The 137,311-nt window shown below is 33.7% G+C and overlaps 5 protein-coding genes across 7 annotated transcripts; 2 read left to right on the top strand and 3 right to left on the bottom strand.

The window, feature by feature from the left end:
• Positions 1-35,267: 35,267 nt before the first annotated feature.
• On the top strand, positions 35,268-85,750 carry LOC128213985 (neurogenic locus notch homolog protein 1-like). 2 transcript variants are annotated; one of them, XM_052920138.1, is made up of 18 exons: positions 35,268-35,403; positions 35,584-35,718; positions 36,556-36,741; positions 36,957-37,040; positions 37,533-37,559; positions 37,894-38,205; positions 77,751-77,936; positions 78,151-78,234; positions 78,734-78,760; positions 79,086-79,397; positions 80,227-80,412; positions 80,640-80,723; positions 81,182-81,208; positions 81,372-81,860; positions 82,691-82,876; positions 83,104-83,187; positions 83,646-83,672; positions 84,000-85,750. In XM_052920138.1, exons 1-18 carry the CDS (start codon positions 35,361-35,363, stop codon positions 84,149-84,151), a joined length of 2,631 nt encoding a protein of 876 aa, XP_052776098.1. In that variant the 5' UTR covers positions 35,268-35,360; the 3' UTR covers positions 84,152-85,750. The 2 variants fall into 2 exon arrangements, with proteins under 2 accessions (XP_052776098.1, XP_052776099.1); XM_052920139.1 differs by lacking the exons at positions 35,268-35,403; positions 35,584-35,718; positions 36,556-36,741; ... (1 more) ...; positions 37,533-37,559; positions 37,894-38,205 and adding exons at positions 76,199-76,319; positions 76,483-77,034.
• LOC128213986 (GPI mannosyltransferase 3-like) lies at positions 57,761-69,853 on the bottom strand. The gene is made up of 8 exons (XM_052920140.1): positions 69,560-69,853; positions 66,143-66,468; positions 65,768-65,885; positions 64,166-64,398; positions 62,816-62,965; positions 61,982-62,239; positions 60,120-60,803; positions 57,761-59,745 (listed from the first exon to the last, which is right to left on the bottom strand). Exons 2-8 carry the CDS (start codon positions 66,466-66,468, stop codon positions 59,451-59,453), a joined length of 2,064 nt encoding a protein of 687 aa, XP_052776100.1. The 5' UTR covers positions 69,560-69,853; the 3' UTR covers positions 57,761-59,450.
• A 520-nt stretch (positions 85,751-86,270) lies between the features above and the next one.
• On the bottom strand, positions 86,271-95,086 carry LOC128213987 (elongin-C). 2 transcript variants are annotated; one of them, XM_052920142.1, is made up of 5 exons: positions 94,960-95,048; positions 91,233-91,276; positions 90,784-90,983; positions 90,375-90,423; positions 86,271-87,768 (listed from the first exon to the last, which is right to left on the bottom strand). In XM_052920142.1, the coding sequence occupies exons 3-5, from the start codon at positions 90,950-90,952 to the stop codon at positions 87,627-87,629; spliced, it is 360 nt and encodes a 119-aa protein (XP_052776102.1). In that variant the 5' UTR covers positions 90,953-90,983; positions 91,233-91,276; positions 94,960-95,048; the 3' UTR covers positions 86,271-87,626. The 2 variants fall into 2 exon arrangements, with proteins under 2 accessions (XP_052776102.1, XP_052776103.1); XM_052920143.1 differs by lacking the exon at positions 91,233-91,276 and having other exon boundaries at positions 94,960-95,086.
• A 6,644-nt stretch (positions 95,087-101,730) lies between these two features.
• Positions 101,731-123,845, top strand: LOC128214252 (UDP-sugar transporter sqv-7-like). The gene is made up of 11 exons (XM_052920628.1): positions 101,731-101,868; positions 105,038-105,071; positions 109,262-109,348; positions 111,745-111,812; positions 113,042-113,113; positions 113,882-113,950; positions 114,612-114,714; positions 116,037-116,129; positions 117,180-117,326; positions 117,856-117,938; positions 120,704-123,845. The coding sequence occupies exons 1-11, from the start codon at positions 101,750-101,752 to the stop codon at positions 120,795-120,797; spliced, it is 969 nt and encodes a 322-aa protein (XP_052776588.1). The 5' UTR covers positions 101,731-101,749; the 3' UTR covers positions 120,798-123,845.
• Positions 123,846-126,769: 2,924 nt separating this feature from the next.
• LOC128213262 (uncharacterized) lies at positions 126,770-136,727 on the bottom strand. Its single transcript, XM_052918847.1, has 11 exons — positions 136,504-136,727; positions 134,257-134,311; positions 133,721-133,902; positions 133,424-133,505; positions 132,608-132,809; positions 131,397-131,464; positions 130,702-130,778; positions 130,342-130,451; positions 129,542-129,648; positions 128,917-129,090; positions 126,770-128,382 (listed from the first exon to the last, which is right to left on the bottom strand). The coding sequence occupies exons 1-11, from the start codon at positions 136,567-136,569 to the stop codon at positions 128,294-128,296; spliced, it is 1,212 nt and encodes a 403-aa protein (XP_052774807.1). The 5' UTR covers positions 136,570-136,727; the 3' UTR covers positions 126,770-128,293.
• Between the last annotated feature and the right edge of the window lie 584 nt (positions 136,728-137,311).

Here is a 137,311-nt window from a genome sequence, read left to right as displayed (position 1 = left end):
ATTTTAGTCATCACATTCCAATTTCTATATCCATCTATTCTACTCGTTTCATTTATTTGCTTCGGTTTGCTTTCAAATTCGCATTAACGTTGCAATCTTATGAACGTGTTTAAATAAAGTGGCCTTTTAATTCGCAGTTTTTTAAACCGCATAATACATTTCGTGCTATTTTGAAACCCCGGCGATTTATTTGTCAGGTCATACAAATAATCTGACGATAGCTGATTTCGATTTGCAGTTCTATGGTCTGATTGCCTGGGGTCTACAGTCTAGAAATCCGGAAACTGCATAAGGACGACGAAAGCCATTTAGACACGGACCTTTGGTTTATAGGTCTGTAGTTTAGAGAAAGAATAATTGACTTGCATTTATGACACTTATGTTTTAATCGTACTCTGAATGTAAATAACATTTGCTCCAATTTATTTTGATTTAGTTGAAAAATAGGATTATCCTTAAATCTGTTACAGCCAGCCGTTGCCGCCTTATATATAAAAGGTTTTGCGTCAAGTGTTTTATTTCTTTCATTCTGATATCTCAACATATCTATTTCAGTGTTTTTACTATATTTTTTAATTCTTGCCTCCTGGTTTTCAATGATGAATCATTTTTAGACTTTATTAAGACATAGTTTTAAACATTTAATTTCCTAATGCGAGAATGTCAGATAGCTGTCTATGAATGAGTGCATCTTACCATTTAAGAGTAAGTACTTTTGTTCCGTATTGCTTTATTTGTTTGCAGATGGTGTATGTTTCAGTGTGTTTATACTTTATTCTTCATTGTTTTCAAGTTTATGCTGACTCGGATGCTGTTTTCGTCCAATTTGTAATGATTGGTACATGTTTGGACAAGTGTTATGGCAATGTTCCAGTGATCTCGAGTTTCAGTAACCGTTCCATGTAGGTTACCCCAGCATGTTTCTGTAAAGCTATTTTGATGCGTATGTGGTCTGTTTGTGCTGTTCATGATTATTGTTTGGCATTCGGTATCGTCTGGGCCCTTACCTTGTGTCTCTAAACAGAGTTTATATTTGATTATTTTCACATCTGGGCTTGTCCCTGAATTTTTCATTACACTATTAATGAGGAACATATCGGAGTGTGTATGCCATGTCATTTGGGGGCTAATCGAGTTAATCAATTGCTGAACTTCAATTTTTATGTGTAAAATGTGACTAAAACCCTTATACAGAAATAACATTGAACCATTTGGCAAACGGTCAGATATAAGTGTACACGGATAGTTTGGCAGAAATGCACACTTTATGTAGGCCTTATTAAAATATTACACGTAAAGATAAATATATATAAGGATAGGCTAGAAGAAGTACAGACTCTATATAAGCCTCATTAAAATGTGAATCCTCTTAAGGATTAATAAAGCTGACATTTGCTGAATAGCTCGTACTGCAATCAAAGATGCTGTAAATCTTCGAGCGTCTTTATATGAAAGTACATACTAAATTACAACATTGTACTTTGATCCTTATCATCGCCAATGTGAAATTCTGCTTGATAATTTCATCATAACAGATGTGGACATACTCTAACACCTTGAATATAGTCTGTATGCAACACTTTATATCATTTGAAAGCTATTGAACATATATTTTAAATAAGGTGTATTCCAAATAAGGATAATTACCGCAAGTTCTGTATTTAACATAATATAGGGCCTGACCTAAAATAGTGCCAGATGCAATTGTTTTACAGATAACTGATATAATGGTATGAACAACTTAATTTCGGGCTAATAGTGCTGTTTCAATTTCGGTAATGCTGGAACCTGTGGCAAACGTTAAGCATTTTGAAGATGATCTTAATCACAACACTCATGGCTGTGCGACAAATGATGCCGGCCGATATGCAACCATAAGAAACTATTGTTTATAAAGGTATCTTTTACTGATATGAAATAAACATAATCAACTCTATCTAACTATATTTTCTTGTGAGATTTTAATACACGTTTCTTGTTTATGTTGTTAGAAATCGAAACGCTTAAAGGATTCGGCCTCCTACGTTTTATCAGTAAAATGATGTTATTTGTAAAACAAATAAATAAACATCTGAAGATAGTAAATGCAGGCACTAGAATTCCTTCGCAAATATTTTAAGATTTTTCACGCAGTTTCTTGATTTAATTAAAACCATGGAGTATCAGTCACTTGAATTACTTATTTTATATGTGTGATACCCAAATAATTACAAAAGTATCGAGTAATACTCAAATGCATATGAAACCTTATCTGGAACTTTGAGTCCATAAAATACATTCCCACGGATAATGAATGTTCGTATTTTTAGTAGAATCTACTCTACACTTTATTCATGAGTCTTAATTATTTTACTACAGGGATATGTCCGCTAAACCAAATGCATCCAACAAAATGCATTGCACACGTTGATAAATTTTATGTTTAAGGTCTTTTTCTACAAGGACAGGATCTTCGCGCAAACTCTGGATCAAATCACCCACAAACTATTTATTCTGTGTTGATGTATCTTCATATTGCTCTCTATTCTATGTCACTCGTGGACAAAAAGGACATATTCATATCAATATTTAAGAAATGTGCATATGCAACATGCTGAATACTCTGGGCTTAAATTACTGAGACAAACTACGACATATTCACACAAAATGTTTCGCTCCATTCGGCATTACATGGCTATACTCACAAAACGAAGCAGGCCAAAAGCCTGTCAACGCTTTAAAGCTGCGTTCTAACAGATATACCATTTTTACAACTTTTTTTTTTGTCTTGGAAAGAGCATTTTTTGCATAAATATCTGCAAACCAATGATATAAGATTGCTGACAAAAAATCAGATCGTCGATATTCATATTTCTGTTCGAAATTTAATGTTTTATGTCTTAAACCGTTACTAACGGTTTAAGAAAAATGCATAAAACATCTATTTTTGAACTTAATATAAAAATCTGCGATCTATTTTTTTTTTTGTCAACAGTCTTCTTTCCATGGATTTTCGCAAAAAATTGGCTCGTTCCAAGACAAAAAATTAAAAAGTTGTCAAAACGTTCAATCTGTGAGAGTGCAGCTTTAAGAGTTTTAATTTTAATTGTTAAAGTGTATTATTTGCATTCAATAATGGTTAAATGTTGTTAGTATGTACTTACACAAATAAATGGTTAGATGCGACACAGTCGAAACCAATTTAGACGTTGAGGTGAATAATACGTATAAATTTGTCACTTTCGATGGTGTTGTTTTTTCCATTTTAATTTATACCCAGTAGAAAAAACGATAACTGACCATAAACATTTTATACGGCATGAGACCACTATTACCTGATGTCTTGGTGAATGCATTGCCATAGCGTGTAGATTAGTAGTTCATGTATCATTACTTGTTACAGCATCCCTATTGCATAGATTGAACATTTAAAGGACAATATCTCTCATCTCTAAGGGTCTTTCACCCTGCCAAAGCTCAGTTTTCACTCAGTGCTTCTCTTTAACCTGCTACAATAAGCCAGGTTAATCTCTCGGAGACTCTAAACCTTTTCTGCTTAACAAATCCCGTCCAACACGAAGGTGCGAATGATCTTGTTAAAGGCAATGACCGATGATCGAATTTTTCTTTTTAATAAATTGCGTTGTAAATATGTAAAGACGAAAGCGTTTCAAGATGTATGTTTCGATCAATTACGGACAACCTTTTTTCTTCGAGAGTAAAATAACAGAAATTATTTGATGGAAGTTTTCGAGCCTTCCTATCAAGCTAAGTGTTGTAGACAGCGTAATCCATAACATCAGGTTCAATCAAGACAAAAATAAAAGAACTAGTCACTTTTCTAAAATGTTACATAATGCCATGGTATGCGAAGTTCAGAATATCTCAACATCAGCATTTCATCCACAGTCCAATTGATCCAGTTTCGTCTGGTGTATGTCGCAGTAAGTGTGAAATGTGGTTGGGAGCTTTGACCCATAGCCAAGTCAAATATTTGTATCAATGGTATTAACATTCATCTACATTTTCTTTTAACGTCGATAAATACGATATGCGGCGGGTTGGTACATACTAATCTTACTCATTTTATTTGAAAGTTTAGCAAATGCGTATGTAAGCCGTTCTACTAGTTTATAGCATATATTAATATTTTACCTGGACGAGTTGAATAAAATTGTGGTTAACTCGACAAACAGTATCAAAATAAACATCTGTTTCACTTGCCAAACAATTTAAAGCAATGCTATTTCCAGTTATCTATGTTAATTTCATTTCAAATCTAGCAGCCCTTTATTTCGGCCAAATTGAATTTATATTTTACATTTGTCTTTGTTTTTCCTGAGCGCAATAATTTAGAGGCATTTGTAGTGTCCAAGTCTTCCTTCTTCTATTTATTAAATATTTGGATGTAACAAAGTAAAATAAAATAAATGATAGCCTTATTTTAACTCATGTAACATTCAAGTTTTACATAATTTATTAAATACTGAGAATATTTTACAACAATGTGTCGTAGACAGTTGACTTTGTGCATTTTCTGTGCGTACAGTTGCAACTATTCAAGTAAGGATGAGTTTCGATATTGAGACACTACTTAAGGATTAAAATTCGACATGTTGCATTTTATCGGGGTATGGTATGCAATGGGGCTGCGCCATTGCTTACCATACCCCGATAAAATGCAACATGTCGAATTTTAATACTTATATTTACATTCATTTAAATCTACATTTCTGCTAAAATAAATTGATTATTCAAGAGCATTTTCTCTTTTCTTTCTCTCGTTGTTCTCAACGGTGGGTAAATTAAAACAGCTATCGTAACCTAATTGTATACGACAATAAATGCACAGATAAAATAGTTCCTTATTTATATGTTTATTTTTTATCTTTTCAAGGTCAAGAATATTATGAATACGTATTTTTGCATACAATGTGTGTTTTCGGTCCGTTATCGTGGTGTATTAAAACGCAAAAACCCGGGCATTTTCGGTAGAAAACGGTCATTATTCAGTAAATTCACGTGCCGTTAATGCCCGGTTTTTTGTTTTACATATGCGCTTTCAGGGCCCGCATCATAACAATGAAGGCTGAGCGACCTGGTTTCTGACCGAAAGTTGGTCAACGATGCAAACTTTTGCACAAAAACATATTTTAGAATATATAATGTAGCTGCATACAAATACCAAAACAGGAAATAAACCACAAAAGTCATATAACTTACATATTTTCTGCTGAGTTGTCTTTTCCTGGCAAGCTGATGTGTTTACCAAATAGTTTTTTCTGCAGTTGTTTTGACTATTAAAAGCACTAAATTATGTCTAAAACGACTAACTCCTCCGAACTTTTAGTTATTTCTGTCGATTTTATTCAGAACATACGACTTATATGGACATGATTCCACTATGTCGTATGCAATGAACAAAGAAATTTCAAATATTTTTTCTCTGATGCTGAAGATGCTGTACATTTTATCAAGAACATGTTTACAAAATTTTCAGGCTTCAATTAGTTATCAAAACAAATAATGGTTAAAGTAGGACTGCATAGGTAATTAATTGATTACCTAATAGGTATTGTGTGTAAATAATCCCAGTAATCCAGTCACTTTTCGAAAAACAACACTTTCAAAACGAATGAACACTGGAAAAAATGGCGTCGAAACAAAATACAGCTGCCGAGTTATGTTGCGGTCCGAATCGAGCTTAATGTAAAACTTTTTCAATGACATCACTCATGACGTCATACAAGCACCCATTATAGAGGTTATTTTGAACTAACTGTTTTTGCATTTTCGTGACATTTAACAGCATTTTTAAACACAAACTTTTCTTCAACTGTTCCATCCATCATGAAATTATCTACATTAAAATCAATCAAATAATCGTTGCTTATTTTGTTTTAACTGCTTTACTGCAGATTACAGTTTTGCATGTTGCCAATAATTGTACTACGATTTTATTAAAAAAAATAGTTCCGTAGTAAATATGCCCCGCCCCTTGGTATTATTGCGCCCAATGACAGGACAGAAGTATCGAACAAACGCACGTGATATCGATGGGAAATGCCATTGCACTTTATACAGAAATAAAGTGCAATTGATAAACAACAACCATCGTTAAGGAATGAAGTGTGAATGTAAATATATAGATATTATGAAAGTTTATAAAAAGAGCAAAGTGGACACTTCAGCATGCCTTTTTTTGATGTAATTGTGAATGGAATGTTTGAATACATTCTGAAGTTTCTGGTTTTCTATTATTCACTTTTATTAATATAAGGTATGATTTGAAGTTTACAATTGCTTGATTGTATAGCCATAAGGCAAAACAATTGCATTTTTGTCATATCTTTAAATACTTATTTTTAAACAAAAGCGCTTAATTTAACCTTTATTGATGTATTATTGTTGTAACAACTATTTTGCTCTTCTTCCTAGAATATATATGTAATGCTACTAGTGTGTATATAGCGACAATGTATTGTGTTCGTACTATTAATTCAATGATATAAACAACTAAATACTTATGTGAAAAAACAACAGAAACAAGCTCAGTAGCCAAAGGTTTTAACATAAAGTTAAACTAAGATTGAGAAGATCTGGTACGATGCGGATTGGGGTAGTTACTCAGATTGCTAAGGTGGTTTACATAATTATGTAACTATAGTCTCGTAAAATACTACGTTAACTGTCAAAAGAACATTAGAAACAACGGGAACAACCCAAGAAGCTAAGATTCAATATATAATTTCTGGTTTTGATTCTTTACAAACTGAAATTTTCCGTTCCACAGAAACAGAACATGAAAACGAGTTTGCCTCATATTTCCTTAGGATGCAAAGTAATTTCGTTTTAAATAAGAAGTACAGTAAGGCTACTGAAATTAGAAATGTATTTAGGCTTGGATTTTCAAAATTATTTTCAAATGAGAATATTCCACTTACTGTTTGGTGTTTGTTTATAAATGTAAGTTAAATAACTCAATTTAAACAAGTTGGCATGAATATTTGTCGATTTTCGATTAAAATGTAATTTTCATAACGTACATTACAGACAACACATTGAATATCTCGTCTGCATCTTTCTTGGACTCCAGACAAACAAACTACTCATTAAATCACAACATCGTGCTTTTACACTGACATTTAAGAAGAAAAAAACGTTTATTTGCAGTCCAGGCGAAATTTTACTTGACTTTAAAGTCAATCCCGTCAAATTCCCCAATCTCGTACGGACGCGCTATTAAGAATAGTTCAGTCATTTGTTTTAAATTATGGCAATGCATAATTATGACACTAAGGATATCGAACAAGCATAGTAGAAATGTATTCAGAAATTATACCTCAAATAAATAAAAAAAAGTAATAAATAGTGTCTTCGCAATCCATATAAGCCACATCTGTAATAAGAGCGGCAATTGTTTTAGACAGATGGTAGTCCGGTATAAACAATTGCTCTTAAGTTGTGTTGTTTTTATGGTCAATGAGCTTTTAGAAGAAAACTAAAATAGGTTAACTGCCGTGTTTCAAAACCCTAATATTTCAGAAGCGGTAGCACATGGAACTTAATATTCCATTTAAAGTAAACACTAGTGTGCTTGTAGTTGATGCCGATGTTCACGCAACTCTCAAACTCATCTCAAAAGAAACAAACAACAACTAGAATGCAATGGATAATTTTTGTTGTTGTTGTTTTATATAAAGTGTGAATAATACCATTTCAAAATGAGTATACCTTACATAATTATTTGGAGTCGATTGTCAATACAATGATATTATCCAACATCAAACATCAATAAATATGTATTTAATACAAACGTTTTGATAACAATCAAGCAAAATATCTTAACCAGTTTTCATTATCAAAACATAGCGAAAGACAAACTTCAGAGAAATTTAAGTTATTGTTAGAATAGTCTTTCTTCACAATTTTCGACAAAGTAAAACTAATACTCAAAGTCTTAACTCAAGGATAATTATGCTGTGTTTTACGTCTTTGAAAATAGGCCCTATTTCTCTCCGTCCGGAAACATCTCCGAGATCCGGCAGCATCGATCCGGTGGTATCATTCTCACCCTGAAATCCTTAAAACAGGTTTCAAAGTATATATCATAACTCTTGAAAAGATTGCACTTTAATACTGAATAAAAAAACATTAAAAAATGAATCGTTTTATATTTATGCCATTCCCGATCACTTTTTTTATTTCAGTGGAGGAAAGGTCATTTTATCAATTCTGTTCTATTGGAATATTGCACCATTATTTGGTCACAATAAGTAAATCATCCAATGCAATAGGTTTAACAGTCTATAAAAAAACATCATTTTTATTCTTGAGAAGTCCAAGTAACAAGATTCGCAATTAGTCTTGTTTCTGTCAAATATTGAAACTGATCATTTTTATTTCTCTCCATTCCAGACAGAAAAAGGGGAACGAATCACAGCGGGATCATTTGCAAAGAAAAGACACAAATTAAACGTTGATGAAATCAAAGAAAAACATTCAAGGTCTATATAAAGATATAAAAAGGCCGGTTTGAATTTAAACATTTATTGGTGATATATGTCGTCTTTATACTAGTGTATGAGCAACTATATATAATATTGTCATATTTTTGTTAAGTATTGCTCTTATACATACATATTACGAATATTATGTAACAATACAGAACGTGAAACTTGATATCATCTTAATTACGGATCGGATTTTTAGTCTTGTTCAAGGATATATCGCTCATTTTGAATGCAATGCCCTATAATCAAGCTATTTGTTTGTGTGTTTTTCTCGTACAGTTTAGTAAGGCTGTAATTGTCCCACCACCTCAGGCATAGTTTTAAAAGCGTCACAAAATTGAACCGCTCGGTCTTGAAGTTGCCGTATTCAAGTCGAATGGTTGGTCTTCAAGGTCGCTCATACATCAGCTTCCGTAAACATGCTTTCAATTTGCTCTTTTGTATAATGATTAGGTCATAAAAGTGTTAAAGTTCTCCTAATAAAGTCAATTGAAATAAGCCAGGATGCTCCAATTTAAGTTTCATTTTGTGCAATTAGCGACATTTTCTTCCAATAAAATTCCGTCCTTCACCGCTTTGTGTCATTTACTCTCTCTATTCAAATGAATTACCAATGTTTTTTCGGTCCATGTTTTTTAGAATGAAGATCTTTAATTAAAGGAGTGAATTATTAGGATCGCGTCAGTGACTTATTCAAACTTTTTCAATCTAGATAACATATTATAAGCAATTAAATATGTAAAATATGCCCGCAAACCAATCTTTCGTACATGTGCGTCCGTACATAAAATGTTTGTTAGAGTTTCTGTTTATTAGAATTTTTTCAATTGACGTCTTTCTTCTTAAGTTATACTTGAGCTTTGACAATTTTAGGAAGTCCTTAAGTTGTCATGGTACTGATATCTTTGACAAATTGTTTAAGCTGCATAGCACGTCGTGATACATTTTTGCATTTTTAAAACATAACTGTTATTTCCAGCTTTGATTGCCATTTGATAATTACGTATCATGCTTCATTGTTGAATGCAACATGCATTTAATTATGCATTTCATTACTTGCTACAGTTATTTGGTATGTAATTGCACGATTTTATAATATCACCACGTTCCAAATTTGATCATATTTTAAATGTTTGGTGTGATAATTGAAAATAATTCAAGGTTAAAAAGCAGTAAAATGAGTAAAACAGTTCCTTCCCTTTGTTGATATGTATAAAAAAATTGTGTTAATTGTCTGTTGTGCATGTATTATACGATTTGTTATTTACTTGACCAAAGTACCTCCTTTTATGAATGGGAAGTCTAAGAACCACTGCCATTGGCCGATAAGTTTCTTAATCCTATTGTTAAGGGTTAGGAATGCCACTAAGCCTTTTTTATTGGTTAAAATGCATTATTTTTAAAATCATTATCGACCGTCGGGTATATAAGCTGCGCATTCTTCTATCACTTTTGATCGTCATCACTTTTGCTCACTTTTGGTCAGAAACACACCCAAATATGCTTGAAGTGTATACTCCTTGTTTGAAAATGAATTACTGAAGGTATTAATTGAAAATAATCGTTATGTGTCACAAAATTGATTGATCCACATCCGTTAATTAAACATAATCCTGAAAGAAACAAACGAAAAGACCAAGATATGATATATGTGTGTATGTTTTCCTATATATTTTTGAGTGTTGTGTAGCAACTTATTTTGTTAAATTTATAATTTCGTTTGTACGTAAGTCTTTGATATATTGTTGTTGTTGTTTATTTATTTGGAACACTTCGCCGCGGCTCCCGGGTTCGATTCTGGGCGGACATCTGTGCGAGTTTGATTTGAGGTCAGCAAATTTGAAAAGTGGGTTTCCGTCAGATACGACGGATTCCTACACAGCTCGCATACAATAGTACCAACAAAAGTGTTTAGCCTGTTGCTGTAATTACTTAATTCACAAACGTTGTTAGTTAACTAAGTTTAATACAGAATGAACTATTTTCTCCGAAATATTCATTTGATTTTTATCATATATCTTTACAAGCTATTTCCGTATTGCCCTCTATGTTTTGCTTTAAACGGTATGTTATGTTGCTTATAAATGAAATAAAACAACAGAGATAAACATGTGCGTATCTAAGAGAATTTCGAGGGGTGAAAGCGAAAAGGTTCTATCTTCTTCTTTAATTAATGTCACTTAGAACCTTTTCACATTCATCCCTCGACTGGTAAACCCTTGAAATGTTCAAACACAAATTAGAAGAGCACAAGACTTTCCCCATTCTGGTGTCAAAGTAGCAAGCACTACAAAGAAATTCCATTAGACATTGATACTTGAATGTAAACCAAGCTTCTCGTTGTAGATTATTCCCTTCGATCACATGAATTTGGCAGTAAATCTTATAAGTGTTAGCAAATGAGTTATATAAATACTTATGATTTCCAAGGGAGAGATTAATGGGGCAAATGTGTTAATATCCTTTTCTTAAATACTGCCTTCGAAAGAATCCTGGAATGTGATTAATGTTTCAACTTAAGAGTGACTTATTTCCGCGAAATTTAGATTGTAAGTATTCATTTTAGAGTCTAAGTTTGGCGTTGATCGGCTGATATAACGAGGTGCCACCCACAAATGTTGGTTAACAAGTTAATTAACTAGAGTGTTAAGTTGTCAAGAGGATACTTGTGTGAATAGATATTGATAACAGGAATGCTGCAACGATATACGCTCGTTAACGCTTTTCATGTGTATCGAAAACGATATATGTTGTTGTTCCAGTTTTTCCATATTCAATTTCTGTCTATACCTATTTATAAGGAAACCCCATGTTATTGTTAACCTGTGTAAACGGGTTTAGGCCACGAATTATCCTCATTGTCATTGCTTTATAGGCACCTTTCCCACTGCAATGATCTGTTTCAATAACAGAGCGGCTATTTGGTTTCTTTATCAACTTATTAAGCAATACATATGTGAAAAACTACAGAAACAAGCTCAGTAGCAAAGTGTTTAAATAAAAAACCGGTTCAATGGCACTGGGTAAACGCCAAAGACATAGAAGACAAAAACAAACAAAAAACAAAAAACAAGAAACATGGAAAAACAGCACAAAACTCCACAAACAGCACAGTGCATACATACTATATAAAACACTTATGTTTATCAAGGATTGTTAGGTACCGCCTAGGAACGGTCAGTAAAATGTAAATTTACTGGGGGCTTTAACCAGTTAACGTGCACAAACCTCATTCTTATCACAACAATCCTAAAAAAAGAAAACACTAAATATTGAACCAATATTTAATTAATGCTGACATACATCGTTTCATTACCGCTTAAACCGTACGAATATGAGAACAAAAAGAATTAATTTTCAGCCACAGTTAATGTAATCACAAATGCGTTTCATATCCGACGTTCAATATTATAATCAATGTCCTAACACAGAGAGAAATATGTTCGTTCAGTTGAATGTATCTGGTCCCTGATGATTGTCAAATAGGCCAACTGTTTTCAAACAAAATTTCATAAATATCAGTAGCAAAGTATACTTGCGGAAAAAAAGTATCTGTGCATAATAAATATTATGTAGACGCCTGTGTACAACTGTCGGCCCAATCAGTACCTTTCGCGTGAGGACTCTCTTAACCGATCACACTCTCCGTAAACGACTTTAAAGGGACTGGACACCAGATGATACATTTGCCAAACAAAACTTGTCAAAACTTACAATAATTTAATATCGTTGTAAATAACCCATTGAATCTTACATGCAGCTTTCGCAGTTTTTGCGCATTTTTCCAAATCGAAATTTACTTGGATTGTCTACCACGTAAAAACAAGTAAGTTTAAAAAAAGCATCGGCATATTATTCTGTACTCATCTCGTGTCTTCCACATGCTATATATACACACTGCCTCGCTTTCCGGATAAACGGACATTGTCGAAAACTGCTACGAAACTTCGTAGACACAGGTCTGTCATCAAGATCATGGGTGATGAAATTGATCGATCGAAACATTTGAAAGAGGTTTACTCTGCTGAAAATGACAGCGAGTTGCTAAATCTCATATTGAAAGTTAAGTGTGCGAAACGATCACATGACTTCCAAACTGTCTGCAAAAACATTCTGCGCTTTTTTTTAAACTGGAAAACCATTATGAGCAATCTGATATTGAGTGGTTCTTCATTATAAAAGGTTGAACTATTTAGGAAGTATAATTATCATCTTTTGTAGTTGGTATTTCCTAATTTTAATAAACAATATGTTTGTGCATGCATATTTACGCTACAATGTTGTCGATAACCGGTTTGGTCATCGTACTGAATCATTCTTTTGCCCATGCAGCTCAAAACATAATTTCAAAATTTAAATGTAAAAATGGAAATTATATCCATTATTTTAATTTCGTGAAATTATAAAGAACTATATATGCAACTTTATATATTCTATATTTGGCTATCCCCTTTTTCGTATTGCAATTAAGAGTTGTGTTACTTGGCTGACGTATTCATGCTGTCAACATTTTAATGAGATTGTCGAATGTGACCTTGACGTTTGATCGACTCTGACACTCCGCAACATACCACTAAAGAATCTTATCTTATGTAAGGCCGTTCTCAAATTATTTTCCTGGGCAAAATTTCCATACAACAGTTGTACGTGACCTTGACATTTATCTCAAAACCAATAAGGTCATCTACCGGACAAGGGCAACGTACCACTGACGTTTCATGGTCCATGGTCAGATCTATAAACACGTGGGGTCATCAGCTGTTCAAAGGCAGCCATATCCTCAGGTTTATTAATACTAGATTTAATGGTTCTCGGCGCCCAATGCGTACAAACTTGCTTGGGTGCCGAGGATGCTCTAACCAAATTACAATCTAAATATACATTCAACCAATGTTTAAAGTTAAACCAATATGTCTATGTGTATTTAAAAAATGTTTCACCATATTGATCGTGATCAGTTTCAACACGTTTCAAGCAATTTCGTTATCATTTATAAAACAAAACAAGTATCAACCAATCCTTGATTTCATAGTATATGAAAAACATAATAAATCAAATGACATGACATCAGTAAATAAATGCAAAAATCCAATTATCGTAAGATCTAATATAATCATGATTTTAAACTAAATCATATCAAACTTTCTTACTTATTCTACAGCCAATTGTGATCAACATTTTACAATCTCTAAAATGTTTTAGGATTAGCCGAACTTAAGCTGAAAGTAATATCGCAGTGAATAATAACATCCATACTGAATGAAAATGTGGAACAAATGCAAGTTGGAATTTACCCTTCATCGGTTTCAAACACATATACAATTTAAAAGCAATACTTATATGAAATACTACAGAAACAAGCTCAGTAGACGAAAGTAAACTAGGTATGTTTATGAAGGATTGTTAGGTACCGCCTTGGAACGGTCAGAAAAATGTAAATTTACAGCTTTACTACCATGTTTCAAAAGTTTTTCCCTCATAAGTTTACTGCGAGAGCTGAATTTTTTGGCATCTGTGCATATTCTAGCGAATCTTATCAACGGTTCAATAAAAACACCATATGATGGTGAACTAGGAACATCTTCATCTAAAGAAGGGTAGTTAATTATTTTGAAATTAAAATCATCAAGTTTATCATAAAGATTGATATTCAATTTATCTTCCCTTACTTTGAATTGCAGATCTACATAGGAGTTTTTTAGATTGGATGTATAAGATTTATTAAGTTGCAATTGTGAAGGGTATATCGAGTTAATATTATGTGTAAATACCGGATTATCCAAACTTAGGCTATCGTCAATATATCTTTAAGTATTATTGAATTTATCAACAAGGGCAAGATCTCCAGACTTAGATAGAACATATATTTACTTTCGTAGCAGTATTTAAAGAGGTCTGCAAGTAAATGTTCATAATTAGCACCCATTGGAAGGCCCATTGTTTGCTTATATAAACATTTACCGAATTTTAGAAAAAAAATCAGTACAAAAGTTAATACTTCAAAGACATATGTGCACGTCCAATAGATATAATCATCTGAGCGATCATTGGTAAAAAAGAGCTTTTTTATCATTAACTTAAATATAAGTTTTTTTCCCTAGCAAAGGTTTTTTGATAAGAGGAGTCAATTTGTTTGTAACTAAATACTGTGGAATAGATGTATAAAGCATTGAAAAGTCATAAGTATTAAGGACTGAAGCCTTATATCGTCTACTTTCAATATCATTAACTACCTCTAAAGAATTGTTAATGGACCAAAAGAGATTAATTCCAGAGTTCTCATAAACTTTGTTACTATATTTTTTTCACATGCATCTTAATGGCAGTTAAGCAGGATGTAAGTAAAATCGAAACCTGTTCAGTAGATCAAGAAATGGAATTAACTATAAATCGTGATTTAGACAGTTTTTTATGCATTTTAGGTCACCAGTGTATTGTTGGAATGTTTCTATGATCATCAACACAACTTGAAAGTTCTAGAAGATTGTAACTCTTCAATGATAATATTTACATAATAACGTCAAACTATAAGTACATTATTAGCTGCTTTGTCACATGGAACGAATAACGAATATTTTTTTATGTAGGGATTTGATATCCATTATCAGTTTTGGAGTATCGAAATAGATTTTGGGGGAGGGCCAATGGATTATTGTAAAAAAACTCGATTTTCTTATCTATTAGGAAAGATATTTTATTCAACCACGGCATTAAGGCAATAAGTTCAACCCCTTCTCTTTTACACCAGCTTTTACAATATTTAGATAAAGTTTCTGTCAATTTTATTTTACATGTATTGAAATTAATATCAGATGCTATCCGGTATGTAGGGCCTTTCTTTAGCACATTTCTTAGGCGATTGTTTTTAATAAACTTAAAATCTCCTGTAACAAAATGTCCAACAGCATCGTAGCGGTACACTGAGTCAATGCAACCTCACGAAGAAATGTTATCTTCTGCTACTACTTTATTATAGTTAAATATGAAGTTTCGAATAGTCTTTTTATATTTATAACACATTTTTGGCACTTTTTTATTCTTCAAGTATTGCTACATTTCTACATTCTACATTTTTATTCTTGAATTAACCATTTAAATTGAGAAGGTCAAGTCTATACCCTTGTTGCTAAAAGAACATCTCTTTTGCGTGTATAAACATTTCCAATAGTAGGATGAAGGTAGTGTTTTGTATAACCATTAACAATAAAAGCGCATTCCTAAGTTATTTAGTAAATCTATAAGTTAATTGAGAGCTAAACAAAAATGTGCCTGACTGGAAATATATGTAAACATATCAATCATTTTTCCGAGCTGTACTGTCTAATGTCAACCATAGACAAGAAATTTAATAAACTTAGCTGAAAAAGATGTTATTTTTAATTTAATTTGTCAAACAAATACGTGCTAGAAAACAATTACGAAACGGTCATGATCGGTCATTTGTGTTAGGTTTCCCACTTTTAGACTAAACTTGGTCCGGAAGCACTTTGATCATTATTTAAAATTGAACTTATAGGTTTCTTAATATTTGATACCTATAAAATACTAACTCTTGTCACATGGAACGGTGAAAAGTGCAGATTATCGGTTCACGAAGAGCAAAAATAAGATAGATAACTAACACAAGTAACCCTGTCCTCAATCAAAATTCTGCTGATAATCGACAGCGGTCTGTTCAAGTATTAAGTTAGGAGAACCGAATTCTCCTCGTCCAGATAAATCCCCGCACTGAGATCCGGAGTCTTTATCCCCATCTTTAGATCCTCTCTTTGGACAAATAACCCTGCATGTAGTTCTTTGCTTCATTTTGACAACGTGCCAGCTTACAGTTTCCGGTGTAACCGTATTTGCGGAAGTATTCGTTTTACATTTAAACAACACCAAAAAAGCCTTTTTAGTTGTTAAGAAAATATTTTTAGAGAACAAAATCAGCTTCCATTGCATCAAAAGTTTATATCTGAAAAACTGATTTGTCTCTTGTAGGAACACAACTTAAAACATATTTATCGCCAAAGCGATTCTTGGTCCGACAGTATACATTATAAAATTCCATGTGTTGATGGCAATACATAAAGGCATTTGTTTAGACATAAATTAAAATATTCTTAGAGGGGTTCCGGAAAGATTTATCAATGATGGTAAGAGGGTTTGTCCCCAACAGGTTGATGACACCTTTCCGGAACCCCTGTAAGAATATTTCAGTTTATGTCTAATCAAAGCATCTTTGATGCACATAGCATGTGACGTTTTTCGGAATCAACTATAACAACACTAGTGCCTACATTTGGATCAACAACACCAATTCGTTCAATCCGTATAAACACCTTTATCAAAACCCAGCGTTATATCAATGGGGATTTTTTTAATCTTGTGAAGTACACCGAGCTAGATTCGCAATTTCCAGTACTTCCGATTGGTTTGAATTTACATTCCAGTTAAAACCTTCATCTATTTTAAAACAGATCGTTTTTATTTCTCTCCGGTCTAGTCATAAAAAATGGGAACGAATCACAGTGGGATCTTTTGTAACAAAACGATACAAAATTAACTTAGATGTAATCAATGAAAACATTACATCCATAATAATTTTTAAAAAACAACTTGATTTTGTCTTTAAATAGATGTTTGTGATATATATCTTCGTTTCTGTTTACATGTATACATCATGTAGTCACACTGTTATTAATCATTGCAGTTTACATATGGTTTTTGTATACATGAAGCAGTTCAAATGTCCTAGTAAAGCCGCTGTTTTAGTTAATGATTACCTTTTATGGGATTTTCACCATTTGTAACCATTCTCTCTCTTGAACAACGAAATAGTTATTATGTAATAAAAGTCTGCAAACTTTCTCTCAATAAATTTAATTGAAATGATGATCTCATTCAAGCTTTTGTAAAATTAAATCCGATAAAATTCCGTCTTTTATTGTTTTGTCTCTCTTCTACTCTAGATCTAAAACGAATCGCCGATCAATTTGGTCCATGTCTTCGGATTGAATATCTTAGTTTAACGGAGCAAATCAACAAGTTGAGCATTAATGACTAACACGGGCTATCTCAATCTATAAAGCATTTTATAAACAATTACATTCAGAGGATATATATGTCGTTTTTATTTTCTCAAACGTAAACTTCCATTGGTATGTTCGTCTATACTACTCCCATTTCTCACATAGCATGAAGCTACATTGCAACATAGCATCACGCTAACGAGAGGGATATTCATAATGTTGTTTCACAGTTCTGAAATAATTAAGTTTCAATCGAAATAAACTCTTCTCACTTCATGACCAATTTCAATGAACAATGAATGTGATTTTTGATATACATTAATAAACGTTAAGTCCGAACTACCTACTAATTTATGCTTTAAAGGGTATGTCATGTTGCCTAGAAATCAATAAAACAACAGAGATAACCCTCTATGAGCCGAAAAAAAACATCGATGAATGCTTCCACAAAAAAAAAACATTGAAATGTTCTGCATCGCAAACTATTTAGAAGAGCATAAGAATTTCCCGGTGTCAAATCAGCAAGAGATACAAATAAATTCCATTAGACATTTATGCTTGGATATTAACCAAGCTTCTCGTAATATATCATTCCCTTCAATCACATGAACTTTGGCAATAAATCCAATGTGTATAAGCAAATGGGTTATATAAATACGCATGATTTGCAAGAAAATGATAAATGAGACAAGTGTTTCATTACTTTTCTTAAATGTTGCCTTCGAACATACTCTCAAATGTGATTAATTCTTCCATTTAAGAGTTATATATTTCCACGATTAAGATATATATGTTGGTATACCAAGATTAATTAACTAAAGTGTGCCATTATGAACCGGACAGTATTTATGACGCTCCTCAACGGTCGCCATATTATCAAATGTGTTTTTTCTATTGTTTATACAGTTGTTCGCTTTGCAATTTCTACTTAATCCTCTTAATAAATAAATAAGAATATTGACATCCCTGCATAAAAAAAACATCACAACCGCATATATTTGTTTCAAATAGAGAACGATCAAATGTTTATTTTCTTTATTTACTCTTTATATTAAGCAACAGTAAATCTTGACCAAACATATCTATAAACACAAACAGACGGACATCGCTTAATAACCAGTGTTCCCATCAAATATAAACCAAAATTCGCTAAACAATATCATAACTAAAAATAGAGTATGTCCGTTTATTTTGATATGAATTATACTATATCCATCTTATGAGTATTAATTAAAAAATGTCTACAATCCAAGTTTCATGAACATCAATTATAATGTTTACATGCGGAAAAAAGTGAATGTGCATATTAAAGCATTGTTCTAAAAGGATCTTAAGACATTTAGTGATCACATTCTGTACAACATACTAATTACGAGTACAATTGATACTGCAAAAAGTTTTCCAGTTTTCTAAAAACTTCCCTTGAAACTTGTTGGGCTAGTCTTTCTAGTATTTGGACTGTGTTATTAAGTAAGAATTAATTCCTAAATTAAGAAATCAAATTTCAGTCTCAATTCAATCAAAACACGTATATGAAGCGTTATCGAATATTAAATAATTCATGAAGTTGATAAAGACAATTAGAATATTTTATGCTGATGGATTAATAGAACTATGTAGTTGCTGTGATGTATAATTGAGGGGTGAAAGCGAAAAGGTTCTATCTTGTTCTTTATATAATGTCACTTAGAACCTTAAGGCATTCACCCCTCCAGTAACAGAGTGGCCATCATACTGAATTGTTCGTCTATTGCACTATAAAACAGGTGTTGACTTATATTCAAACACAATATTGGATAAAAACCTTCCTCCTTTAAGAAAGTTGCGAGAAATTTACTTAATAATAAATCTAAAGATAATATCTACGTTTGGCCATACACTTTTTGAGTTATTATATAACTTGGCTTGTGAATTAATTTAAATGCTGCAAGTGAATTTTCAAATACAAAAACAAAATCTGCATCATTCGCCATGACGAACAGGCCCCAATATCACGAAAAAGACTTAAGTCAAATTTCAATCTCAGTCTCAACTCATTTTACCACATAGCATCAAAGGTTATTAAAAATAGCATATAATTTGACACCTTTGTAAAGGCATTCTATCATGTGATATGTTGATTTATGCCTTTGGTGAAGATTCCAAGAGAATAACATTCTACAGCGAAAAACGTTTTTCCGTACAATTTCTTGTTGTTGTTTTTTAACAATTACTCAAGTATATTTTTGCTCTGGAATCAAGTTTCTTTGAAATATTGACAAAATCAACACATTCTGTGAGAAAAAACGTTTTCAAAAATTGTAAAAACATGCAAGATTTTAAATCATACTATGCATGTATGTGGTAATTTGAATTAAGTTTGAGTTTGAGATTTTACTTGAGTATTTTTGTGATATTGGAGCCTGGTCTTTCGTAACACATTACGTTAACTTTGTCCATTGGTATTATACGGTACATATTTAAATAAACATTTTAAAAACCCATTAAAACAATACATGTATAAATCGTACTATAAAAATATTTTACAATAACACTAAAATCGCTTAAATAAATGAATGACACACCGTGTTTTATTACAGGTCCTGTATTACAACATTTTAATAACACATATATGTTATTGCTGAAAACGAGCATTTTATAGAAATATCAAACAGCATAGACATCGTTCCAAAAAAGGACTATACTATTGTCAACAAATTTAGGGTCAGTTTTCAGTAACACTTAAAATAATATCTGAATAATGTTTAACATTTCGTGTTTTGTTCTATTGTAAACAATAACAAGATACATGTAGCTGTATAATATGAGTTTTGTTCTAAATTGTTATACAAATCAAATGTTTTAAACTAAACGCGGTGTTTGATAAAGAAATTTAACTTTTTATTGGCTTGTGTTTTAAGTGAAAAGGTACAAAAAGGATAAGAACAAATATGAACTTTATACCAAGTCTCTTTTAAAATGTAATGCTATTAGAAACATTGCAAACAAGAGTGCAATCGGAGCGAACGACAACGGTCATCTGATCTTCTTATTTCAGCTGAACAACCTGACTCAATAATAAACAAAGTCAGAGCCATGCTTCTTACTACCCATGTGCTTATTGTCTCAAGTAGGGTGTTTACCTAGATTGATTTAAAGATGCACTATTACTCAAAAATAAGATTTAACACATGTTATACAATTGTTTTTACATACCAAAAAAGGATAAATAAATGTCGAAAACAATGGTTCTTATGAAGGATACCGAGTTTAATATGAAAGAAATGTGCAGAAAACACGGTATTGCTTACCTGAAACGATAGTAGATCACAGCAAATATTTTATCATTCACCAATCATTTAATATATTTGCGTTTTTAGCTATTAAATACACGGTTATAATATTGTTTATAGTAATTAATATTTTCCATAAGTGCCTTATTTAGTTAGTATTTGATGGTGTATCACTCAGAATTGATGTTTTTCAATACCAAGGCTCCCGTAATGAATCATCGAAAGATACAACCTACATCGTTTCGTATCCATCTGACAAAAAGGTAATTTCCTTACTGAGCTGTTGAGGTGACGAGAACAGATTGAACAACTGCATGAGTGCATCTCTATTTTCGTTGTTATGGTATCGCGTATTTGGACTTAAAATGAAACGTTCGTTTTATGCACTTCTTGGCTTGATTAGTTATAACCATTGTCATGTCTCTTACATCCTTTCATCGCCCGTTTATTTGTAAACCAACTGAACGTAATAATGAACGTGCTTTGAGTCGAGTTCATTTGAACACCAGGGCCTTTCTTCGAAGCTTCCCGGTTACCATTTTTAGACACGAAGATTTTATATTTGATTATTTAGCAAATATGGCGTCTTTAGCATTAAAATAATATAAAGAAACATATAAACACATTTTTTCTGTCAATCGGTTTTAGTGGGTTGTTTAAAGGTTTTTTTTCTTTCTATCTAACATACGACAAACATCATTTCATCTACACCTTGTAGATACAACTGAGGTTTTGGAGCAGTAACAGCAGTAAAAATTGCTTAGTGATAATCTCAAGCCTTTCTGGAAATTCTCAGTATTATTCAACATTTTCACACCCAAGTGAAAAAGAATGAAGTACATTTCAAAATTTACAACTTTTACACAAAAGGTTGATTTCGATAAAAAACATATTTAAAACAATTAGAATCCTAAATCTAAGAAAGTCTTGAAATATGTTTTAAAAATAGAACACCTTAAGGAATACAATCAAAACAGACATTGAAACAATATTTCAAACATAAACACTGAGTGTGTGTTTACCAAAATTGTTTGGCGAGGCCTACCACGTTTCAGCCAATCTTGATAATATTCGATATTTAAATATCAATAAATGTATGAATAAATATCATATTGGTTGTTTTGGAGTTTGGACTTCATCATCCTTGGACCCACGCGAAAAGCCCTTGCAAACGTGTTCTTAGTCAACCCAAACCTGTTATAAACAGCTTACAATAACGTGTCTTCCGGTTCGGCCCTCTGGAATGTGTGTACTAAAAGCTAACACAGTATTCATAAGTCGCTCCGGGCGCTGATTATATGTGGTATTGTCCCGAATGTTGCTTGATTTAGGGACCAGTTAATAAATTGCAGAAGAATGTTGTTGATATTTTCCACGGTGAAAGATTGTGCTTTTTTTTTAAGAAAAAAAGTTTTATTTAATTGAATTTAAATATTATAATAACTTTGTTTTGAAAATATTGATTTTGAATATCAACTTTGCCGTAATTAGATCAAAGGTTACACGGTTCTATAACAATTTCCTATATGTATCTAAATCTCCTACGTAGTAATCGCAATTGCCGAGCTTCACAAAAGGAAGTTTTGTAAAACTAAAATTATGCTTAATGGTTCGTTTTGCAAAGTTTCTAAAATGAATACCTTCCAGGTTGTTTCCTCATTATGTATAAAAATAATCCCCATTCAAACAACTCATAACAATACATTGTGTTCAAAAACACAAATACACTTGTTGCAGTATCATCGGCAATAATGATTTTCGAACAAATGTAAACTCAATATTTCATCATTTAAGTAAAACAACTTTCCATTGGTAATCCGGATTCATGTTTTTCTTCAATTTTTATCGCGTCGACTTGATGCTATGCATCAAATTTTTACATGTAGCCGTTCTGTAACAGATACAGCTCTGTGTAGATTTGCGGAGGACTAGAGTAAACTAATTGCAAAGGCCATGGTCGTGATCTGTCTGCATACTCGGTTTGCAGCCAACTAAGATTGCCGTTCAAAAAGACATTATCTCTGTCTGTTTAATTTTCTTTGTGCTGAAGTTTGATTCACATTTTAAAAACCGCGTACTGAGGTTTCGATGTATATAACTGAAATCATAAATCATCAAAAGTTCCCCCGATGCGATCATTTCCACGAATCTTTTACAACAAGTTTATACGTAATCTTAATACTAGGACATTAACAACTTTATTGCATAATAAATATTTCCCAGAATGTTTATGTTGAAAGAAAACGCAGTTGCCTAAGTAAAATTTTCCATTCTTCAGATAAAACACTCAATGCAAACTTTTTTACATCATTAATGGTAAATGTTTCCTTTGATAAATAGTTTTAGGAAGAAACATAATAGTTTTCAAAGATAAATCATTTTGATTTATCAATTACAGCTTTTAAACAAGTAACCAGGTTTTTACCTGTAAAACGACATGGAGTTTCAATGGATGAGAAAAAAAGCATCGATATTGTGTTGAAGACTAGCATCGCTGATGTACTTCATGACATAAATGTTCCCTCGTTTGTTTAATAAGCTATAATACATTGATATTTGTATTTCAGCATCACCATCATCGTTGTCAACGATACGTTCTGTGTTCCCATCTGTTATAATTTGCATCCCCTTCTCCTGTATTTGACACAGAAACCTCGGTATCTGTGACCAGACTGGCTGTCGCTGGTTTCAGTTAAAAGCACTATTTTACTCAAATTCCGCTTTGATGCTGTCACTCCATGCACCAGTGCTCACCAGATATTTTTTTACTTCCCCTGACATAATCGTTCTGAAAATGTGCATACTGTATACTCGCATTATCTGTTTCCTTTCTATTTTTGGTTTCATGAAAAATGACTGAAATAACACTCCTCCATAATGAAAGGTCAATGGGAGAATCGTCAATAAAAATAAATTAAAAATAAAATTTAAAGTAAATGAAATTATTGTGTGAGAAAAAACTGAAAATAGAAATTAATTTTCTAATTAGCAATTAATTCATTTCTGCAGATTCAATAGTATTATATTTTTTATATTTTACAGAGGATAAACTTCAGTAATATATACACACAGTATTTGAATAAAAACTGGCAAACCTGAGGTACTTTAGACCAATTCAGATTTTATTTAAGATAACTTCCTCAAAATACTTTCCGCGTAATCATGAATATTATTCAAACATATACCCAAGATAAAATCACAGCTCTACACACCTATATAGAGGAAGGTCCAAATGATAACGAACGGCACAAAATTCTTCGCTCTCCTTATTTCTAGCCAATTGTTGCTTACAATCCAAGGGAAATAACTTAGATATCAAGTATATAAAAAGAAATATTCAATAGTACTGGACACTGCACACCAAATGAAGAACAATATACAGCCACTAAATTCAAACATTATGATCGCACGAGTAAAAACACCACAATTTACACAAAATTATTAACAATAATTGGTAGTATTACAGTTCATCTTATCTTCGCTAGATCTAAAACTGTTATGAGCACCTTTTGTAAGAATTCCTTTGTTAAGATGCTATTAAAGGACTAACATCACAAGAAAATAGGTCTTCAGTGTCATATACGGGTTGTTTTACTGTTTAATAGATGCAAGGATCATAGAAGGATCCAGCTTACCGCTGCTGTATGACGGACGATGATCGACACAAGTTTGTGCAGACAAGCGACAATGACACAAAGACTATCACATTATTTTTGATTTTTTGAAAAAGCAGACGGGCTTAACAAAACTGGGGGGATATAATTATCGCTTGCACGAATAGAAAATGGCAATGAATGTCGGTCAGTGGGTAGAGCATGAAAACAATAATAGTAAAATCTGAAGAAAAATGTGGCACATAACAGGTTTTGCATTTTAAATACAGAGTACACTGTGTATATCAGATAATACAAGTTTCTTTAAAAACTATAACCACTTTCATAAATATGACACAAAAATCACCATCTTTGTCTAATAGAATAAAAGAGATGGAAGAGTAAAAATTGATTTTTTCTTAGCTTACAATATTTCACCTAAGATTTCTTTGTTCGAAACAATTGGTTGGCATTAAAAGTTTAGCAATTTTAGCGATAAGATTATGTATTTTGAGCAAAATCTAAGTATTTATCCCTAATTCTTATTTTTATTTCAACATGTACTTCAGATTTTAATCGTTTGCCAAAAAGTAGCAGAGCTATTATAATAGGCAGAAGAGCTCTCCAATTTACTCGACTGTGTTGAGACGTATTGAGCGCAGGAAGAAGGACGTATATATTTTTCAAAACATGCTTTTTGTTTTAATTGAATTGGGATAAACAACATTGTTATCAACTTTTTACTTTTACCTTGAACAATTATTTGTTGTTGTTTGATATTCTATATAAAAGTACGCTCAATATGGATGAACCAGACTCTTGAAATAGTGTTTTTTATTGCAAATTTAAGTTCACTTTCGAACAAATTTATCTTTTGGTTTGCAATACAGATAGAAAAATGACTTTAGCGTTACCTTATATCCTTTTTGATGAACCTTGAATCCAAGGTAAATTATCAAGAGCGGCTTAACAAGGAGAGTGTCTAATATTTGTCAGAGTACGAGTGCTGTACAGCATGAACCAGTTCGACATATGGCTAACCAGTGACCACTAGGCAGTGACTCAGTCACACAGCATCCAGGACAGACTGTATAGATATAGGTATCCAATTGCTCTTATAACTCTTTGGATGTTATGCGTTGAACCTTAAACTAAAACTAACATAACATTGTCACTCATGTTTCAATAGCAAAACAACTGTGTACCTAGACGGCGGAATTGTACTGATATAGTTTTTATTTTTTTATTTTTTATAACTAGTAAGACAGTTTAGGTTGAAACACACACGCAGCACACTAAATGGGAATTGACATTAATGATAATAAACAAATACAAATTCATGAGCATGTATGTATTGTGGTTCTAGTAAAATATAGCTATAACAAAGTACGTGCCGAAATTTATTACTTAATTATGAATCTGTGTTTCATATTTTAGCAGCATGTTTGATATCGTTTCGGCAGCTTCGTTGAACATAGTTTTCATCTTCTGGAACTGTCATAGTTTTCATCTACTGGAACTGTCATAGTTTTAATCTTCTGGAACTGTCATAGTTTTCATCTTCTGAATCTGTCATAGTTTTCATTTTCTGGAACTGTCATAGTTTTCATCTTCTGGATCTGTCATAGTTTTCATCTTTTGGAACTGTCAAAGTTTTCATCTCCTGGAACTGTCATAGTTTTCGTCGACTGGAACTGTCATAGTTTTCATCTACTGGAACTGTCATAGTTTTCATCAACTGGAACTGTCATAGATTTCATCTTCTGGAACTGTCATACTTTTCATCTTCTGGAACTTTCAAAGTTTTCATCTACTGGAACTTTCATAGTTTTCATCTACTGCAACTGTCATAGTTTTCATCTTCTGGAACTGTCATAGTTTTCATCTACTGCAACTGGCATAGTTTTCATCAACTGGAACTGTCATAGATTTCATCTTCTGGAACTGTCATACTTTTCATCTTCTGGAACTTTCAAAGTTTTCATCTACTGGAACTTTCATAGTTTTCATCTACTGAAACTGTCATAGTTTTCATCTTCTGGAACTGTCATAGTTTTCATCTTCTGGAAATGTCATATTTTTCATCTTCTGAAACTGTCATATTTTTCTTATACTGGAACTGTCATAGTTTTCATCTTCTGGAACTGTCATAGTTTTCATCTACTGGAACTGTCATAGTTTTCATCTTCTGGAAATGTCATAGTTTTCATCTGCTGGAACTGTCATAGTTTTCATCATCTGGAAATGTCATAGTTTTCATCTTCTGGAATCGTCATAGTTTTCATCATCTGGAACTGTCATAGTTTTCATCATCTGGAACTGTCATAGTTTTCATTTTCTGGAACTGTCATAGTTTTTATCTTCTGGAACTATTATAGTTTTCATCTTCTGGAACTATCATAGTTTTCATCTTCAGCAACAGTCAAATATGTATTTTCTAGTTTCATCACCCAATTTCAAGTTATGTATTAAACACTTTTTTGACATGTGTTTAAAGTAAACATCTGTATGTATCGTTCTTGAAAAACAAAACGGAAGCACCAAAGTGTTTTTCCTAAGCGAGTGCAACCTTCAAAATGAGCTTTTAGTATAAGAACTGACTGACGAATGAAGTGTCAGGAAATTAAATGAACAAAACTGTTTACATTTAGGCGAAAAATTTCAGTTGAGTCTAGATAGTTAAGACAGGAAAAAACATGCAGTTAAATTTTTCACAAATCGTTTGGCTTATGTTATTAGGTGGGTATTTATAATTAAGCATAAATATGTTCTAGCTTAAACTTACAACCTATTAATTACATAACTGAATTCAACGAATCTGTGAAAAAATCTCCTGTGTATAATGTTAAGAAGTATTAGACATATTTTTTTCCACACTCTTTTTCATATCCACGCCACAACGAAGTGAAGACGAATCAAGATACAGTAAAAATGGATCCTTTACTGGGAATACAAGAGATACAATTGTGATGGTTGAAGCTCAGGTGAAAAGTGGAACGACCGTATCTTTTGACATAGACGAGAAAGGAAAAACAAACACAGACCAGAATACTCCTGATCATTCTAGCATAACTCATTTCGACTTTATTTTCCCAGTCTACGAATCGGGTGAAATGCAGAGAACAGAAACAAATGAAGTCAAATATGACGACCACACAGACAATTATGACGATTATAACAATTATGGCGACAAGATACAGGGGTTGAAGGAAACGACCATTTCGCCTTTCCGGTGATGCCAACATTTGACACATGTGAAAATTTCGCATGCCCTAAAGAAACCAAGTGCAAGCAACGCGAACTTTGCTTGTACTGCGACTGTCCACCTGGGAAAAAAGGTAAGCATCTGAATGTATCGAACGTTTTCTTAAAGTGCCTCTAAGATATTATCGTGGCAGTCACAACGAACAGTCAAAGTAGTTTGGTAAATATATACGAAAAGCTGAAGAGCTTTTTTGCAGATCGATATAAGTGTCTTATTGAAATGACTTTTTTCTTATCTAGGGCCAGAGTGTACCATTGATGACTCTTATTCAGAGCGAACGGACGACTGTCCGGAGTGTATGAAGTGTTATGGCCCATGTAACCCCAACGTGATTTGTGAATTAGCCAGGGGAATTTTCAGCTGCACTAAGTGTCTTCATGGCTGGATTGGGGACAAGTGTCACCAGGATAAAGATGAATTCACCGGTAATAGGATATCTTTTTCAAACACATCAAAGTTAAGGAATTGGATTTCATTGTGTTTAATTAAGCTTATAAATATCATTTGTCAGAGATAGAACACTGCAGATATGGTATAGAAATTGAAGAAGTGCAACTATTTGGTGTCGACTTCATTGGAATCGCATAGACAGACGATAAGAATTGTTACCGAAACCAAGACAAATGTGTTTAAAAAAATTCCAAGTCATTTTGCATTAAGACAATGTTTTAACGATTTATTTAAGCTTTTCCGGACATATGCGACAACCGTGGTGTATGCCAAAATAGCATAGGACACTTCGAATGCCTGCGTACACATGGTTGGACAGGTAATGTTAGCATGTAAAGGGACCCTCTAACCAACGTTTACTATTTCGAATTAGTTCTTCCTTAAATGGTAGTATTAACAAATTCGAAACAAAAATCTTGATTAACTCACAAAATTTGCAAATAAAACATTCAATTCAATTTTTGAGTTTAACGAAATTTGAAGCATAAGTTCTAGATCTTACGATTTCTTGTTGTACGAGTGTTGGTAAGATAGTCCTCGAACAACCATTGGGTTTGGCTGTTTTCGGGTCCCGGTGCTCGTTTTGCCTTTTTTAACAGTGTGTGATGGGCATAAATCTCAAACCTGCTTCTTAAAGTCTACATAAAAAATGATAGTGTAGTTGTATTTTTTGTCGCAAATATTGGTTATATAAACCTACTACGATTGTTTCGGCATTGTAATGTACACAATTGAGCATGTATGTTACCGATCAATATGCCTGCATCTGAATCTGAATGTCTACATTTTACATAATTATCTAAACAATTCAGGACAATACTGTAAATTGGAAGATAATTGTAAGTATCTGCTTGGTCATGTTTTTACCGTACCATCACTAAACATATTTTAGTACTAATTAATCAGCAAAATGTTTCAAGTAGTATTCTTGCTTTCTTGTACGTACGCATTATAACGGGATCAACTTTATACTCGTGTTGCGTTTGACCATTAATTTAGTCTATCAATTGGCCATATTGTAAAAGAACTGATTGTACAAAAACTGTCCAACCACTTGCCAATAGCGTAACATAGTACAGGACTAAATTTATATATTAGTAGAATCTCTGATCAAAGTTTTCAACTTTGGCGCCAGTAGATTGTATTTTTATCTTTTTCAGAACATACATAGTGAAACAATGATGGAGAGTCAAAGAGGGATACAACTGCTGAATGCAAACAAAGTCGGGCCAGTCCCTTGGCAGTTTCAACGGCAATGCTTATGTCTGCTTCCGTTATCTGGCTATTTGTGAGAATGTGACAATCAATTGTTTTTGCTATGTTTTAAAACAGAATTTTGCTTTTCTCGTGTTTGCTTGTGTTTTACCGCAATAGGTAATTAATGTTCGGCATTCGCCATGACCGAGCTACACAAAAAGATTGTCCAGTGCAATTTCTGTTTATAGACTATGCAAGAAATAGAAATTATTAAAAAGCGAAAGCCACTGAAATTAAATATTAATTATCAAAGTCTAAGTAAAAATGTGTTCGACTCTTTAAATGAAGAATATGAAATGTTTTTTAACACGAACGATTTTGAAATGCTAATGAATCATTCCCTCAACTTGAACAACCTATAACTGGCAATGAAATACATAATACTGTTCAACCGTTTTAGCGAAACAATGCATTGGGGAGTGTTAGTTTGAGGAATTAATATACTTTAGAGACGTATGTGATATAGTTAACGGTATTTTAAATTCATGATGTGTCCCCGACAGGTGAAAGGCGACATAGCCGCCAGATTGGGTAAAGTCAGGCGGGGCAGGGCTCCGTTGTGCGTGATGATAACCACTACAGATAATGTGGATTTCAGGGTTGATCTGGGGTGGGACATACTAATGGACACCGTAGGTTTGATGGTGGCCATGTGCACAGCGAAAATGACAGGCAATTTGAGGGTTGACCTAGGGCTGAATATAATAATGGGGACCGTGGGTACGATAATGGCCCTAGATTTAGGGCAAATGACAGACAACCTTCCTTTGCAGACCAAAAGGGACTATGGAGCCAGAATAGAAACAGACAACAGATAGCAGCAGGTTTCTGGAATGTCCAATGGTGGAGCAGCATAAAGAATCTGATACTTATTTTTATTTAACGAGATAATTGTATTCAACTTTTAAACTTAGATGCAATAGTTGTTGCTGAAACTCATTTGATAAAATAGATTGGTTTAGATAAAATCTCTAACATATTCACACCAACGTCTAGCACAGGTTAGGACGTGTAGGTTTCTTGGTTAAAAATGAACAGTTAAATAAATTTGATGTTTCAGTATAATATTACACTTTTGAATGAATGTTCTGGCTTAAATTGATGCATAAATCGATAAATGTTGTTAAATGTCCTTGTGTGTGTTATCTACCATCTGAAAATTCAACTTTAGGTTCAGATGCAACTATTTACTTTGACACTTTGTTACAAGGTATTTAAGAATGTCCAAATTTAGGAACTATTATAATATGTTGAGATATGAACTTCAAATGTGGTGATAGTGATGATTTCATTGCCCACTAGAGGCTTCAGAGGGGGGCACACCCGGCGCGCGCACCCTCTATAACCGTCCATGTTAAACTTTTATGTCAATATCGGAGGAAAAAATAATAAAATACGCTCATAATGCATCATATCCGACAACAAATTGTTACAGTTTTCTTGATGGATACACCCCGAATCCCCATGCAAACAGTGTATGCCATATACTTTCGGTTCTGAGGGTGGAGTGCACGTCAAAAGGTTGCGCCTTTAAGTTACGCCCCCTCTAACGCCAATTCCTGGAGCCGCCCCTGTTGCCGGTGTGGATAAATACCTTCAAACAATACATTTGATTTTAAAAGTAACTCCTATGGGAACCACCTAATAGAGTTTATTATTGATTACAATTCATATATGTTAAACGATATAAATGTTGTTAGAAATGTATATAATTCAATGTCTGTCAGGTTGTTCAGTCGTTGACTACTGTTCAGTGAGTCATGATAGTTGAAACTGGTTTGAAAATGTTGAAATTGTAAATGTGTCAGATCCACTATTTTCATTGAATATAAGAACTTGTATAGTCAAAAACTACCAGATCATTATATTGTTTTGTGGAACCTGAATGTGAACGTTCCTGCTTTTACTAAATCTGAAATAATTATCATGCCCATGGTGTTAAATAATGGTAAGTCCATGCCAGCAGATTTTGTGCTTCATCAAGCAACAGTAAAACAAGTGAACATTTTAATTGAAAATATTGAACAAGGTTTTGATCCATTTAGTTTTATCATTCCGACGAATATTAAACAGCATGTATATATTATTATTATTATTATTATTATTATTATTATTATTATTATTATTATTATTATTATTATCATTATTATTATTATTATTATTATTATTATTATTATTATTATTATTATTATTATTATTATATTTTCATTGTGATTTTCCTCTTAGTTTGTTCAATGATACTTGCATTATTAGACTAAATGATAACATAATGTTAAACCTTGTTCAGGCTAACCATATTTGGCAGCTGTCTTTGGATGACTTTACGTACCTATTAAGTGCTAGCACTGTTGCTTCGGCTTGATTCCTTCGTTTACAGCTGATATTTGTATTCTGTCATTGAGAACTTGAAATGAATCTATGATTTTATATGGGGGTTTTTGCGTTATTCTTCATTGTTTTTAAGTTGATGCGTGCTCTGATAAGGCTTATATATTTTACTTAAGTAATTATTACATTGTTTGTATTTGTGTATGGTGTGTACGTTTGTTTTTGGTGTTTGCATTTGTGTATGTGATGTTAATATGTTTGAGTCTATACTTCATTGTCATTTAAGCTCTTGCCTTGTGTCTGTAAACTATGTTTATTTTTTAATTTACCACTATTGGGTTTGTCCTTGTATTTTTCATTATTGTATATACAACGTCATAATATATTGATATTGTATAAAATGAACGGAGTGTTATTATAAAATCATGATAACACATTCTGGAAAAGAATAGGTAAATTTGGCATATAAGATGGTACTATCTCATATGATGTTAAAACAGTTCTGTCTAAGATGAAAAATGAATTCTGCAATTTACTAAATGTTCATTGTTCAATTACTAGTGATATTACTGATAATCTGAAGTGTACTTGATTTGGCAGTTGAAAGAGCTAAGTTAGGTAAAGCGACTGGAGTTGATATATTCCGGATGTTTTAAAGTTTTAAAAAGATGAGTCAGCAGTAATGATGTTATATAGCTTTTAATGCCTGTTTTCAAACGGGTAAAGTTCCGTCTGCTTGGGCTAAAAATATAATAACACCAATTCCAAAATCATGGAATAAAGATTCATGCCATCCACTGTCACATAGTGGTTTCACGCTTGCCCCTACTATGTATAAGTTGTACACTACCCTTCTGATTAACAGAATTGTGAAATGAACAGATAGTTTAAATACTATCATGGAAGAACAAAATGGTTTTAGAAAAGTTCAAAGAACCATAGACCATGTTTCTAGATTGACAAACATATTTTAGACTAGTAAAGAACATACTTTCTGTGCTTTTAATGACCCTCAAATGAAGGCGTTCGAATCTTTGAATTGGAATGCCCTTTGGGATAAGCTTGAAATGAGTGCAAAACTGCAGTATAATATGTTAAAGCAAATGTGTTGTGTTTCCCCCCTGCGTGCATTATATAAGCTATTCAACTGACTGGATTACTGATAGATCTGGCGTAAGGCAAGTATGTTCTCTGTCTTCTGTATTATCTAATATGTACACTAATGATTTAGCGTTGCTTATTAAGAATGCAATAAAGGTGTGGACATTGCGGGGGAAAAAGTTTAGTCAATTTAGCAATAGGGAAAACCGTGTTTGTCGGAGACCTCGGAATAAGTTGCTATTTTACAGGCTTTTTAAAATATGCTATGAAGTTGAAAAAAAATGTTTTCTTCTATTACCACTTTCGCATAGGTCTGCTTTAGCCAAATTCAGATGCAGAGTTCCACCTTTACGTCTGAAAACTGATAGATATGGGCATTTGCCGGGACATGAAAGAATTTGTCCGGTTTGTTTAGATCCAGTGGGAACAGAATTACATGTTATTCTCTAATGTCCTGTTTATTACAGTATACGAAAACCAGTATGTGCTCATGCTAAAAGTACATATGTTAATTTCAATGGTTTGACAGAAATCTGAGTTTCTTTTTGCTCAACCAGAACATTATGTTAAAAGATTAGTTGCAAAAACCTTCTTGTAAAATACTTTATTTGATGAATGTTGTTTTATATAGTAAAATGAGTTGGTAAGTGTGACACTTTAATTTAGAATCATTATTACTGAACGGTGAATAACACTTTTTATTATTTGTTTACGTATTTCGCTTTCATTCAATGTCTTAATCTTTTAAGGTTTAACTGCATAAACACTTTTTTAATGCAATGCACTATTTTGTAAGTAATTGATGAATGTATTTGTCTCTTATAATTCTTTACGCGAGCTTACCATCCGGCTTTCTACCAGGTGATTCTACTGTCAACCAGCTTACCTACCTCTATAATAGTTTTGCCAAGTTCTCGTCAATGGTCTTCAAATACGAGTTGTATTTTTTATATATTTAAAGCATTTGACAAAGTCTGCCACCGTTGTCCTCTTTATAAACTAAAAAAGCAGGTCTTTGTGTTCGCTTACTGTTTTGGCTTTCCAACTTCTTAGAAAATATGCGTCAGTGTGTGGTAATTCCGAGAGTCAATTAAGCATTAAAGTCAATCAAAACTGGAGATCCTCAGGGCTCAGTTCTGAGTCCTCTTTTGCTCCTTTTGTTTATACTAATGATTTAGAAAATGAGATACATTGTATATTTAAATATCCACTTATTTGTTAATGATACAAGTTTCTTTGTTATAGTTGAGTCCCCCAAAACTGCAGCTCTACAGCTACAGACAGACATCAACAATATATATATATATATTCATTCAAGACCAAGGTCCCTTCCTCTTCCTGTTAAATATCATGAAAGCTTGCATATGCTTAAAGTTTATGATAACTCTTCCTGAGTAGGCATATAAGTAATTGCCTATATAATCTAATTAACAGGATGGCACTCTGGGGCATTTATCACTTTCTGTGACAGCTCTTGTTCATAGCACTCCTGTGTCTGTCAATGTTCCTGTAGACATTCTTCATAGCTATGCAGCAGTCCTTCCAAGGTAGAGTTGATATTTCCAACTAGTTTATATTTTAAAATAACTAAAAAATACAACCCCGCCACCAACGTCAAAACTGATTTGCTTGTTTTCTCCCTTACGTTAAATAAAACTCACTTCTATAATAAAATGTAATAATTATGAAACTTGGACTTTGTTACACATTTCCCTGTCTTCTGAATTGACGTCCAGTCATTGTCTAATCGTAAAAAAAGTAATTTAAAAAAATTAAAACAATAAAAATCAAATAACAACCAATATTTCCTGGCAATTAAATCTCAATTACATGCTTGTCACTTAAACCAAAAATTAAAGGAGAGTATATCCAAAAACCCTAAACATACAAAAAAATAATAATGTCACACTTAGTTAATACAACAAACCAAATATAAATTTCATGCCATCTATAAGCACCTAGACAGTCAGACTTTTCAACCCCAAGACTTTTCAACACCCTTGTCACTTGTGAAATAAAAGACTTTTCAACCCGTTTGTCATTTCATCCCCTACTGTTTAACTCTCCTAAAACAAAAACATTTCAACCCCTTATAAATAAAGACTTTTTAACCCCTCTATTTTACTCACCTAGATTTGTAAATTTAATATGTTGGCTACGAATGTTGTTACATTTACATTTAATATAAATGCGAAAAATTACAGAAACAAGCTCAGTAGCAAAAAGTTTAAACATAAACCCGGTTTATACATTTGGCACTGGGTAAACGCCAAAGGCATAGAATATAAAAACAAAAAATCACAAACAAGAAACATGGAAAAACAGCACAAACAGCACATTGCATACATACTTTATATATATAAAAAAACTAGCTTATAAAGCTTAGTGTAACCTTACGTATGTATTTAATCGTTTCTATATAGTTTGGCACAAATATCTAACTTGACTTAATTTTTTACGCATACAAGAAATGGGCACTTAGTATAAGTGGGGACGAATGAAGTGTAAGGAAAGGGAAGGTCAAAAAAAGTGTTTACATAAAGGCGAAATTTTCAAGTCGAATCCAGATAATTTAGACAGGAGTTATCATGCAGTTATTAGTTTTACCAATCGCTTGTGTTATGTTATTAGGTGGGTAATTATATTGAATCATATATTTGTTAGCTTAAAATGGTAACATTTTAATTACAGAACTTCATTTAACGAATCCTCGAATAGGCTCCTGTATAGTCTATATAATTATTAGAAATATACATTTTAGCATTGCTTAAGTTCGTTTTAAATGACACGTCATTTGCATATTTTCGAAAGGATCTGGGAATTCTGCAAGCGGCTATCCGATAATGTCAACGTTTTACACTTGTGAAAACTTTACGTGCCCAGAAAAAGCCACATGCAAGCAAAAAGATATGTTCGTGTACTGCGACTGTCCGCCTGGGAAAACAGGTATGCATTTGAATGTATAAAACATATTAAATGGGGTTTTTTGACATGTCTCAATGATAATATCGTGCCAGTCACAGCGTACTGTCAAATAAGTTTGATAAATATATACGTTATTCTGAGAAGCTTCCTTTACAGGCCAGTACAATTGTCTCATTGAAAAGAAATGTCATTTTGGAGTTGTATGCCGCAGATCTTCAGACTTTAGTATCGTAAATCGTCATCAGATATCGTCAAATCTACTTTTTGACATGACATGTCCAAAGAATTTATGCGCTGTGGTTTCACAATGAGGCGTATGGTGTTATGCGGTTTAAAATAGTGCGAATTAACATATCACTTTATTTAAATCAATCATATGATTGCAACCTTGATATAAATTTGAAAGCAAGCCGAATAATCTTAAAAAAATATCGCTGAGAAACCGAGGGGAATAGATGCTGACCATTATAGATAATTACGCAGAAAATGGAAATGTGTTGCCTAACATACCTTGCCTGACCTTACATACAACAAAAAGTCGAATTGTTTGCAGACAATATCGGGTTTCATTTTATTAACTATAAACTTGCAATTTACTTGCGAGATGAAACCAATGTTTATATATCCTAGTACATTTAGGTTAATTAGTTACTGGTATGAAACACGCAAATTGTATGAAGCATCATCAAGTAACCTTACCTATTACATATAACGTAATGACAGGCAATTATCGGTTTCAGTTTGCGACCCCTTTAAATATGTTTATTCGATTTTGATTGCTTGTCAACAGAATTGTAAAACGGTAAAATCCCGCTTACTGTCTGTTAACGATTTCAGCACTTTCATTTTCTTATCCAGGGCCAAAGTGTGAAATGGATAACCCTTGTTCCGAGCAAACGGACGGCTGTCCGGAGGGTATGAAGTGTTATGGCCCATGTAACCCCAACGTGTTCTGTGAAGGAGCCTTTGGGATTCCCCACTGTACAACTTGTCTTGACGGCTGGATTGGAGATAAGTGTGACCAGGACGAAAATGAATGCACCGGTAATAAGATAATTTCTCCAAAGTAAATTAATTGCATTCAATTGTGTCAAATGAGTGCTGCTGTAGGCGTTATATGGTATTTGAACAATTGGGTGTTGACTTCAATGGAGGTGTATAGATCAACAGCATAAATTGTTACCCAAACTAAGACAACATGTTTGTAGAGAATTCCATGTCGTATTGTTTTAAGTCATTGCTTTAATTATTTCTTTTAGCTTATCCGGACATATGCGAAAACGGTGGTGTATGCCAAAATAGCAAAGGACACTTCGAATGCTTGTGTACACATGGTTGGACAGGTAATATTTTTATTATAGGGACCCTCTAATCAGCTATCACTCTTTCATATTAGTTTTTCCAAATAGTAGTATTAACCTTTTCGAAACAAATAGTTTGATTGGACGCACGTATAATATTTTGAAATAAATCTTTCAATTTTTATTTGCAAATTGAACATATTTGTTTACCTAAAATTCATGATCTTATGATATATTGTCTACGATCGATAGTAAGATTGTACTCTTACTTCGAGTTTTATTGTGTTGGACTTTTTAAACGTTGCTCGATTTTACTTTTCTTCGGCATTGTGAATTCGGCATAAACATTCTAATTCTGCTTTTCAATGTCTATTTCGGAAAATGTTAGTGTAGTTGTATTTTTGCCCGCCCATTAAAAGTAACAATGAACAAGCCAACATTTTTTTCAACATTATTAGGTCCTGCATGTGTGATTGATCAATTGGCTTGCGTCTGAGTATGCTTGGCTGCATTTAAATAAATATCTTTTTTCAGGTGATTACTGTGAATTGCAAGTTGACTGTAAGTATTTGCCTTCTCTTGTATTGACCGTACCATAATTGCAACTAATTTGTAAAAATTGCAGTATTCATTAATCCGCCAAATGTCTCAAGTCGTATGATGGCTTTCACAATATTATGAAATATTTATAACGGGGTCAGTTTAGTACTCGTATTGTGTATGACCATTATTTAGTCAAAGAATATGATATATTCTATAATACTTACTGAACAAAAATAATCGAACAACATGCCAAAAGCATTAACTGGTTCAGGACTAAATTAATACATTATTAGAATCCTTCATCAAAATTCTGAAGTTTGGTGCAAGTAGAGTGTGCATTCATCATTTTCAGCTGATACAAACAAAGATGGAGAGTCAAAGAAGGATGAGACTGAAGATGAGATATACGAGAATATTACTCCAGTCGATGACTCGAATGAAATGCAGAAAACAGACACAAATAAAGCAGAATATCACGACCATACAGATAGGACTTATACTTCCGATTATTACGAAGTATATACAGGGGGTAAAAGACCTGACCATTCCGCCTATCCGATAATGCCAACGTTTTACACGTGTGAAAATTTTACGTGCCCCGAAAAAGCCACATGCAGACAAGAAAGTTTTTTCGTGTACTGCGACTGTCCGCCTGACAAAACAGGTACCCATCTGCATGTATAGAACATATCAAATGGATTAATTTGACAGTGTCTCAATGATTATATCGTGGCAGTCACAGCGTACTGTCAAATTAGTTTGATAAATATATACGTAACGCTGAGAAGCTTCCTTTGCAGGTCAGCACAAGTGTCTCATTCAAATGTCATTTTAGAGCTGTATGCCACAGATATACAGAATTTAGTATCGTAAATCGTAATCATATATCGTCAGATAAACTTTTTGACATGAAATGTTCAAAGAATTTATGGTTCGGGGTTACAAAATGAGACATATGGTGATATGCGGCTTAAAATAGTGCTAATAAAATATCACTATATTTAAATATGCTAATAAGATTGTAACCTTCATGTAAATTTGAAAGCAAGCCGAATAATCTTAAATAAATCTTGCTGAGGAACCACGGGAAATAGATGCTGATCATTATAGATAATTACGCAGAAAATGGCAATGTGTTGACCGAAAGACCCTGCTTTAATTTACCTACCACAAACAGTCAAACCGTTCTCAGACAATATTGGGTTTCATTTGATTAACTTTTAAATAGCAATAAACCTTGCGAGATGAAACCAATGTTCATATACCGTAGTACGTATAGGTTTTTCAGTTACTGTTATGAAACACGCAAATTGTATCAAAACAATCATCAATTATCATTACCTATTCTTAGGCAATGACAGGCACTTATCGGTTACAGATAAGGGCCCCTTAAAATATTTTATTCGCTTTTTATTGCTTGTCAACAGAATATTAAAAAAGTACAATCATGCCTACAGTCTGTTAACGCTTTCAGCACTTTCATTTTCTTATCCAGGACCAAAGTGTGAAATAGATAACCCTTGTTCAGAGCAAACGGACGACTGTCCGGTGGGTATGAAGTGTTATGGCCCATGTAACCCCAACGTGTTCTGTGAAGGAGCCACTGGGATTCCCCACTGTACAACGTGTCTTGAAGGCTGGATTGGGGATAAGTGTGACCAGGATGAAAATGAATGCACCGGTAATAAGATAATTTCACCAAAGTAAAGGAATTGGATTTCACTGTGTCAAATGTGTACTGCTGTAGGCGTTATATGATATTGCAATAAGTTATGCACCTATTGGATGTCGGCTTCAATATAATTGTATAGATCGACAGCATAAATTGTTATCAAAACCAAGACAACATGATTGTTAGAATTCCATGTCGTATTGTTTTTAGTCATTGTTTCAATGATTTATTTTAGCTTATCCGGACATATGCGAAAACGGTGGTGTATGCCAAAATAGCATAGGACACTTCGAATGCCTGTGTACACATGGTTGGACAGGTAAGTGTGTATAAATGGGCCTTCTTATCGACGATCACGTTTTCGAATTAATTCTTCTATATAATAGTATTAACATATTCAAAATAAGAAGCTTAATTCGTCACTCACACAGTTTGCAAATTACTCTTTCAATTCGATTAGTAACTTTAACGCATTTTTTAAACTCAAATACGATGTTTTGTCATGCGCTCGTTGGTAGGATTGTCCACATATTGAGTTGAGCTTTTTCAGTCCGGGTGCATGTTTTTACTTTTCTTCCACCCTGTGCGTTCGACAAAAAAATGTTAGTCTACATAAACAATATTAGTGTAGTTGTAATATTGCAGTCGCATATAAAGGTTAAACATGAACATTACCAATAAAATATTTATTGTTTCAGCAATATTAGGTAATCAACCATGCATATGTGATTTATTAAAATGCCTTTGAATGTATTCGGTTTAAATCTATTTCAGGGGATTACTGCGAAAATAAAGTTGACTGTAAGTATCTGCTTTGTCTTGTTTTACCTTACCATAATTAAAATCTATTGTGATATTTGTTTAACTGATTTATCCTCCTTATGTTCCGGGGAATCGTATATATGCTTGCTTCCTTAGTTTAGGACTCGTGTTGCGTTTGACATTTGACCTCACCCTATTTTAGTCAAACAATTAATCACAGCACTATAAAAACTGATTGTACAAAAATAGTCGAACCACTGGTCAAAAGAGTTACATGGTACAGGACTGAATTTATACATTAGTAAATTCCTACATCAAAGTTTTGAACGTTGACGCAAGATTGTTAATAATTGTTCAGCTCATACATACACAGATAGAGATTCAAAGAAGGATGAAACTGATGACACGGTAGAACCTGCTGAAAGCAAACACAGTCGGACTTGTGCCTCGGCATTTTCAACGGCAATGGTTTTGTCTGCTTTCGTTGGATGTCGAATTTTAATAATGTGACCGTTTGTAACACTATTTATAGATAGATATAGAAGTAATCAGTCAATTTTTTAATTAATGGTATAAGGGATCCAGGCCCAAAGCAGGATTAGGAGCTTTGATCCATGTTGAAATTGTTTTCAAAGCCATTTCCATCCATTTCCAGATACTTCGTATTATGTAATGCAAATGTCCAGCAATTGGATAGTCTGAAAATCGAAAGCTCTTAATCCTTATTTAAGGATTAATCTTGAATTTTATTATCCCGGTCTTTATAATCAATTTGTAATTGTCAGGGATACGCAGCGACCCACTTTACGTACGATAAATGCATGTAATGGAAATATAAGAAGAAATATTCTGCATTTAGATTAAAATGCAAGAAAAGAAATAGTTATGAAATTTTGAAAATGTTTTAAAACAAAATGTAAGACAACGGATGATGTATATAGACTGAAGAAATAGCTTTAGGTAAAAGAGTGTTTAACTGTTTTAATAAAGAATCTGAACTTTTCTGTAGCATAAATGATTTTAATAATCCCTGAAATGTGTCCAACCCATATTTGTCAATGAAATCCATAATGCTGCTTGATAGTTGATGCATTATAATGCATTGAGGAGTGATTGTATGATGACCTTTAAAGTGAACCTGGATACTTTGTCTTCCTAGTAATGTGATATATTAAAGTTAAGGATATTTCCCCGAGAAATGTCTAGGAGGTGTTATCATACCATAAGAAAAACGGAAACAAGTCGATGTTAATAAGTTTCAAGTTCTATTCGCATTATCGGCAATACAAAAGCCTTTTGCACTGAACAAGTAACATATATGTTAGTATGAAGGTGTTACTCTTGTTACCTGTATGTAAAAGCCTGATATAACTGTACTAAATCATCTCATCTTAACCTTTTGTGATGAAAATAACCATTGCACAAAACACTTCAATCATAATAAACACACTTTGTTGTATTTGTCGATATGATAAAATGTTTTCATTTCACCGTATAATAAAAACCCATTGTTGAAATTTATTTATAAAAGCGGTATTCAAGGGAAATTTCTCAATACATATGTACAAAATGCTAAAAAAATGACTTTTGTTAAATGATGTTCTCCGTCAAGTAGAAAATATGTCTGTAATAGTCAAATTTTGTGGAAGAATTAGAGGTATATTTATAACATGATGTAGACTCTGGCTTAGCAGTTGTCGATATTGTTCTTAAAGTGTTATTTGCTGACGACATGGCCATTGCCGGAAACCAACTAACGATATAGACTTAAAATATTGTAATACTTGAGTGTATTAGTATATATATCGACTTAAAAACTTAAACAGACGCGTAGCTACCTATAACAATGTGCTCGATCATGCACCGCAAATTTCATTTTTCGAGATAATTGTTTTCAACATTTAAACTTAGATATAATAGTTGTTGCTGAAACTCATTTACTAGATGGTTTAACAACAGTAATTAGTTTGGATAAAATCTCTTATATATATATATACGACAAAGTCCTGCGTAGGTGAGGAGGTGTATGTATCTTGGTTAAAAACAAAAAGTTACTAGTACATGAATTTGATATTTCAGTTTTAAATAACACTTTTGCATGAATTTTCTGGCTAAAACTGATTTATAAATCGAATAGTGTTGTTTAATGTCCTTGTTTGTGTTACCTACCACCTGAAATTCAACTCGGAAGTTCAGATGCAACTATTAACTTTGACAATCTGTAATATGAATGTCAAAATATAGGAATTATTATGACATGTTCAGATATTTACTGCAGATGTGATGATAGTGATGATTTCATTGCCCACAAACGGATTTAGAGGGGATGCATCCGGAGCCCAAATCCCCAGGCTAATAGTTAATGCCATATAATTTAAGTTTTGACACAGCATTTATATATTTTTGTTTTATTATATTTTCATTATGTTTTTCCTCCTAGTTTAAAACCTTCTTAAGGCGAGCCATATCTGATAGTTGTCTTTGCTTTGAATGACTTCATCGTACCTCTTAAGAGCTAGCACTGTTGCTCCGGCTTGATTCCTTCGTTTACATGTGACATTTGTATCCGGTCGTTGAGTACTTGAAATTAATTTATCTTTCTATATGCTATTTTTGCGTTATTCATCATTGGTTACAAGTTCATGCGTGCTCTGATGAGACTTATATATTTTAATTTAGTAATAATTGATAAATAATGGGACAAGTGTGATGTTATGGCCATGCTTTCTAGTTAAAGCCCCCAGTACACTCGAGTTCCAGTGAACTCTTATTTCAATGACCATTTCAAGGCGGTAATTCCTTCATTGAAGGGAAAAGCGAATTGATGAGGGTATGATTATTGATAATTGTAATTCTATTTGTAATTTGAAACTCAATGTATCATTCCTTTCTGACAACTCTAACCTCAGTGTACACTTTATTTTCATATATATATTTACTATGTGCCTGCACAAAGCCTCGTTATTCTTAGCACTTATAGTATCCTCATGTTTGTAAACTCTGTTTGCATTGAGTGTATGAATAAGCTTTGAAACTTTGTTAGTTTGTGGTTTTTGTGTTTGTGAAAGGTGTTTAAGTTTGTTTTGGTGTTTTTATTAGTGTATGTGATGTTTATATCTTTGTGTCCATAGTTCATTGTCTTTTCAGCTCTTGCCTTGTGCCCCCAACAGGGTTTATTTTTGATTTTTTGACTGTTGGGCTTGTCCTTGTATTTTTCATTGAATCATTTATAATGCAGAAATATATTGATATTGTATATTATGGACGGTGTGTTATTGTAGAATAAAATATGTCTGATACAATTTTCTACAAATTCTTAAATAGTAGCTATAGTAACCGAAAGTTTAAAAGTGAGCCTTTGCGAAGTAACGAGTTAAATATTATGTGGTTTAATTTTAATAGGGCTGAGGAAAGATGGATTAAGGGTCAAAGTAGAGCAGCAAATCTATCATTTAAGCATTTGTATGTACCAATACGAATGCAATTCAGTAGAGCATGCCAACGATGTAAACGTCTGTATAAAAACTAGTATGAGGTCCGAACAAATTAGTGAATGAATTAGATGCAAATGATGAATTCTGGAAAAAATAGGTAAATTTGGCATGTAAATGAGTATATGAGGCAGATACCAATACATGTCGTATCATGAGATGGTACAATCATATGATGTATCATGAGATGGTACAATCATATGATGTTAAAACAGATCTGTCTAAGAGAAAAGAGGAATTCTAAAATTTACTAAATGTTCACTTATTAAGAACTGCAATAATGGTTTGGATATTGCGGGAGCAAAAGTTATGTCAATTTTGCAATAGGGAAGACCGTGTTTGTGGGAGAGGTCGGAATAAGTTGCTATTTTACAGGCTTTTTAAAATAAGCTATGAAGTTCTCTTCTATTACCAATTTCGCATAGGTCTGCTTTAGCCAAATTAAAATGCAGAGTTACACCTTCAAGTCTGAAAACTGATAGATATGAGCATTTGCTGGAACATGAAATAATTTGTCCGCTTTGTTTAGATGCAGTGGGAACAGGAGAATTACATGTTATTCTCTAATATCCTGTTAATAACAATATTCGAAAACCCATTATGTGCTCATGTTCAAAGTACGTATGTTAATTTTAATGGTATGACATATATTGACATATTTATGTTTCTTTTTGCTCATCCCAGATGTTATATGATGAGTTGTAAAAACCTTGCTGTGAAACACTAAAATGCAGAAATGATGCTATATGTAGTAAAAGGAAAACTAACTTAATTTTAGCCATTTCAAATAACAATTACTTTTCAGAGTAAATACTTTTTCTTATTATTTTACGTATTTTGCTCTTATTCAATGTTTTTTTTTTACTTTTATGATTTAACTACATAAACACTTATTTAATGGCATGCAATTTTTTGTAAGTAATTGATTAATGTATCTGTCTCTTACAACTTTTTTACCCGATTCCCATCAGGCTTTCTGCCAGGTGCTTTTACTGTCTTGGTTTTCCAACTACTTAGAAAATGGGCGTCAGTGTGTGTGGTAATTCCGAGAGCCACTTCAGAATTAAATCATAGTTTGAGATCCTAAAGGCTCAATTCCGGGTCCTCTTTTGTTTATTGTTTATACTATTTATATAGTAAATGAGATATATTCAAGTATCAACTTATGTGCTATACAAGTCTCTTTGTTATAGTGGACTGACCCCAGATGGTGATGATATATATGGGCTGATAAGTGGCTTGTTAAGTTTAATCCTACTCAATCTGAATCAATGGTCGTATCTCGGAAAAGGAACAAACCCATTCATCCGCCGGTGTACATGTTTTACATTGATATACCGTTTGTTGAATCTCACAAACGCCTGTTGGAGAGTATAGAAACAATGCGAAAAGAACACAAGCTTCTACTATTCTACAAAATGAAAAATGATCTCTCTCCTGGTAATCTTTCAAGTCTGGTTGCTCAGACAGTAGGTCAAGCCTCAACAAGACGTCTTCGTACACACACTTAATTATACATGCATAAAACGTTCCTCATGGATTACTCGTCCAGTTGAAGCACAAACCATTGATACCGTTTCTGGTTGTAAAGCTTATTTAAACTCGGATGATACCAAACCAAATATTATGTTTTATTATTGTAAATGCCGATTGCAGGTCATGCACACTCGCTTACGGAACGAAGCAGTTCATTTACCGTCACTTTTGTGACACTCTTATTCAAAATCAATACATACACATGTAAAACAAACATAGATTTTGAGTGATACACCCTCAAAAACTTACTAAATAATGCACTCATGAAAAATATTAATTACTATTATCAATATTATAACCGTGTATTTAATAGCTGAAAACGCAAAAATATTAAATGATTGGTGAATGCTAAAAGATTTACTGCGATCTACTGTGGTCTCATAAGGTAGCAATACCGTGTTTTCTGCACATTTCTTTCAAACTAAACTCGGTATCCTCCATAAGATCCATTGTTTTCGACATTTATTCATCCTTTTTGGTTTATTAAAACAATTGTATTAAAATGTGTTAAATCTTAATTTTGGAGTAATACTGCATCTTAAGATTTATATGAAGCCGCATGTTGGTATAATTTAATATCGTTGCATACACTAAAATAGAAATTCAAGTGTTAATAAAACATAAGCTTAGCTATGAAGCACGGAAAGCTTATGAAAATAACTAAGGACTATTTTAAGAGCTGCTTAAAACACCTAAAACACTAAAAGATTTACAATAAATATCAAGTGCACATGGCACGAAGTGAAATAAATTTTAACTTCAATCTTGAAATTCCCTATGTGTAGTATTTATTCAGAATTGAAATAAATTGTCTCCGTTGTATGTAAAGGGATTACGAAGTAACAATAAAAACACTTTTAATACCAAGACTGTGCACTAAGAGCTACTATGAACTACAAGTAGTTACTGAGAACTACAATTAGTTACTGAGAACTACAAGTAGTTACTGAGAACTACAAGAAAACAATAGTTTATGTCCAGATATGCTGAATGAGTAAAAAAAACTTAAGACGGTGTACTGGCTTATATTTTGGCCGGATTCCTTAAAGCACTGAAAATTGTAAATTGAACATATTATAACATTGGGGTGGGGGGTGAAGTATCTTTAGACATGCATTCGTGCAAAGCAGATTCGGCGAGTTGACTGCAGAAAATATATCTTCATTTAATAGATGTTTCTGTGTAGATTCTTCTTCATTTTAATAAGTAGCCAACAATAAGCTTTCGGACCATCAATGTGTGGAGACTGCCTTGATAGTTTCGTCCATGAAGATATCAGCGGAGAGAGCTGTTGTTTACGGCAATACGGTGATGCCATCATACAGTAGTACTGATGGTATGGTGTCCAAGAATGAGTTCGCCTCGTTGTGGCCTTGCACACCCATTGTCATAGTCCTCTATGAGTCTTCGTCGCAGTCGTAACTAACATCGATCGCTGTCCAATTGATTGTGGTCATCAATCCTGACCTCACCCATTTAATTTAAAAGTATGCATTGTTCTTCATTATTTATTCAATGTTGATAAAAAAGACTCTTAAGGTGTATAAAACTCCGGTAAAGTTTGAACATTTATGAATGCCATTTGTAACAGCTTATTCCACTGGTCATTGCCAGGTGCGGTCAGGAGCGGTCATATGGTGGATGCCCTCCCTTCGGTGGATCAGACCGGAATAGAATGATTATAATGTAACTCTAGGGTTTTCTTATCCATCATAAAGTCATCCGCCTAAGGTGTTAAAGTCTTTCGGTTTCATCGATTTCAAAAATGGGTAACTTGGCCGTTTTGAGTCGACAACAGTTCAAATGCCACAAGATCGAGTCAAGATGCCTTGGAAAACCATGCCAAACTACACATTTTGGAGCCCCAAAATAAAGGCACTGTAAGTTTGGCGATTTGAACTGGTATGGCAAGAATCTAGGTTCCGTAACACCGGTCTTTGTGTATTGCCACGTTGTATTGAAATGAAAGCAGGTATCTAGCTGGTCGGAAGAAAACAGGTTTGAGTCCCAACCTGCAGGTAATGTCATCAGAGTCACCTTATCAAAATGTCCATACAAATGATACAATCGAAACTACCGGAGCTATATGACGGAATCCATTTTTTTTTCATTAGAACTTACGAATGAGGCAATATATTTTATTGCTTATCTATGAATATGTATTAATCTTTGATGCGTATTTATAACGATTTATACAATATAAGTTCAATTCACCATTTGCTTTACCATTTACTACAAGAATGCGTTCCTATAGCATATAGAAAATGCGAACAAAGGACCAAGTAATAAATATTTTCACAGAAGCAATTATTAACAATGAGAACAATTAACATCAATAATCTTGTTCTCATCTCGTGTTCAACTAGCAGTGGTGGCAATCCTTTTTTGTTTTGCTTGGACTCATGTGAAATCATATAACTTTAACGCTCTAACTTGTATGACTTTAAAAAATGCTATTTTGAGGACATATACAACCTTTATCATACCAGGTCCATTAAAATAAATTTATCCTTTTAAATCAAAGTTAGTTTGTACATGTTTATCGATAGGATTATGCCTTTATCAAGACCTTATGACAGTTAGTCATCAAGACTTTCATGATCAGATGTTTTAAAAGTACGCAAACTTGAGAATAAACTTCCTTTTGCATTTTAACTACATGTTGTATTGCCATAATTTATTTCATTACATAAAGACATTTCATAGTGTTTTTCAAGTATCTCTTAGAAGTTCTAAGAAGCTCTTAGGACTTGTCAGCATTGTATGAAACTACGCATGATTTAATTCTTTATAAAGCATATGTATCACCGAAGTTCAAGTATTTACAAAGAAGAACATAATGGCATTCGCTTAATAGAAAAAAATATAACAATGACTAAGAATGTGTATGACATTTTTTTTATATTTGGCCGGCGATTTTTATGCCAGAACACAAAACTCTTTTATATTATATTCTAAATGTTAACCTGAATTATTTTTATAATGCAAATTTGTTATATGAGATGAGTGTATATCATCTGATAGCTAAAAATTGCATGAACGCTCGGCAGATCAGTTTTACAATTTTTTTAATGATCAATTTAAATCAGCGTTCGATTTTAGATTTAGTCGAAATCGATACTGATAGAGCAATAACTATGTTATTGGATCTCTATAAGCGAGCGACAAGCGACATACAAATTAAAAATAGGAGGCCAGATGATAATACGACAGTGTTACTGCGCTACTATAGGCATACGAATGACGAGTATGGTTTTAAAATCTGTGTCTGTGTATCAAAATTGTAGGCGTCAGGTAGTGATATTCAATGACAAAAATAAGGTTAACAATGGAATAGGGATCTTATAAATAACCGGACCCAGTGTGCCCTATTAAGCCCACAGTTGATTATATCGAGTCACTAATTTTCAAAGAAAATCAGAAGTTTGTAGCTGCATTGTCTTATTTTAATAATGCAAAAGATGTGGAGATTGAAATATTACTCAATTCGCCTAAAACAAATTAGGAAATTGAGAAATGTATATGTAAAATTAAATTTTGAATGACACATAGCATTGATAGCATACGTTAATAACACCGGTATTAAATATCATTTTTATTTGTAGTAAAATAACATCCAAACATAAGTCTGGTGCCAAAATTAAACAGCCAGTTATCGCGGTATATTTTAAATAGATGTTTTATATAAAACATGTTCAAATATTATTACAGAGACTTTCTAAATAGTCTGAGCACTGATATGTTTTTTGTGAGTGTCAAGCTGGTTATGGGGCAGGTTATTATGTTGTTGTTAAAAAAAACAACGTTACAATGCCTTTAAGTGAATGTTGCACCACTGTAAGTTGCCGATGTTTCAAATATTATTAAATATTGGTGCGAACAATTACATATACCTGAAGACAGACTTCTAAGAAATTAATACTTCATAAGATTAAAAACCTCTATAATTTAGGGGCGTACCTGGGCAACCCATATTGAAGAAATACTTTTAAGATACAATTTGTTATGATTCGATTGCCCAGAATGTTGGAGATATATTTATGTACAATTTTAAAACTGGAATAACTGATTATTGTAGACATAATTGGACTGTTGATGTTAATACTCCTCACCCTGTGAAACATATTAATGTTTAAGTCTTTACTGAAGGTTAAAATGTACCTAAATAACAGTTTACCATTCTCATTACGCAAATCATTTGCAAGATTTCGAACTTCTGATCAGAAGTTGCATATAAAAGTTGGTAGATGTTTAGTCTTAAAGGGACTGTGTTTAAGATTGGAACCAAAACAGTTTTTTTTCTGTAACGAATCTCAGGACAATTATCTAATAGAATGTGTTACGCGTTGATATCATGATTGTAAAAAAGTACCAAAATGTAAAACAAAAATGTGTCGGAGATCGGGTTCGGACCCGCGTCGCCAAAATTGAAGTCCAGCGTCTTCCTTACTGAGCTATTAACGCTTATTCTAATCGAGTGACATAATTAAGCTAATACACCTACCTCGGTAATATCACGTGATAACACCGACTGGCCAATCACGCATAAGGAATGAATTCTACCTGGTAGACATACCCAGTAATCTTTTTAATGGGGAAAATGCGAAATAACTGCTAAACTTAAATAAATTGTAAACTATGTGGTGCTTCAGTTAGTAAGTTTCAATGCATTGTACACATCGATCGATGCTAAGTTTATGTCATTTTTCGACAATTTTCTTTTTCTTTTCGCTATCTTATCACCTGTGAGACAGCCCCTTTAATAGAAATGATCAATATATCGATGTATACGGAATATTTTTCAATCGTCAATATTGATGATATTTGTTAAAATTATGTGTTGGTATACTGGTAATAAAGATATGGCAATTTTCAGTAATATAGTGTCATCTCAAAATGTAACGAAAATTAATTCAACCGTTCTCTATGTTCATTAATATATATATACTTTATCGATAATTGTTGATTTGTAACTCTGGAGAAAAAGCTTATATACACATGTATGTGTGTTGTATATTTTATCTTTGTTATGTTCTATGGGCCGGAGGCATTTTAATGCAATTTATATCCGTACGTTCGTTTGTCAATCGTTTATTCATTTAAGTGCATAACATTTTAGCCTGTTTTGCGATACGATACGAATATACATTACGTAAAACATCATACTATGCAAAAGCATGTAAACATCCAAAGTACAATGAATGTAGAAAGAACACAAACAAAACTTTTTGGGGTAATAAATAATATAGTAGCTCTTAGTAGTTCTTAGTAAATTTTAGCAGGACCTTTTGTCAAAGCCTGGTACTAACTACTAAATAAGCTCATCGACACCTTTTGTGAGGAAATAACGTTATTATGGATTTTTTTGTTTGTGACCTTCATAAAACGGCCTAAATGACCCTCAATGTTTATTTCAATCTGTGTCTGGAATGCGATGACAATTTGTTATGTCCATCGAGCAAATTTCGAAGACGTACCTTGTTTACATGCTTTGTTTTGTTTTATTATGCATTCGTAATTCTACCTTTTTATGAACGTGTCGAACTCATATGAAAACGTAGTAAAACGTGTAATTAGCATCACTTTGTAAGGTTGTGGAAAGCTTTTTAGAGGTCTTACTTGCAGTTAACTAAATCTTCGTAATTGTTGTGCAGTGAGGTTATGTTTGATAATTACTACAATGATGAATCAGTTGTGATGCAACTTAAAAGCTGCACTCTCACAGATTTACAGTTTAAAACTTTTTTATTTCTTGTCTCAGAATTTACCAATTTTTTCAATATATCAGTTAACCTGTGATATAAGACTATCAGCAAACCAGTGATATAAGACTGCCGACAAAATATCAAACGACAGATTTTCATATTTCCCTTCGAAAATTAATGTTTATGGCTAAAAGCGTTTAACGGTTTAATGCACCAGTCAATTGTAATCACGGCCCACAGGTCCGGGGAATACTGGGACTTTGACTTTCTTCTAGCCAACCCCGAGTAATAACTCCGTCCTGCGGGGACGAAATAATGGTTAAATCTCCGCCAAATGCCCCGCACCCCAGGGACTCTAGGTAAGGCCCATACCCCGCTATATTTTGCGCGAAGACACAACCACCGCACTCACCCGGCACTCATTCACCCGGCACTGCGAAGGTAAAGATACACCCCATTTCCCCGGCTATCCCGGGTATACCCCTCAGACCTGGATCTGGGGGGGGACCATGGTTACAATTGACTGATGCATAAGACAACTGCATAAAACATCATTTTTTGAAAACTGAATATATGAAAATCTGCTGTCATTTTTTTCAAGCAGTCTTATATCACTGGTGTCCATGCATTTTCGCATAAATTGGCATGTTCAAAGACAACAAATAAAACTGCACTATCACAAATAGATCGTTTTGATAACTTTTTATATATTTTTATCTTAGAATTAGCGAACTTTTGCGTATGCATATGACTGGAAAGCCATTGTATAAGATTGTTTACAACGAATAAGATAACAGTTTTTGTATTTACGAAATTGATACAACTTTTCATTTCAAATGGATATATCAAAAATTGTTATTTGTCTTATTTCACCGATTTCCACAAAATTTGGTTAATTTCATGACAAAAAAAGAAGTTGTCTTAATGGTCAATCTGTGAGAGTGCAGCTTTAGCAGCAGGGTCCGGTGAATTGCAGGGTCTTTTATTTCAGGCAATTCCGAGGTAAAATCCCCGTCCTGTTGAGACTGCATGTAAAATCCCTACTATATGCCCTGATATCCCGGGAACATCCTAAGGAAGTCACATTTCCCCGCTATTTTGGCCCGAAAAGAAAGCTGCCACATTTACTGGGAATTCTTAAGAGACAAGGTCCCATGTAGTCTGTATTGTATGGAAATGCTTTTAACATGCACATACATTGAGTTAAGGTGGTTGTGTCTGCTCTGTTACTTAATATATTAAAATAAAAAATATAAGGTGGTTCAGATAATTTGGTATACAATGAAATGTTGACATGTTGCTTGCAAGTCCCCTAATGGTCAGTTTTTTTTACTATTTTAAAATGTTTATATATATATATATATATATATATATATATATATATATATATATATATATATATATATATATATATATATATATATATATATATATATATATATATAGTTTTATTTATTATATGTGTCAATGTATCTTTGAAGAACTTCCACATTTGTTTGGCACATAATGGTCACTAACCATGTGCAATGCCCACATACTTTTCCCGTTAAGGTAAAACTCACATCATCATTGCCACATATGCCTGTAAATAGGCACAAACTATGTCTTGGTTGTTGACACCATCTACATTTCATCTGTTATTTCACTTAATTATTGCCTTTTCCATCGTGATCTGAATACAGGTCTGTTTCCGTAAGTAATTTAAAATCATTTTAATATAACTTCCAATAACATCTCTTGTTTACTAAGTTAGTACTTTTAGTATGTGCATGTAATCACTTCTCAATGCTCTTATGGAATGGTATGCAGTGACTTTAATGGCATTGAATATATTAAATCCATGTATGTTTTACTTCGAGAAAACTGAGGCACCTTTTCAGACGGTCAACACCACCATTGACGGTAATGATGTCCGAGGCTTTGACTTAACATGCCTGCAAGCCATCATCCAATGTTGAGAACCTCTTTTTTGGATGATTCCCCAGTTGCCAAATTGCCATGACAATTGCCATGAGAGGATGAGCGGTACCGGCCTGTCAATGATGTTGAAATTGAGATGTACTTATCCACATATTGATTCTAAACTAATTAGATGTCATGTTCATTTATCATCCAATTTCGATATAAAAAAATCCTGAATTATAACAAATTATCCAATTTTTCATAAACCAAGCTTAGCTCTTTAACATTTGTGTACAACTTCTAAACATATGCTTGTAAGTAAACTGTGACATTCATTCATAATATAGGCATCTTCATTTCATGTCATGCTAGCAATGACCTATTAGAATAAAAGGTGTTTTTTCAATGTTCAATATCATTTTATCTTCTTGATCTACAATGCCTACCTCTCACACATTTTCATACTTCATTTCCCACTGCATTATTAAGGTTGTTAGTATGCACCAAATACTTGACTTCTCATGTTAATTTTATGCAAAAGATTTAAACATATGTACCTCTAGCATTTCATTCCCACTTTCATCGTTACCAATTGCATTCAAGTTTGAACCAGTTTATAACATTTTTTCTTTACTTCTCCATAAACAATCATGTATTTTTTTATCAAAATGTCACCACATTTTCCCCCTTTTGTTCTGAAATGTTGTGCTGTATTTCGTTTGTTTGTTTTTTTTAAATATTCCCAAATCATTTTTCTTTATCAGATAACTTCTTACAGTTAATATCAGTCAAAGAAGTCTGCCCTAGCAGTTAACTGTAGCCTTCAGTAATATACTAGTTTCACCCATGAAAATTGTCGTGAATTAGCCAACAAGAAATATTGGGATATGAAGCTGTGTTACTTCGGTTTTTTAGCTTGTCTGATTTTTGAGAAAAAATGCTGAGCTATTGTCGGCGTTGTTGTTGTTGTCGTCGGAGGCGTTGGTTAAGTTTTGTGTCTAGGTCACTTACATGGAAACTATCAAACCTATCACTTTTAAACTTGGGGAACTTGTTCATCTAATACCCTCTTCACATAATATTCTAAAGAAGCTCACCTGTTTTTTGGCGGTAAAAAAACATGAATTTTGGTGGATTTTATGAATTAGACATAGCTTTTTCAATTTTTGTTCGATTGATTTATATTTCTTTCACAGACATTAAATCGATAATGCCTTCAATATATCAAATGGTTTTTTGAGTCACACATTTGGAAGGGTAGGGTGATGTAATTTTTAGCTAGTCTGATTTTTTAAGTTTAGTGCATGGGTCACTTAAAAGCAAAGTATCAAAAGAATCACTTTGGAATACCTGTTTACTATCAAATGTACAAAATGAAATAAATAAACCATAAAAGGATAAAATCGGGCGAGCGTTCATTACCTGCAGGCGGTGCTCTTGTTTAAATATTTTCACCTGTATAATGTATCACATGCTCATTCTAAAGTTTATTTTTTATTCGTATGTTTTCACATACTGTATCGTTGTGGATTGTTTTAACATTTAAACATCTATGTATATAACCTGTTAAAAGTTAGGTGTGTAAGAATCCATACGTTTATTGTGCATGTTTCACAGACTTACCTGCTATTTCAACTTCCATGTTTACATTTTCCTAATATAGACAATAGTGCTTGCTTCAATCACTTGCCCCTTTGTAAAACTTATTAAAGAATAATTGAAAATGCTAACACAAGTACTTTTTGTTTTGCTGTTTATATTTTTCCTAACTCATCATGCCAGTAGTGCTTGCAAATAACTCATGCAATTCAATTCAATTCAATAATCTTTATTTCCACCAAATGTTGATGATTATGAAACACAGTTGAAGTACCACAATACTACAAAACACAACATATATACACTGTTATATACAATCAGCACATACCCAGTTGTCATTTACAACAAGTATTTGTGTTCTTTCTTAACTAATATTTACACATACAACAAAAAAAACATATTTAGTTAATGATATTAATAATTTTCAAACTTGCGGAATGTAACTTATTGTCCTTTATGTGATTATACATCTTTGTAGCCCACATATTTCATTGCAAACCGTAATGATATGTTCAGGAAGGCTGAACGCATTTCTTTCAAATACATTTAGCTCCTTGGAGAACCAAGTACAGTCAGGTAGAATGTTTCGGCGTCTGCGTGCAATAAGTGTTCGGTTATATTGATGTCCAGCTTGGTGACTTCACAAAGGAATTTCCATCTTAGTCGTTCTGTACTTGTGCATTCGTCCACGAGATGAACTTTCTCGCCTAGTAAACTTACTTGCGAGCAGGCAGAACATTCGATGACAGTGTCTATTTTATACGAACGAGTCCACAGTTAAGATGCGAATAGTTCTATCTCCTTTTCAGCATTTTTTTCGAATAATTTGTATATAATAGCGGGCGCTAATGTCGGGTGTAGTACTCGGGAAAAAAGTCCTCATTGCTATTTTAGAACTCATCATGCCAGCAGTGCTTAATAACTTATGTGTGCATATTTTTTACCAGTTGCTGCTTTTTACTTATACTTAATTGAAACTGGTGCATAATCAAGTTGATAACAGATTGAAACTAAATGTTTCATTCATACATTTTTATACATGTCTTTTCAGTATATATGTTGATAATGTTCATACATATTACATGTGCATTTACACATGTGTTTATTGCCAACCTCATCAAATCATGCATAGTTTGCTCACATATATATTTACAACACAGACATTTACTGAATTCATAACTACGTAACATTGTTTTTGATATGTAAATAAAACATAGTACTACTCGTTTGGACAAAACGCTTTTCATTTGCTATGTTGTACATTTCGTTGTTTTGTTTCCACACAGATGTCATTTTCGAATCAATTTTTCAACATTTACATGATCTTCATTTCCATTGTGAAACTACTCCCTTGAAAACAATATTAACATCTTGTAGAATAAATGCTTAATGTGTTTAAAAAAGATGACCATATTATGCATACTTACTGCATTAAAGTATGCAATGGCATACATTTCATATCAACTCGTGTATCTATATTTTCCTTTTAAATACTTCAAAATAACTTCCAATTCCTTAAATGTTCAAAATATTCTACATACATGTACATTACTTTAACTTACACTGTATGTACGTTCTAAGTGTATATATCTTGCCTAATAAATTCAGAGCCCGTCAACACTTACGTCTGTTTGATGTGAAACATATATATCCCACCTCTCAACTTTTTAAGTATATTCCTATCAATTCGTTCCTGGAAGTTACGTCAACATATAAGAAAAAACACATATTGACTGACTCTAGGGGCAACCGTTCATCAGCGCTTTCAGCGCTTTGATTGTATTATGCATCTCTGCTGGATTAGTAATTACCATTGCAACGCCTCTTATGTCTTTAAATAGTCCGTGTATTCGACTGGACGTAATCATAAACATCTTTTGAGTCGTCTCTGCATTTCTTCCAAGCTTGACGGTGTCGACTGTTAAGACACCAAGATGTTAAATTTCAATTTTTAGCAATTTGGCTTTATGACTTTAAAATAGTATACAAGAAAAACTTCTGCTAAAAGTATTAACACGTATTTTTTGTCGACCGGTAGTGTTTTGTTTTTATGTTTTTTTTCTTACTATTTTAACATACCGCCATCATCATTCCATATACGCCGAATATCTATAATTGAGCTTACGGAACAGCCCAATGAGTTAAAAATTTCCGAACATTCCGGGCAATACTTGAAGTTCATAGTAGTTATAACAGTGAAGACAAGACATTTTCATATTTAATCAAATTCGTTGGACGGAACAAGTGAAGTGAGGATCCAAATGTGTTTCATATACACGTGTACTGTGATACCAAGCTTTTTGGAAAAAGATCAAAATTATTTTATTTTTTTACACAGAAGTGAAAAAGAATGATGTACATTATTAGAATTTAGATGTTTAGGCAAAAGTTTGATATCCGGTAAAATATTATGTAAAGATTAAATCTATGAAAAATCTGGCTTATGTTTTGAACAAAATTACAATCAAAATATACATTCAACCAATATTTCAAGCATGCGTACAGCATTTGTTTTCCAATAATGTTTGGCGAAGCTTTAACAAGTTCCAGCCAATTTCTATCGCATTTGTTAATATTTTGAATGCAAAACGAAAACTATAATTATTTCCACAGTATATGAACCACGCAAAAAATCAAATGACAACACAAAAACACAACATTGAACAAGGACAATCGGTCCAGAAGAAAACAAGAGCTGTCACAGTATGTGACGAATGCCCCCGAATGTGACATTGACCTACGAACAAGGTCAGTACATGAAAAGTTGATCTTGCCTTTATGTGTCAAATACATATGGCAAGTTATTTTAAATTTCCTCTGAACATAAAAAAATACCACCCATACTTGACAACCTACACTGTTATGTCCTTATATTCCTTGTGAATAAACACTTAGTGTATCTTTCACCTTAGAGGTAGGGACATGGGTCTTGCACAGGACACGTCGTCTTGGTATGTGGAACACATGTAGCAAGTTATTTTAAAATCTGTCCTTACAAGGGAAAGTTACAGCCCAGACACGACAACCTATACCCTATGTCCTTGTATGCAGCACTCCATTGTGAATAAACACTATGTGTGACCTTGACCTTTGAGGTAGTGACACGGGTCTTGCACGCGACACGTCGTCTTGGTATGTGGAACACATGTGGCAAGTTATTTTAAAATCTGTCCATACAAGGGAAAGTTACAGCCCGGACACGACAACCTATACTCTATGCTTATATGCAGCACTCCATTGTGAATAAAAACTAAGTGTGACCTTGACCTTCGAGGTAGGGACACGGTTCTTGCACGCGACACGTCGTCTTGGTATGTGGAACACATGTGGCAAGTTATTTTAAAATCTGTCCATACAAGGGAAAGTTACAGCCCGGACACGACAACCTATACTCTATGCTTATGTGCAGCACTCTATGGTGAATAAACACTAAGTGTGACCTTGATCTTTGAGGTAGGGACACGGGTCTTGCACGCGACACGTCGTCTTGGTATGTGGAACACATGTGGCAAGTTATTTTAAAATCTGTCCATACAAGGGAAAGTTACAGCCCGGACACGACAACCTATACTCTATGTCCTTATATGCAGCACTCCATTGTGAATAAACACTATGTGTGACCTTGACCTTTGAGGCAGGGACACGGGTCTTGCACGCGACACGTGGTCTTGTTATGTGGAACACATTTGGCAAGTTATTTTAAAATCTGTCCATACAAGGGAAAGTTACAGCCCGGACACGACAACCTATACTCTATGTCCTTATATGCAGCACTCCATTGTGAATAAACACTAAGTGTGACCTTGACCTTTGAGGTAAGGACACGGGTCTTGCACGCGACACGTCGTCTTGGTATGTGGAACACATGTGGCAAGTTATTTTAAAATCTGTCCATACAAGGGAAAGTTACAGCCCGGACACGACAACCTATACTCTATGCTTATATGCAGCACTCCATTGTGAATAAACACTAAGTGTGACCTTGACCTTTGAGGTAGGGACACGGTTCTTGCACGCGACAAGTCGTCTTGGTATGTGGAACACATGTAGCAAGTTATTTTAAAATCTGTCCATACAAGGGAAAGTTACAGCCCGGACACGACAAGCTATACTCTATGCTTATATGCAGCACTCCATTGTGAATAAACACTAAGTGTGACCTTGACCTTTGAGGTAGGGACACGGTTCTTGCACGCGACACGTCGTCTTGGTATGTGGAACACATGTGGCAAGTTATTTTAAAATCTGTCCATACAAGAGAAAGTTACAGCCCGGACACGACAACCTATACTCTATGCTTATATGCAGCACTCTATGGTGAATAAACACTAAGTGTGACCTTGACCTTTGAGGTAGGGACACGGGTCTTGCACGCGACACGTCGTCTTGGTATGTGGTACACATGTGGCAAGTTATTTTAAAATCTGTCCATACAAGAAAAAGTTACAGCCCGGACACGACAACCTATACTCTATGTCCTTATATGCAGCACTCCATTGTGAATAAACACTAAGTGTGACCTTGACCTTTGAGATAGGGACACGAGTCTTGCATGCCACACGTCGTCTTGGTATGTGGAACACATGTGGCAAGTTATTTTAAAATCTGTCCATACAAGGGAAAGTTACAGAGCCGGACGGACGGACGGACGGACGGACGGACGGACGGTGCGATTTTAATATGCCCACCTTCGGGGGCATAAAAATACAAACGTCAAATTTGCGTTAGATTATCAGAAAAACATTTTTAAACTAAATACTATCAAATATTGCCTATTCTACAGGCAATTGTTAATATTATTTAACAAGCTTTCTAATCGTAGTACACAAAGTTTAAATGTACCTGAAATACACATACTGTGTGAAATTGAAATGCTATCTGGAACATACCCTATATCGGTAACATATAGACAGTGCAAACATATATAAAAAGTAATGTATAAGTAAATCGAGATCTTAACAAAGTTAGCGTGACTTGCAAACATATATTTATAGATATAAATCACATTGGTTGTTTTGGATCTTTGACTTCATCGTCGACGAAGCCACGCGAAATGCGCTTGCGCACAGAGCTCTAAAAAGTCCATGTGCTCTTTGTCAACCAAAATAATTTCGTCATGTTTCGTGAATATATACATATATCATTCAGCAAGTTAACATTGAAACACGTTTAAAATAATACTAAAACTATTTATTTTTTAAATGTTGCTGACATAAAGGTGACTAAGAATGACCAATAATTGCTATCTACAGCTTACAATAACGTGACTTCCGACTCGGCCCTCTGGAATGTGTGTATGAAAAAAGCTAGCACAGTCTTTATAGCCGTTCTGTAGCAGATACAGCTCTATATCGCTTTGCAGAGGACTAAAGTAAACTAAATGCGAGGGCCATGGGCGTGATGAGCCTGCATACTCGGTTTTCAGCCAACTAACAGGGTCGTTGAAAAAGACATCAGCTTCGTCTGTATAGTTTTCTTTGTGCTGTAGGTTTGGTTCACAAGTTAAAAATCGCATACTGATATTTCGATGTATGTAGCTGAAATCATAAATCATCCAATGTTCACCAATGGAATTATTTCCAATATTTTCAAAAGAAAGTAGGTAAAGTTTATTTAAGTTTAAACGTAATCTTAATACTAGGACATAAACAACTTTATTGCATAATAAATATTTCTTAGAAAGTTTATTTTGAAAGCAGACATTGTAAAAATGCAGTTGCTTGGGTAGAATTTCCCAATATTAAGATAAACTCGTCAATACAAACTTTCATCAGATCATTAATGACAAATGATTCAAAAGCTTCCTTTGATAGATAGTTTCAGGAAGAAATAAAATAATTATCAGAGATAAATCACTGATTTTATCAACTACAGCTTTTAAACAAGTAAACACAAGTAATCATGTTTTTACCTGTAAAACGGCGTAGAGTGACAAGGCATGAGAAAAAGAGCATCGATGTTATGTTGCAGACTAGCATCGTGAATGTACTTCATGACATAAATGGTCCCTCGTTGGTGTATTAAGCAAAAATACATTGATGCCGGAATGTTTACTAAAAGTATAATTATCACAAACACTTTGGCCTTTGTCAAATTGTTTTTATGAGATTCCTTTTGCTTCTTTTCCATCTCAGCTATAATTTCATTCGCAGACAAATCACGTTTCTTGGCCATATCTCTAGTTTCCTCTTGAATGTCTTTCCCACCTTCCATAGTATCACCATCATCGTTGTCCACAATATGTTCTGTTTTCTCATCTGTTCCTTTTGGTCCCACTTCATCAGGATAGTTTTGCTTAGAAACCTCGGTATCTGTACCAAGACTGGCCTCTGAAGCAATGCCGCTAGTTTCAGTAGAAAGCACACTTTGCTCAGATGAGATTTCGGTTGTGTTGCTTTCACTTCCATCACCATTGCTCACGAGGCTTTCTTGACTACCCCTGACATTATCGTTTTTGACATTTTCATATACCCGCTTTATCTGTTTCCTTTTCATTTTTGGTTTCTTGCAATATGACTGAAAGAAAACTCCTCCATAATGAAAGGTCAATGGGAGAATCGGCATTAAAAATCTGAATTCCTTGTGAGAAAGAAAACTGAAATAGAAATTAATTTTCTATAAGTAGTGAAATAAATTCAACAGTATTTTAAATATTACAATTTAGTATACAAATGCTATCTTAAAGAGATGTTTGTCAAACATTATGCCCCCCCCCCCAACCCCCGAAGCGCCATGTGGTCAAGTATATTTGGGCAATTGAATGATATATGCATGGACCGAAATGACAGCTGATTTGTCATTGACATAAGATGCCTTTGAGGCAGTTTTAAGATTATGACCATTCAAAGTATGTGGATAGTAGGTCCATTTTTTCATCATGTTCAGATGACGACTGATATTTGCAGATAAACATGTATCCTCTTAGCAGCAGGGAATACGTAAATGTGACGTAATTTTAATGACCAATATGTGTTGTGACCTTAACCTTTGACTCTATGACCCCAAAATCCATAGGGGTCATCTACTGGTAAGGCCCAACCTTCATGTCAAGTTTGATGACCAAAGGTCCAGGAATTGTCAAGTTTGCGTTCAAGGTCACTGTGACCTTGACCTTCGAACGATGACCCCTAAAATCAATAAGGGTCATATACTAGACATGCCCAACCTCAAATTCAAGTTTAAGGGCCATGGGTGCAGGCATCGTCCAGTTATCACTCGGACCTTTTAACATTCAAGGTCACTGTGACCTTGATTTTTGACCCGATGACCCCTGAAATCAATATGGGTCATCTACTGTCAGGCCCAGCCTCCATGTTAAGTTTGATGAACATATTTCTAGGCAATATTGAGTTTTCGCTCGGTCAAGCTTTGGTCTACAGACGGACGGACCGACCGACTTTGATAACATTTTCCCGTTCAAGGTCGCTGTCACCTTGAACCTTGTCTCGATGACCCCTTAAATCGAAAGGGGTCATCTACTGGTAAAGCCCAACTTTCATGTCAGGTCCGATGACATTATGTACAGACATTGTGGGGTTATCACTCGGTCAAGCTTTGATCTACTGATGGACGGACAGACCGACCGACCGGGCTTAATTATGACACACTCCAGTTATGTATTTCATTCACGCAGTATTTCAATAAAAATGCCAAACCTTCGGATCTTCTGAAATAGTTTAACTTGGTCCTTAGGTAACATCCTACATACACTTGCAAAGTTATCATGAATAATATTCAAACATATATTCGAGATGTAACCACAGTTTTACCCACCTGTATATAAAGATGGTCCAAATGATGACGAACAGCGGTACAAAATTCTTCGCTCTCCTTATTCCCATCAAAAATGGAGCCATGTGCAGCCCCATGACAACTGGAAGGCCCTGGGTTAGGTACCAGTGCCATGGATGTGTCCCATAAAACGAACCACCACCACCAAGGACATTAAACTGAAGGAAATTGTATTGCACAAACGTCCACTCCCCGTAAAATACCCGGTCAATTGTTGCTGACATTCCAAGGGAAACAACTCTGAAATCAATTAAAAAGTATTATTCAACTGTAATAGAACTTACATTAATAAATAGATACCTATGAACAGAAACTTTATCAACATTATTATCGCTCGATTTAAAACAGCGACCATCAATTCACGAACAATCATAAATATTATTTGTGATAATCTTAACCTTGCAACATGTAAAAACAATTATTAGCGTTATTGTTAGCGTTATGAGAGTTTTATAGGAATTAATTTGTTAAGATCTTCTTGCTATTGAAGACGAACAAAGAGTGATGCATTTTTTAATTTTAATGCATTATCATGTTAAGTTTATTTGACTATTAAGATCAAAACCAAAAAAAGGCATATGATTTAGGTACAGTTAAAATATAAGCAATAATTTGGCGCTTTAATTTGTGGCTACGTAGCTATGAATTTAAAAAAAAAAAATCAAAAGTTAATAATTTTTTTAATCAGTACATAAATCATATGTTTTTTTTATTTTAATCATTTAAGGCAAAGTTGTTAAACATGAAAATTTATTAAAATATTTAAAAAATATATATACTGCATCAACCTAAATTATTTGCCTTAAAAGGACTTACCCCACGATAATGTATGTTTTTACAGTCCTATACAGGTTGTTTTTACAGTTTTGTAGATGCCAGGAGCATATAAGGATCCAGATTACCGCTGCTGTTGGACGGACGATGATGGATAAAGAAGCAAGCAGTAGAAACCTCCTCACTGAATGACTGCATTCAAAAGAGATATTTTAAATAAATTTATTTAGCTCTAATAAAATAAAATCAAGGGCACCATGGAGCGAATGCTTAACTCTTTCTGGTATTTTAGTCGAGCAAGGGGCATTACTTAACAATTGTTCAAGCCAGGATAATAACGTTGCTATAAATGTACGTATTGTATTGCTTCGCCACTCGTGAAAATATGTTTTTCTATGACACTCGTGAAATAAAATACGATCTTACACTGAAATAAACAAATATCCTCTATGTCTCAACATGGCAACATGTGTCATTTGAATATTTTGAACACTTTCTGAGTTGTGACCATGGTTAAAAACATTATGCACATCAACAACAACGACAAATATGGAGAAACGCTAGGACGAACAAAAAAAGGAAAAGAATGTCGGCCAGTGGAAAGAGCATGAAAACATTATTAGTATGTTTCAAACATATTATATAAGCATGAGTTCGGACATATGTTGTACATTACAGTAACGATGTACATTTCAAATGTCTCAGTGAACACGAAGTACAATGTGTTTTTACAGATAAAACATATTTAAAAGAAATACAATCACTTTCAGCAATATAATTGTATTCCAAGACTAAAATCACCATCTTTGCCGCATAAGTTTTAAGATAAGTGAAGAGTAAAAACTGAGTTTGTCAATTGTTGGCGTGTCTCATCTTAGCCTTCCTTATATTCGACACAATAAGATTTAAATTTAGATTCAACATAATTTATGTATTTTTGTGCCAAAAAATATGTTTTTATCTATTAGTCTTATTCTTATCTCAACAGACTGAGAAGGTCTCTTGGATAGTATTAACTTTCACTTTTTTCAACTTAAATCCACAGAACATAGGATTGTGTAGATAAATCACACATCCTGCAATGAATATATGCTTGATATGCCTTCAACACATGCTTTTCTTTTGATAGAATTGTGATCAACAACTTTGTTTACATTTTGATGTTCAAGTTTCTAGATATCACCTTTTGACTTTTTCGTTAGGTAATTAAGTCTATTTGTTTTTCTTTCATACTATGTTTGGATCACATAAGAATAAACTCAAATATTACATGTACCTTACTTTTAAAAAGTATGTTTTATTATAAATTTGTTCTACTTATACTTTTGATGAAGTTTTAATTTCGGTTTGCAATACAGATAAACCAATAACTTTAAAGCTTTTTCGACATACCTTGAAGAAGGTTTTCCAGGCCAAGGGAAATAATAAAGAGCAGCTGTAACAAGGACTGTCTCTGTGCTATTTGTCAGGGTGCGAGTTGTGCTGTACAGCATGAACCAGTTGGTCATCTGGCAAAACAGTGACCACTGGGCAGTGGCTCGATCACACAGCATCCAGGACAGCTTGTATAGATACAGATCGCCAGTTGCTGCTATAATACCTTGGATTATGCGGGGAAGTTTAATCTGAAAATTAAATGACATTGCAACACCAACACAATTTTGTACCTAATTTTGGTACTAAACTGATACATTTTTATAAGCAACAATAAGCTTAGACTAAAAACAGTGCAGCACAATAAATGAAACAAGAGCCGTCGTAAGACAGCGCGCTCGACTACGCCACTTTGACTTAGAAGTGAATACAATAACGATGTAATATTACCAAGTTTGGTCTCTTTATGTCAAACCTAACTAAAATTATTCGATACATAAGGTGACTTAGATGCTGCCCTCCCACCAGCCTGCCCAAACAATGACGCAAGTCATTCAAATAACTTGATTTCCAATTATGAAAATGTGGTTAAGAATATACAAATATGCCTTTGAAAAGAAATAAAAAAAAATAAAAAAAGTCAAGGGCCATAATTTGTATTTAGGGTTAAAATGGAGTTATGTTTCTTGTTGTAAGATGGTCGTAAATAATTTTGAATTTTATTAAGTGCATTAAATGAACGGTATAGAAGTTTTTTATTAAAATTCCAACTTGCCCTTAACTTTTACTTGCCTAAAACTTTAACCTAAGTCAATCAGGGGCCATGACTTGTATTAAGGATATGGAGTTATGTAACCTCATTTGGTAATGGTCCTGAACAATTGTGTGAAGTATTAAGTCAATTGAATGAAGGGTATCGAAGTCATTAATAAATATCCCAACCTGCCCTAAAACTTTAACCTAAGTTCCATAGTCAATCAGGGGCCATAATTTGTATAAAAGATAATATGGAGTTATCTAACCTCATTATGTGATGGCTTTGAACAACTGTGTTAAGTATTAAGTCAATTGAATTAATGGTATTGGAGTTTTAAGTGAAAATTCCAACTTGCCCTAAAACTTTAACCTAAGTCAATCAGGGGCCATAACTTGTATTAAGGATAATATGGGATTATGTAACCTCATTGTGTGATGGTCCTGAACAACTGTGAGAAGTATTAAGTCAATTGAACTAAGGGTATAGAAGTTATTAATAAATATCCCAACCTGCCCTAAAACTTTAACCTAAGTTCCATAGTCAATCATAGGCCATAATCTGTGTAAAGAATAATATGGAGTTATCTAACCTCATCATGTGATGGCCCTGAACAACTGTGTGAAGTATTAAGTCAATTGAATGAAGGGTATTAGACTTATAAGTAAAAATCCCAACTTGCCCTAAAACTTTAATCAGACGCCGACGCCGGGGTGAGTAGTATAGCCCACCTATTCTTCGAATAGTCGAGCTAAAAAATGGTATTGATGAATATAAACAAATACACATTAATATACATGTATGTATTGATGCCCTAATAATTCAATTTAAAACAGCATGTATCATACATTTTTTAGGCAACTTACCATCATCTGCCTGCTGTCCAGGCCTAATAATGCAAAAACTTTATAAAAGAAAGCAAACACACTAGGATAAAGGTAACCCCGCAATCCATTCTTCCACTCCCATGTCAAATGTCCATACCTACAATAAATGCATATAATGTGTCAATGTGTTAAAACAACATATATGCAATTATAATAAGTAATTTAACTAGCAACGAAGTATCAACATGACTTTGCATTTGTATTGACTACAGTGTGATTTATCTAGGACTAACTTTATATTATTTATGGTATACATTATTGTGCAAAGCAATACTTAGCTACTGTTAAATCACCTGTATTTACACATTTTATCCACTGCAAACAGTAGGTAAACACTTATAAAATATAACATACCCAAACACCATTCTATGAGACACTTCAACAGATTGCCAGAATTCATCTGGAACAAAGCTAGTTTGTATCATCAGTGAATTAACAATCCTTATGCAAATCAAGGAAAGAAATAATGTCTTTTCTGATGACATGATTTTTTTCACCACAGAAGGTCCTAGAATTTCATCATCGAACAAATACCCCTCATCTTCTTCATTGAACTCATTTATTTCTTCTAATGGTGTAGGTGAGGATGGACGACAGCTTTTGAATCTTTCAAGATCACCATGCCTGTGTCGATGTTTTCTGCGTCTTATTGTGGCGGCACTTTTAGCATCTTTTGTCATCTGAATAAAAAAAGAAAATAATTAAAACTAACAAAAGTGTTACAATTACATTCATATGTGGATGCACAGTATTAAACACACATATTCACCGACACAGGGTGTACTTTTATAGATTTAAAGGGTATCAAACACACAAATATGTGAACTTTATATGCCTGGACCCAATTTCTCAAAACTTCTTAAGTCCCTTATAACAGGATTAAGCTAAGCTCACTTTTTTTGCTTTTCAATAATTCACAAAATATTTTCTTATTAAGAGTTTTTATACTTTAGATCACAGGGGGCGGAAACAAATTGTTTTGTTATATGTATATATATATATAGAAAGTACAAACATGAATATACAGTTTTTCCCACTAAAAATCATGTGTGATTCCTTACACATATATATATATATATATACAAAAATAATTTGTTTCTACCCCCTATGCTTTAGATAGAAATTATCTTTATGATAATCACAATCACAATAAACCATTTTTCATTTATCAAAATTCAATTAAAAAATGTATTTTGGCTAATTGAAAAAAGCTACTTAAGCCTGATAAGCTGATGAAGTTTTGAGAAATTTGGGCCAGGTGACCAAATTTTGTTTGGTATCATTCAAAAGGGTTCTGTGTGCACCAAAAGAAACTGCAATTTGCTTACCAAACATAATAAAACAAATATTTCTTTGGCATTAAAATATTGCATAGTATGTCATGGAGATCTGTCCAATCAGTCATTTATTTGACATATTGGTTTAAAGTGACTCGCTTTTCCCGGTAATGCATCTGAACACTGTATTTTATCACTATTTTACTCTATGATATCGAAATTGCAGAAAGAAATACAGTTACAGCATAAAAAAGTATTTTGGTTTTAGTGTGGTTCAAACCCACACCAGTAAAATCAATAAAAAAAGTAGCCAGCTAGTGCACACGGCCACTGGGAATTTTACAAAAGTGGTGGATATGTTGACCTGTTTAGGATACATTGATAACATCACGTGATAATGTCAATCAACCAATCATGCAACACCTAATTTTCAAGCGTATTACTAACGCGATTGAAAATTATGGTCTTCAAAGATGATATTTGAGCAAATATCAACATTTGCTGAAGGGTTCCAGCTTTTGGTATTTTTGTTTTAACACTCCTTATGATTTATTTCGGTATTAAAAAAAAAAGTGCATTTTACAAACCATGAGCAAGTTACTTTAAACTTATTTAATTTTACAACGATTGTGAAACAAGTTATTTCAACTTAGTAAAGTGTTTATTTATTATACTGTCACTCCTCTTAGTTAAGGGCCAGCCCGTTGGGCTTATGAGACACCTACATCATGAACATCTTTACCCTGATATCTATCTCAACTTATATTATTCACTCTCGTTGGCACTATGTTGCATGAGAGTGTGGTCTTGTGTTGTGGGGCAAACCAGAGTACCCAAAGAAAACCCACTTGTCCGGCTTGGTGACCAAGAACCAAACTCACATGCACCCAGGCCAGGACTTTAACCCAGGTAGCCTAGGTGAGAAGCGATTGCATTAACCAATGTGCTTACCGGACAACCGTTTGACACATTAACAAACAATAAGATACAAAAATTGTACAGGGTAGTTTATATTAAACTGTTGGTCTTAAAAAATAATAGCTGTGTGTATTCATATATTTATTACCTATAAATTATATAATTCTGACACAATTTCTTGAAAATAATAATGTTTTTTTTTTTCAATAAAGTAATACTTTTAGGGTTTGACATTCTAATCTAGATAGCTGATTTAACAATGTAACTAAAAAGTAATAATATCTTAGTCATTTTTCAGTGTAACGCAGGGCTGATGAGGGGGAGTCCTGAAAAATATATTGTTTATTCAGTGAAAAACATTAACACATACACATGACATTTGAATGTTAAAAGTAGTCCTTCTCATTATTCAATCAATTAGAGTATAGATATATTCAGTGATCAAAATAAACACAAGCTCACAAAATGTCCTGGGGTTTGCTCAAATTCTGAATTTTATACAGCAGGGCTTGTTCGAAATTTTGATGCCAAGCAATAGAAAAAGAATTCGGGCTTGTTCATCCAAAAGTCTAATTTTGATGACAGTTTATTAACTTACAATTGTGTGACATGTTTAGAAAATCATTGGGCTCAGGTTTTATAAAAAGACAGAACGAAATTGTTAAGTGGACTGTAAAATGTCCACTGTTTGTCATCTTTAAACCTGAACAATACACAAATCTCAAAAATATTAAATGTTAAAAAGGTGTTTGTTTGCCATGATTAATAATTCAATGACCTAGATCAATATAGAGGCTTGCCTAAGCAACACCTGTCAAGTTTGGTCTTGTTTCTGTGAGTATTTTCCTAAAAAAATCCCATAAAATAATCTAATCTGCTGAAAGTTAAAATGTGGCAAAATGGGGGAAGGAGATCACAGGTCAGGTGTGCATCTTTAAGGCTTCTCAATTACGTTGATTTAAATCTAAGATATTTACAAATCATGTTTAACAATTTGTGAATCCTGTGTTTTGAAACACTAACATAACTCGGCAGCTAAGTGATGAATCCTAATTTCATGAAATGGATTTTACAGAGGACCTCCGTGGTTGACATGTCATAACTTATCAACAGAGTTGTAGGAGCTAGGGTGCCAGGGGTTGCCATCATGTCCCCAATACTTCTATTTGCCTTTCTATGAAAAAGTTTACTTTAATGATGAAAGACTATTGTGGTCCCTGAAACATTATGCTGTATACCATTGGTAATCACACCTAGTCCGGGGAAAAGCGGGGACTTTTACTTTTGGTCCAGCAAATCCCAGGTAAAATCCCCGCCTTGGCTACAAACTGCTGATTAAATCGCCATCAAATGCCGCTGCACCCCAGGGACATCTTAGGTTAAACCCATTCCCCTCTATTTTCATAAAAAAAACACCGCATTCACTTGGCACTGAGGGGCCAACTGGAAGTTAAAAACACCCATTTCCCCCACTATCCCAAGTATATCCCGGAACTGGGTGGTCCGTGGTCACAATTGACTGGTGCATTAACAGCTCAATTCAGCTGCACAGAATTGGTTGAACAATTTTACATACCTTCGTCAGTTTTCAGTGTAATTAAGAACGATCTGGGCTTTCAATACAGTAATGTTTAATGTCTCAATTTTAACATGATCATTTAAACATGAGCTTTGGTCTCAGTTCGGTTTACAAGAAAGAACTTTGGTCCACTTGCTGTCAGCAATGCCAGCAGCCATTTTCTTTGACCCGGAGTCGTACTGACGTGTCTAGCAGAGAGTTGCTTTGAATCTTCGATAAATAAAGCTGCCTGCAAGCTGAAAACACGATAATCAATATTCTACTACCCGAGTGCACAACTTGACAGCTACCTTCTTTCAAAAGAGCTTAATTAAAAAGGGACGTAACTGGTGCAGTTGAATAGATTTTAACCCAAATAAAATAAACTTGATGCGTACTTAATCCTGTGCACAGTGAACTCCCTTTTCATTGTACAATACAATACAATACAATAAGTTTTATTTCAAGTCGGCAAGACACAAACATATGTAACATAAGCTCTGATGAGCTTTTTAACCGACCGTTAACAAATGTATATGAGATCAACAAGAGTAAAAATAGCTATAAAAGGAAAAAGTATTAGATATTTCTACATTATATATCATCTAAAAGCACACATATTAAGCATATCTAAAGCTGTGGAAAACGCTGCTGATCCTGACCAGTGGCCTAAAAACTGCTATAAGAACTTATGTAAATAAAACACTGAATTATCAATACCAGCACAAAAGTGCGACTGCAAAGAAAAATGGTTTTAAGAAATCAATTATCCCCCCAAATCAGATTTGAGAAGAACTGATCAGCAACTTTCTCACAGAGGGTGACTACATTAGCTAAACATTCTCAGTAACATATTAAAACATTTAATGAAATCAGAAATAAGATTATACAACACATGTAAAACAGAATGGATGTTATGATGTCCTAAACAATTTTACATGCATGGAACAAAAGCAGAAATATTGACTGCAAAGATGCAACAACTTTGTCACAAGCAAGCACAACTCAAAAATAATAAGCACAAGTTGACATGCAAACATACAAAGGCAAGCATAACGCATAAACTGAATAAGGCAGAAAGCAAACAAAATATTATTTGGGTATACGCACCTGTGCTGTGATTAAGTTAGAAAAAGAGAAAACAATAATTTAATTTGATGAGGAATTACAGGCAATGCATCTACAGTTTTGACCATTCCAGGAAGCCATAAGAGATTTAAATTGATTAAAGTTTGAACATGTTCTGTAGTTTTCTGGTAGTGAGTTCCACAGCACAGGGGCAGCATATCTGAAGGAATTCTTACCAAATTTAGTTGTTTTCACTCTAGGGATTTCCAAAATATTTGTGTATCTGAAATTATATTTAGATTTTCTTTTATGTACTAATTCTGATAAGACAGGAGGTGCTAAGTTATTTAGTATTCTGAAAGTTTCTATTGCCATGGTTTTCATTCTTCTTATATGTAAGCTTGGTAAGTTAACTTTAGCTAGTAGGTTATTGTACGATGATTCATAGTCATTGTAGACAAATCTTAGAGCTCTTTCCTGATTTTTTTCCATTTTTTTAGTATTATCTTCAGAACAAAAATGCCATGACATTGGACAGAAGTTAAAATTTGAAATTATAAATGTATGGAATATAGCAAGCTTATTTAATTTACTTAAATTAGACCCAATTCTTTTCAAAACATTAAGTTGTCTTGCTGCCTTTTTACAAATATTACTTATATGAACATTAAAATTTAACTGATAATCTATGTCTACACCGAGCAGCTTAACAACTTCATCGCAGGTAATATCAGCTGGACCTATATTAAAAGTTGGGTTTTTTTCAAAAGTTCTTTTTCCAACAGCTATAGCCTGAAATTTATCTGGATTAGCTTGCATACAATTAAAATTAAACCATTCAATGAGAATTTGACTTTCTTGTTCGAAAACGTTTTTAACTTCATTAAAATCAGGTGAACTAAAAGATAGTGTGTTGTCATCTGCGTAATTATAAAGTGTTCCTTTCTGTATGAAATAGAAAATATCGTTAATAAATACATTAAAAAGTAAGGGACCTAGTATGGAGCCTTGAGGCACACCTTTCTTTATATTTTTCCATGAGCTGACGACATTACCAATTTTAATTTGCTGTTTGCGTCCAGTGAGATACGATTGAAGAAGAGTTGTTGCCGATTCGGATAAGCCATATGCAGATAGTTTACTTAATAAAATGTTATGATGTAGGCAGTCAAATGCTTTTGATAAATCCATTAGGATAGCTGCTAAGTATATATATTGGTCTCAGGCATTTTTCCAATCTTCTAGTAATTTTAAAAGTGTAGTTTGGCAACCATGGCCTTTCCTAAATGCACATAAAGAGTTATCAAAGATACTGTCAAAATAGTCAGAAAGCTGTAAGGACATAACTTTTTCAAATATTTTGGATGGAATTGGTAAGATACTGACTGGTCTATAATTTGATTTTGTCATTGTGTCGTTTTTCTTATGTAGAGGAGTAACCTGGGCTTGCTTAAGTTTATCTGGGAATACTTGTGTTGATATTGAAAGATTGACCAGGTCTGTTATTGGTTCAACAAGTGACTGCTTACCTAATTTTAATAATTTTACTGATATTTTGTCTGCTCCTGTGGCTTTTTTCACATTAAACTTGTCAATAATTTTAGAGACAGTCCCTGAGTCAGTACTCTTAAAGCTAAAATTACTATCTATGTTTTCTTTTTTTATTTTATTTAAACTTGGATGGTTATTCTTATTAAAAATGTAATCCTTCCCTATACTATCTGCTACATTTACAAAATAGTCATTAAAAATATTTGCAACTTCCCTATTTTCAGACACTATTTTTTCATTTTCAGTTAAAATTATTTTGGGTTGTGAAGTACTTGATTTATTTGACAAGTAAGGTTTAATTGTATCCCAAAAATCATTTTCCTTACAACCACCTATACAACGTTCTTGGAAGTAGATGTTGATCGATTTCTTTTTTAGTTTATTTACATAATTTCTCTGTTTTCTATATTTTTCCCAGTTTTTGGAGGTTCGAAAGTTCAAAAATTTATGGTAATGCATTTTTTTGTTGTAAATAGCCTTTCTTAATTCTCTATTCATATATGGGAGTTGTTTGCTTCTTCTGTACATTTCTTTCACAGGAACATGATTATTAAAAACATCTGTAACATCTGATTCAAATTTCTCATAAATACTGTTTATACAAGATTGTTCATTCTTGTTAGGATCAAAAGTTTGTATATTAATTTTCGAAAGATCATCATTAAAAGCTTCAATATTCAAGTTTTTAAAACTTCTGTACTCAATTTTTTGCTTTTCATTCTTTGGAGTATTGTTGTTTATAACTGTACATACTATGTTGTGACAATCACTTACACCTGTTGGAAAATTTAACGTTTTCATACATAACATCTTGGAATTTGTAATAATTACATCTAAAAGGGATGGAGTACCATTTTTCATAAAACAAGTAGGTTTTTTTACCAAATTTGTTAAGTCAAACATTTCCATAAGATTTATAAGTGGGGTTCCTTTGTTTTCATTCAAAAGATCAAAGTTCAAATCACCTATTAACATATATATTCATTGTATCGATCTCGAGCTTAGCCGGAGATTGACGGTGATTTTTTGAACAGGGTTGTTTTCAACCCTGTTCAGTCGACACTCACAACATAAAATTCCTATTAATAGTAACAAATGTCGCCAGCCGATTTACCACCAAAAATATAGTTTGAAAAAGTGCAGACTATATAAATTGCAAGCTAGGTTTCCAATAACCGAGGTAGATTTGACAAAGCATGAAGCAATCATAACGCAATATCTATTAAATCATTTAATCTGTTGAACTGAGATAAAGATAACATTAAAGTAGTATCCCTGCGCCAAAAAATGAATGAACATCGAAACGTAAACAAAGAATTACTATCCACTCAAAGCGCATCATTCAATCACAGGACACAATGATGATGCCAAGTGAATTTACAGTCGAAGAGAGATAATCCTGTAATGAGATAATGCAGTAAGTTTATCAGATTTGTCTCCCTTGCCTTTGTAAAGAAGAAGCGGGAAATCTCAAGCTTGATTGATTGTCGTGCACAGTTGAAGTCTACAGAGATGTGTGTTTTACTTTGTTTTAGAAAACTTGATTGTTTTACTTGGAATCTGATGTTCTGATGGTTAGTATTAATGTGTTTTACTTTGTTTTAGAAAACTTGATTGTTTTACTTGGAATCTGATGTTCTGATGGTTAGTATTGATTTGCATTTGTAGTCTTTTGTGTTTGTCTTGGTTTAGCAATGGATTGGAATGATCATTATTTCATTTAGCTGCATTTATTTAGTTGTGTCATGTATTTTCACGACATCAGCCGATTTTGTATTTAAAACGAGAATGACAGTACCGTGATATTCTCTTAGCCCCTTTCCATATACTAATATATGTGGGTTTGGTTACAGATGATAACATGCATGGATAACAGACTTACCATGGGAGTACGAGGGAGTAGGAGTGTTTGATCTATAAATCAGTAAGTTCCATGCCAACGTTTTGTTTTATGATGTACGGTGTTGTTGTTGTTGTTGTAATCGCTTGTATTATATGTGTGTTTTATATGCTTGAGCCATTTAATTTAATCTGCCATTGCACACGATTTAATCATATAAGATATTAGACTGTTCACGATGTTATCTTATAAACATGTTATTATTCATTATCTTATCGTCACCTTAGTGCAAGAACTCAATATCTGCTTCTATTTTTTATATGCAGTTATTACGTTATTGCACTAAGATGACGTTATGATTGTTTATATTTATATTTTCAGGACGCGCCGATATTATATCTACATTCGATAATGTTGAATAAAGAGATATTGAAGAACACTGTGTTTGTTGTTTGAACTATCAAACTGCTACATATGGTAACCTGGACATATAGACCCACCCTCGCTTAGGAATTCCAAATGTATTCTCATCTTAAAACCTGGAATGACATAGAAAGCAACAATGGTCTCATTGATCTCAATGATCGCACAGTTTCCCTGCTAAAAACATCACTGTGTTGTTGTTGTTGTTGTTGTTGTAATCGCTTGTATTATGTGTGTTTTATATGCTTGAGCCATTTTTTTTAATCTGCCACTGCACACGATTTAATCATATAAGATATTAGACTGTTCGTTCATTCCTAGGTCGTCAGATTTTTCAACCCCAAGACTTTTCAAAACCTTTGTCACTTGTGAAATCAAAGACCCTTCAACCTGTTTGCCATTTAATTCCCCAAAAGGGTTAAGACTTTTTAACTCTCCTTAAACGATGACATTTAAACCCCTAAAAATACATTTTAACCCCTTTATTTCTGACCTTTGTAAAGACAATAACTAAATCAATTAAAAATTTATGTTGTTATTTATTTTCAAAATTGAGAAAAGTTTAGGAATAAATTAGTTACATAATTATAGTCAGTGAAAGTGATGAATTAGAGAACTTGATACATAACAAATATTTAATGTATAAAAACATACATTCTTGAATCACATGATAATTATGATAAACAATTAAGAATACATTACAAGAGTGCTTTCAAAATACAAGATCAACAAAAAGTATTACGAACTGGAGTACGGCTGTTTGTTTAGAATTAAGCTTGTATACGTGAATCTCTCCAATCTCTCGTAGAAAATCCCCACCAAGGGTATAAGCGAATCATACTTTTCCCACAAATCATGGACACGTGTGTCCATTTATGATTAGACATACTGCATGTTTCGTCCAACCGCTTCTCCTACGAGCTGTGCCTGGAGCGGTACCTTCAGTTTCTGAACGCCCGTGGCCGGATGTCTCCAGACGTCAAGAAAGCGAGTGTCAGCAGCCTTCGGACAATTTGTTAAACGCCTTCACGCCTCTCATGTGTCGCCTGCAAAACTGCCTACAATCACTAGCGAATTTAGCCTGCAATGATCTCTTTTTGCTTGCGCCAAATGAAACACACATCCATGTAGTTTAATTGGAGCGAGAAAACACATCTCGTTGAGCCTGCCACAGCAATGAAAAGAAGAATGTATTTAACATGCATTTGTTGTGTCTGATATATCTCGGCATATATTGTTTAAAGCAACGAAATTTTTAGAAAATATACAGTTTTGTTATTTAAAGATAAAAGCATGGTCATAACTTTGTCAATAATTCATTTAAATTCGTTCGCTTTAGATATTTGTATCAAGAGTAAAATAAAAATACAAAAATAATACAAACAATGTTTGGGGTTACCAGGAACAATACTAACCATTAACTGCATGTATATATAATATGGCATAATATTGAATGATGATATGAAAACATAAATTTCATAGATATAACATTCTTATAACACTGTCATGTCACTACCTCTGTTTTACCTTCACACAGTTTGTAAATTGAACAAGTTGGCTACGAATGTTTTTACAATTAAAGCTTAATGCTACATTATTAAGTATTTATTTAATCGTTTCTATATAGTTTGCAAAAAGATGCCACAAATACCTAACTTGACCAAATTATAGAGAAATTATTATATCGTTATTGAAAAACGATTCACGCGCACCAAAGTTCTCCTTCCCACGCATGCAAGAAATGAGCAATTAGTGGTGGCGAATGAAGTGTAAGGAAACGGAAGGTCCATATATGGGTTTACATAAAGGCGAAATTTTCAAGTTGAATCCAGATAATTTAGACAGGAGTTATCATGCAGTTATTTATTTTACCAATCGCTTGTGTTATGTTATTAGGTGGGTAATTATATTGAATCATAAATATTTGTTAGCTTAAAATGGTGATATATTAATTACATAATTTCATTTAACAAATCCACGAATAGGCTGCTGAATAGTCTATATAATTATTAGAAATATACATTTTAAAATTGACACGTCATTTGTATATTTTCGAAAGGATCTCCGAATTCTGCAAGCATTCTAACCAGACCACAACGAAGTGAAAACGAGACAAGAAACAGTCAAAATGGATCCTTTACCGGTAATACAACAGACACCATTTTGCTGGATGAAGCTCACGTCGAAAATGTAACGGCAAGAGTAGAAGGCTACGATAGCAAAACAACCGATCAAAGTCATGCCGACTTCTTTCACTACGATGATGTTGGAACGACCGTTACTCCTGACATGAACGAGAAAGGAAACACGACGAAAAAATGGAATATTCGCGCTAATTCTGGCACAGCACCAACCGATCATATTTCTCCAGTCGACATCTCGGGTGAAACGCAAACAACCGAAAACAAGAAATCAGAATATTACGACCATACAGATAGTGATTATTATCCCAATGATAACGATATACACAAAGGGGATGAAGGACATGACCATTCCGCCTATCCGATAATGCCAACGTTTTACACGTGTGGAAATTACACGTGCCCCGAAAAGGCCACATGCAGACAAGAAGGTTTTTTCGTGTACTGCGACTGTCCGCCTGACAAAACAGGTACCCATCTGCATGTATAAAACATATAAAATGGTTTCTTTTGACAGTGCCTCAATGATTATATCGTGGCAGTCACTGATCTACATACTTTAGTATCGTAATTCGTTATCAGATATCGTCAGATCTACTTTTTGACATGACATGTTCAAAGAATTTATGCGCTATGGAACAAAATGAGATGAATTGTGTTATGCGTTTTAAAATACTGCGAATTAAAATATCACTTTATTACAATACGCCAATAAGATTGCAACGTTGATGTGAATTTGAAAGAACGTCGAAGAATCTTAACATATTAGTAAGGAAACGAGGAAAATAGATGATGATCACTATAGCTGAAATAATGGCAATGTATACACAAAAAGACCCTGCTTTACTTTATTTACCACACGTAGTCAATACGTTCTCAGACAGTATCGGGTTTCATTTGATTAACTTTTAACTAGCAATAAACTTGCGAGATGAAACCAATGTTTATATATCGTAGTACATTAAGGTTTATCAGTAACTGGTATGAAACACGCAAATTGTATGAAACATCATCAAGTAACCTTACCTATTACCTAAAACGTAATGACAGGCACTAATCGGTTACAGTTTGGAGCCCCTTAAAATATGTTTATTCCATTTTGATTGCTTGTCAACAGAATTGTAAAAAAGTAAAATCATGCCTAACAGTCTGTTAACGCTTTCAGCACTTTCATTTTCTTATCCAGGGCCAAAGTGTGAAATAGATAACCCTTGTTCCGAGCAAACGGACGACTGTCCGGTGGGTATGAAGTGTTATGGCCCATGTAACCCCAACGTGTTCTGTGAAGGAGCCATGGGGATTCCCCACTGTACAACTTGTCTTGAAGGCTGGATTGGAGATAAGTGTGACCAGGACGAAAATGAATGCACCGGTAATAAGATAATTTCTCAAAAGTAGATGAATTGGATTCCATTGTGTCAAATGAGTGCTGCTGTAGGCGTTATATGGTATATCAACAATTGGGTGTTGACTTCAATGGAAGTGTATAGATCAACAGCATAAATTTTACCCAAACTAAGACAACATGTTTGTAGAGAATTCCATGTCGTATTGTTTTAAGTCATTGCTTTAATTATTTCTTTTAGCTTATCCGGACATATGCGAAAACGGTGGTGTATGCCAAAATAGCATAGGACACTTCGAATGCCTGTGTACACTTGGTTGGACAGGTAATAATTTTTATTATAGGGACCTTCTAATCAGCCATCACTCTTTCATATTAGTTTTTCCAAATAGAAGTATTAACCTTTTCGAAACAAATAGTTTGATTGGACGCACGTATAATATTTTGAAATAAAACTTTCAATTTTTATTTGCAAATTAAACATGTTTGTTTACCTAAAATTCATGATCTTATGATATATTGTCTACGATCGATAGTAAGATTGTCCTCTTACTTCGAGTTTTATTGTGTTGGACTTTTTAAACGTTGCTCGATTTTACTTTTCTTCGGCATTGTGAATTCGGCATAAACATTCTAATTCTGCTTTTCAATGAGAAAATGTTAGTGTAGTTGTATTTTTGCCCGCCCATTTAAGTTTACAATGAACAAGCCAACTACAATTTTTTCAGCATTATTAGGTTCACAATCCTGCATGTGTGATTGATCAATTTGCCTGCGTCTGAGTATGCTTGGCTGCATTTAAATAAATAAATATCTTTTTTCAGGTGATTACTGTGAATTGCAAGTTGACTGTAAGTATTTGCCTTCTCTTGTATTTACCGTACCATAATTGCAACTAATTTGTAAATATTGTAGTATACATTAATCCGCCAAATGTCTCAAGTCGAATGATGGCTTTCACAATATTATGAAATATTTATAACGGGGTCAGTTTAGTACTCGTATTGTGTATGACCATTATTTAGTCAAAGAATAGGATATATTCTATAATACTTACTGAACAAAAATAATCGAACAACGCATTAACTGGTTCAGGACTAAATTAATACATTATTGGAATCCTTCATCAAAATTCTGAAGTTTGGTGCAAGTAGAGTGTGCATTCATCATTTTCAGCTGATACAAACAAAGATGGAGAGTCAAAGAAGGATGAGACTGAAGATGAGATATACGAGAATATTACCCCAGTCGATGACTCGAATGAAATGCAGAAAACAGACACAAATAAAGCAGAATATCACGACCATACAGATAGGACTTATACTTCCGATTATTACGAAGTATATACAGAGGGTAAAGGACCTGACCATTCCGCCTATCCGATAATGCCAACGTTTTACACTTGTGAAAATTTTACGTGCCCCGAAAAAGCCACATGCATCAAAGAAGGTTTTCTCGTGTACTGCGACTGTCCGCCTGACAAAGCAGGTATCCATCTGCATGTATAGAACATATCAAATGGATTATTTTGACAGTGTCTCAATGATAATATCGTGGCAGTCACAGCGTACTGTCAAATTAGTTTGATAAATATATACGTAACGCTGAGAAGCTTCCTTTGCAGGTCAGCACAATTGTCTCATTCAAATATCATTTTAGAGCTGTATGCCACAGATATACAGAATTTAGTATCGTAATTCGTAATCATATATCGTCAGATAAACTTTTTGACATGAAATGTTCAAAGAATTTATGGTTCGGGGTTACAAAATGAGACATATGGTGATATGCGGCTTAAAATAGTGCTAATAAAATATCACTATAATTAAATATGCTAATAAGATTGTAACCTTCATGTAAATTTGAAAGCAAGCCGAATAATCTTAAATAAATCTTGCTGAGGAATCACGGGAAATAGATGCTGATCATTATAGATAATTACGCAGAAAATGGCAATGTGTTGACCGAAAGACCCTGCTTTAATTTACCTACCACAAACAGTCAAAACGTTCTCAGACAATATTGGGTTTCATTTGATTAACTTTTAACTAGCAATAAACTTGCGAGATGAAACCAATGTTCATATATCGTAGTACGTATAGGTTTTTCAGTTACTGTTATGAAACACGCAGATTGTATTAAAACAATCATCAATTATCATTACCTATTCTTAGGCAATGACAGGCACTTACCGGTTACAGATAAGGGCCCCTTAAAATATTTTATTCGCTTTTATTGCTTGTCAACAGAATATTAAAAAAGTACAATCATGCCTACAGTCTGTTAACGCTTTCAGCACTTTCAATTTCTTATCCAGGGCCAAAGTGTGAACTAGATAACCCTTGTTCCGAGCAAACGGACGACTGTCCGGTGGGTATGACGTGTTATGGCCCATGTAACCCCAACGTGTTCTGTGAAGGAGCCACTGGGATTCCCCACTGTACAACTTGTCTTGAAGGCTGGATTGGGGATAAGTGTGACAAGGATGAAAATGAATGCACCGGTAATAAGATAATTTCACCAAAGTAAATGAATTGGATTTCACTGTGTCAAATGTGTACTGCTGTAGGCGTTATATGATATTGCAATAAGTTATGCACCTATTGGGTGTCGGCTTCAATATAATTGTTTAGATCGACAGCATAAATTGTTATCAAAACCAAGACAACATGATTGTAGAGAATTCCATGTCGTATTGTTTTTAGTCATTGTTTCAATGATTTATTTTAGCTTATCCGGACATATGCGAAAACGGTGGTGTATGCCAAAATAGCATAGGACACTTCGAATGCCTGTGTACACATGGTTGGACAGGTAAGTTTTGTGTATAAAGGGGCCTTCTTATCAACGATCACTTTTTCGAATTAATTTTTCTATATAATAGTATTAACATATTCAAAACAAGAAGCTTAATTCGTCACTCACACAGTTTTCAAATTACTCTTTCAATTCGATTAGTAACTTTAACGCATTTTTTAAACTCAAATACGATATTTTGTCATGCGCTCGTTGGTAAGATTGTCCACATATTGAGTTGAGCTTTTTCAGTCCGGGTGCATGTTTTTACTTTTCTTCCACACTGTGCGTTCGACAAAAAAATGTTAGTCTACATAAACAATATTAGTGTAGTTGTAATATTGCAGTCGAATATAAAGGTTAAACATGAACATTACCAATACAATGTTTATTGTTTCAGCAATATTAGGTAATCAATCATGCATATGTGATTTATTAAAATGCCTTTGAATGTATTCGGTTTAAATCTATTTCAGGGGATTACTGCGAAAGTAAAGTTGACTGTAAGTATCTGCTTTGTCTTGTTTTACCTTACCATAATTAAAATCTATTGTGATATTTGTTTAAATGATTTATCCTCCTTATGTTCCGGGGAATCGTATATATGCTTGCTTCCTTAGTTTAGGACTCGTGTTGCGTTTGACATTTGACCTCGCCCTATTTTAGTCAAACATGGATCCTTTACCGGGAATACAACAGACACCATTTTGCTGGATGAAGCTCACGTCGAAAATGTAACGGCAAGAGTAGAAGGCTACGATAGCAAAACAACCGATCAAAGTCATGCCGACTTCTTTCACTACGATGATGTTGGAACGACCGTTACTCCTGACATGAACGAGAAAGGAAACACGACGAAAAAATGGAATATTCGCGCTAATTCTGGCACAGCACCAACCGATCATATTTCTCCAGTCGACATCTCGGGTGAAACGCAAACAACCGAAAACAAGAAATCAGAATATTACGACCATACAGATAGTGATTATTATCCCAATGATAACGATATACACAAAGGGGATGAAGGACATGACCATTCCGCCTATCCGATAATGCCAACGTTTTACACTTGTGAAAATTTTACGTGCCCCGAAAAAGCCACATGCATCCAAGAAGGTTTTTTCGTGTACTGCGACTGTCCGCCTGACAAAACAGGTATCCATCTGCATGTATAGAACATATCAAATGGATTATTTTGACAGTGTCTCAATGATAATATCGTGGCAGTCACAGCGTACTGTCAAATTAGTTTGATAAATATATACGTAACGCTGAGAAGCTTCCTTTTGCAGGTCAGCACAATTGTCTCATTCAAATATCATTTTAGAGCTGTATGCCACAGATATACAGAATTTAGTATCGTAAATCGTAATCATATATCGTCAGATAAACTTTTTGACATGAAATGTTCAAAGAATTTATGGTTCGGGGTTACAAAATGAGACATATGGTGATATGCGGCTTAAAATAGTGCTAATAAAATATCACTATATTTAAATATGCTAATAAGATTGTAACCTTCATGTAAATTTGAAAGCAAGCCGAATAATCTTAAATAAATCTTGCTGAGGAATCACGGGAAATAGATGCTGATCATTATAGATAATTACGCAGAAAATGGCAATGTGTTGACCGAAACACCCTGCTTTAATTTACCTACCACAAACAGTCAAAACGTTCTCAGACAATATTGGGTTTCATTTGATTAACTTTTAACTAGCAATAAACTTGCGAGATGAAACCAATGTTCATATATCATAGTACGTATAGGTTTTTCAGTTACTGTTATGAAACACGCAGATTGTATTAAAACAATCATCAATTATCATTACCTATTCTTAGGCAATGACAGGCACTTACCGGTTACAGATAAGGGCCCCTTAAAATATTTTATTCGCTTTTATTGCTTGTCAACAGAATATTAAAAAAGTACAATCATGCCTACAGTCTGTTAACGCTTTCAGCACTTTCAATTTCTTATCCAGGGCCAAAGTGTGAACTAGATAACCCTTGTTCCGAGCAAACGGACGACTGTCCGGTGGGTATGACGTGTTATGGCCCATGTAACCCCAACGTGTTCTGTGAAGGAGCCACTGGGATTCCCCACTGTACAACGTGTCTTGAAGGCTGGATTGGGGATAAGTGTGACAAGGATGAAAATGAATGCACCGGTAATAAGATAATTTCACCAAAGTAAATGAATTGGATTTCACTGTGTCAAATGTGTACTGCTGTAGGCGTTATATGATATTGCAATAAGTTATGCACCTATTGGGTGTCGGCTTCAATATAATTGTTTAGATCGACAGCATAAATTGTTATCAAAACCAAGACAACATGATTGTAGAGAATTCCATGTCGTATTGTTTTTAGTCATTGTTTCAATGATTTATTTTAGCTTATCCGGACATATGCGAAAACGGTGGTGTATGCCAAAATAGCATAGGACACTTCGAATGCCTGTGTACACATGGTTGGACAGGTAAGTTTTGTGTATAAAGGGGCCTTCTTATCAACGATCACTTTTTCGAATTAATTTTTCTATATAATAGTATTAACATATTCAAAACAAGAAGCTTAATTCGTCACTCACACAGTTTTCAAATTACTCTTTCAATTCGATTAGTAACTTTAACGCATTTTTTAAACTCAAATACGATATTTTGTCATGCGCTCGTTGGTAAGATTGTCCACATATTGGGTTGAGCTTTTTCAGTCCGGGTGCATGTTTTTACTTTTCTTCCACACTGTGCGTTCGACAAAAAATGTTAGTCTACATAAACAATATTAGTGTAGTTGTAATATTGCGGTCGCATATAAAGGTTAAACATGAACAATTACCAATACAATATTTATTGTTTCAGCAATATTAGGTAATCAATCATGCATATGTGATTTATTAAAATGCCTTTGAATGTATTCGGTTTAAATCTATTTCAGGGGATTACTGCGAAAGTAAAGTTGACTGTAAGTATCTGCTTTGTCTTGTTTTACCTTACCATAATTAAAATCTATTGTGATATTTGTTTAAATGATTTATCCTCCTTATGTTCCGGGGAATCGTATATATGCTTGCTTCCTTAGTTTAGGACTCGTGTTGCGTTTGACATTTGACCTCGCCCTATTTTAGTCAAACAATTAATCATAAACTATAAAAACTGATTGTACAAAAAATAGTCGAACCACTGGTCAAAAGAGTTACATGGTACAGGACTGAATTTATACATTAGTAAAATCCTACATCAAAGTTTTGAACGTTGGCGCAAGTAGATTGTTTATTTAATAATTTTTCAGCTCATACATACACAGATAGAGATTCAAAGAAGGATGAAACTGATGACACGGTAGAACCTGCTGAAAGCAAACACAGTCGGGCTTGTGCCTCGGCATTTTCAACGTCAATGGTTTTGTCTGCTTTCGTTGGATGTCGAATTTTAATAATGTGACCGTTTGTAACACTATTTATAGATTCATAATCCAGATTTTGAACAGTACCCAGTCAATTTATTCATAATAGTATGAGGGATCCAGCTCAAAGCAGGATTTGAAGCTTTGAACCATGTTGAAATTGTTTACCAAGCCATTTACATCCATTTCCAGATACATTTTATTATGTAATGCAAATGTCCAGCAATTGGATAGTCATTGGGTAAGACAAATGATGACGGTATTTAGCTTTGGGTAAGTGTGTTTAACCGTTTCATGAAGAATTAGAATTGTTCTGAAGCATAAATGATTTTACCAATCCCTAAATGTGTCCAACACATATTTGCCAATGAAATGCATAATGCTTGCTTGATTATTGATGCATAACAATGCATTATGGAGTGATTGTTTAATGAACTTGAAATAACTTGGATTCTTCGTCTTCCCATTAATGTGATATTAAAGTTAAGGATATTTCCCTGAGAAATGGATAGAAGGTATTATCATATTATCAGACCATTAGAAAAACGGAAACAAGTCGATGTTAACAAGTTTTATTTGCAATATCGGCAATACAGAAGCCTTTGGTCATGAACAAGTAACAGATGTTATTCTTGTTAGCTGTATGTCAAAGCCTGATATTACTGTACTAATTCACCTCATCGTAACCCTTTGTAATGAAAATAACGCTTGCACAAAATACTTCAATCATGATAAACGCACTTTGTTGTATTTGTCGACATGATATAATGTTTTGATTCCATTGTATAATAAAAACCCATGGTTGAAATTGTATAATAGCGGTATCTGAAAAAAAATACTTTAATACACCAGCTTTTTGATGCCTTTATAGCTCTTGTTTTTGAAATAACCAGGTCAAACGAAATTGAAAGAATTCATTTATAATTTGGGAAAATTCAAGTACAGCAAGTATTCATTGGAAGCTTGGTCAATATATCCACTGTATATTCATAGATTTGTTAGTAATATATTATAATTCAGTCATTGTGGTGTTGCTAATAAATGTGTTAACTCTAAATGTAATGCATTTAAAATCATTCTTGTATGAATTCAAAACTAGAACATTTGTAGAATGGAATATCCGGTAATAGCCAGAAATTAAAAAGGTCATGACTTTTAGCATTTCTTAGATAAAATACAGTAAGCTTACTGTCCAGCTTTATCTAACATAGATAAACATTTTATTCTTTGTGAACTGGGTGGATAAAGCTCTTATTGTTAATAAAACAGAGATAAGGACTGTTTATTCTGTCGATCAAGACATACTCGAGATGAATCCCATTTCATATTTGTTTATACATGTTTTGATTTTATTCGATGTAAATATGTTAATCAATTTTATTTTAATTATCCATATGTGTTTAAATCAAAGAGTTATTGAACTAAACAAAAGACTAGAGATTGTCAATTTATTGGGGGGGGGGGACAAGTTCAAGGGGGAAAATGTGCAATGTGGAAGTTAAACGTTGTTTCTGTTCACCCTCTGCTCATGAGGTCGTATTGTTTATATTCAGATACTACTTTTTCATATTTTGAACAATCTGTTCCTTCACCATGTTTGTGTTGAGTTATATCTTAATAAACTAACTGTTCTATTCTGTTTTGTTCTGTTTTATTGGAACTGTGCTCGTACATACACTGCAAATTAAACCAACTTTTTTACAAAGGGTCCTTTATATTTACATTGATTAAAGACAAGAGTAGTTGGTAACAATTGGCTTTTTACCGAAATAAGTGTTAAAAAAGCAACTTGCCTGCAAGATTTATTAATTAAGCAACTTATTCATATCGATAAATGGACATAATTTCTAGTGCATGTAAATTCAATCAATGGACAAGATTAAAGTCTTGCTCACAATTTAAGTCATAGAATGAGAATGCGAAATTAAATAATTGTTGTGCATAAGTGTGCATGATATGCAAACTGCCCATACTTGAACCAGGACCATAATCTGCATTGAAAAAAATCAATATTTTAGCGATTAGATTGTCTGATACCCGTTAAGACCTATTGACTAAGTCTACTTATCCTATCAGTGGTAAGCTCATATTTTTTGAGAGAGTCCAGCTTCAAATTTGTGAGACTAGACTCATGGGTTACAAAAATAACAAAATAAACTAATCTGTATCTGTAATTGTTAAATAATAAACAAAGACATATGCATAAGACACAATAGTGGAATATGACAACATTAAATGAATGTTAACTTTGTTCATCACTGAACAGTGGCTGCAGCTGTGTACTTTTTCAAGGTACCATTACGCTTTGTGACTTTAATTTAACTTTCAAAACCCATGCAAGTGAGCATGTTCAGTTTTAGGTCAAAATGGATACAGAACAGCACACACAAAATAAAAAATTCAATACATGAAACATTGAACTAGTTAAATAACAACAAATAATTGTTTATTATCTTTAGTATGCATCCTTTTGATTCAACAATCAATACATTGTGTATTCATGGGTTAAGGGGTACTTCAGACAGGAAGCAGGTTAAGTGTTTCCAAATCTGGTTGACTGTTATATTGAATATTATTTTGGTGAGGGTAAACCTTGACACAATACACTTGAAACTGAGAGATACATGTCGTGACAGTAATAAATGTTATCACAACTGACTGGAAAATAATGCCAGGCTATTAAATGTATGGCTAATAATAAACTTAATTAAAAAGATGAAAAATTTCATGTCCCTTTTATCTTCACAATTATAAAGTATTGTTGTTTTTTAACATGGAAGCAATATAAACCAACTACTGAATGAATGTCATGCTTACAAAACAATTATGGTGAGTAATATTAAAAAATTGCAAATACAGTTCAGTTCTCCGGCTTATATTTTATTTCACAACAATGTTACATATACAACACACGGCTGTAAAAACAAGTTGGCATTCATCCAGTTTGTTCTAAAATAAAAATTATACACCAAATTTGCCTTCGTTGACATTGACAAAGCAGAAAAGTAATAAAAATGTCCTTACAACACTTTGTGCAAAATTGAACAGACAGGCTACAAAAATGTAAACTATGATGGCAATTAAGCACAGATTCAAATGGAGTATATGTATGTTTAAGCTAAACAGATACTACTGCGGATGAAATGATGCCTTACCTAATTGATCATGCAAAGTTCACATTACAAACAAGAAGTTTTTTAACAATATTTTTAGAATTATATGGAAATGTATAAAACAATGAGTCATTTCATCTTTAAAAATGCAGTTATAATATCAAATAAAAAAAGAGTTTAGAGTTGTCAACATACATGTAGCAGAAAGCGGGGGGGAAATGTGAGAGTGTATTACAGAATCGTTTAATTTGTAAAAAAATGTTTTTGCAATTCCCTTAACCAAGTTGTTGACTTACAAACCTAGAAAATCTAATAACAGAGTGCAAGAAAATTGAAAAAGGTTAACATATTCAAGGAGAGCTAATGAGAAAACACCTATAAGATCGGTCACCAACAGAATTTAGCAGTCTAAGAAGTTTGCAGCCATTAGAAGCTCGAGGGCGATCTCTGCAGCTATTGGGAACTCAGGAATCTCCGTTGAACTGTTTGTGTATCGGACTTTGTATGTAAAATACATACAAACCTTCTGCAGCACATGAGACCTGCAAGACAAAAAACAAAAACATTCAAGCACAATCATTTTTACACTGGATAACATTAAAGGTGCACAACATAGGTAGGTTGATATCTAAAAAATATTGTTGTATCTTAATTTATTATCATAATTAACTCATTTGACATTAATTATCAAAACATAAAAATGCATATGATCTAGGAACAGATAAAAAAATATTGGGGATGTTTGGGCACTTTTTTAACTGAGGATATAATATAAATTATAAAAAAAAATCATATGAGTCTTTTATATGTACCTAAATCATATGCTTATTATGTTTTGACTATTAAGGTCAAATAAGTAAGACATGATAAACATTGAAATTAAAAAGCAAATAATGCATAAAACTATATTGTGCGCTTGAAAGGCATGAAATTTACTATTGCATTACGGAAATTATAATTTTTATCTTCAGTGAAACGCATCCTATCTTGATGAGGAACACTTAAAGCTTGCATGGCGTATAGGATATGGTCAAGTTGTTATAATTGGCTTTACAATTGCCTTGATTTCTGGTTGAATCAACAGCTACTTTCCAGATAAGAAAAACCTACAATAGCTATCCTATTGAACTTTAGTTCACATTTCAATTACATGTTTGTGTATATTCGATGAATCATTTCATTTATATCACATTTGTCCTTGATCTTATAGATGTTCTTTTTCTAGACAATTTTACAGATCCCCCCCCCCCCCCCCAACTAGAGCTATCACTGAATGTGATTAATACTACCCTCATTGGAAATGGCAGTGAAATATTTAGAAATCCTACCTAAAATTGACAATGCTGTGGACACAGTTATGGTTCTTGTAAATGGCAATTCCTATCATTGTGCTTTACCATTGTATGAAGTTTCCATACAGTGTAGTTTTTAAGTAATGCTCCAAAAAAGAAATTGTAACACACAGCAATAACTCTGTAATACACTGCATTTCCTCTCATACTGCTTAACCATTGCATGAAGCCTAATTAAATTCCAATTACCAGTTGAAAGGTCATTCTCGAGACAAGGAAAACCTCAAAGGACTGACTAACCGACTCACCACAGGGTGACACCTACATATCCCCTCAAACTTAATTTGTCTGGGTATTATAATGCTTACTTGATTCAAAACATTTATAAATGATCTTTCCACTGTATCACATATATCAATCTGCTATTTTGTTAACTATAAACTTGTTCCCAAGTGTACAACTCACTCTTAGGCTACACACGAAAAATTCAAGGCCCTGTTTTCAGAAATTTGAGAATCAGTCAATGAAAAAAAAACTATTTGAATTTAATAAAGGGGTCTGTTTGAATTTAATAAGCAAGAGCACTAACTGCAAAATACTCCTGTCTTTTTTCAGTACACCAAGTTAGGGGGTGACTGGTTGTATGCTAGCCAAAATAAGAGAGGGTAAGGTTAATACTGTTTATGCCAATTCAAGGTTGATAACTTTGTAGTGACTAAGACGACCTAGCTGGTTATAGTACCTAACCGAGATACTCTGCCCATACACATTCTGACCTTATTTGGTGATGAATGGACAAAGGCATCTTAAGCCATTGATCAAACAAAACCAATATAGGGTATTTATATAATTAAAGGGTGATAACTCTTCAGTTACTTGAGTGATATGGCTGATTAACAAACTTGTCTGAGATATCATGCCGAAACACATTCTGACCAAATTTGGTGATGTTTGGACAAAGGCTTCATACCTTATTGATAAGACAAGACGGATTTAAAGTAATATTTATAATTAAAGGGCGATAACTCTAGTGACCTGAGTGATACTGCTGATTATCAAACTTGTCTCAGATATTACGCCCATACACATTCTGACATGACCAATTTAAGATAATTTCTAAAAGGGTTATATCTCTTGGTTGGATATGAAACTTGTCCAAGATAACATGCCCATATACTTTTTGACAATATTTGGTGATGATTGGACAAAGGCTTCTAAAGTTATTGATCAATCAACATACTGGACCCCACCTGTACACATCAGTTGAAACTATAATATTTCATGTACTGAGCATAAAAAGCCCAAACCATGAGCAACGTTCTCAATATTCAACGTAAACCAATCCATTGTCATATACGTGTGCTTTGGGGCTCACAGTCTGAGGAGTGAATGCAAAAGGGTTCTCAGTGACACTAAATTAAGAAGAAGATAGAACCTTTTCGCTTTGTTTTTTTATTATAACATACAAAGGAAATTCCTGCAGTACAGTGACACTCAAAAATTTAAAGGTAAATACTACCTTCAGAGCTCTAGATATAGTTGCATATAAAAATGCAGTAAAGATTGAAAATGAAATTGCAATGCATATTGAGTGCTTGCATATCAAAATGCATAGACACTGGTATTTGTCAAAAGGTCCCTTGGCATGTGCATTTGTGATGACTCAGTCAAGTCGAGTAAGGTATGTATTGATTAAATTTTGAGGAATATAATTATTGTTTTCATATAAATGAATCCTCTTTTGGAAGAATGACACTCTAGGGAAAATTAAGGGATATCACACTCTTTGACTCAAAACTATATCTAGACCTCTGTTGCTTATAATTTATTTAAGCACATGCATCACGTTAACTTACGGTATTTCTCTGAAGTTAATTTCATTTGTTTCATTTTCAGCAAACTGTCCTGAAAAAAAACACAACAAAGTTATTATATCTAATACGTACTGTAAGAATACTTTGGGTCAGGCATGTTGACATTGTGTAGAGAATGTTTTCACTGTAATTGCCTCAAGTGTTTAATTTAAACAATCTAAATCATCAAGGGAGATAATTTCCTTTAAAATAAAATATATGGTAGACACCTATTGAGGTACCCTTTCACACAATTAACTGTATGCTTTTTAATTTTTGGGACTGGAAAGAGGGTTAAGATAGTTTTGAACAAGCAGTTATGGACATATTTTGGAGGGTTGGCTGGGTACAAGATGATTGCCTGAGTAGATGACAGCAACAGAAAATACATGACAGGTTATGGTGTACTAACCTGGCCCACTTAACATAGCCTTAATCGTTCCAGAAGTTAAAGCGTGGTCTCTTTTCACAATGAACTCGTGCCCGTCAGAGGAAACAAGTTTGACGTACATGGCATCAGGGCCCTCACATCCCCCGTACACTTTCTCCTCCTCACCCTTGTCGCCCTTCTCATCAGACATTGTGCCGGTCTGACAGTGCTCACTTCCTCACCTGCAAGAGAATAAACATGTCCACTAAGAAATGCAAAGAAGACATATTCCAATCACACATATAGTGCTGATCTATAATTGCTCAATTCCTCACGTGCAAGAGAAACTCCCCTCTACTAAGAAATGCACAGCGGCCTGATTATAAATTTTCATTTCCAATCTGACATTTTGCCTGTATGACACACTACCTCAACTGCAAGTGAAAATACTCATCCAATAAGAAATGTACAATAGACTGATCGACACATACTCTCATCAGACAAGGTGCCAGTCTCACAGTGCTCCCTTCCTCTCCTGCAAGGGAAAATACACATTCAATAAGAAATGTACAATAGACTGATCAAAACATACTCTCATCAGACAAGGTGCCAGTCTCACAGTGCTCCCTTCTTCTCCTGCAAGGGAAAATACTCTTCCAATAAGAAATGTACAATAGACCGATTAAAACATACTCTCATCAGACAAGGTGCCAGTCTCACAGTGCTCCCTTCCTCTCCTGCAAGGGAAAATACACGTTCAATAAGAAATGTACAATAGACTGATCAAAACATACTCTCATCAGACAAGGTGCTAGTCTCACAGTGCTCCCTTCCTCTCCTGCAAGGGAAAATACTCTTCCAATAAGAAATGTACAATAGACTGATCAAAACATACTCTCATCAGACAAGGTGCTAGTCTCACAGTGCTCCCTTCCTCTCCTGCAAGGGAAAATACTCTTCCAATAAGAAATGTACAATAGACCGATTAAAACATACTCTCATCAGACAAGGTGCCAGTCTCACAGTGCTCCCTTCCTCTCCTGCAAGGGAAAATACTCTTCCAATAAGAAATGTACAATAGACCGATTAAAACATACTCTCATCAGACAAGGTGCCAGTCTCACAGTGCTCCCTTCCTCTCCTGCAAGGGAAAATACTCTTCCAATAAGAAATGTACAATAGACCGATTAAAACATACTCTCATCAGACAAGGTGCCAGTCTCACAGTGCTCCCTTCCTCTCCTGCAAGGGAAAATACTCTTCCAATAAGAAATGTACAATAGACCGATTAAAACATACTCTCATCAGACAAGGTGCCAGTCTCACAGTGCTCCCTTCCTCTCCTGCAAGGGAAAATACTCTTCCAATAAGAAATGTACAATAGACCGATTAAAACATACTCTCATCAGACAAGGTGCCAGTCTCACAGTGCTCCCTTCCTCTCCTGCAAGGGAAAATACTCTTCCAATAAGAAATGTACAATAGACCGATTAAAACATACTCTCATCAGACAAGGTGCCAGTCTCACAGTGCTCCCTTCCTCTCCTGCAAGGGAAAATACTCTTCCAATAAGAAATGTACAATAGACCGATTAAAACATACTCTCATCAGACAAGGTGCCAGTCTCACAGTGCTCCCTTCCTCTCCTGCAAGGGAAAATACTCTTCCAATAAGAAATGTACAATAGACCGATTAAAACATACTCTCATCAGACAAGGTGCCAGTCTCACAGTGCTCCCTTCCTCTCCTGCGAGGGAAAATACTCTTCCAATAAGAAATGTACAATAGACCGATTAAAACATACTCTCATCAGACAAGGTGCCAGTCTCACAGTGCTCCCTTCCTCTCCTGCGAGGGAAAATACTCTTCCAATAAGAAATGTACAATAGACCGATTAAAACATACTCTCATCAGACAAGGTGCCAGTCTCACAGTGCTCCCTTCCTCTCCTGCGAGGGAAAATACTCTTCCAATTAGAAAGGTTCAGCATATTCTCATAAGACAACGTGCCTACAGGACTGTGCTGACTATATTTACCACCTGCATGGGATAAAATTTAATATACTTATAGGACAAATACTTAAAAAAATCACCCCTGAAAAAGGGAACAAGAATCCTCTTAAGAAAGCAGACCACTAACAGATTATGATGTATATTAGAAATACATGTATGTAAATATGTATTCAGCAAACATCACCTAACATCATGTTTGTTTGAGACTGCTCACTACCCAAACTGCAAAGGAGAACATAGTTGCAACTGCATGACAAACTATAATTTGGTTGAATTGGAATTGCCACCTGTTTGGAGCATCTTCCTTTGAAAAAAGTAAGGCAGCTGTATTGGAATCATAGCCATGGTTAACTTTAGCAATTTATCTCACAATCATTAAAGTTATTGTCTGCATAAGATATTAACCTACTATCCTTTTATGGAAAAGAGGCATAACTCTTAAGTTACTATGGCAATTTACCCCATAATTGAACTTGACCTTGACATTATGCCCACAAACACTGTCAAAGTGTCGTCCCAGGCGCATAAGAGAGTCCTACAAAAAAATCCTCGAGAGCATGCCAACTGACCCTACACAGCCTCATTTTAAATAGACTTCTTGCTACAGCACTGATAGTAAGTACTGTACACTCACTGAGTTAGACCCACTTTCCATTTGCCTCTGCTAATTTTTGCTATCGCAGCGAACACAACGAATTTATCGACTGTACACATTTCCTCTGAGTTTAAAATTAAGGCCCTCGGATGGTGATCAGTTGACTGAAGAATTACGAACGCAGCATTCCTCGGATTGGTTAACTCCTCGAAACTCCACGTCATTTAATAAATAATAAGAATCTACACTAAAGTTGTTTTGCAAGTGAGCTTACCACAAGAATAAAATCATATTTCACTATTTGCACATGCATCTTTAATTTCTTATAAACATGTTTTTGCTAATGACTGAACATTGATCAACACATTTCACCCGAAAAAAGACTAGGTTACTTATTACACATTTTTGGAAAATCAGGAGGTCAAACATATGTTCATAATTCACAGCGCATGGTTGAAGGCCTTCTTGTCTTGTTTCTGTTGAAAATTCCCTTAAACGTCATAGCTAATTTTAACCACCAATAATAAATAGTATATTCTACATTTAAATGATATCGCGCCTGACCTCAGAGGTCATGGTTTAAAAACGTGTAAAATGTTGGCTGTTTTATGACGCAAAACAATTAGAGAAAATACATCAATGATTCAATGTTCATTGTTAACAGGTCAAGACATTATTCAACTGGCCTTAATGGACACAAATACAAATTAAACGCTGGTAAGAATCTTCTTTGATTAACAATGTACATATTAACAATAAAAACAAATAACTTTGAACAAGAATGATTTCTTCTCTGATATGACGTGGGGTTCTGCCACAGGGTCCTAAAATCTGAAGATTTCCTTTCGCGATCTTTCATATTATTTATATAAAACTCCGCGGTAAACCATCCACTCTTAGAAACTCGGGGGATTTTAGCGAGGGAAACAGTTTCACCCTCGGAGGAAATCGTGATCATAGACTTTATCCCTCAGATGTTTCTTGTTATCATATATCCAACTTTATGTAAACTTTTTAAAGATTTTTGTATCTTTTAAAATGAAACATAAGTGTACACTACACTGGCTTACAATACCCTTTAGGTAGTGAAGGTATCTGTCAGAAAGCTCTGAACAAGACGTAGCACTGAAAGATAAAGACTTTCTTGGACCTGTTCTGCATTGTAAAGAAGCCTTTGTACTGGACTCCACTTCTATCAGATACAACTGACTTATTTAACTTTTGTGCAGCTATTTATAATCCAAGAACACTGGTCTTGCAATGCATGTTGCTGAGCAAAACAAGTTACATCATAAAATTGAAAATGCATAAAATTGGGTGTGCTTCTACTATAACAGAGTGAGACTAAATCATATGTGAAATAATGAAATAGAAACATTTTCAAAAGCAGATACATTTAGAAACCAAAACATATATTTATTACCAAATTAGTATTATTTATCTGTACTGCGAAATAACAAATGATTCATATTTTTTTTAAGAAAAAGGGCACACAACAGTTTTGTAAACAAAGGGAATATGTTTATAACTAGGCAGTTTCAGGACCGATAAATAAGCTACTTCGTTTGATTTTATAAAAATGGGTGTACTTTCATTCAAGATAAACTTACAATAACTGATTGTACGGCAAAGGGACCAAAACAGCCGAAAATAATTGGTGAGCAGGCGCTTGACCCTATCAACAGTTCCCCGGATGTAAATCACGTTTACATGAACACCGGTTGGAAAACGCTTCCCTGTAGATTGTACATGGTTACACACCACTAGTTTTCATACGTCCATTTAATATGAAATGTCAGATAATTGCGTTAATCTTAGCCTGTGACATTGCATAACAATACCGTAATTTACACTATTTTTTTTATAATAAACAAGACCACTTACATCGACTTCTACAATGTATATGATACATCTGGCGCTGGCTTATCGAGTGGTTAGTTATATCAAGCTTGCACAACAAATCGTCAAATTGACTTTTTATTTCAATATGGTAGACAAAGCATTGTGGAAAAAAACGTATATAATAAATTTGTTCACATACCATTTAGCGTTTATGAGTTTCAGTTCCGGCGGGGTGAACATTCAAATGTGTGATCCTAAAGTGCGCCCCTCTAACATCAAAAACTGGATCAAGCTTCTGGGAGTGTGACCATTACTAAAACCCGTGACGTAGAACCGAACATTTTAAAATCTCGACTTGTATATCCTTTATTATACCGCTTCGATAAATATATGTTTCACTACGGTTATAATTATGAATAATCATTTATATTAACATGGACAGGTATATGTCAATCTAATTTGTGTTTGATTGAAGTTTATCAATTTTACCTAGCTGGGCGTAGGAATAATTGTTATTGGTCCCAAATTTACACATTTCGTGTGCACAGACAAAATACGGATTTAATAACAACTTGGGATCTTAACACATTATTTCATCACTGTTATTAATCCTCAGCGAAAATAACTGTATAAAACTCTTTATTGACCTGTCGGTCTTTATTCTATCGTTATCAAAAATGAATTTTAAATATAAACATATTTTTTTTAATTTTTAATAATAAAAAATATACATACTAAAAACGGTTTCAACTTTGACGTCAAACTGGATGAGCGCTTGTTTTATTAAAAATTGTCGTGGCCAAAAAGTTAGCTCAACGAGTTATAATTACACTGCGCTAAAATAATTTATATGTATCTTTTATTGATATTAACTTACGAAATCATTTTAATGTGAAAACTAATCTAAATACAAATTATCCAAGTTTCAGCATTCATGCAATTGGATATAGGTCTTTTAAAAGCTACAACGATTTTGACTCACTTTAAAATCCACATTACCGTGGCAACACACTTAATTTAATACTTATCAGCATATTTAACACTTTGACTCAAACGAATTATTCTTGAGTGACTTCTATTTTGAACAATCGTCATAATAACGAAAACGAGGGACTAAACTGTTCTGTACTAAAACGTGCCCCGGATGTTTTACTTTATTTTTATTTATAAGACTACAACGAATTAAAAACACATTTTAGATTTTATCTTTAACTTAAATGTATATATATATATTTGTATTTACATGTAAATCTGAATAAATCACAGATGTGATAACTGTGTCAACTAAATTTATTTAAGGGTTTTCTTTAAAAGCTCCGAAGCATCTCCCTATAGCTGTGTGATGTGGCGGATCTATGGTCCAGGGAGAACACACTTAATTGACTGTCAATTCAGGGGTCCGGAAGGGACATTCATGGGGTCCCGTGTGACAGTGCTATACACTGGTGGGGAGCGAGACAAATCGGCCCCCAAATCGGCCACTAAGACGTTTCGGCCTTGCCATTTCGTCCCCTCAATTAAATTGACTCGAGACGTTTCGGCCCCTTACTGATTTTCAACAGAGATATTTCGGCCCCTTAATTTAATTTTATTTTGAATATGTAAAGAAAAGAATAATTTGTCAACTTTTATTTCAAAAGATTGTATATGAGATCTGGAATTTCACAAATAGAACAGAACAGAACAGAACAGAATTTATTACACGTAAACTATACAGTTTTTTGTGTTTCATATACATAATAAATATATTACTATTACAATTATACAGTGTAGTTTTAAATATTAAATAAATATTATAATCAACTTTTTTTTAAGGATGAACTGAAATTGTAAATCACAAATCTACCAAACTAAAGAGTATACAGAATAGAACATATTCTATAACACGTAAATTTAACAGTATGTGTGTTATGGTTACATATAAACATATCAGCATTACAACTAAACTAAGCTGATAGCGACTGATATTATTGACTTACAAAGGATGAACTGAAAAAAGTGTTATTGCAAGGTTTTTATTTGACCTGTTAAAGTTTTCAGCTTCCTCATTATTATCATGATTAATATCAGCGAACAATTGCTCGAAATGATTTTTAAAATCCTCCAGAGGTACATAAACACTTTTATCTGCGATCTGTGAACGAAAATATCTCCAGAATTCTTTAGGCCTATTACGTTTCAAATTTTCAAACTCTTTCAAACGTTTAAATTTAAAAGCTCTACGTTTCTTTGACACAGTAGTTGTATACAAACTTTTCAATCTACACAATTCAAGTCTGTCTCGATCACTATGCGAATTATTATAAACATTCAAGGCGTTTTTATATAAGTTCTTAGCATTTCTGCATTCTTGATCGAACCATTTAGCAGAATCAGTGATAAAGCATTTTTCAAAACTTGGGTATTCTATTACATGCCTAACAAATAATGGGTCGGCCACCTCACGAACAATATCTGTAAAAGTATTCACCATAAAGTCAACATTAATAACATTTTGTACATCACAATTTTGAACTAAATTGTTAAAATCGACAGTTCTAGCAATTAGTCCATTTCTGAATGCGTCCTTTTCTTAATCACTCCATTTTAGATATTCACTTATGCGTGGTATTTCTTTAAATACATGTGTATTGCACGCAATATCAAAAGACAATGGGGCATGATCACTGAAATCATTGAAATGACCAACCTCAAACTTATCAACAAGATTAAAATTATGTTCATTAAGTATTAAGTAATCGATAACACTTGAGCCATTTGTATTGAAACATGTATAATTGCCGACGCCAAAGTCCGCTCCCAAACGGCCGTTAATAATTTTTAGTGCAGTGGCCTTACATAAGTCTAATAACTTATTTCCATGACAGTTACTGCCCCTGTCCATTGAGTATCTAGGTATTAAGGGATTGTCACATACATAATTATCACCATCAATATCTGGGACATACATGTCACAAATAATGCTATCTGTCTAACATGACGTTCTGGCATTAAAATCACCAGCAATCATAACTGTGCCTAATGTTTGATATTGGTTTATATCATCCTCTAAACTCGCAAAAAGATCAGTGTCTATCAATCTAGCAATAGGTGATGAATCCCCCCACATGTATACTGCTGCAAGATATATATCAGTATCAATGTTAAAAAAGTGTTTGTCAATTTTTTTACCAAATAATTGTATCATGCCTATTTTTAAATATCGAAATACCTTCCTTAATAGTGTTGCGAACAAAAATAACAATACCACCGCTATTTCGTTTTGCCTGCCTATGCCTATACTTCCTATAATAATTATAACAATGGTACCCTGGAATATCAACATTGCTTGATTTACCGGTCCAAGACTCAGTTAAAACTATTAAATCATGCTTTACAATAAAAGAAACAAAGTTAGTGTCTTCACGCTTTGCTGCACTCAGCCAATTACAAATTCAAATTAAGCACTTCAGCCCATCCGACCCGTCCTATGCTTCTTTCACGGGTCTACCGTCTATGTACAGCGTGTCGTACGACACCCATGCCCTCCTTCCGGCCGGTTTTTCTTCTTTAACCCGTTTGAAGAGACGCCTCCTCTTCGCTGCTACTTCCGGTGGGAATTGCTCTGAGACGTAAAAGTCAGTGCCTCTCAAATGCCTACTGTTACTGCGCACTTGTTCGCGTTCACCGAAAAAACAAAATTTGCCGACGATGCTGCGGTGTTTTCTATCGTTTCCGTTTCCCGTGGCTCCCCTTCCGTCCGGCTGGCTCTGCTTCTGGCCCATCCTGTGCAGTCTCGAAACGCATACTATCTACTACCTCTTTAGCTAATTTTAACTTATCGATGATAAACTCCCTCATAATCTGTTCAGACCTCGCTGGGGTCTCGCCTGTTTCTTCCGGAATATTTCCAAAGATTAAGTTGTTCCTATTGCTCTGAGACTGTACATAGTTCATATCCTCCTTCAACTTATCTTTGTCACGTTCTAGATCCGCGATCCTTCTCCTGGCCCCCTCCAACTCAATATCCACGGAGTCAACCTTGTTTTCCACTCGGTCAAGTTTAGCACTTTTTTCCTTCGTAAAATTGTCTATGTGTAGCCATAACTTTTTTTATATCTCTGTCGAAATTATCCACCTTTTTGTCAAGCCCGTCAAGTGTCTTAAGCCTTATATCCATATCACTCAATTTTAAATCCATTCTCCCCAACATTGCTATAATATCAGAGTTAGAAGGGCGTCTATATGGGCCGCCGCCGACTCCCCGACTGAAGTACGCAACGCCACGGTCGTGATTCGTTTACTGACGGACACGCGGACAAACGCTCGATCGTTGTGCAGAAGATGCAATGTTGTTACAGACAATGTTTGTGATCACAGGATCAATTCGTGCAACTATTTCAACCAATCAAGGAATGAACTAATAAACAAACATCCCATAGTGTGCGCCGGGTCAGACGTTGATATTATATCACATATGTTTAGTGAACGAACGCTACATACACTTGACCACCATATGGAACAGACATATATAAATGATGTGTGCAAATACGTATCATCAGTAATCCGTGGAGAAATAGACTAAGATGTTACAATGTTACTATTGCAAACTGTATATTGACTAGTTCACAGTCTAAAACTCTGAAAGACGTATCACCTTATAAATGCTTGTTTTTGCATTATGTTGATATGAAATATTCTTCACATTAAATACATGTTACATGTTTTACATGTTTGTTCGTAAATTGAATAAGCTTAACAATTTAACAATTCATATTTAGCTGATCTCATTAGCAACTAAATATTGTGCTCTGTTTTTGTTTGCTCTATAATAATGTAAAGCAATTTGTTTGTCAGGAACATATTTCCTCTTTTATTATTTCTATTTTTAATTTGGCAATTACAAATATTTTAATATTACTAATTAAATCATTATGGGAACTTAAACCATTCTTCCATATCAACATCAAACCACTTTAATTAAAGTGAGACGTATCACAAATACTATTTTCTTTTTAAATTGTTTTCAATGTAGATGTTTAACACCGCACAACCTTCACTTGTATTTCGTTTCGACAAGTGCGGGTATTAGTGCCTAACTCATCTAATATTATTTCTACAGTTATCCTTCTTACGATAAACGAGTACTCTTTTTCCTATATTTCCTTTGCATAAAGTTTAATATTATATAAATGTTCTTACTTTTTTGTCACCAAATACTAGTATGATTGTGTTTGAGAGTGTGTAATAATGTTATAATTTGTTCATGGCATGTATGTGATATTGTATATAATTTATGATATGTCTATGACTGTTTATTATGTGTAACACTTGTACTATTTATATAATTTGTATTATTTATATAATTAATCACTGTAATGGTGGAAATAAAGAGAATATATATATATATTATCTCCTCGTATAAAACAGAATTTGCATCATTCAACACCTTGCCGATTCAGATCTAAATTTAAATTTAAACCCTTATTTTTAATATAAAATGTTAAAAAAATATGTAAGAACGTATTTTGTTATAACTGTTAAATATCAATTGATCAATAAAGATTTCATAGAAAATTTGTCTTTGAACAATGCGTTCTTTGTGTGTGTTGTGGGTGTGAAAAGACATGTGAATGAATACGTGTCTTTAATTTGTTAATGTTTTTACAGCTGATTAAAGAAGATTTGAGTAATATAAACAACGTCTCACAACAACGTCTCAAAAACGTATATAACACTTTCCAGATATGGCTTTGTATGTGACATCAAGATTTCCCATAACTAATGTTAGAATAAAATGCATATGATGCCAAAATTATATCAAAGCTGCTGTATAAGACTCACATTGGCTAGTGTCATAGTTGCATCGGTACATTATAAATCATTCACATGTGTGACATGGTATTATCCAAAATTGAAAGATTTATATTAGCTTTATTAGTGTTTTTTAACTTATAGTAAATGATAAAATCTGATGTACTGCTTAGTTGAAGTTTATTTTTTCAGGTTATTAAAGTATCACTAAATCAAAGATAATACATGATTAAATTAAAAGCTACATGGCCACAAATTCATATTTTGTTTATTTAAATGATTAGACATGGTAAACTGCTTTTCCATATTCCTTTACGTTTCAACCATCAATTTATTAAAATGACTAACAATCTTATAGGAACCTTCGCTGAATGGGCAAGGCCGGAGTGCTTGTAAATACTGTAAATGATGTGTGGTGACAGTAAATGCTGCATGCCTTTATGTAAACCGTCTCCAGGGCGTAGTGGTTCAGGCGTCTGACTACGGAGCGGGAGGTCGTGGGTTCGATCCCGGCATGATACATTAATACGTCTTTTCTTTGTGCAAATCAGGTTGGTGTGTATAATACAAAATAATCATAAACAAGATTTAGAAGTGTAGTATTGGTAAACACGACAAGCGTACATGTTGCTTTTTTCTTATAAAGATACATGAAATGAAAATAGTAGTCTGTAGCCTGTCATCCTTTCGGTTGTGGGAATTTGTAAACGATTTACCAAAAACATTACTTTCATTTACACCGGAAGTACTAGAGCAAATGTCAGAATGCAAGAAGATAGTGAAAAGAAGATCACGCTTCTGGCAAGGGTTGCCGCTGCGGCGTTCTATGGATTTACATCATTTTTCATCATTGTTGCGAACAAAGTGATTCTCACATCTTACAAGTAAACACCTTTGATTCTTCTTTGTCAAAACTAGGTAAATTGTTCAAAGACAGTGAGCAGGACTCGTTTCGAATCTATGCAAACAAAAACATCGACACCAAAAATTCTACTCAAACGTAAAATTATCAAATGAGCCATTATAAAGTTTATTTCTTTCATTTCCTTCATACTATCTTGTTTCTATTAAAAAATATCATTATAAGCATAAAATAAGTGAAGAGAATGATGGCTAAATTGTATATGACGATGACAGAAATGATACACTTGTATAGAATTTAATTGAGATGTCAATGTTTTTGTTTGTATAGAAATAAAAAAAAACATTGACGCAAATTCTATACATATGTAAATTTTCTGTTAAATGGAAGTCTTGTTTGTATAGTCTGGAATGACTACCATTACAAGCCTTGCGGAACTACCAGCCTCCTCGGTTACTCCAAGGGTTTTACAAAATATCACGGACATTTGCTGAGTATGTAGCCCGCTTTCCTAGTCTAAAGTAATAGACGTGCTATACGGGATTCTTCCAAACCCTAACATCTAAACGGTAATGTGCAAAAAACGGGGGGGGTATTAAAAATATTGAAATTGTTTTAAGTGAAGTATTTTATGGTTGAAATTGATCATAAAGAGTTATATTCATATTTTATTTTGCACTAAACAAGCATTTAATGCATTAAAACAAGTTGTTTACCTTTCCATTAAAACGAAAGTTGACTGACACAGACAACAATTATGCTTAGGGGAACAACTCGATACAATCGTAATAACTCGGCCTCCTCCGACAAAGCTTCGAGATAGACCTCGTTATACAATCATAACAACTTGGCCAAAGCCGAAATGTTCCGAGCGATTTAAAACTGTGCCCTGATGTCTTGCATGTGCCCTTCATGTATATATCGTTATGTTTTGACAGAATGAAATGAAGAAAAGCCGTCAAACTCATAATTATAAGTTGGATATTTATTTTTTTTGTACGAAACTAATATAAAATAACATTATCTGGTAATATTTCTTGTTTTATGATATTTTATAGACACTATATGCTTTAACCCGGAATCCTGATCGGAACAACTACCCACTTTTGATACTAAACAATTTGTACGTGAAGGATTTGCCATATCAAAAATCTTAAAAAAAATCTGTCAACGTACAATTATTTGGACTACCAGCTTTCCTCACTAAAATCGCCAGGGTTTCTAGTTTTCCGCGGAGAGTTTTATTGCTGGTAGATATTGCTGATACTTATAAATTAAACACGATTAGATAGTAGGAGATTCTGATTTTATTTTTTTTGAGGTTTTGCTGTGTTTACACCTCCAAGAATTGCGGCGATGGTAATTCTTTGGTCCACTGATTGGCCTTGGAGGATGAGAGAGTGAAAAATGAGGAGGAATCCGTATAGGATAAAATGAGCATTCCCTGTATGCGATGCTGAAAATCCAACAAGTAAAATGAAAGTGGTAGTTTCATGAGGAGTGTACTGTATTCATGTTTCCTCAGACAGAAATACATGGAATTCACATTTGTATGGACAGATCTCAATAGGCATTTAGTTAATTATATATATACTCACTTTTGTATAGAATTGTGATGTCAATGTTTTCGTTTGACTATAATCTTCACTTGAGACATCAATCTTTAGAAGAAAAACATTTTCATACATGATGTACACATGGACTTTGGTTAAGATATCACTGTTGTAAAGTTTTTATTTTCTTATATTATAGATTAAATCAATCAAATTATTCTCGTTAACATTTACAATTTCACTTTCTATGCCTGAAATGAAAGTAATAATTCTTTGCAGCAAATGATTCACTTAATTATAAAAATTTTTGTATGTAAGTGATGAGTATCATTTGTATATATGTGAACACCAACCCTGGTGCAGGGGGGGGGGAGTCTTTTTGTTTTTACCCTATAAATAAACTATTGACAAAGGTCCAGGAATTCCCTAATCATGCATGTTTACATACAAATGTAATTTTAATGATGCACTGTTTTGTGTAATGACGTCATTTTAACGTCGCGCAATGATATGCTTATGATGTGCCCTCAGCAGAGTGGAATACGGACTACCTTATTTTGTGCTATGTATTGCTTTGGATTCATGATGGGTAAAGATCAATATAATTAGCTTGTGGGGTTCTATTTAAAAATAAGGATCTGCCTCTTTTGATGAAATAATTTTCAGATGATTTTATGTATGATTTAAGCATTGTGAATTACTTACCAAGAGCTCAATAGAGGATTTATATATTATAATATAACAGGGCTTTTTCTGCCCATTTTGGGAAAAAGACCCTAGACATTTTGGGAAATTTTGCGTCGTGAAAATGCGGAAATTGGGAAATTTTACAGTGAAAAGAAAAAGCTGTCTAGTCTCCTGTGAATTAGGAAATGATTTAATATAAGCTTATTTTCCCTTTAAAAGACCCACAATGGCTGAAATATCAATCCTTGGAGTGTAAATATCTATTGCAATAAATCATGACAGAAAATATTTCATATCTCTTAATGTGATGAAAATCAATGATTTCTGAGTTCAATTACCAAAAAAACTTCACATCACATAATTTCTTAGGATGTTGAAAACGAACCAGTACAGGTAAAAAGATTTTTTTTGGGGGGCGATTGGGATTTTTTTCTGAAGATTGGGAAAAATATCTGATATTTTGCTTTGGGAATGGGTCCGATAGTCGGACCCGTGGATACTATATAAAGCCCTGTATAAGCAGACATTTATGTTAGCAATTCATCTTGAACCTAGTGCCTTAATGACAAGTGAAGTATTGATCAGTAGAACTTGTTTAAAAACACTGTAGGCATAAAAACATGATTGGCTACATTCTCTCAACTTTTGCATAAACCACCATTTTGTATGTTTTTGTATAATTTAGTTTTGCTGTGATTTGAATTAGTCAAACAGCTGTTTATCTGGAGCTCTGATCTACTAATTCAGAAATGCTTTAATCTTCACAGTAGCATCAATATTCTGATATTTGTTTCATCTTTCTGTCACTATGCATTTAAAAATGACCTCCAAAAGTATTTTCTACTTGTTGGTTGCTTACACATTCACTGTGATTCCCTGCAATTTATAATTCCAAGCACACCAGGCTGAATGTTTAGATTATGTGTTTAAATGAGTTCTTGCTTATTTCAGATTCCCTTCATTTCAATTTTTGGGATTAGCTCAAGTAAGTATTTGTTGATTTGTATATATTATTTTCAAATTAATCTTTAGAGATATGCAGATGTTTTCAACTTTATGTTATTCAGTTAACAGGGGATTTCTTGTTGGCATTATTTATGGATCAGGTATTTGTGTTTTGAAAAATATTTCACTACAAAAGTTCTATTATAAAATTGACATTTCAATAGTTAAACACCCAATCACAATAATTATGTCTTCATAAAAGCCTGACTTTTAAGAAGATTTTGCTCATGTCACGTTAATAATTACTTTTTATCCCCCGCCGAATCGAAGATTTCGGGAGGGGGATATTGTTTTGGCGTTGTCCCTCCGTCATTCCTTTCGTCTGTCCGTCCGGTACCATATCTTGGTAGGCATTGATCAGAAAATGTTCAAACTTGGTCAGAATGTTTCCCTTGATAATATCTCGACCATTTTTAAAAGTGGGTCAAAAACTAGGTCAAATCTTAGAAAAATCTTTGGAACATACTTGAGGCATTATATATGGTCAAATATTCATGAAACTTTATCAGAGTGTTTTCCTTGATGAAGTCATGGTCATTAATAAAACTGGGTCACATATGATCGAAAATTTGGTCACTAGGTCAAATCTTAAAAAAATCTTATCCAGAACCATATCATGGTAATGATTGGTCAAGTTATGTTCAAAATTGGTCATGATGTACTCCTTGAAGAAATATGGACCACTTAAAAAGTGGGTCACATGGGGTCAAAAACTAGGTCAGTAGGTCAAATCTTAGAAAAATCTTTGGAACATACTAGAGGCATTATACATGGTCAAATATTCATGAAACTTAATCAGAATGTTTTCCTTGATGAAGTCTTGGTCGTGAATAAAACTGGGTCAACTATGATAAAAAATAAGGTCACCAGATCAAGTCTTAGAAAAATCTTGTCCGAAACCATATCATGGTAATGATTGGTCAAGTTATGTTCAAAATTGGTCATGATGTAAACCTTGATGAAATATGGACCACTTAAAAAAGTGGGTCACATGGGGTCAAAAACTAGGTCAGTTGGTCAAATCTCAGAAAAATCTTTGGAACATACTAGAGGCATTATACATGGTCAAATATTCATTAAAATTAATCAGAATGTTTTCCTTGATGAAATCTTGGACTTATTTAAAACTGGGTCACATATGATTGAAAAATAGGTCACAAGGTCAACTCTGAGATTTTATTTGTCCGGAATGGAAATGATTGGTTGGATTATGTTCAACTTGGTCATGATGTACCCCTTGATGAAATATGGACTGCTTGTAAAAGTGGGGCATATGGGATCAAAAATTAGGTCACTAGGTCAAATTTTAGAAAAATCTTTAAAACTCATTAGAGGCAATATGTACGGTCTTATATTCATGAAACTTTATCAGAATGTTTTCCTTGATGAACTTTTGAACATGTTTTAAACTGGGTCACATGTGATAAGAAATTAGGTCACTAGGTCAAATCTTTCAAAAATCTTGTCTGAAACTATTTTATGGTGGTGATTGGTCTGATTAAGTTCAAACATGGTCAGAATGTTGTCTTACATGTAGGTTAAATTTCGACAGTGTTTTAAAAATATGTAATATGGGTCAAAACTAGGTCACTAGGTTATATCTTACAGAAATCTTGGGAACACTGTAGAGGCAATACATCTGCTCTAATTTCCATGAAACTTAATCAGAATGCCTCGATGAAATCTAGTTTGGAACTAGTAGGTCATGTGGGGTCAAAAATGAGGTCACTGAGTCAAATCTTTAAAAAACCTTGTGGACACTCTAGAGGCTATATTTTTGCATATATCTGGACCAATCTTCAAGAAACTTGATCAGAATGTTTGCCTTGATGAAATCTTAGATTAGTTTGGAACTGGGTTAACATGGAGTCATAAACTAGGTTTCTTGGTCAATTCTAAATGTTACATTATATACAATATTTTCTTTTATTTCAAACAGTTGCAATCAAACTCAAACTCATATATGTATAATATATATCATCAACAATTGATTTCCATTCCTTGACTTAGCCCAATCAGGCGGGGAATATCAATTCAACGAATTTGCTTGTTATACTTAAATTATCAATATCTTAATAGTGTTCATAATCTGTGTCATCATATTATCATGCTCTTCTTATGTACGTAAATAAAATGTAACCGCCAGAAGTAAAGGCGATGAACTTGAATGTTTGTGCTTATAAACTATTGAATTGAATTGAATTGAATTGTTAAATGCTCTTTTTGTATTGCCAATTAAAGTGTGGCAAATAATAAGGAGTGTTACCAAAAGATATCAAAAGCTGTTAAAAACTCTTCAGTAAATGTTGATATTTGCTCAAATATTGTCTTTGAAGGCCACAATTTCATTTGCATTTACAACGTTGAAAATCACTTAATTATGACTTTGTTTGTGCATGATTGGTTGATTGACATTATCACATGATGTTATCAATGTATTGTAAAGAGGTTTAAATATCTACCACTTTTGAAAAAACTCTGGTGCCAAAGCTCCGTAGGCCTTGTGGTTAATACATCAGTTTTCTAATATTTTCTTGACCTAGCTGGAATGTGTTGGTACGTTACTAAAACCCAAACTCAGCGTGAGCTATTGTGATAGGGTGATTGTCCGTCCGTTGTCAAAATCCTTCAAACAATTTCTCCTCAACCACCGGGACAATTTCAACCAAATTTCACAGGAATGTTCCTTTATCCTCTTTTAGATTCCTTCAATAAAAGTGGTTCCATGCCAAACTCTGGTTGCTGTGGCAACTGAAATAAAAAAAATCTTTGAAAATTTTCTAAACAGAATCAGCCAGCCAGATTTCCGAGAAGGATATTTTCTGTGAAAATATCCTTTGGTTACCCTGTATCAGATTTCTTTACACCATGTAGAATTCTGAAATGCATGGCCTCTAGGGGCGGGGATATTTTTCGCTATATGTTGCTATGGAGAAAATTTTCTCCTAAGAAACTATTGGCCTGATTTTAAAATTAATTCACAGAAATGTTCATGAAGTAACCTTGTCTCAAAGTCCTTCACCCCATATTGATTTGTTACAAACATGGCCACAGAGGGGTGGGGCCTTTTTCACTAAATTTTATATATGGAAAACTTTGAAAGTCTGCTGGCCTAATTTAAAAATAATTTCACAGAAATGTTCCTTTAAAACATGACCACCGGGTCTTTTTTCACCATATTTCTAATTGAAAAACTTTTCTTCAGGAATAATTGGCCCAATTTCAAAATGATTTCACAGAAATGTTCCTAAGGTGACCCTTTGTCAAAGTTCTTTACCCCATGTTGATTCTTAAAAAAACATGGTTTCCAGTGGCAGGGCTAGTTACCAATATATGTCAATATGGAAAGTTTTGAAAATCTTTTTTAATAACAATTGACTTAAAACAACTTCTGACATATAAATGTTCCATATATATTAGCCTTTTATTAAAATTATGATTTAATATTTTTTATAATTATTTTATTGTTTTACAAAAAAATAAAAATATCAACTTCAAAAGATTATTTACAGTAATAATGCGCTCTTTTTTGACAAGTAATATTACTCAAACCTAAATATTATAAGAGTTATGGCCCTTTATAACTTTTTAAACAAATTCACATTTTCATGTTTTTGAACGCCCATTTAAAAAAAAACATGTGGCATTAGTATAATGTGAGTGATTTTTTTGTGCAATTTTCTGCCTTCTAAAGACTATTTCTCCTTGCGAAAAAATGTTTTTTCCTAAACTAGTAACGTAGATAATGTAAATGAATAAAAAACAATGAATTTCTTGAAATATAAACAAAATCTTGACAAAACTTACTCTATCACAGCATAACGTATGGATAAAAAAGTTAGAACATGTATATTTACCATTATATTAGCTATTTTAGCCTGATTTTGTATTTTTCCTTAAGTTAACTTTTTTTCCTAAGTTGCAAGGCACAGGCGGTAAAAATAATTTTTTAAAAATCACTGAATGTCAGATCAATAACTTGAGGTGCCTTTGTCACAATCAGGCGAGCGATATAGGGCCGTCTTTAATGTTTTACGTGTAATGCACTTATTGATTCTTGTCTGCACGTAATCTCCAGAACATGACATTTTCTCAAGAAACCAATCTCTTGTTATTTCTTGTTTATAATTAATTGTTCATCATTGACCATGTTTTTTTGCTTCCTTTCAGATGGTAACAGGAGTTGTGGCACTTTTCACTGCAAAACAGCTGTCACTTATTAAATATCCAGATTTTGCACCAGATATATTTCAACGGGTACGAAGTTTTTGTCTTTTTTTCACTTCTTCAAACAAGCCAATCAGTCTCAGTGCTGAGGAGATCGTGCTGTACTTAACGTCAAATATCAACCATTAAAACAATATTGATTACATCTCATGGTTAACCAGCAGGTGCGCTTGATTTATGACAGTGACATAATCAAATATCATGCAGGCCACATGGGCACTGCTTATGTCATTTTAAGAAAATGTTTTCAAAAAAAATATTGTTGTCACCATAAATTCGCCAAATTTGAAAAGTATTCGCTACTTTTGCGATTTTGTCGCAAATGGTGACAATGGCGTTCGCCAGCGGGAACCCTGGGTTTTATCTGGCACCATTATAAATATGATGTAAGAAATTTACATACAACTTTTTATGTATACAAATATGAAGACAGCAAAAATGCATTTTGCGAAATCAGTTAACTGGAAGTTGTTTCATCAATTAATTGGGATGTGATGAGGCAGACATCATAATATTGTGGCCTCTCTATATATCTCAATGGTGAAATGTTAAGCCTGTAGCAGTAACAAATGTGTAAAAGAATAATACCTCTCTGGGCTTGATAATTTATCAATCAGGATAGGCAGTTCATGTAAAACTTAAAATACAAGAATGTTTGTATATTAAGGCCAGAAGAGCTTATGCGATGGTAATGTGTACGTAGTATGTGCATCCGTGCGTCCGTGTGTTCGTGCGTCTGTAAACAATTGTTTGTAAACACGATACAGTCTTCAGTTTTGATTGTATCTCGATGAAACTTGTACAATATCTAGATATCCATTAGAGCTCGGTTCCTTTTGAAAACCAGTCAGATCCACCCATGCATGCCTAGATTATGGCCCTTGATAGTATTAAAAATGCTATTGTGTAAACACTAGCTTGTGAACATGATACAGTCTTCAGTTTTGATTGTATCTCGATGAACCTTGTACGTATTTAGATATCCATTAGGGCTCGGTTCCTTTTGAAAACCAGCCAGATCCGACCATGCATGCCTAGATTATGGGCCTTGAAAGTATTAAAAAATCAGTTTGTCTGTAAACAATTGCTTGTGAACATGATACAGTCTTCAGTTTTGATTGTATCTCGATGAAACTTGTACGTATTTAGATATCCATTAGAGCTCGGTTCCTTTCGAAAACCAGCCAGATCCGACCATGCATGCCTAGATTATGGGCCTTGAAAGTATTAAAAAATCAGTTTGTCTGTAAACAATTGCTTGTAAACATGATACAGTCTTCAGTTTTGATTGTATCTAGATGAAACTTGTACAGTATTTAAATATCCATAAGAACTTGTTTCCTTTTGAAAACCAGCCAGATCTGCTCATGCATGCCTGGATTATGGGTCTTGAAAGTATAAAAAATGCTATTTTAAGCTAAGTCTATTTTTAGCCAAGTCTACATGAGCGAAGTCTTTTTTTAGCCAAGTTAACATGTAAAGTCACAATTGCTTGTGAAGGTTTGTTCAAATTATGCCCCTGGGGTCATTACTGCCCCCCCTCCCCACGGAGATTTTCCCGAAAGGGACCAGTGTGGCAAATGCAAACGGCGGAGGCCCAGGGAAGAGTTCTCTTCTCTATGTAAGGGATGGACTCCCGCCCCTCCCCGCCCCTTAAATTGGGAAATGTTAAAAACCTTTTTGTCTGAAACCACTATGCAAAGCCTTGCTATTTTGAACAAGGCTTTATTTAGTGCTCCACTACCATGGTTGTTCAAATTATGCCCCTTGGGTCAAAACTGGCACTGCCCTGGATGTCACAATTTTCCTAGAGACTTATTTAAGAAATATTTTCAAAATCTTCTTGTTTCAAACCACAAGGCCCATACCAATGATATTTGTTGTGGAGCATCATATGATGCAATTGAAAACATTTGAAATAATGCCCCTTGGACGAAAGCTGGCCCCACCCCTTTTGACTTACTTATTAATTTTTAAAGCTACAGTAATGAAATTTTGACCATGTGAACAGTTTTGCAAACAAGCATTAATGTTGTCCTCGGATGTCCTTGACTTTGACCTTTGACCGACTTTTTATTTTTAAAGCTACAGAAATGAAATTTTGACGATGAGTACCGTTTTGAAAGCAAATATTTTTTACCCTCAGATTACCTTCACTTGGCAAATATTAACAGAGTTCATGCAACTAATCTGCTTACAACACTTTCTGTCCTCAGATGTTGAACGTGCAGCGTTTTCAGCTAACCCAAACACTAAAAGTGAACTATATATTTGTTGCCTATTACTCAACATACATGCTCTGGATTGAAAATGACCACAAGAGCCATGCCAGTAGAGCATAGGTCCTTTTGGGCCTCTTGTTAGTAAGTGTTAAAAGAAAAAAATGTATTCATATTCTGTCTATTAATGTGTCACCTTGTCATCAGATATGGCCGCTGCCTGTGGTTTTTGTTGGCAATCTGCTGTGTGGCCTGGGAGGAACAAAGAAAATCAGGTGAGATTGAAGCCATTGTCAACAGTACAGCAGGTTTCTTGTGTTTGGTTAAAGCCTATTTGTACACCAAAGGGGGTTTCTTGGGGTGGGGTAAAGTCAGTATCCACATCACAGGGGACTTCTTGGGGTGGGGTGAAGTCAGTATCCACATCACAGGGGACTTCTTGGGTTGGGATGAAGTCAGTGTCCACACCACAGGGGATTCCTTGCGATGGAGTCAAGACAGTGTCCACACATCAGGGGATTTCTTGGGGTGGGATAAAGTCAGTTACCACACCATTGGGGATTTTGTGGTGTAGGAGTGAAGTCAGTGTCCACACCACAGTGGATTTCTTAGGGTCAGTTAAGTCAGTGTCCACACCAGAGGGGATTTCTTAGGGTCGGGTTAAGTCAGTGTCCACACCACAGGGGATTTCTTTGGGTGGGGTAAAGTCAGTGTCAGCACCACAGGGGATTTCTTAGGTTGGGGTTAAGTCAGTGTCCACCACAGGGGATTTCTTTGGGTGGGGTTAAGTCAGTGTCCATACCACAGGGGATTTCTTAGGGTTGGGTGAATTGAGTGTCCACACCACAGGGTATTTCTTTGGGTGGGGTTAAGTCAGTGTTCACACCACAGGGGATTTCTTAGGGTCAGGTTAAGTCAGTGTCCACACCACAAGTGATTTCTTTGGGTGGGATGAAGTCAGTGTCCACACCACAGGGGATTTCTTAGGATGGGGTGAAGTGAGTGTCCACACCACCTGGGTGTTTGGGGTGGGATGCATCCATACCACATAGGGTTTTTTGGGGTGGGTTTAAGTCAGTGTTCACACTGGGGGGATTTCTTAGGGTGGGGTGAAGTCAGTGTCCGCTCCAAAGGGGATTTCTTGGGGTGGGGTGAAGTTCGTGTTTACACCATTTGGGGTTTTTTTAGGGGTGGGGTGAAGCAGACCACAGAGGGGTTCTTGGAGTGTGTCGAGGGGGCTCTATATTTTCCTAGGGTAATTAATGTGTTAAATCCTAACGTAGGAAAAAATTGTAGCTTAAACCCTGTTTGGAAAATGAAAGTTATAGAGATTTAGTTTTAGAAATTATGGATAACATTTAATGTTAAGGAATGAATGTATTCATTGGTGCAATAGAAAAGCTGCTGTATTGTTTAATCATTGTATTTGCAAAAATCTAACATTATTTGATTTTAATATAAGTATGTTTAGAATATATTAATGAACTATATGTTTGTATTTCAGTTTACCCATGTTTACAGTATTACGGAGGTTTTCCATACTTTTCACAATGATCGCAGAATTTTGGATTTTAGGGTAAGTACTAATATTATAAATAACATAAGGTTGATCTTTCAATGCTAGGTAAGCACTCTGGTACAATGTACCAAGAAATTATCAAGCAAGGTTGTTTTTTTTGTGCTGATAAGTATTCATTTAAGAATATATCCAGTATTATTTCATGTATTTTAAAAATATTGTGTGTAGTAAAAAGTAAAACCTGAAATTTGATCATACAATGTTGGAACCTCCTCAAATCATAAGTACAATGTTACTGTAAAGTTTTTAATATACATCTAGCTTGCAGAATCTGTTAGTTTTGAAAGTTATTTTTGTGTAATTTTAATTACGAATTTGAAACTAACTATGGTACAATATCATTAAAAATACCGCTTTGTTGGTATTGGTATGGTATCGTTTTGAAGGCAGTGGTATACAACCTTTTCAAGGCATAGGAATGTACTCTGTGCGGCTTTACTGAATTATTCTTATGTAAATGAAAATATATTCTCCATTTAATAGAGCAATATTTTTTAAACAAAAAGAAACATGTATATATACTCTACACTTCAAGGTTTTGGCCGAAAGTGTATATACTCAACAAAAAAATCACTGTTACCTGAACGAAAAAAAACAGCATCACAGTATGTATAGTTTTTAATAAATCATCTTTGCTAAAAATTTACACTAAGGCAACAATCGTGTTGCCTCTTCTGTGCTGTTTGTGCACTGCTGTTTTAATTTGATATTTTTCTTTTGTTGATTAAACAATATGTATCTATGGGAAGTGTTGATATATTTCAGTATAAAGGCAAGCAAGGCCATCCAGCTGAGTGTGTATCTGATGATAGCAGGTGCTCTCGTTGCCGGGGTGTATGTTCTCCTTTCCTTCTTTAAACTTTGTCATGGTAAAAGCACCAGGAATGGATATTAGTCTGAATCCTTGATTTGCCTTGTGCTGAACAGGAAATAATATCATGATTGGTTTATACTAATTTATTTAAGCTTGATTGTGTCGAAAGCTGATAGCTTATAAGATCACTCTCAAACCTGTTTCCTTGGCAGAAACCAGTACTGTGTCCTTTTTAAGAGGCCATGAGAAGGTACCCCTGGTGGGGATCTAACCCATAATCTCTTGGGTGAGAGGCGAACACCTATAACACTGGACCACTCTTACCCTCTTATATCATGATTAGTAACTGAATTGGGAATTGCAAGTGATGTCACATAACAGATACATCGCAACATGTACAATCATCAACACTGAAATTCATTAGTTTTGCTTTAGATAAAATGGCCAGCTCATAGTGAAAACTGTAATTACTGCATTGATGAATTCAATTCTTCCATACGCCTCCATAATTACGAACACCATCTAAAATATCTACCGTCATGTAGACATTGTAAATCTTGTCAATAACTGTGGTGCCATATGGAAGCTTGATCAATGTTATCTTTATATATTAATATTAATTTGAGTTACCGGTATAAGTTTCTCATATTCCTTTGAAGATTATGTAATCTGCTGTTGCAGGTTTGATCTTTCGTTTGACACAGTGGGGTATGTGTTAATCTTCATCAACAATGTGTGCACTGCTGCCAATATGGTATACACCAAAAAGAAACTGGATGCTAAGGTACCACCATCTGTTGTCAGGAATTGTGCCTGTTCTTAATTCCTTTTGTTAACATTCTTATGTAAATAAGACTGTTATTCATAGATCTATCTACTGCTTTGATGATATAAATATTAATGTTTGTGTACAATTTGGCTTGCTTTTCTGATAAGTTATTTTCATTCTGAAGTTCTTTTTAAGGAATTTTAAATCCATTTTGAGCATATCATAAAAAAAATCACCGTAAGGTAAATAAATTCAGCCCATCAAGACTGAAATACTTACTTACTCTATAAGGTTAAGAAAACAAAATCCTCCATAAATACAAGATGTAGAGCTTAGAAATTTGGCGAGTAGCATGTGTCATGATTCTCTGTAAAATTAAATTGAAATTATGCTCCTGGGGTCTCACTTGTTTTACATAGACATACGTATGGAAAATGTTTAAGAACATTTCTTTTGAAAAACTGCAGTGCTCAGAGCTGAGATTATAAGTATCTATCATGTGTTTCCGGTACGGATAGAAAAATCCGACCCGAGGGCACGCGCGTAAGCAGGTCACGAGGCTTGCCGAGTTACCGGTTATGCAATGTGCCCTAGGGTTGGATTTTTCGATCCGGACCAGAAAAACATGATTGATATTTTTTCTTGCATACCTAAAATAATGAATTTATGAAAAAAATTGACGTAGAAAACGCACTTTTGTACATTTCACCAAAAAGCGCGTGCGACGTTGTTTCCTGACGTCATAAAGCGCAGTAATTTTAAATCCCTATTGACGTCAAATAGTTCCTTTAAAAATCAATTTTAATTAAAAGTATTGTACTTCTTATATTTTTGATTCTGCTTTATTGAAATTGCATAATATTCTTTTCATAAACCATACAATAAAAGAAATAATAAGTGGCGTGTTGTTGCGCGTGACTCATCTTACATGGGGGGTGTAAGATGAGTTTTTCCAGCACCGGTCAAATGACTGGAAACACATGCCTGGTATGCAAGAAAAGTCTAGTGGTCCATTACAAATTTTCCTTAAATCACCTTATTTACATAGCATTAAGCAAGCATAAACCATCCTTAGGATCCTTTGACCTTCATAGCAACCACATACATGTATAATGTACTTTATAATTTGGCAACATTACCTGTCTTCTTGTCAAAGAGTTTTTTGTTGCATTTCCTCATATATAACACCCCTTAACCAGGAGGCATATTTATAAAAAAATAACCTTATACATGCAAGTATAAGAGGCAAAACTGAGCATTATCTTATTGTTTTGTTTCAGCAAGTGGTTTAATGCGCTACATATAAATAAGGTGATGATGTTGTTTGTGTATTTCAGGATCTGGGGAAGTATGGTCTGCTGTTCTACAACTCTGTCTTCATGATCATCCCAGTGTTCTGTTTCACTCTCTACATGGGAGACATGGAAAAGGTAATCTGTTGTATTTGCCCATCTGTATTTCAAGGTGTATCAGGGCTGCCACTGTTAACCTTGAAAAGGCTGGGAAATTTCATCCTTTTCAAGGTCAGTAAATTGTCAGGGAATATTGTAAACCATGTTGAATGTAAGTCTGGGAATTTCATTTGCTGTTAATTTAGACAACCTTTAATATGTCATAGCCTTGGTGCCAACAGAGATAGTCTTGAATTTTCATTGTCTTGTTGTTGCCACCAAAGAGACAACCTTGAATTTGTCATTATCTTGGTGTTGTCTCCAAAAGAGACCACCTTGAATTTGTCATACCACAGTAGTTTTGATGTTGTCTCCAAAAGAGATGACCTTGAATTTGTCATAGTCTTGGTGTTGCTCCAAAAAAGATGACCTTGAATTCGTCATACAGAAGTCTTGTTGTTGCTGAAAAAGAGATTTCCTTTAATTTGTCATAGCCTTGGAGTTGCCTCCAAAAGAGACAACCTTGAATTTATCATACCGTAGTCTTGTTGTTGCTGCCAAAAGAGACGACCTTGAATTTGTCATGAGATGACCTTGAATTTGTCATAGCTTTGATGTTGCCTCCAAAAGAGACTAACTTGAATTTTTGTTCATAGTCTTGGTGTTGCCTCCAAAAGAGACTAACTTGAATTTTTGTTCATTCATAGTCTTGGTGTTGCCTCCAAAAGAGACTAACTTGATTTTTTGTTCATAGTCTTGTTGTTGTTGCCAACAGAGACAATCTTGATTTTTTCATATTCTTGGTTTTGCTGCGATCAGAGACGACCTCAATTTTTGGCACAGACTTGGTAGCATACATGTTTGACTGACAACAATATTCTTAAGCAGCCTTGCATTACTGGCCGCAAAATATAAACCAGACATGGATCAGTGGCAACATATTTTATTCTAAATTTTCCTTGAAATGAATGTATTAATCTGAATATATAGTATATACAGTACATGCTCCTCGTTTTTACTGAGCCTTAGTAAAGAATATGATAATTAACAATGTATCCAACCATTTGCATCTCACTGGTCCTATTGCAGGCGTACTATTATGAGCACTGGGGAAACCCGTTATTCCTGGTACAGTTCCTTCTGTCCTGTGTACTGGGATTTGTTCTCAACTACTCTATAGTACTTTGTACACAAGTCAACTCAGCTCTCACCACAACCATCATAGGTGTTCTCAAGGTGAGTCACATTGATATACAAGCGTAAAGTATACTCTGGATTGATTTATTTTGCACCGTCTTATTTTTTACTAAATTTTTCATTTCGACCATTTTCATGAGGTTTAAAATTTGTTACACCATCAGTGAAGTAATATTTCCCTTAGTAGGATATTGTACTAGTACATGTTATTAGTAATAGTTAGAATTAAATAATGACATAATGTCTGTTTAGTTGTAAAAGTGCAATTCTTAATGAGGAAGCACATAATTAACTGATGGCTGATTTCATTGGATGGAATAGTGTGTTGTCCCTTTTCACAAACGTCCACACTCTTGTAATCTTTCATCAAATTTTACAATATCTTTAATTCCTACGATTCCCAGTTGCATTAGTTGTAACCACTGATGTACTGAATCCCTCATGGGGTGTTTTAAGGCAAAGATCAATTGTATACAGTACCGTAATGATTTTAGGGCAGAATTTGGCAAACCTTTCAACTTTTCTTCAACTAATTATATGGTAATGTTTTATTTTCTGCTATTTTCAGAATCTCATTGTCACATATATAGGAATGGTACTTGGCGGTGATTATAAATTCAGCTGGCTAAACTTTATAGGTCTGAATGTAAGGTAAGAAATGATAGCCATTGTTTAACTCGTACAGAAGATGTGAACCTGTCAGTTTCGGAGAGCTATGCTACATCTTGTAGTCACATCTTGGAGTAAGCACCTTTAAGTCATTATCTCAGCAAATGTATTGCATTGAAACTTGAGACATGTGTCCCCAACCATAAACCTACTGAATAAATGAAGTAAGGTAACTCTATTTTGCATATAATGCAAATTATAGCCCTTTATTATCAACTGTGAAATTCTGGTTAAGGTTTTGCGTGCAAGCACACATAGGTTAATATCTCAGCAACTAGTTATACAATGGTATTCAATTGTTAAACCTACTTAATTAATCTATTTAGATGATTCTATTTTGCATATAATGCAAATTTTGGGCCATTATTATTATTGCTAAGGGCTTTGCATGTTACCACTATTAAGTTAATATATCAGCAAATACATGATGTATTGCATTGATACATTATACAACGATACTCAACCAACATTCTTAATAAAGAAATAAGATAACTCTTTATTTGCATTTAATGCAAAAAAATGGCCTGTTTTAATTCATCTTAGAAGTTATGATTAAGAGTATTATATGAAAATGTACAAAGGTTGATTTCTCTGACAGCAACAATGTGATGTATTCCATCTAGACTTTATACATGTATTCCCAACTATCCAATCTACTGAATTAATTAAGTTAGATAACTAGATATATTAAAATTATGCTAGGCCAGAGTTTTTATATCTTTAGATTTACGGGAGCGCCGTACCTAAATATTGCAAAACCCAAATAAAAATAAAATTCATTTTCGTAGTTTTATTTTTATTTTTTCCGACGAACGTTGCTCCAATGTTAAGAAGAAAATAAAATTAGTGTTCTATAACCCATATCCCAGAACCAACTGGTGTACCAATTGTCATTAATTATAGGTCTTTTTACTGCACAAACCACGTCAACCAGTCGGAAATACGCGGGTAAACAGAACAGGTACCCGTTACCATAACAACGTCCTGTCAAAAGTGAAAGTAGTTTTTGTCATACCCCTTATTTCTCGCAATTTCTGCAGCTATATAGAAATGTTTTACAACAAAAACGTTCCGATGTTTATGTTTCATTAGTTAAATCAAACCATGGAGAACTTAAAGCGTGTTTATTGTGATTTTTTTTTATAAATTCAGTATGTTGTTCGCGTTTCGTGGAATGATTGCGAAACTTCCGGTCAAAATAAGGAGACAGAAATTCTTGGGTTGTTTTGTCTATTAAAAGTCGTTGGCGCACGTCGTATATTAACAAGGATGAATTGGATTACAGTGCAAAAATGTATAGCTTATGACAAACACAAACTGCAAAATGATATCGTGTTCATCATAGTCAAAATGGATATTTTTTTCTGAATTTGACTCTGGGGAGCATTGAACACACTACTTCACGATCACATATTTGAAGAGAAAAACACAAGGTATCGTGATATTCGTAGTTGTTAATTAGTTTAATAATTATTTAGAATTTAAATCGTTATAGAGTACTGAAAATGATGTAATAATAACATAGTGTGTGTTTCCGATAAAACAAAAAATCTGAACATAAAATATCTGGCAGTCAGTGCAAGAAGTCAAACTTATCCGTTGCTTATTGCCAACGGGCATAGCTGGAATTAGAAGGATATTTTTCAGGACTGATTCTAAAATCAGTTCTTAGACCTGGTTTTTTGAAACATATAACACTTGTCAAATTTATCTTAATGCTCCCGAATTTTCTTTGGTGAAGTACATAAATGTAGATTTTGACTGTCTGTGTATCCGTAAGCCCTGTCAAACTTTGAAGTGAAGAGGAATTTCCATCAGGGCGTCAACTTTTTGTGGTTATTTTTTCTATATCAAAACCACATCACGGTAAATTGTCACGGTACTATTTCGTTAAAAACACATTTGACCTCCTTATTATACCGTGTCTGAAACTTTGTTCAATGTTTGATTACTTCACAATGGAAAGGATATGCTTATACTGTGGGCAAAAGGTTAGAAATGGCCATTTAAACTTCTTTATTACACTGACATGTTTCATAAAATCCATGGGTTGATAATATATGCACCTCATATGCATATATGCATTCGAACAAATATATACAATTAATTTCAATGAGCGCTTGAACTCCACAGTGTTGAGGTCAATATTTTCAGTCATTAAAAGGATCTTATAATTATGCTTTTGAAACTTTATGGTGATCTATCACCCTTTTTTCAGCCTATGAAATAGCTGACACAAGTAAGGTGTGTTTTGTCTTCATGATATAAGAAGATTTTAAAAATAAAAAAAATCGGAGAAAAATCCGTTTTATTTTTATTTATTTTTCCTTCGGGACATTTTATGCATTTTATTTTTATTTTTATTTCCTCCTCCTTACCCAACTTTTTGAACAATCTCCCGTAAATCTAAAGATAAAAAAAACTCTGGCCCTAGTTTATTATGAAACTTATGTAGGTTATTATTTGACTTTGAAATTCTTGTAAAGGATTTGCATGTTATCTAGCTTTACAGTGATCCATGCATGTTTGCAATCCTTTAACTTAAAAATGGCCTTATAGTAGTGCACCTTCTCTGTGACAGCTCCTGTTATGAATATATTGTGTAGATTCAGTTCAGAAATAAATTTTACTTAAAATTTAAGTTAAAAAGAGAGTGTGTTTATTAGTAAAACTTGCTTTTACAATTTTGCTTTTTAAAACTGATTTACCTGCTTATACCTGCTCAATGCCATGTTTGTCTTCTCCAGTGTGATCGGCAGTGTGATATATACATACCTGACATTCAAGAGGCCAGCCAAGCCAGTGGTGCTAGAAATAGTCAAGCCAGCGGAACAAGTCTGATTATGCTTCCATATCATTATTTTAATCAATGTGTTGTTGTTGTTGTTTTATACTACCCATATTTTGACAATCATATTCCATTGTTTCATTTTTATGTATATGGGATTTGTATTATAGTGGGAAATTTTATTTTTGAATTGAAAATGATATTGTTTCTTTCATTCTTTAAGATGAAGTATGGAGATTGCAAATAACAACTTTAAGATCTAATTTTAGAATCAATTGCTATAACTTCATTTTTATCAAAACTGAATATTTCACTTTTGAACCAGTTAATTATGTTTAAAAGAATAATTAAAAAAAAAATTAAAAAAAATAAATAGAGATTTTTATTATATATACTCATGACTAACCAATTATTAGGGAAATTTAAATGATATCTTTGAAAAGTTTTCTTAAAGCAAATGCTCAAGCCTTACTTTTGTACAGAACATTACAAACAAAATGCTTTATATGTAAAATTTACATAAAAATTGCAAAATTAAGATACGCAAATATTAAGAGTAAAAGTATTTGGCATAATAAAATTGTTTTTGTTAGCATTCAAACTCTAAGTTTGCAAATACTATGTGGATGTTAAATGTGAAATTTTCATTCAATTATAACAATAATGCTGACAATTTTTCAAGATGTTCCTAGTTAGATTAAGTATGATAGAATGTAATAATTACAGTTAATATTTCTGCTTCAAATGTCATATCAAAGTAATGGGAAAAAACAAGTAATTTTTAAACACTACTCGAAAACGTAAGTCCCATCTTTGGATTCCCATGATCGGTAATAGGTTATGAATGGATAGTAAAGGAATGGGACACATGGATAATAGGGATATCTATCTGCAGCTTATTGTATAAAACTTGGATAAGTTTGCAATGCCACCTTTAACTAGTTTGCACATTTAAGTGATTTCACTGGATGATAGTAGTAGTTATTTCATAATTATTGATCAAGCAATAAACATTTAGGCTAACTTTGACCAAAGAGTAAACCAGTTTTATGCAATAGACTTTTGTGTAAACCAATTGAACTGTTTTACATTTTCTATTATTTTATCTGGGTTAAATGAAAGGCATTAGTCAAACAGTGCTGTCATTTTTCAAAAACTATCACCTTGACTAAATATCTTGAAATATGCACTGACACCTTTTACACAATCATGTAACCATAGGCAGCTCCACACACAAATGTAATATGACTTACTTTAAACAGTCAGTATTGTTATACTCCCACTTCACTTTGGGAACTATGTCATGCCTGTCCGTCCGTCCACTCCATCTATTCTGTCCATCTTGCTTCAAGGTCAGGGCCAATGGGCCTCAGAACTTGGAAATCTTACTGATTATTAGTGGATCATGTCCAGTCCATCACTCTAATTTTGGTGGGATTTCGAAATACTTTTGCCTCCATAAGATCGCTTGTGAACGATGATTGTAACTCAATATATAGAAATAGAAGGCATAACAACAGCCTTCCACTTACCCCTTGAGCTGATAATATGGGGGGCACCACTCCCAGGTCTTAAGCTTCAGTGTCAGTAGTCACTGCATGCCTCAGAACTCGATGACTTTGATATATAAACCTTACTGGTGATAGAAATTCATTTCTGGTCCATCACTTTGTCATTTAGAGCGGATTCGGAAATAGTTTTGCATAAGTGACCACCATGAGATGATTATGTGTCACAAGTCACTTCCAGGCCCCTAGCTACAACTTCAAGGTCACTGCTTACCCATAAACAATGTCAGTTCTTCTATATAAGTCTGATATAAGATTGCATACATTTAAATTAACAGTATATCAATGGGTCCAAATGGTGTTTACCACGGACTGATGTAGAACACATGCCAATTCTCGATATTCATGACAAGCAAGTTGTTTGAACTATGTGCCCTTGAACATCACTTGACCACTTTGGCTAAATAAGATGAGATTGATTTTGTCGCAATTGAGAATATTTTCCTTCATATTATCTGTAAACATATATTATAATTTATATTTCTATAATGTTCTGAGTCAAACAATAACATCCTATGTCAACGTGGCTGGCGGGGGTAGACATCACATCTGTGATAGCTCTTATGCCATAATGGCCAAAATAAAAGTCAGAAAAATGCTTGGGTGTACGGTTACAGTATTTTGGAAATTATTTCATTTACAGTATATAATGTATTATATACATGGCATTTCAGCAATGAGGCACCCTATTTTCAATGTTTTAAAATTATCCAACTTTTACCCATGATGATGGCATTACATGTATCTTCTCTTAAGATGTATTGCCCTTGACTTGTGTAGGTGATTTTAGATTATGTTCCTTGGATATCATTTGTGAATCAATTCTTGTATTATGCTTCTACCATGTTTCTTCTATGCATACTATGCTTGTAGATATTTGTATAATCAGGGATATTATACACCGTTTACGATAGCTTTAGTTTCTGATAATAGTACAGGAGCAGTGTTCAGTGTTAAATAGTGATTGATGTATGTTCCAATTTAGCATGTTAACCTGTCATGTACATGCCTTAGTAAGAACCTTACCATGTTTGAGGTAAGTTGTTTCATTGGGTATTATGTATAGTTTAGTGATTGTTAAATATATATTTATCAATTTAAACATGGTAAATTCCTACAGTTACCACTTTATTTGGATAAATTCATTTTAACAAACACTTACCAGTTTATTGTTCAAGTAAGTTTTTTTAAATTAACCAATATACCTGATTAAAATCAATAATGCATGACTGTTAATATACCAAAAGAAATGTATGGTGACTTTGAATGATACTGCAATCCCCTTGGACAAAATATAATTTAGAATGTTTGCATATATGTAAAATTAGCAGTAATTAGGATATTCATATTTCAAAGTTCTCATTGCCAAATAAAATATAAAATTATACTCAATAAAAATTACTCTTTTTTTAAATATTATTTACCATATGCTTATCCAAGCATGTTTTATTGTATATTTTTTATAAATACTAAGCTTTTAAATTAGTTTTGTCTGTGATATCTTGTATCACTTTTATCACAAATAAAAATAAATAAAAAATCTGCCTTATAATTTCTTCTATATTTCTGGTTACAGTAATCTGATTATACCTTCTTTTAACTGAATAATGTTTCTTTTAAAAAAATGATTAAATCAAGTGCAAGACTTTTTTCAGTTCCTAAGATACTGGTTTGATCTGTGAAAACTTCTTGTTAGACACTAATGTTCCGATTTTGAAAAAAAACTTCACAGAATTGTTCTTCACGTGGCCGTCTAGCAAAAAGGTTCATGCTGTCATGATTTATAAAAAAAATACAGCGACCATGTTTGGGGTTGGTTTTCCCTTCATGGCTATAGTGAAAACTTAGAAAATTTTCTTACAAACTGTTCACTCGATTTGGAAATAATGCTGCAAGAACTTTCTTTGGTTGACCTTTGACTTCCAAAGTTGTTTGTATGACCTTGAACTGGCAAAACAGACAGCTGCCATCAGCTGGGACAAGTAGTCCAAGTAGTAAAGAGGCTTACATTAATTAACTTGAAAGTCTCCATTATCTCCTTAAAATATACATTTGGGAGTGATAGTACATGGAAAGTCACATGCCTCACTTTCAGTAGGTTATGGTTCAAATGTTACCACACACACATCAGCGCCATAGCCGCATAGAGGCACACAGAGGCAGCTGCTTTGGTTAAAATTTGCTGAGGAAACATAACAAAAAAAATAAGAAGAATAAAATGAAATGAAAAATAATAAAATCAACTTCTGGATTTGAGAAACGACTGCAATATAATACATGTACATATAATTTTGCAAAGATCTGTAGCATCACATACTGAGGTAATTTGAAGCATTTAGCACTGCCTTGGTTGAAATTTGCAGAGCAAACAAAACAATATAAATAACAAAACAATATAAATGAGAAAAATAAAATACAATAAAAAAAATCAACTTCTGGATTTAGCATTGCCAGGACTCCGTACAATTGATCAAGCCCTACGGCAGTGCTTTTTGCTCGCACACTGATGGCACATACATAATGGGACTACATAATGTTGAAATGTTGAAATGATTCCAAGATATATTGATGCAGTTGACTGCTAGAGTGATATTTGCAGTTTGTTGTACTGATTCAATAAATGCATTGTTAAGCACAGTCTTTTTCTATAAAATAAGCAAAAACAGACATGTTTTTATGGCCATAATTGGAGAAAAAACTCATTACAAGGAGGTCCTCTCAGAAGGATATTTACCAAGACCAAAACTGTGAGGACAGCAACTTAACTATTTTATGGACTGGTTAAGCATTCCTGATAAAACTTTTCAAACATCTAAAAAGTAGTTCAAAGAATGTGAAATATACATCGCCGCAGTTCCAAAATGAAATAGTTACATGTTTTGGTGACTATATACGTGGTAAAAAAATTTAAGTCCTCATTTATTAGCATTTTAGCAGAGAAAAGGACTGTTATACGGTAGGTGTTACAGAACAGAGGAGTTTTTGTGTGGGGTATATTGTGGGTAAGGAAATCCATGAACATTTCATAGAACTGCCACAAGGCTAATGCAGAAACTATTAAACCTATTGAAAGCTTATAACAATGAAACCAAGACCGAACGAAGTGGCCAGGGAAAGGGTTTGATTGTACGATGACAGTAAGTGGCATTTAGGCTCATTTAACTGACATTTATCCACATGCTAGGTACTTTCCCTAAGAGCCATTGTTAAAACCTAGTAGTTGTCTCATCATGCAGTCTGGTTCCACCAATTCATTATCTTATAAATACGTTTCAGCAAATTAACTTTCTTTGCAAATTACTTTCTTTTTTTACAACTGTGCAAAAAGGAAATGTATTCTGAATAAACACATGTCAACTAAAAGCGCAGTGTCCAACCTTTAAACTGATACACCAGATCGTGAGAAGGAAAAGGAATCTGTAATATTTCAGTGAGCTTCAATACAGACACTCCCTAAACTCTACGATGGCATGGTTATCAAGCATAGATTCGATTAGCACCATGTCGGTTCATGACACACTTAGTGATATTGTTAAAAAATCATCTGGTCAGTCAGCTTCTGATGCTTCAAAATATTTGAGCTCAATGGACAGCTTCGAGTTTATTGTTGTGGCATTTTGGACACAATATATTGGCAATTATAAGACCCTTGTCTGTAAACTTGCAAGCCAACGATTGTTAATTGTTATGGACTCACATTGTAGCTGATATTCTCAGAACTATGAGATCAAAATCCAACTCTTGACAAGATTTATGACAGGTCAATGAGAATAGCTGTACAATGTACTTGTAATATGCAAATGGATTATTGGTAGACAAATCACAGGGCAATTTGAGAAAATACATCGGACTCCATTTGCAGTCGATAATCGAATCGAATCGGACCAAGCATTTCGATTTACTATCGGACCATAATCGAAAATTCATAATATAATTTGGGAATACATTCTTTAAACATAATATCATCATGGTCATTGAAATGCTTTAACCTGGAGTCAGTGTGTTACTTTAGTCATGCATATTGGAGCAGTTAATAAATATCCATGAACTTGTGATGACTTCAAGAACGAACATAACATCTAAACACATTTATCAGATGCAAAATGATGCACACCGCATCAAGTAGATTTAAGTTACTGCATTACAAAAAGATATGTTATTATTGAAAGTAACATTAGCGACATCGATTTTGGACAATCACTATCGATCTAGGCCGACATCACATTTTCAGCGATGATTTATCGATTGTACTCGATAATCGTTTAATCACTACATCAGATGGACCATTTTGTGGTAGTATAACATGGCTGGAGTGTCATCAAGAACACACTATAGAAGCCCTAGAAAGAACAAAATCCCGGTGGAGTAACCAGTGGCCAACTGACTGCTTCGGTTTAAATATGCCTCTGGCTATGGCACTGCACATCTGTCAAACCTATATGAGGGAAGTACAGGGGTGAGATTTTTACTCTTTATTTACCAAAATAATGCTGTGGGTACATTGTTACAACAGTTAAATACAACAACATCACTCTTACATGTATTAACTGTTTGGGGTTTTTTAACATCACATTGAGTATTTAAAGCATTTTCTTAATTTTACACAGTATCAGATGTACAAGCTCTTCATTTCATCAACCATTGGCAGCAATGTTAAATTTTGATTCAAAGTGACTCCATACAATTTTGATATCATCTGTCAGGGTATAGCTTAATGGTTACTAATGTCCAACACAAATGACTGACAGAACACTACAGATAAAGTAATTGCAATTTGAGTTCATGTTCTTAATTTCTGAAATTTGACATGGAATGACTGATATGGCAATTTTTTCGAGCCCAAAAGTGGTAACTTTTTTTTACAGTTATGATATTTACATATTTTTCATCTGCCCTTTCACAGGATATCAAAATAATACAGGTCAATTGGCATAATGAAATTCACACCATTGTAAAAATAATACCTTAATTTGTATATCTATCATCTTGTATTAAAATTTAAAATCATAACAGTTTTATATCATTTATAGTACAATACAGTAATTTTATCATCAAAGTACCCTTAAGAATGATATCCTTTATACACACTAACAATGATCCTTTGTATATCACAGATATGCCTTTGGAAATAAATTATCTATAAGATGTATCTATAAAATTCTATAAGATGTATCTATAAAATTCTATTTTCTACATTTTAATATCTATAAATTTCTATTTTCTACATTTTAATATTCTAAAAAAGCAAATGGATGCATACAATGATAATATCTATTCTATGTTTACATGGGACTTGCATTAAGCATATGAGAATAAGTTTATAAATAATTATATGTGTCCTCTGGTTATTTTTTGGAAGGTATTCATGATGATTCTCGTTTAACACCAATGGCAACAAAATACATAATCAAAGGACCTGACAACAACAACAACAACAACAACATACAGAAGACGATGTCAAAACACAAAACACATAGTTAATAAAGGAGAAACACAGACATTACTGTATTAAGTGATATAACACAACATTTTCATAACTGCTTGGCTAGAAGACATGGTGAAAAGTATTTGGTAATTTAAAATTTAATTTATAGATTAATGATGTTTTATGAACTGAAATTTTATGAAAATTGGAATAAAAAAGTACTTTACATGCATTCATTGTCATTCACTGTTCAATGTGAACAGTTTTTAAAATAAGACAAAACATACAAACGTGAAAACAAATTTTCATCAAATTAAAACATGCTAAAATTTAACTTGCTTTTGTAAAGCTAGTAATGTTATACATACAAACAACTAATATTTGCTAAGAGGAATCCAAAATATCGAGCAGTAATCAAACAAAATTTTATATGTCTTATAAAATTTCTATAAATAAAAAGCCTACGAAAACACGCAACATCCGGGTCTGCCTAAACACATAATATTCATTCAGAGAGCACAAACATAATTCTAGTAGGTTGCTATGGCAACTGTTGTCATGAAAGATCCTCATTTTCCAGAGGGTCACTGAGGGAATTCTGGGAAAAGTCATCACTGAGGTCAAGGTCATCCATATCAAGGTCATCTGTAAAAGGTTAAAGGTTGTCTTGTGTTAGCATAAAACAAGCTGGTTAACCAGTCGTTAAAAGGTTGTAGAGTAAAAGGGTTTTCCCTTATAACCAATATTAATAAAACAGGTTCAAGGATTAAAGGTGTTCACTTTGCATACACAAAATTACTGAAGATATTCCCCCACATAAAGTTAATCGGTTACATAAGTTACATTTCATTATTATGACTTTTAAGTTTCAAAGCATGTCCCTAGACAGAAAGTGAATGATAATTGACATTCAAGAAAATGAAATCTGTTGTTCATTTGACAAAATATCAAAATCTCATTTGTTGATATCCAAAACTATGATAAACTAAAAGGTATACTACAAGAAGTACATGTTTTTTCATTCAAGAAATACAAATCTCAGTGAGAGTATGTAAAGAAATAGATGGTTAATAGACTTTTGATCAATATGTAACAATGGTGCAACATGTAAGGAGTACATGTATGTAGAGAACCATATTTTTTGTTTTGTTTCTCAAGCTGACTGGTGCGTATCATTACCAGTGTCAACTTCCTCCTCAATGATGTGGGTCTGTTTTCTCAGTGGCCTGCTCATCTTATCTTTCGGCATGTCCTGCTCAAACTCTGTGAAGTCTGAGCTTTCTGAGCTACCACCGTCGGACAAGTCTATGTCATCTATCAGGTCATTGTCTGGTTTGAACTGTGCTGAAAATCCTGGAATTAAACATAGATAAATGAAGATCGTTTGAATTTTATGGGGATTAAATATTTGTCATTTTTCACGAAATGGGCATGACCTGCAAATTTAAATCCTAGCGAAATATTAATTTACAATCAATTTCTTTCCAACAATTAATAAGTCACAAATTTTAACCCTCTTCAAATTATCTAAAACCAATAAAAAAGCATAAATATCTCGTACAATTAAAACAATCTACAAGTATCAGAAATTTTGTATCAGTGATTCATGTTATCCAAAACTAGATAGGATTCAAAGGTTAAATTAGATTATGTATTTGGAAATACCAACCTTTACCTCGTTCTTTTAAGAAAAAAAGTATCTTAACTATCTTTAATATTTTTATTTCAAGCCATCACTACCACATAATAAAGAGATAGTCATGGTGTGGTTTAAATACTAGGTATTTTTCTAGCCTTAACTTACCATTTGAGAAGACTGGTTTTGATGAGGGTGATATCTTCGATGAACTGGTCAGGGGTTGTGATTGTTCGAGCATGTCTATCTTTCCCTGTAAGGAACTCAGTGTGGCTCTGCAAGTGAACATTACATGTGCATATTTCTGCAGCTTACAATTCTAAAAAAAATCAATACTAAGTCAAGAGCAAAACACTTTAGGAATCTGACCCATAAATAAAGCTAGTAACATGATAAATCCATTAAATTATAAAGCCTCAAAGTAATTTGCTTGCTGATAACTCACTGAATTGCAAAATAAAAACCAAAAGTACATCATACATAAAATTATTACAGTTTATATGTTTACTGATTATATCAGTAACCATTATATCTACTGAAATCAGACTTAGATGACATATTTTGAAATATTTGTGGAGCTTAAAAAACTTTTTGTTATTTTCTGCAAAAAAAATAAAATAATTCTTTATCTGAACACAAAACCATTTCATTGATATGAACACAAAATAGGGTCACCATGCATGCAAAATAAACCTACTTATGGGTTGAATACCTTAATGTGCAAGAACACTTCCAAAAACAGGATTATTCAAAACAGCAAGACTATGTGTACGGTAAATAATATATATACATGTATATACAAAATCGCACATGTTATGTTTTTTAAAACTTTTATACTGAAACCATTAAGCTCAGTAGAAATTCTTTCAAATGTATTGATGTTAAATAATGTCTTTAATTTTACATTGACACACTTTGATCATAGGTCATAAATCTGCTCATTTGTTAACCAACACCAAAGTACGCACCTGAGTGTATTGATTTGGAGTTTTTCTAGCTGTCTGTTTGTGTTCATCATGGCAAGTGCTGAGGACGGGATCTGAGGTTTGGTCTGGGTGGTTGTCAGGGAGCACAGGGTCTGCAACATGACACAAGAACAGAAGGGTTATGTTGAGTAACTGACCATTAACAATTCAATTGAAGGAGTGATGAATGTGTGCAAGTTTTTGATAAGGAAAACTAAATAAATAATGGTACAGAATCAATCTTGATCATCTTTCTATTGATCTGATTTTCCTTAAACCACAATAATATACTTTGCGTGTATGATCACTCGCAAACCGATGTCTTTGAACAGATAAGCCTGAGTGATTCAAGTAGCCCCCTACCCTGTCCATGTTATCCTGCCTTCGCTCTACTTCCCTCCTTCCTGACATCGTGCCAGCCAACTCAAGCTCCAACTTTGCTGTAATACAAACAACATACTGGAGTTTAAACTGAACACTATTCTTAAAATTATATTTTATATTGAAAGGTACCAGAGAAAATTAGCTTGATGTTTTGGCATTGACACTACCATCATTTCATTACTAAAATATATGTTAATGCTTATTGTTTTATATTTTGTCTTCTTGTTTATAAGTATGACCATCATTTTTAGAATGAACCCTAAAATTCCAGCCAAAGATATTGCCTTTTGTGTCATGTTATTTCAAAATCCTTAAAGCGTTCAACAGATATAGAGTTGACACAAAATATGGCCATATGACCTTTGTCCTCTAAGTGTGACCAAGACCTTGAACCAAGCTGGTTGTAACAAGTCCTCTGCACATCGTCTCAATATTTTGGTGAACATTAGCGTCCAGTCATTTAAAACTATTTCAAGCCGGTTACAGGACATTTAGCAGACACATTCATATGACCTTTGACCTTTAATTGTGACCTTGACCTTGAACCCAGCTGCTTGTAACAAGCGCTCTGCACATTGTCTAGATAAAGAGCCTAAACGGTTTTTGATGGACAGGGGGACAAACAGACAACTCAAGCAAATGGGGGTAGACATAATTAAGTGAAGTTAACTTACTGATTCTTGAGCGTAGGATTTCGATATCTCGTCTTGAGCCTTCAAGTTCATCTCTAAATGCATGTTTGCTGAAAAAGATGATAACATAATGAAATGTAACATATTCTTCATTGAATGTATTCCAGAATATTTAAATGTACTTGTTAAGATCATCATACAAATACAAGCACTGAGTCCACTTTAATGCAATACATAAATACACTACAGTGTTTTCTTCAATGGTTAGATATCAAAATATATATAAAATGTGAACTAAATGATTGTTACAATGATAAATCATCATCAAGAGTTCAAAATAGAATAGAGGTCATCTGTTGATAATTATTGAAAAATGTGACAGAAAATGCTATTTTGTTTAAAAATCATTCAGAACACTATTGAAATTGGAACTATTTTGAGCTTGAATTAACAATGTTCAAACCAGAATTTCCAATTGCTGTATAGTTTTCATTTATAAAAGTAATATAAGTTACGCAATTCAACAAAGATTTAAAAAATTGTTTCTAAAATAAAATCTGTAAGTCAGTCCTTGTGATATTAATTCCCTGTGTAAATACACTGATCTCAGTACAAAATCACCTAGAAACTTTCTGTAATGATTTGTAAGGTACATAAATAATACTACAATAACAATCTCTGTTTTTACATTTCAACACAACCACCAACCACACCAATAATTATGGTGATATTCTAGGAAAAAAACTACATTTTTAGTTATGTCAAGTCTAATTAAAATCCTCATGCATTGACCATGTTTATATAAACGAATATTGTATACATCTATGGATGGGGAAACAATAAAATGTTAGACAGGTCACTTTATTATGTGTTACACATCCTTTTGTAGGTTATTCAATTTACAAGTTCAAGTGAAATTACATGTGCTACAGCTTCATAGTCAAGGGATCCCATGAACATTCTCCTACGAAGGAAGCAATAATTCTACATGAAAATGATGATACATTACCGGTTCCTTTTTAAATCCTCGACTAAAATCTTTTTAGAATACATATTGATAAGTAACGATATCAATTTAAAGACTAGTATTCATCAAATATCTTGAGGAATTGACATTCATAAAATTTGCTCCACACATTTAGTAAATGACAAAACAACATTCTGAAGCAAAAGTAATAAATTATCTAGCATAAGTTCAATGTTATCCTTGAAAATACAACACAAAACGTAGACATAAACCAACACTCTCTTACATTTCTAAAACATCCCTGTTCATGGAGAGTAACTGTGTATCAGAGACCTGTAAGTTACTGCCTTTAGCTGATGTGATCTGGAGCTGTGACTGCAGCAGCTGCACCTCCCCAAGCATCTCCCGACGTATTTGCTCCATTCTCCGCTCCAATCCAGGGTCCGTACGTCGGTCTCCTGCACGCTCTGTCAACTGGTAAACTTCATCTGGAAACAGGAGATGAACCTTTTCAATAGAGTATAACTTATTCAATCATGCAATATTTAAGAAATAAATTATATTTTTCAAGCGATCAGGCAGTATGAAAGCACAGGCATGATTTTGCAAATCCTTGTAGTGTCTTACTCTTAGGTAATAGCTAGGGCAACATATAATAAGAATAAAACAGGGTTCCGAATTGAACCAGGCCATCTCTTTCTACATGATTTATTATTAGGTTAAGTTCTAAAGAAAAACATGTGACAGCAAAAAATAAAAAAAATGTTCAAATTTAAAACAAGAGTTGACAAGTTTGAAAAATAACCATCAATGCCTGGCATTCAATTGAATTAGTAATACATAAAATATTAAAAAAAAAAAAAAAATGGCCTCTGATTAAGTAATGTAATTTTAGAGTCACTTATAATTTAATATTTTACTGAAGACTCCTTCATCATTCCAGAGAAAATGTAGAAGCAATATACTGCCAGCAATGTATTTTTGTATTGATTAAATGAATGTGGCCGGTAATTCAAAAGAGATAGGTTAAAGCCAATTATAAGTGAAGTGAAAGTGAGAACCCTGAACGCTCCTGCACAACCATAACACATTAATGACTCACTTCTTAGGTCTCTGATCTGTTCCTTGTAGTTGTGTCTGTCTGTCTCCATTCGATGGATAAGGCCACGTAGGTGATCAATGGCCTGTTCAATTTCAAACCATGACAATTAAATACAACCATTATGTCACTATTAAACCCATGTATGTCACAGGTACTGCGAATAATACAACATTTACTTTAAACCATCATTTTATCTATTTTTTGACCAAGAAGACATTTATGTAAAGACATCCAGTATAAGTAAAACAAAATGGCTTGTCAGAAAATAAAATAGAATTTACAAAATAAGTAGCTTACATTGTTCTGTAGCTCAATTTTTTCCAGCAGTGTCTGAGATGAAGGATATTGCATAAGTTGGCTAGCACCAGGTTGGAACTCTGTCATGTGTATGGAGTTGTTCAGACTTGACACAGGGTACAGACTCGGAGACAATGGAGGAATCTCTGATATTGACATGCTCCGCTTCATCGGAGTGGAATCTGGAATAAGACATGTTTAGTATATTATTTCTGTAACAATATTTTCTCCAGTACACCATACAAAATGTTCAGGTGTATCAACAGAGAAAAAAACATTTTCCCTGAGAACAATACATTGGATATTAACTTGGTTAGCAGCTACATCAACGTCAGACAACACGTCTAGTGTGCTAAAAAAGTTTCTGGTACACTGAATGTTCATATTTAGTGTAAGACATAAGAAACATAAAATTTTAGTAAATACCAATGACTATAATTAGAAAAATACTGCAACTAGATATCGAAAGGTCTGGTTTTAAAACCAATTTCAAAAATCGGAAATCAAATATGGTATATAAATGGTACTTCACTTACTGTAATTTGGAGCCCAAGTGACATTTTTCATTGAACTTGAAGGTTCATATTTTGTCTGAAACAGGGTGAAATAATTAGAAAAAAGTCAACACATACAATATAATGTAAGATGACCTCTTTTTTTTAAATCCTTCAACTACCGTAAATGACTGGGTATTAGACGCACTTTTTTCCCTCAGATTTTGATGCAAAAAAATGCCTGCGTATAATACCCAGTAACAATTTTTTGAACTTTTTTTCTGAGGTCAATTTTAAGCCGAGAGTTTGTTTAGATTTATGTAGAAAGGGATGTTACTCGCGTCATATTGATCGAGTATATACGGGTTAAAACGGCAGTTGAAGATCGGGATACGGTATATCGTAAGATGTTTATAATTTCAACAAAAATATTTTTCGATTAAAGTTACCGTAATTCACCTAAGAGTTCGGACACTCTTAAAGTTACCGTAATTCACCTAAGAGTTTGGACACTCTAAATATTTGGACACCCATAATTATTTCCCAAAATAATTTATTTTGCGTACCTAATTTTCGGGCACCCAAAGGACATCAATCATAACTTTCATAGTTACCAAGTTTCACAGACAAAGATTATTGATTTTTATCTTTACAATGCCTGGCTAGATTACCTAACCGTATACACCACTGAGACAATTTAATTAGTTACTACCCATCCTAAACGATTTATTGCCTGTTGAAAAGGAAGTGTGATATATTTATTTGAGGATTAAACAAACAACAAGGGCAATCAAGGGATTAAGCAAACATCGACATGGCATGTTTGTAAAACGATCTGCCAATAAGCTTTTAAACTTGTACCACACTTATAGACTATATGAAGCAATAATCGTACAGTTATACTTTAATCCTGCATAGCAATGTCCATGCTATCCACGAGATCCTCGTGGGTATAACTGTAAGTTATGTGACGTCACACAGTGTGACCTTTTGATCTGAAGCCGATAGAATGTGTTTATTCAGTTCAGTGCATGTATAAAATGGTGTTTTAATTAACTTCATGAAGGATTTACACTTATAGGCGTAATAAATAAGTTTATGACCATTGATTACTACGGATAAATTAATAAGTGGTAAAAAGCAAACATGAAGAAAAAAGGCAGGTTAAACAAACATGTAAATAAAATGTAAAAATGATAATTTTCTATGTATTTGGAGAGCGAAAAAAATAATTAATTTATGGTGTCCGAACTCTTGTGAATTACGGTATTCAATATTATTTTGAATAATAAATTGAATTAAACAATAATCAAACTTACGTATAAAAAAGCAAAGTTTGGCACTGTCAAAATATTTTTTGCATAACAAAACTTCATTCTCGACAGTATGGTTGTATGGTTTTAAAGATAACCATCGCCATTTTCACGAAAAAAATTTTTTTGTCACTGTCAACAAACATGGTGGCTGAAAATGCCGGACGATTTTGACATTTTTTCTATGCGTCTTTTAACCAAAAACATAGATTAAAAGTTTTTTCCTCGGATTTTTCACATATTTTTTTCCCTGCGTCTAATACCCCCTATCGTCTTATACCCAGTCATTTACGGTATGTCATGTCATTTAAATCTTGACATTTTTTGAGAAAGATGATGGTTAATTATACTGAAATGGTACATATTTATGAAGCCAAACAAAATAATAGATAGTCAACAATAAGATTATAGTAAATTATTAATGCTCTGCAAGCTTATGTTAATTGTTTTGCTTTGCTGACTGACACAGACTCAAATTAAACTCATCTTTAGTGATTTATTTTGTCTGCACTGAGTGAATTCCCATTTGTCCTCAGGACAAAAATTGTTGTTAGTGGAAAGACTAAAGCAAGAATATTTTGAACACTAGAACTTAGCGAGTTCAGCAAAATATATTCAATATTGCTGCTGCCTTGCATGATACAACCCAGATATGCAAATTCAATAGGCATGTTCTTGTCTGACAAATCTAGATTTTGCAAATTCTGCTGCGTATACATGGAAAGGGCATGCACTGAACCTATCAAGAGCTTTCATTCTGGGCCGTCTAGTCTTTCAAGTTTCAACCCAATACACTACAATGAACCGTTTAGTAGTTAATCAGAATAATATCTTTGTTGGTGCAAACTCAAACTTATATTAAAAACATTGATGAAATACATTTAGATTACATAAACATTCATTTTAACTAATCATATGTCATTTTTATCTGTTTTCCCGATCATGAGCTACCATGCAGCAGCTCGCTTTTACTTACCTTTACTCTCGACAAATTTGCCTTCGTATCGTTTAATATCGAATTGAATTTCTTTTCCCACTCCATTGAACATCAGTTGATTAAGAATAACTTAAAATAGCTTAAAGCGCCAGGATAAGGCAATGTTTTTTCCACATTATATATTGGGCTTTATAATTTTAGGGCCATCGCGAATGTCAACAAAGGAAGTTAGCCTTGTAGGCTACTCCATAAATTTATTTATATATTTCTAACTTTTTATGCAATTAATTTAGGTAAATATGTGTTATTCTTTTTTAATAAGCCAAATGTTAATATTTTATAAATTTCAGTCATAGTGAAAAATAAAAAAATGAACATTAAACATTATAAATGTCATTTTCATTTTATTTATTTTATGGATTTAGCTGGTATCATAGTAGAGCTCGTCTTTTAAAACGCGCCTTGAAATAATTAAGGTTATAGACAACCAGTTAAATACATTTTCTAGAATGCCTTAAATAAATGCGTGGGTAATATTTGTGTGGTCATTTATAGGACAAAGATAGAACATACGTCGATCGTATATACTGTTATGTACCAAAAATGTAAAAAAAGGTGGTCTTTGTCTTTCCAAATCCGTGGCTGATGGATAGGCACACACACGGGTGATTAAAACAAAACAAAGCCTCCCATATAGATCGATTAACCGGGTAGAGGTACAAGTATCACCGGGTCTGCCAAACTCCCGTCTGCCGGGTAGCACTCGCTGGCTATAGTCCCTTACAAGGACGCCCAATTAAAATACACAGCGCCACAAAGTACATTTTCGAGTAAGTTTGCGTATTGT

This window comes from Mya arenaria, chromosome 13, assembly GCF_026914265.1.
Source record: "Mya arenaria isolate MELC-2E11 chromosome 13, ASM2691426v1".
NCBI classification, from domain to species: Eukaryota; Metazoa; Mollusca; class Bivalvia; order Myida; family Myidae; genus Mya; species Mya arenaria.
This window is presented reverse-complemented; position numbering and strand designations above follow the sequence as displayed.

Coding starts and splice junctions, on each gene's coding strand:
- LOC128213262 (XM_052918847.1), bottom strand. CDS start 136,569: ATGGAGTGGGAAAAGAAATTCAATTCGATATTAAACGATACGAAGGCA. Junction 133,506..133,720: donor AAATTGAGCTACAGAACAAT/GTAAGCTACTTA, acceptor GAAATTGAACAG/GCCATTGATCACCTACGTGG. Junction 129,091..129,541: donor AAAACCAGTCTTCTCAAATG/GTAAGTTAAGGC, acceptor GTTTAATTCCAG/GATTTTCAGCACAGTTCAAA.
- LOC128213987 (XM_052920143.1), bottom strand. CDS start 90,952: ATGTCTGATGAGAAGGGCGACAAGGGTGAGGAGGAGAAAGTGTACGGG. Junction 90,424..90,783: donor GGCTATGTTAAGTGGGCCAG/GTTAGTACACCA, acceptor GTTTTTTTTCAG/GACAGTTTGCTGAAAATGAA. Junction 87,769..90,374: donor ATTAACTTCAGAGAAATACC/GTAAGTTAACGT, acceptor TTTGTCTTGCAG/GTCTCATGTGCTGCAGAAGG.
- LOC128213985 (XM_052920138.1), top strand. CDS start 35,361: ATGCAGTTATTAGTTTTACCAATCGCTTGTGTTATGTTATTAG. Junction 35,404..35,583: donor CGCTTGTGTTATGTTATTAG/GTGGGTAATTAT, acceptor TATTTTCGAAAG/GATCTGGGAATTCTGCAAGC. Junction 37,560..37,893: donor CTGTGAATTGCAAGTTGACT/GTAAGTATTTGC, acceptor CATCATTTTCAG/CTGATACAAACAAAGATGGA.
- LOC128214252 (XM_052920628.1), top strand. CDS start 101,750: ATGCAAGAAGATAGTGAAAAGAAGATCACGCTTCTGGCAAGGGTTGCC. Junction 113,114..113,881: donor GCAGAATTTTGGATTTTAGG/GTAAGTACTAAT, acceptor GATATATTTCAG/TATAAAGGCAAGCAAGGCCA. Junction 117,327..117,855: donor CCATCATAGGTGTTCTCAAG/GTGAGTCACATT, acceptor TGCTATTTTCAG/AATCTCATTGTCACATATAT.
- LOC128213986 (XM_052920140.1), bottom strand. CDS start 66,468: ATGACAAAAGATGCTAAAAGTGCCGCCACAATAAGACGCAGAAAACAT. Junction 62,966..64,165: donor CCTGGAAAACCTTCTTCAAG/GTATGTCGAAAA, acceptor TTTTGAATGCAG/TCATTCAGTGAGGAGGTTTC. Junction 59,746..60,119: donor CACTCTACGCCGTTTTACAG/GTAAAAACATGA, acceptor TTATGATTTCAG/CTACATACATCGAAATATCA.